At 40.2% G+C, this 134,663-nt stretch overlaps 1 long non-coding RNA gene and 2 pseudogenes across 2 annotated transcripts; 2 read left to right on the top strand and 1 right to left on the bottom strand.

Moving 5' to 3' along the window:
• Positions 1-12,892: 12,892 nt before the first annotated feature.
• Positions 12,893-14,059, bottom strand: LOC143682778 (large ribosomal subunit protein uL10 pseudogene; annotated as a pseudogene).
• Positions 14,060-20,602: 6,543 nt separating this feature from the next.
• LOC143688204 (uncharacterized) lies at positions 20,603-95,087 on the top strand. Of its 2 annotated transcripts, XR_013177878.1 has the most exons (7): positions 20,603-20,742; positions 27,233-27,338; positions 52,400-52,462; positions 53,694-53,830; positions 84,643-84,730; positions 89,715-89,771; positions 94,870-95,087. It is a non-coding gene; the product is annotated as an uncharacterized LOC143688204 (long non-coding RNA). The 2 variants fall into 2 exon arrangements; XR_013177879.1 differs by lacking the exon at positions 84,643-84,730.
• A 17,658-nt stretch (positions 95,088-112,745) lies between these two features.
• Positions 112,746-113,883, top strand: LOC143682766 (putative monooxygenase p33MONOX pseudogene; annotated as a pseudogene).
• The last annotated feature ends 20,780 nt before the right edge of the window (positions 113,884-134,663 follow it).

Genomic DNA, 134,663 nt, shown 5'->3' with positions numbered 1-134,663 from the left:
GTTTTGTCTTCCATATTTATGTCAATAAGCCACCAGGAAGTGACTTTTGTGTATGATATGGAATTGAGCTCCAATTTAACTTTTCTTCTATGTGGATAATCAATTCTCCCAGCCTCGTTTTTCCTTTTCCTACCAATCGGCCAGGTCACCCCTGTCATTTAACAAGTGTTTGCAGGTGTGTAACTCTGTTTCGACTTTCTCGTCATTTTTCATCTGCTTGGTTATGGAGGTGGTTTCCTAATTTTAGCTATTTTAAATGATTGCATGGCCAAGCATTTTGCACACACATTTTTTGCTTGTCTGCTTCCTTAAAATAAATTTAAAGATGCCATCTTACTGTATCAAAGGCTGCGCTCATTTCTTTTTATTGCAATGCTTTTTCCCATGTGCAGATACCTTCCTTGTCTGCTGTCTTCCACAGGAATGCTCTTCCCCTGCTCCAGCTCTTCTCCCCATACCTGACCGGCCTCCTTGTGTGTGGACAATCTCCTCATCCTGTGCAGGTTTGACAGCCCACCCTGGGCCACCCAGATCCTCACAGGCCCTCTCCCCAGCCCCACCCACTAGGGCTCTAACACTATCTGACAAAGAAAGGAAAAAGAGGAAGAGAGGAACATTGGAAAGTGTGTTTTTAAGGCTTTTTCATTGTGCGTTGAGTTATTGCTCTCCCAAAGCCTTTAGCAGTGAACATTCCAGCACCTACTTATGAAAGGGCATGCTGGCCAGAGGGACGCTCCAGGAAGACCAGAGCTCCTCCCGCTCATTGTCATGTCCTTAAAACAGCACCTGGCACATAGTAGATGCTCAATAAGGATTTGTGGAATCAAAGGCTGTGCTTCTCATTTCTTCACCAACTAGTTTATGTCATTAAAAAACCCGCTCCGCCGATGTAGCATGGCACCCCCTCTGTCCCAGGTCTGTGATCTCGAAGCCCATCCCTCTGTGGTGTGTCGGGTGGAGCCAGGGGCCATGCTGTCTAGCAATGGGGGGGCTTCTCCCGAAGTGTCTCTACAGCGATTCCCTTTTCTGTCCAGCACTCAGCCGGGTGAATACAATTTCCACGGCAATTTCCCTCACATCCGGCCAGAGTTGGTCTTCACAGGTCTCAGACCCCAGAATGAGGGGCAATACCAAGTTATGCCTGGAAACACCCACTTGTTCACAGGATTATACAACAGGAAGCAAACGGCCTCTATTCAATTGTGAGTTACAGAATTCAAGAGACCCAAGTTCAGTGCTGATTCGACTCGGTTGCTAAAGAGGCTTGGCAAGTCCTTTACCCCCCAAACCACAACGGCCACATCTGTGTAATGTGGACAGCGAGCCCCAGCCCACCGGCTCCTTGTGAGGGTGGAATAAAGGATAACACAGGTAAAGCACTTAGCACAATGCCTGGCACATTACAAAAATGGGGACAACCTATTCGGCACTAATTATTATTAGTCTGACCTCCACGTAGAGTTTCAGGGAGCTCAGGAAGCCTGCCTGCATCAAATTTCTGGACTCAGTGGAAGTAGAGACCCAATTCCAGGATGGGGGTGAGGGGAGAGAAAGAAAAAGCTTTATTTTTAATTTGATTGACCAGACTGCCTTTTAAAGTCGTCTTTGCTGTTCCTACAGGCTTTGTCTCTCTAAATTTCTCCTGTCTTGCTGAGGGAGGGTGCCAGGGCCCCAGTAAGGACTACATACATTTGAGTGCTGGGATCCGGGAATAGGAGCTAGCAGACTGGCCAGGATCCCGCGCCGCCCCCCCCCCCCCCCCCGCCCCCCCGCACCGGGAGGCACTGCCCCGGCACCCACCGTCCGTCTCTCCCTCCTCTGTGGTTTTACCTTCAAGCAAAGTTCATCGAAAGCCACCATCCTGGGCTTCCCGACACACAGCCAGGTTATAATAAGGTATGGAGAGCAGAAACTAGCTCAAAGCCATCACTTTTTAAAGCTGAGACATACACAAGAAAGAATAAACCTAATAAAGGGTCTCCTTGAACAGTAAAATAGTTGCTGTAAGAAGTTATATGAGATTTTGTGAGCTGTAATATTCTTAGGAGTAAAAAAAAAAAGTGCTTTTTTAGAAAAAGACAAAACAGCTTTCATCTCTTTCTGAAAGTAGAGATAAATATTCTCTTTCGTCATTACCTAACACGGATGCACTGACATCTTTGACTCTCAAAGTGAACACAGAGATATGAATATGGGGTGTTTTTCATGAGTTGAAAAGTTATGCGACTTCTAGGAATTCTTGGGTGCTCATTGCTTTGATGACTTGACTGGATAAACGGCTCATTTTGCTTTTAGTCAACAGCTATACGTAGGGTTATGATCAGTCCCCAGAAGTGTAAAAATTAATAGGATGCTATTTGGCATCACGTCTGTACTCCAAACTTCTCCAAAAGAACTTTAAAACTAGCAATGAGCTTTCACTATTTTTCTCAGGCTGCATGCGATGTAGAGGACTTTATAGAAGGTTTGGAAGGAAACATGGAAGAGAGAGTTGTACTCCAGCGAGAAGCAAGACAGATGCTTTAGACTGGAGGGGCAGCCACTGCAGTTCCTAAAATGCTCCCTGCTCCTCTCCTGGGTCCTTGCAGGCAGCCTGTCTTCTGGGTGCCTCTTCTCCCTGCCTTTGGCTACTTCTCCCACCCTCCCCCCCTGGATTGCTGGGGAACCCTGACATTCTTCTCCCTTTATAATTATAATAATAATTATTATTTTAGGTGCATGGTCCAGGAATCGAACCGGGGTCGCCCACATGGAAGGCAAGCATTCTACTAATGAACCACCCATGCACCCCTTCTCCCTTTATTATTATTCAGAACAACTCAGGAATCTTCAACTAGAAATCTCAGGTTTTCTATGAGTCAGGATCCAAGTGGAGATAGAATCCACACCAGCCATTTTAACAGAGAGAAGTTGGTACCAAGAACTAACTGCCTAGAAGACAAAGAGTTCATTAAGGCAAACCAGAGGCAGCCGCTGCAGGGAGAGCCACCACCCTGCGGCTGGGAGAGCAAAGGGAAGAGGTGGGCATTATTAGGCCTTAGAAGCTTGAAGGGGAGCTCTGGGGAGCTAGCTGGGGCTCTGAGCCTGAGGAAAGTGCACTTCTTACCTGGAGCTGGTGTTTCTGAGCTCAGAAGTGGGTTCCGGGGGCCTGGGATCCAGACTTGTACAGGTGCTGGCACCTCTGAGGCTGGTGCATGATGAAAATGACTCTGAGGTGCTGGAAAGACTTCAGCTGGGCTCAGCCATTGCTGTGGGCAGGAAGCCATCAATGGGGTGCAGAAGTGTTGCTGGGGGTGGGGGCAGGGGGTGTCCAGAGGATTAAGACACAGACAGAAGGAGTGAGTCCTGCAGTCTCCCCCTTGATTCCCCTCATGGTGGGATCCAACAGAGAGCAGGTGGTGGAGCAGAAACGTGGTTCGCAGCATCTCAACTCCACGACTGGGGAAGGGTCTAGAAGGAGGATCTGGAGCTGACAGACAACAACTGCACACACCCAAGGTCATTAGGGTGCTTGGCAAGGTCAAAGGGTTTCCACTGAACAGAAGCCACCCCTTCTAGACTGCAGCTGTGGTTATAAATAACAGCAACAACAAAATTCTGTTATGCCTTAATTTTAGAGAAACAAACCTTCACAGTTTCACGTTTGGTTGCAGATAATTTCCTTCTCTCTTGCCTTGCTTCCTATGCCATCTTGCTTCCTATGATTAGATGCAGCTTCTGTAAATACTGATTTCATCGTGGCACTTCCTTTTACTTATGATGCTCAAGCCTAAAGTTCATAGAATATTTTAGGATCCACCTTTACCTCACACTGCTACTTCTTGCCTCCACCCCAGCCCCATTCACCTAAAATCCACCTCACTCAAAATATACCTCACATCAGGGGTGCTCTGTTTCCTACAACTCTCACCCCTGCTCATGTCCCATGCCCCTCAGCCCCATGCATTCTCCCTATTTTCATAATTCAGGTGTTCTTTAATTAACTTGGACCAAGTACTTGTCTGGAATATGGTAAAAGAGAAGACTTCTTTCTAGAAAAATCTGTATAGTCACTATATTTGCCTGTGATTCTGTGGGCTCAAAGACATCCTTGGACCCTCCAGGGCTCGTGATTCTAGGTGAGAGCGCCGTATAGACCTTCAGCACCTGGAAGAAGGCTCCTCCTGCCGTGAAGCCTACTCCCAACCACCAGCCACTCAGACCTTCTGTCTCTTCATCTTTGTGGTGTTTCATGCAGTTTGCCACTTTATTACGCAAGGAAATAGCAGATGGATTTTACCGACAGTTGGTTGCATGTGTTCCTGTCCCAGCTCCCCCCACTGATATAAACCTTCTGTCCTGGGGAACATCTTCCTCTATCTCTCTCCCTCCCTCCCATCTCCCTTTCTCTCTTTTTCTGTATCGTAAGGTATTTGGTTTTACAATAAGACATATTAAATAACAACATATCTGGACAGATATCCAATCAAGAATGTGTCTGACACTTTGGTCACATAATATGCATGTCAGTACCTTTTTGCAAGTAATGAAATGATATTTATTTAAAATAGTCCACAATTCCCACTTTTTGCTGATCTGACAGGTTAACAGCGAGCTAATGAGGTTGTCCAGTCTTCCAAGAAAAGAACAGATGGATGATTCTTGTCGTTGTGGGTGCAGCCCCTAAATGATAAGGTAGAAGTGACCAGCACCCAACAGAGAGCAGCAGGGCCTTCTCGTGCTCAGCCTTGCTGGGTCTTCTGGTGTAAACCCCATCCTTGCTGACTCATCGCCCCTTCCTTGCCCCTGTCCAGAGACCGGTGCTGGTATCTGATCTGGAGGCAGCTCCTTTCCTCTGGTAGTGGGGCCCATTTTCCTAGATGCTTTACCTTCATTTCCCCAGAGATATCTGCTTGCAATGGGCTCCTTCTCCCTCCTTCTATCCCGCCAGGCCCAGAACCTTGAACTTCTGATGGACCAGGGGATACGCCTTTGCTAGGTTCGCCTCTGAGCAGTGGGAGGGAAGCTGGCCTTGGCAGGAAGCACCGTAGCAGGCCATGCGTGTCTGGAAGAATGGAGGGAGGGCTCGGCAGGATGGTCATGGGTTTTCAGATGCAACACAGTGAGGTGTGGCTCCTAACCTCTTGGGTCCCGTGCTCTTTCCTTGTTGTGGGAACCTGGCTGGGAGGGACTGTGGAGACACAGGAGTTGGAGGCCTGCCTCCCCTGCCCCGGCCCTGCCCGAGGCTCCTGCCGGTGCACCTGTGTTCCAAACACCTTGGCATTCTCTGGAAGCCACATTAGAGACCTGCTGCAGCAGCTGTCACTTCAGTGGGGGACCACATGAGGCTCAGATCTCTTGCTGTCCAGTCTAACGTATGTTGGAATTATTGTGGTGTCATAAAGAGTTTTCACATGCATAAAGGAAGAATCCTCCCACCCTGAGAAGCAGAGGTGTGTCCTCCAGGCGTGAGGAGAGATGGACATGAGACTGATTTTTGGCCATGACTTTAATGTGTGGGAGGAGAAGGGACTACCAGAACCAGTGGGGTGGGGTACCTAACAGGGCAGGTGCAGAGAATGAATCACAGTACGCAGACACAAGAGTTGGGGTAAGGGGACCATCCATTCAATGGCAAAGTTTTCCAGGACTCAGTGAGGGTAACTCTCTTGCCCAAGACCACACAACTAGTGAAATGGTAGAGACAGGCTTCAGGTGCTTGACAGTTTGACCCAAAAGTTAGTGCTCTGTTTCCTAAATCAAAGATGCAAATTACATGGAACATATCCTACAGCTTTCCCTTTTCCTAGTCTTTCACTAGTAAAGTAGCACAGCACTCCTATCTGAATTCAACCTCAGAAGCATTCTTAACATAGTGCTCCAGAAGTTCACTACTAATTTATTTAATAGTGAACTTAATTAATTAATTTAATTAGCACTCTCACATAAGCCCTCCTGGTTTAGATATAGAGGGATGACTCCATTGAGTTTGATAAGCCAGGAAGCAGGAGCTCCTGTCTTTCAGCAATCCTCTTCTCCTGTATTTTTAAGGCATGTGTTCTTTGGGTGGGATTTGAAATTTGTTCTGGATCAAAGCAGAAGAACATGTGGCGTGGGAGGTGGGAAGGATGGTGTTTTGGTTTGTTAAAGCTGCCAGATGCAATATACCAGAAATGGAATGGCTTTTGAAAAAGGAATTTATTAAACCACAAGTTTAAAGTTCTAAGGCCATTAGAATGTCTAAACTCAGGCATCAAGGGAAAGATACCTTGACTCAAAACAGGCCAATGGGTCTAGAATGCTCCTGTCAGCTGGGAAGGTACATGGTTGGCATTTGCTGCTCCGTTGGCTTCTCATTTCAGACAGTTTCCCTGGGGGTGTTTTCTTTCTGCATCTCCAAGTGTCTGGGGCTCATCTTGGCTCTGTTGGTTCTTACTCCAGTAAGGGACCACCTTGAATGGGTAGAAACAGATCTCCATGGAAACCACTTAATCAAAAGATCCCACAATTTGGTGGGTCAGAACTCCATGAAACAACAAATAATTTTCCCCATTTATTAACAGAAGAACAGACAAATAAAATGTGGCCTATATATATATAAGGGAATGTTATTCAGCCATGAAAAGAAATGAAATTCAGATACATACTATAACTGGATGAATTTGAAGACATCAAGTAGAGTGAAATAAGTCAGACACAAAAAGAGAAATATTATATGATCTCACTTACATGAAATGATTAGATGATGCTAATTCATAAAGTGAGAAACTAGAATACAGGTTATTAGGGGCTGGGGTAGAGTAGGGAATGGAGAGTCAATGCTTAGTTGGTACAGAATATCTCTCTGGGATTATAGAAAAGTTTTGATAATGAATGGTGGTGACAGTAGCACAACATTGTGAATATAATTAAAGGCACCAAATTATATATTTGAATGTGGTTAAAATTATTAATTAATATATCATATTTATTAATTACGATATGATATAACCAGAACCAATTATATATGGTATAACCAGAACCAATTATATATGATATAATCAGAATCAATTAAAAAAGCAACAACAAAGAACTGTATAATACAAAGCATGAACCCTAGTATAAACTATGGACTATAGTTAAAAGTATAATTATAATAATATTGTTTTGTCAACTGTAGCCAAAATACACACTAATACAAAGTGTTAATAATGGGGTAAATTGTGTGTGTGAGCATGTGTGTGTGTGTGTGTGCATGTGTAAATGGGCCCTCTGGATTTTCTGCATATTTTTCTGTAAGCCTACAACTGCTATAATAAAATATATTTTAAAACATTTAACAGAAAATGTAAAGGAAAAAACGAAAAATCAAACCAGTGAAAACATTGAGTTTGTGTTCTGAATGGAAATGAAAGATGAAGAAATGTATATATACCTGTGTAATGTAAGCTCATTTTCAGTGTTTTGGGGTACCGTCACTATAGCTGATTGTGGCTGTTGACAGAAGTCCAAAACCCTAACAACCAATGTTTCTAATTGTTCTTTCCTTTTAGAAAATTAGTCAGTTCTCAGAGTGTGAGTAAAATATTAGCTTTGTAAATCCTCCTGTCAGATTTCCAGAGCAAATTTATTTGCTCTCATTTTTTGGGAGAAATAGAACTTTGTGTTTATGAGCCTGGACTCTGGAACCAGATAAATGCGCATTCAAATTCTGCCTCTACCACTAATCACTGTGTGATCTGGCACAAGTCACTTCACCTGTCTAAGCCCAAGTTTAAGAAAGCTTAAACTTGGGAATAATAATGCTTACCTCATGGGTGGTTGTGACCAGATATGGTCTACTAGAAATTGTCATGCCTGGTTGTGATTCTTCTTTTTTTTTTTTTTATTTTTGGCAATAACAGAAACATATTCACTTACTCTAGAAAACTCCAAAATCAAGATTTCACATTCTACCCCTACACAAATAATATTTCCACCAATGATTTACATAACTCAGCCACCAAATATCAATAACTTGCTCAATCCCCTCAGACACTGTCCCTCACAGAAACACAATAACTCATGTCACAACCTCACAAATTTCTGAAAAAAAAAAAAGATTTCCTGTGATTTTACATTGAAAACACTTTCCAGTATGAAATTTTTGGATCTCCCCCAAGGGGTATCATCCACCTAATAAAGACTTCCCTCTTTATTTCATGTTTTTATGGTTATTCCTAATTTGAGTATTCTTTTTTCTTTTTTTTTAGGAAACCAAGGTTTGTATTTCACTGAATGGTATGCACAAGAATTACATTTCACTCCTATGGAATGCACTTATTTTCCTTAAAGGACAAACTGCAAATTCATTCTCTCCTACATTAAGTTCATGGAATTCCTCATGTGTAATTTCTCAAGCTTGCTTACGAGAGTGGGAGATGAGGACACTACACTTCCATTAGATTTTTATTGAGTTCTCTCATGTATCAGACCACCTACTAAGGGCTTTGCTGCATTAATGACATTCACACAAACTCTCTCTGGTGCGAGTTTCCTTCTATTAATAGAAATAGTATGGATGGCTAAAGGCACTACCATATTAATTACAATCAATACCATATTAATTACAAACAATGTTTCTTCAGTATGTGAGTTCTCTGCTGTGTTTGACGGTTAAAGCTATGGTTGAAGTCTTTTGCATATTCAAAATACATATAGTGTGAGTTCTCTCATTCCATCTAAAGTCAGAATATTGATTTAAAGTCTTCCCACATTGATGACACTGAGAATTTCTCTAAAGTTTGAATAATTTCATGTGGTCTAAGAACAGCAAAATTAACATTTTCCTTATGTATTTATGGCTTCTGTCTGCTGTGTATTCTCTCATGTCACCTAAGGGCATAACTTTCAGTGAATGCTCTCCCACATAGATGACGTCATGGGATTTCTCTCCAGTATGGGTTCTCTCATGTCATCCAAGATAAGCAGACTGACTGAAGGTTGTCCCACATAGATGGCATTTACGGGGTTTCTCTCCAGTGTAAATTCTCTCATGTCATGTGAGGGCAGAAAAAGAAATGAAGACTTTCTCACAGGTATAGCATTCATAACATTTCTCTCCAGTGTGAGTGCTCTTGTGTCTTCTAAGGTAAAAAAATTTAATGAAACTTTCCCCACATAGAAGGCATTCATATGGTTTATTCATATGTTTTATGAATATGGTTTGTTGAATTGTATGGCCATTGTCTGTGGCCAGAGCTTTTAATAAAGGCTTTGGCACTTTGATGGCATTCATATAATTCATTTCTAGTGTGAATCTGATTATGTTTATTAGGAGATGACTGGTCACTGAGGGCTTTTTCTTTTCTTTTTTTTTTTTGCATGGGCAGGCACCAGAAATTGAACCAGGGTCTCTGGCATGGCAGACGAGAACTCTGCCTGCTGAGCCACTGTGGCCCGCCCCGACTAAGGGCTTTTGTAGGTGGTCTGCTTAACTATGGTTTCTTTCTCACAGGTATTAATGCATATAGATTCACTGTGGATCTGAGAGTGGAATCTTCTTACAAATAATTACATTTAAAGGAATTCTTTTGAGTGTGAGATATCTGCAATGACATGATGTTAGAAGTGTCTTTTCTTCAAGTAAGTTGCATGAATATCAGTTCTTGCTTTTTACAAACATTTTTCCTATCTGAGCTCCAGTTTTGGAGAAATTCCATTCCTTCTTGCCACACTGCCTCTCCTTGTGCCAATTGGGAAAGCACATCTGTTTCAAAGACCTGATATCCCACTGAGACCAAATGATTGGTATTATCCAGCATTACTTCTTTGAACAACTTTCTCTGGGATGTGTTTAACAATGCCCACTTATCCTGGGTGAAGTCTATAGCTATGTCTTTGAAGGTTATTGACTCCTGTGGTTTCATTGTCAATAGCTCAGCTGACAACTGTCTTCCTTTGGATTTTCACTTAAAATCAGACAAGCAGTAGGTGAGCAAAGGGTTTTGAAGTCTGAAGACTTGCTTCCTCCTGGGGTTATTTTCTGGCTGGCTAGCAACTTTGGGATTCCTTGGAGTTTTTGTCACATGGCAAAACACATGGTGTCTTCTATATTTTCTTCTATGATATACTAATATCCGGCTTGTCAATGGTCCTGTGCAGTCTCTTCCTGTGCCAAAGGACTTCAGCTATATTGGATTAAGGCCATCCTCATTCAATTTGGTCAAAGCTTATTAATAACATCTTAAAGTTCAAATTTACAAATGGCTTCATACTGAAAGGACCAAGGTTGGGATCTAAACATGTCTTTTGAGGTGGGCATCATTAAATTTCCAATATGAACAAAGGCCCTCTTCCCCCTGTCTTTATTTCTTCATTGGAACTATGGTTGCCATCACTGTCTTGCATCCATCACTGCTGAACCCCTTGCTCCAGGCTGCTGCTCCTTTGGCACTCTCACATGATCTGGTTGGTTGTGCGTTTTTGCAACATGTGGGTTGCTCATGAACGGGTCAAACTGGTACACTGAGGATGGTGGACTAGAAACATGCAAAGAGTCTGGGCCCCTGGTTACGTTGTCAACTAATCTTAAACCCATTCAAGTTTCCGATTTCTTGATATATGACATATTGATCCTTTGTGGTGTAAGACATTTGAATCAGAGTTTTCTGTTACTTGCAGCTAAAAGCTTCCCAAAATAACAAAAAGAAAGAAAGAAAAGAAACTTAAGACCTTTCTACAACCTAAACAACAAACTATGCAGAAAATTTTGCTCAATATAGTAAAGTGTGGACAAAATTCAGGGAGAATGTGTGGGTAACATTTAGTAGATAACATTTGAAAGTGATCGTAAAGGATGCACTTACAAGGAGCTGGAAGCTAAAGGTAGCTGTCTTTACTTTTGTTTCAGGAAGCCCTTAAAAAGTTTGGATCAGGAGATGACATGTTGGGAGTTTCTGGGGGGAGGGGGTTGTTCCTGAATCACATATGAGTGTGGAGAATGGAGTGGAATGGGCACAGACTCCTTCAGGGATATTTCTCAAAAGACTGTTGGAATAGTCCAGTGAGGAAAGATAAGGGTCTGAACTAATGCTGAGCTGGTGGAACACAGGAGAAAAAAATTTGAAGCTTTGGTGCACTGAGTAGGAACATAAAAGTTTAAAATAAGCACCAGAAAATCATGTATCATTGAAGCCAAAGAACAGAGAAGAGGGAGTTGAGGAAAAACCATGGCTACCATCACCACAGTAAAACCACGATTCCCAAATGGAGGGCATGCCATGGGGCCAGGCCCTGTTGTGCTGCTTATATGTATAGCTCTACTTAATCCTTACAAGAAACCCATGACATTGCTCCATCTATTGTCCTCATTTTCTGCTGAGGGAACCTACATGTTTAACTACACAATTAAATGATCAAATTGATAATATCCAATGAAAATTTGTGAAATTTGTCCTTTAAGGAGAAGGTAGAAAGTTTAGTTTCTTATTTGATGAAACAAATTCTGTTTTAGCAAGCAAGCTTCTTGAAGCCAGAAACCTGGTCTCCAGGCTCTTTTATACCTATTATAATCATCATTGTTCATAAAATATTTCCAGTGCTCCTTGCTTCCTGAACATGGTAGGATTCCACTCTCTGGCCCTTGTGTGTGGGTGGCTCCTTGAAACTAGTCTGGCCAATGAGTTACAATAGAAAACATGCATCACATCTGTGCTAGAGGATTTAATAACCTGTTTGAAATCTTGCAGAGCTTTCTTTTCCCTTTGGTATGGCAGCCAGTAATATTCAAGATGATGACTCATTATTAGACTGGGTCCTTGACTATTTATGAAGAGCTGGCTCCTCCAACTTACCCTTAAACCCTTGCTAACCTTCAGTGGACAAGCGGCATGAATGAGAAAGACACTTTGGTAGCCTTAAGCCACCAAGAATTTTTAATTATTTGTTACAGCTCGATCCTGATGAATTCCATGTAAGATCTAACCTGTATTTCAGACATATATTTTATCACTGAATTATTTCATACACTCTTTAGGTCACTAGGTGATACACACTTTGGAGACACAGATGGTATATCCATTGATATCCTTGGCATCTAGGAGAGATACAAAATGCTTCTTTATGAATATTGCTGTATGAATGCTTGGATACCTGAAGAGATGGGGAAGCCTGAAGTAACTGAAATTAAATGTTTCTCCTAAACCTTATTCAAGCAAACAGTTTCAGCTTCTTCTCTTACCTTTGCCCTCAGAAAAACTGCTTTCAAGGCTAAAATTTCACCAAATACATTTTCTCTGTCTTTGCACAGTCTCTGGTAGAATCATAATAAAATAACTTTGGTCAAGGAAAGAGAGAGTGGGAAACTGGTAAATCCATGGACCAAAAAATCACCTTCAGCATGGTTGAGTATTAGTTAAGTTGAAAACAGAGGTGATATTTTTCCTTTGGATGATAGGAGAGCTTACAGGATCCATTGTAAAGACAGAAAAAAATCCATTATGGACAGTGGTTTCAAATATTTCATTTCAAATATATCCCACAAATAGCCACCCAATATCTTGCTAGGTAAGAATTCATTTTTTCTTATTTCTACCAGATTTTGCTTATCAAGAGCACTAATTTGTTTGAATAGAAGAATAAGATAATTAATGATACCAAGTCAAATGTCTATGATTTCAACCAAAAGCTAGGAATCATTTTACTTATACAGGTGGAAGCATAGAGTTTCCCAAAATGGTGAAAATAGCCTGAAGTTTCTACCATTACTTGCTGGAGAGTGTCATGGTTCATTCTTTGACTTCACTTTACTACCTAAAATACACTTACTCTCACCCTGGGCATACCCCCTTTATGCTTTTCATAGATTTTTTAAGAAGAGAAGTAAGTGTTTATTTTCTTGTTTCACAAATACAACTGGCTGAGTTGGCTGCTTTTTAGTGACTAGTCAAAGTGACTAAATCTCATATGCTATATCCTCATCTCCCTCTTCTGATTCTTCCTTTGCTTCAACCTTGGCTGGGCAGTGGCAGCAGCAGGAGCAGTGGTGACGATGGTAGCCACGTGGGCAGCAGCCACACATGCAGATGGAGCAACCAAGAAGGCTTGACTTGTACAGCAAGTGGGATGGTATAATCAGCCCTTACAGACAAAACCGAGACTTGCTTGTGGCCATTGATGATAAGATAGGGTACTCATGCCACAGTTGGGAAACCATTTTGCAGAAATATGGTGGCAATATTCAAGATACCCTGTAAGAAGTGAGAATGCAGAGTTTCCTCTGTGATGTCAGTTACTTCAGGGTTATAGATGCTGCTGTTGCCAAGTAGCAGTTGGACAATCAGCCCAAAGGAGAAGGGGAAGTTGCTCAGCATTTCCAGTGGTGTATTTCCCTGGCTCCCACTTTGTCTCCAATCTAATTCTGATTAGCTGCATATCACTCAGAATTTCAGTGGGGATCCTGGTGGTGATTCCTAAAGCCTGGAAGAAAGACGTCTTCTTGGACCCTGAACCAGTGTACGGGGTGGGCATAGTGATTTTGTATGAGGCAATGCCACTTGCCCAGGTGGCAGCTGGCACCATGTTGGGAACAGCATATTCCTGATCTCACTAAAGTCCTTCTTGGTGAGCACAAGGCCCATTTTCCCTGGATACAAGACAACAGTTTCTCCAAGGCCAGGTTGTTTTACAGATACTCTTGGATGTCCTTGCCCTTGATAGGGCTCTCACACATCAGCACCACAGCCTTCCCACAGAAGGGCAGGTGGATCTGCTGCATCTGCAGCGAAACATCTTGGATAATCACCCAAAAGTTGGATGATCTTAAGGAAGTAGCTTGGATGTCCAGATTGCCCTGTCTTCCCCAGTATCACAGTGGTATATCAGGGGTTGCCACAATAGGATTTAAAGGCGATGTCACTCTCACGAGGACACCTGGCAAGAGTTTTCTTATAGAATTTATGAATGACAATTATTATCTATTTTACTTGTTTACTTGGTTATTGTCTAGTTTTCCTCACTAGAATGTAGGCACTACGAGGGCAGGAACTTCATCTCTCTTGTTTGCTGCTTTACTTGTAAAACCCAGAACAAGCCCTGGCATCTACTCACCACACAAAGGCATGCTTGCTCAGTGAATGAGTGAGTGAATCCATCAATCAATAATTGCTTGTATCACAGAATTCACACACTGATAGAAGAGAAGGAAACCTGAAGTTCTCTGGTCCAAACTCTCCATTTTATACATCAGCCAACTGGGAGCCATGCCTAGGTCATCAGTGAGGATGGTGATGAAAGTGATGGGGATTTTGAAGGGAGTGGGACTTGGGGAAACGATGTGTGTAGGGTACCAAATTGAGAAGGGGATTAAAAAAGACGTTTTCCTTTTTCTTTCCTCTTTCCATCATAAACTTGGAGTGCCTTTCCCTTGCCCAGTCGCTCTTTGAAAAATTATGAGCCACTGAGTATGTTAAATGGGCTTTCTGTTATGTCATAAATATTCAGACTAGGGATGGCAGTTATTCCCTGTGATTAATTCTGCTTACTCAGGAAAGTTGTGAAAGGTTTTCACTGGAGGCTAAGTCTTTTATGTTTTAATGTTCCTCATGTATAATGCAATTTGTCCTGAGCTGCAGTTAAGACAGTGGAGTTAAGGTTAAGGACTTTTCTTTTTCTCTTCTTAAGGCAATGCTTGGAAGTACTTAAATTGGATGGTTTGTATTAACCCCTCCCTGGCTGAGATTAAGGTAATTGACGGGGCTCAGTGCCAGAAGTAGTTCCAACTGGCCATTTTAGTTATATGGGTCCAGGGTTAATGGAGAAAAGCGCCATGTTGAAGGTTACAGCATTTCCCTTCGCTTCCATTTTAATGATACTTGCCTGCCAGTGTTTTCTCTTTGAAGAGAAATGTAATAAACAATCACTGGCCTTTCATGTTGAGGGCAAGATTTGTAACGGCATTCATCTCCCCAGGCATTCTTCCTCCGTGTGTGATTGGATCAAGTCCTTTCAGACCCGAGCTCTGAGGTCCCCTCTGCCCAAGAAGAAAAGGGGCCGGGAGAGGCAAAGCGGTTTTCAGAATGATTCCAACTCTGCTTGAATTTCTCTGATTAAAAAAAAAAATTCCCCAAGGAAAAGCAAACCTGAGCTTTACGTTGACACAGAGGACCCTTAGAGGGAGGGCTGAGGCACTGTGGGGCACACAGCGTTCTGGAACATGAATTTTGGCCAGCTCTGTTCTTTGGGGTAAGAAGGAAGCTGAACAGCCAAAAGGCTTTCATTGTGGCAGATGACAATGGACACTGGTAGACTTGCCAAAGAAGATTATAATCAAGCGGGCCTTATTAAGCATTCACATGAGTAAGACACTGTTCTGGGCGCTGTACAAAGCAAGCCCAGGCAAGGAGTTGGGTTGTGTGCAGCAATTTATGATTAAAATCACATGTCAAGGTATATAGCCAATTAGGGTGGGCCGCAGCCTCCAGCCATGGCGTTCTGTGGGGCCAAGCCTGGGAAGCCCCCTGCAAAGTGGTGAGCTTGACTACTCCCTGGTTTCTCCTGTAATTAAACTCACTAACAGTGCTCTAAGGAAAGCATGCTGACTGGGGAGGGGAGAGTGCCTTCAGGGAGGCTCTGAGACAAGGTGTGGGGGAAGGAGAACCATCCATCCCTGTGCTTGAGTGGGGCAGTTCTATATGTGTCTAGAAAGAGCCACAATGCTTGTCTCAAAGGCCATGTCAATGCCGAGCTCTGGAGGGTCAGAGTTGGGCAACCTTTCAAAAATGGCAAACCAATTTATTTATTCTCTTGGCCTGCCAGGTTTGGAAAGAAAGTGGTCACCAGTCATCATCCTTTTGGGCTTTTCGGAGAGCAAAGGGGCATGAATTTTTTTTTTTTAATTGACAAACCCAAACAACATGTAAACAAAACATTCTTAACATACAAACATTTCATACATAGTCTACAATCAATGGCTGGCAATGTCATCACATAGTAGTATATTCATCACCATGATTATTTTTTAGAACATATGCATCACTCCAGAAAAAGAAATAAAAAGAAAAAAGAAATAACTCATACATACCATGTCTCTTACCCATCCCTCTCATTGACCACTAGTATTTCCATCTACTCAATATATTTTAACCTTTGTTCAGGGGGCATGACTTTTAACAGAAGTGGGAGTTGGCCATGAATAACTCTCATCCCCTCAGGGGAGGGGTGATGGGCACATGGTAGTGGAAACTCACCCTTACTGCTGGGGCAGCAGTTCCTGTAATTGTGACATGCATTCTGTAAGTTTCTGCATCCTGTCTATCTTTACAAAATCCCACCACAACACAAAAGATATTCTATACTTCAGCCAGAAATGAGCTTATTATAGATAATAGTCAATGCAAAAATTATAATCTGACAGTGATTGCAGGATAATTAGTGTTACCCCTTGAGGATGGTGGAAGTTAGTTTTGACTTGTAGATATGAAAGTAAATGTGGTCAGAGCATGTTGGGGGTGGAGCTGGAGCTGCTAAGGAGCTCCTAAAATAGCCTCATAGGGTCAGCCTTGAGGGCCTGTAGATGACCCAGGTTTGGTCCAGGCTGCCACCTAACTCAGAAACTGCGGCTTTCTCTGGCTTAGCTAGATACAATATTAGATGACTTGTAGAATACAGGGTTAGGATCAAAGGAGCCTAAACTTCCCCAGTTCTCAAACCTCCATCTGCCTACCCAGTTTTGCGTGGTTTTTTTTTGTTGTTGTTGTTCTTCTTTAATTTTAATTTTTTTCAGCAACAATTTTTAGTTTTCCATGTATTAATCATTTATATCCTTGGCTAAATTTGTTAATAACTATTTTATTTTTTTTAGTTGTTATTGTAAATAGAATTTTCCTGATTTCTTTTTAGGTTCTTCTTTGCTGTTGTATGGAAAGACCACTGATTTTGTGTGTTTAACTTGTACCCTGTCACTTTGATGAATTCCTTTATTAGATCTAGTAGTTTTCTTGTGATTCTTCAAGATTTTTCATATGTAGAATCATGTAATCAGTGAATAGGGATGGTTTTACTTTTTCTTTTCGGAGTTGGATGTCTGTTATTTCTTTTTCTTGCCTAATTGCTCTGGCTGGAACTTCTAGTACACTGTAGAATAGCAGTGGTAAAAATGGACATCCTTGCTTTCTCTTGATCTTAGAGGGAAATCTTTCAGTCTTTCACCATTGGTATGATGTTTGCTGTGGATTTTTATAATGTTGAAGGAAATTTCCTTCTGTTCCTAGTTTTCTGAGTGTTTTTATCAAGAAGAGATGTTTGGTATTGTCAAATGCCTTTTACGAATCAATTGAGATGCTTATGTGTGTTTTTCCCCTTTTCATTCCATTAATGTGGTATCATACATAGATTGATGACCTTGTGTTGAACTACTCTTGCATTTTTGGGATAAATCCCACTTGATTATAGTGTTTTAATCCTTTTAATGTGCTGTTGGATTTGGTTTTCTAGTACTTTGCTGAGGATTTTATGTCCATATTCATAAGAATATTCATCTGTAACTTCCTTTTAATATCTTTATCTGACTTTGGAATCAGGGTGATATGACTTCATAAAAAGGATTAGGAAATGTGTTCTCTCTTCAATTTTTTTAGAAGAGTTTGAGAAGGATTCATGTTAATTCTTGTTTGAATGTTTGGTAAATTTCACCAATGAGGCCATTTGGTCTTCGGCTGTTCTTTGTAGGAAAGTTTTTGATTACTGATTCAATCTCTTTATAGTTGATTTTCACATCTTGAACATGGGACCACCCAGTTTTATGTCTACAAATCCACATGGAGCTTGGCCTCCAATACTCTAATTATCTGCAAGAAGAATGGTCTTCCCTCTATTTTTCTGGGGAAGAATGCTAACTACTGTAGGATTCTTCTATTGCAATGCAGCAAATAAATTCACAACTCAGCTCATGTGATCAATGCAGGAGCTACTGAACCTGAAAGAAATTCTTAGTAGAGTAACTAGGGAGTGATTTTCATGGCAAACTTGATATCACCAGATTAGTATAGAGTAGTGGCTGAGAGACCATTCGAGAACCCAACTCTGCCATGTACAAGCTGTGTGAGCTTAAATAAAGTACTGGATCTCTTGTTGCCTCTGTTTCTGCATCTGTAAAATGGATATTATAGTAGAACTTACATAGGTGTTGTGAAACCTAAATGATTGTGAGTATTAAAGAGCATAATATGCAAAAAATGCACTATTTTTATTCCTTCTTAATCGAGAAGCTTACACAGGGATACTTCCTTCTTTCTCATCTCTTGTGGCTAAAATCAACTATAACATAGATAATTGTATATTGGCCCCTAACATTATGCCTGAAGATGACATTCTACCTGAATGAATATAAATTGCATTTACTGTGTTTACCAACAAAGATCAGTTCAGAGCCTCATGCCTTCATAAGAATGACAAGCAAACAATAAAGCAAGAAAAAATTTGTTCAGAACCCTGTGTGCCAGAAGAGCAAATTCCTATTTCAGGTCAGGTTAATAAAATTAAAGGAAAAAGGGTACAGCATTAGAGTTATCCAGTGCCTTTGAAAATGCATGAGCTTTTCAGATTGATTAAACAAATTAAGTGGCTCTTAAATAGAGCTGTGCATCTGAAACAGCAGTACAACAAAACAAAAATACCACTATTTGGACACTACCCAGAGTATGTATGTGATGTGGTCTAGGCATTTGCAAGTCTAGAAAGTTCTCCAGGTGATTCTGAGGCACAGTCAGACTGGGAACCACAGATATATTAATCCTAAACTCAGTAAGTGACTGGGCAGTCAAAGCTGATGTAGTTAAACAGAATCGAATTGTTTACGCCATTATAAGATTAATTGTTCGCCTCTATCTCTAGAGAGATATCTTTTGGTAATTTTAAGGAAATCAAGTATTAGGTTGTTATGGAAATGTAAGAGACTCAGCTAGGAGTTATAGATATTACCTTTTCTGTTATCAGCAAGGATTCACCTGCTAATTATATGTCAGTGTCCCAGCACAGTACAACATGTGTGATAAATAACCCTAATTGAAGAGGAGCAGTGGAAATCATTTTGGTAAATTTGCAATTACCACTGAGCTCTGAACTTCTAGAGATACTTTTACTTGGGATGCTAGGCCTTGGCGTTGGCTGCTCTAGGGACACATTGTGCCTTGAGAGCAGTGTGGGGATAGCCCCTGATGATGGGCGATGGGGTGACCTGCAGGAAGGGGTCACTTGCTCAAGGTCCTGGCTGAGAACATCCATGTTCAAACCCAGCTGGACTCAGAGGGCTACAGGGGATGCTCACATCCCTCATTGACCTTGCCACCCTACACCCTCTCCCTCTTTTGTCAACTTCAATGAGAAACTCCTCTGCATGACAAACTGGTCCCCCTTAGGAGTTCCACGTTCATCTAATCACATGGATTTTTAGAAAAGTATAGTATTTAGAAAATACAGTGTTTAGAAAAATGTAGCAAACAAACAGATCGAGTCTTGGCTCTGAAGGTGAACAGACTCAGTAGCTAAAACCCTCTATGATACTGACTTCGTTGGGAGGTGACATCTCTGTCCTGTGAAACTTCTGGCTCCTTGTAGGCTTCTTCTGATGCCTTCCAGGTGGTTCGCCCCATTAGTTGGAGGCCTCTGTTCTCATTAGGTCATGTTTACTGAAGGTGCTTGTTTTTGTCTCTCCATTCAGTCGGTTACAGGACACGGGCAGGACAAAGTGTGTTGTAACTGACCACCCAAGGGAGCCAGCTCTGGTCACAGATTATAGTTGCCTTGGCAACCAGCCTTGCTGAACTCACCACAGCAAACATAGAATGAATGGCTGGGTCAACACCCCAGATAAAAAAGGGTTATGCAATTGTTTGCTGAACCCTTGGCAGAATTGTTTCTGGACGTTTCCCAGAATATCCCCATATTCAGAAATTCCAAATGAAGAATTCTTATTTAAACCCATAACAAGTATTTCCATTGTTTGCAGGAAAGAGCTGTTGCTTTTGGAAATATAAATTAAGGTCTGTAAAAGATCGAACTGGGTTTTGCTGCATTTCAGCAATGGCTCAAAAGCCTATTTAATGGTAAGCTTTCCCTAAACAGGAAACCATAGAGGCCACTCATGTATTTCTAATTATCTACAGAAATAATTTCATCTACTTAGATTAAAAATTTCAGTCATTAAATTGTTTTACTCTCATCTCAGCTCAAGGGAGCCTTGAAAATGAATTTTATAATGCTGAAATAAGTTTTTGAAAAAAAAAATCAGAGACAGGATGGAGCCTCTCTTTGTGAAAAAGCAAATTGGCAAACAGAACAATTTATTCAAAAGCGTTGAGTACAAAAGAGCAAGGTTCTGTCTGGGATCCCCTAGTTCCCCAAACCATTTAAGTCTATGCAAACAATTAAACGGTAATAGAGTCCAGGTTTCTAGAGTGAGGTTGTGTTTATTTCTGTCTCTGACTGGTAGAAAAGCACCGCACAGAGTAAGACTGCCACCGCTGGGGCTTGTACCTGCTATCACACACCGGATGTGTGCCCTCTGTTCTCATATCTCTCCTCTTCTGTATTTTCCCAATTTGAGAATTTCTCTTTTATTTTCTGAGTTCTAACTCCTGGAGAAGTCTTTCCTCACAGCCTCTTTCTGCCCCCATTCTTTGTTTTGATCTGACTGATGCTCTGGCACTAATGACTGGTCGTCTTCTACTTAAACAGTGAGTTCCAGATGCCATAAAGAAGGTCCTGCTTCCTTCCTGCCTGCTTGCTCCTCAGGGTCCGGATAATGTGGTAAGGTCCCACCTCCACCGTAAATACTTCCCTGACGAGGCTCACAGTACTCTAACCTCAAATTGGATCACAGGCAATAGCAATTTGTTCCACCCTTAAAGTTCACCTAGGGGCATCATAGTAATGACTCCTAGGCATGAGCCTGGCCCAGGCACCTTGGTATCTACAAGAGGGATCAAAAGAGGGAAAAGAAATGCAACAAAATAGAGTACCATTGTCTGAGAGATTTCAAATAGGGTTGAGAGGCCACTCTGGAGGCTACTTTATGCAAGCTTCAGTTAGATAGTGCTAATTGCCTCGGTTTGCCAACCCCCAACCAAAACTATTCTTGTCAATCCTAAAAGGACACCTAGGACTTTATTTGAGATTCTGCAACTTTCACGCATATGATTACTTTCCAGAAATCTACCACCTCCAGATGTGTTCCTAGGCCAGATAAGTCCTGAAATCCACAGGGTGGGGGGCCAGCCTCTTCAAGACATCAACTAGTTCCGTTCCCTATCCCACATTATCAACACCCTTTTCCAAAATGAAAAAGTTAGAATGGGCATAGCTCAAATACTCTTAAAGATTGGGAGAAGGATCAAAGGAGAAGGAGGAGTTATAACAGAGAAGACGGGATTTAACAAATGACTATAACTGCTGAGTCATTATATTGATATTCCTCTCAGTCTCCAGTGCCTTAGAGCAGCTAGAAGGAAAAAGTTAAAATTGTGGAACTGTAACCCATATCAAACTCTGAAATCTGTTTTATAATTACTTGCTACAAGGTACTTTGAAATGTATTGCTTTTTTGTAGATTGTGTTATATTTCATAATAAATAATGTTAAAAAAATTTGTATAGGGGAAGGGTACTAAGGAAATATCTAGAAGACTTCTTTATTTTTACTTTATAAAATTGCTCATGACCCAGATGCATGCCTTTAGACTGAATGATTGGTAAGTGTAGCAAGGTCAATAATAACTAAATAATTTCAAGATGTCTTCCTTTTTAGTATGCTATTATTTCCCATGTTTAGTCTAGATGCTGCCTGTTCTTTCCAGGAAATTCCAGAGACAACTAATGAATGTAACTGAAAAAAATAACATTTTTTTTTCTGGAGCAAGTATTTTAAATAGCACTTATTTTTCGTTTTGATGAATTGCAATTTATCATTTTTGCCCTTTTGGTGTCAATTCTAAGAACTCTTTGCTTAGCCCTAGGTCCTGAAGATTTTCTCCTGTGTTTTTCCTAAAAGTTTTATATTTTTATGTTTCACATTTAAGTCCATGTTACATTTTGCATATATATATATATATTTTTTTTTTGTATAAGGTGTGAGGTTTAGGTTGTACTTAAATTTTTTGCTTGGATGTCTAGTTTCCAGGATCTTTTGCTGACAAGGCTAGGATTCCTCCATTGAGTTGCTTTTGTTTCTTTGTCAAAAATTAAATGGGTCTATTTATGTGGAGCTATTTCTAGGCTTCTATTCTGTTCCAGTTATCTACCTGGCTTTCCCTCTTACCAGTATCACATTGCCTTGATTACTGTAGCTATATAGTCAGCCTTAAAATTGGGAAGAGTGATTCCTCCCATGCTATTCTTCTTTTTCAGAATTCTTTGCCTATTCTAGGGCCTTTCCTTTTCCATATATATCTTAGAATGAACTTGTCCATGTCTACCAAAAACCTTTCCAAGATTTTGGTGGGAATCGCATTATACCTAAAGATCAACTAGGGGAGAAATGACAACTTTACTGTATTTGTGAACATGCTATGTCTTAAAATTAATTGTTTTCTGAAAATTTTGGAATTTTCAGTATGCAGATCCTTACATGTTTTATTAGACTTATACCTGAGAATTTAATTTTCTTTGGGGCAATTATAAATGGCATTGTACTTCTTACTTGCTGAAATTGTTCATTGTTAAGAAAAAGAAGAAAGTAATTGTTCATTGTTAGTATATACAAATGGAATTGATTTATGGGTGTTGATCTTGTATTCTGTGACTTTAATGAACTTATTTATTCTAGAGGCCCTTCTGTAGATTCCTTAACTTCTTCCATGCAGACAACCATGCCAACTGCAAATAGAGACTATTTTATTTTTTCCTTTCCAATCTGTATGCTTTTTATTCCTTTTTTTTGCCTTATTGCAATGGTTAAAACTTCAAATACCATGCTGAATAAAAGTGGCAAGAGCAGATGACCTTGCTTGTTCTTGATCTTGGAAAGTTTTGATCTTATACCATTAGGCATGATAGTAACTGTAAGAGTTTTGTAGATGCATTTCATAAAGTTGGGTAAGTTCCCCCATTCCTGGTTAGTTGAGTTTTATCATGAAAGGGTGTCAAATTTTGTGAAATGCTTTTTTCTGCATCAATTAATTTGATCATGTGATTTTTCTTTAGCCTTTCAGTATGGTGGATTACGTTAACTGATGTTTGAAGGTGGAACCAACCTTGCATATACAAGAAATCCAACTTTGTTGTGTTGTATTATTCTTTTTGTACATTGTATACATTCAATTCAATTCACAAATGCTTAGTGGAGGATTTTTGTGTATAAATTATGAGAAAGATACTGATTGTTGTTTACCTTTTGTGTGTTGTTTTTATCTGTTTTGGTCTCAAGGTCATACTGGCCCCTTAAAATGAGTTGGAAAACCTTCCCTCCTCTTCAGTTTTCTGGAATAGATTAAATTGATGTTAATTCATCTTTAAATATTTGGGAAAAGTTTCCAGTGAACTATCTCAGCTTGGAGATTTATTTTTCCGGAGCTTTTAAATTATGAATTAAGTTTCTTTGTTATATGATTATTCAAATTATTTCACCTGGGCTGAGTTTTGATGGATTGTAGTATTTAAGGAATTTGTCCTTTTTTTCTAAATTGTTGAATTTATGAACATAAATCTGTTTGCACTATTTCTTTATTATCTTTTTAATGGCTGAAGGAGCTAATGTGATGTCCCATTGTCATTCCTGATTTTTGTGACTTATGTCTTCTCTTTTTACTTTTTTCTGTCTTGCTAGGGCCTTGCTAATTTATTGAAGACACCCAGATTTTTGTTTCATCAATTCTATTTTCTTGTTCTCAATATAATTTATTTCTGATTTTGTTATTATTAATTTTCTGTCTTTATTTTCCCTTCTTTCTGGAAGGAGTTTATCTACAGATCAAGAATCTCCAGTTGACAGTTCTTTTCTTTCAGCACTTGAAAATATTATTCCATTTTCTTTTGGCCTCCATGCTTCCAGTGAGCAATCTGATTTCAATCAAATGGGTATTCTTTTATAGGTAATGTGTCAATTCTCTCTGGATGGTATAAAGCATTTTTCTTTGCCTTTAGTTTTCGGAAGTTTAGTTATGAGGTATTTTGGTATGGATTTCTTTGGATTTATGCTGTTTGGGTTTGTTCAGCTTCTCGGATTTGTCAGTTTAAGTCTTCTATCAAATTTGGTAATTTTTTATCCAGTATTTCTTCAAATGCTTTTCAACTCTATACTTTCTTTTCTTCTGGGACTCCAGTGATATACATTTTTTTTTGTCTTTTATTTTTAACCTATATTTCTAAGCCCATATATTCATTTTTAATTTTATCTTATTTTTAGTTAATTTTCATTCTATTGTTTGGATTGGGTAGATTCTACTGAGTTGTCCTCAAGTTCACTGAGTCTATTTTCTGTCATCTTCACTTTACATTGAGCCCATCCAGTGACTTTCAGTTTTGTTATTGTATTTTTCAGTTCTATAATTTTTCACTTGGCTCTTTTGTAAAACTTCTATTTCTTTGATAAGATTTTTGGCATTTTCACTTGTTTTGAAAGAATTTATAATTATTTGTTGAAGTATTTCATGACAGTACCTTAAAGTCTTTTTTCAGATAATTCCAAACATCTAACTTATCAGTCTTAGTGTCAGTTGATTGTCTTATCTCCATCAAGTTGTGTTTTTCCTGGTTCTTTATGTGATGAGTGATTTTCACTTGTATCCAGGATATTTTGGATATTATATTTGGAGATTATTTTTTATCCTCTTTCAACTTCTATTTCAGCAGTCACCCTATTTAGGTTGAACATTTAAGTACTGGTTGATTTTTGTGAGCTGTAGTTTCAATGACAATTTAGTTTTCAGAGCCCTTGCAATGTGATACTGGTTAATTTCATTCTTCTGGCTCTTCTGGGGCTCCTGCTCAATTTCTGCCATGCTGCCCAGTGTAATTGGTTGGGTGGCCTGGAAGCATTGGGCTTTGGTTATGGCTGTGGCTGATAGGGTATGCCAATATCTGGGGGTGAGTTAGAGGTGGATCTATCCACTAGGTCTCAGCTGTCCTGTTCCTTTTCTGGTCCATTGGTCAGAGAGAGTAAGCATTTTTGCTTTTGTCTTTGTCCATTGGAAGTTCTGGTTGCAGGTCCCCTCAACACCAAGCCTGTGATATATGGGCTGTAGAAAGAAAGCACAAGGAACTCACCACAGTGTCATTCCTTAAGTCTTGAGATCCTCAACAGTCTACCTTCTTTATACCTTTTAGAGTCACTTTATGATTATCTGCTGCATTTTTCCAAGATGTTTAGATAAATTTGTAGGGGAGGAACAGGGAAAGAGAGTTTATGGCATCTTGTTCCTGAACCAGATAGAACTTCAAAATGAAAAAAAAAAAAAACCCTTCCTTTTAATAAAAGCAATCTATTTTAGTTGTAGAAAAATCAGAAAATAAAGACAAGCAAAAGGAGCAAGTAAAAGAAAATATCAATATTCTCATCAGGAGGTAAACTTTGTCAATACCTGGATGTGTCCTTCATTATTTCCTTCTGTACATACACAGTTGTGGGAAGAGTTAGCAGGTTTTGTAACTTAATTTTACATTACTATATCTTGCACATATTTTTAAGTCAATATCTATGCTTTTGTTTATACTAGGCTCTTTTAGTTTGCAAAGAACACATGTGACCAGGTTACTTAAGTGCTGGAAGTTAATATTAGGATGTGGTGGAACCAAGAAAATGTGAGAAGGTGTCTTGGTAGTTGTAAAGACATTTGGGGTAACCAGACTCCAAGGACAATTGGAACAATGGCTTAATTTCAGGATGCAATGCCAGCTCACAGTATCTCTATCTCTACTGATTGGGTTGTATTATCCCCTTAAAGCAGAGATTCATTGCTCCCTGCTACTTTCTATTTTCTTTCAGTTCCTAAGAAAACAAATCTGATTTGATCAGTTTTCACAGGACTTAATATGGAGCATGTGTATTGGGTAGATTCCTGAGCTAAACCACATCATAAGATGTTATCATCCAAAATGAACATCTTATGGAAGCTCTCCCTTTGTGTCTCATGGCTCAAGTCCAAGTCTAATAAGTGGTAACCACAGTTACTGGGTTCATATAATATTATATATGACAATTTATATACAGAAATATCTTCATGTGGCCAATTTTTCCAGGAAGATGTGAGATGATAGATCATAGAGTTCCAGAGAGCCCAGTCTGTACATTCCAAATACATAGAACATTTGAGTTGATTTCACTTATTTTTTACTAATATGAAATATAGTGCAGCAAAAAGCCCTGTGGCTAATCTTTGCACTGGTCTTTCACATCCTTATTGACATGGATGATTTTCATAAGTAATGATGACAGTACAAATCATGATTGCTAATATGAGACATAGAATCTCCATAGCTGCCAATTAAAAACATGACTAATTTTGCGGTGTGTTTGCAGAATATTTATGTCTGAATGTCACATTATAAATAATCAAAAAATTATTTCAGTGGAAACTGAGATCTAGAGAGCCAAAGGTATGTATTCAAAGGCACAGGACAGGACTGATAAAAAAATCTAGGTGTAGATTCCAGGTCTAGCCATGTTTAGTCAAAGAGTGTTGTCACTATATCATGCTGCCTTTCTCATCTTACAAAAAAGTATTATCTGGAGAGCCGGGTTTTAACACTGCTTAAAAATCCTACTTATTTACAGGTTAGGAAGTCTTTGAACAACAAAGATAGAACAAAATATAGAGTTTTTCTAGTTGACACTCAATTAAACAGAAATGAAATTAATAAGAAAATTCCATTCCTAAGAATGTCAGTAAGTTGAAGATTTCCTATAAACAATGGTAGTTATTTGGTGCTTATTGTAGACAAGTTCCATTAATCACAGCTGCTTGAGTACCTAGGAGGCTATAGGATTCTCCATTTGCTACATCATCAACTTCCAGGAAACATATATTCTAGGAGCCCTTGCTAGTATAACTCCTTAATTTATTTACCCTAATTAATGCATCTATTGTCTGGGAATTTCTGGTACATTGCTTTAGGCATAGAAACTTAATAAATGGAACATGGTTATTAATATTTCAAAATTTTAAATCTGTATTTATTAGATGTCTTAAAATAAAGGGAAATAAAAATGTCACACCTGAGCATGTGTAATTAGAATCAAATAATTTAGACACAGTTTGCCTCTAAGAGCTTAACTATTATTGACTAAATTTTCACTTTTCATTCAGATGTTTGGTGTCCCACAGAGTTCATCTACTGGATGATAAAAGAAAGTTAGAAGCAGCAACTCCATTGGGCCCAATAATGAATTCTTTCTAAGAACATTTGACAAAGGTAAGCTGGGGAAGGATGGGGAGACATTCTTTTTTTTTTTTTGAGCACCTATTATGTGCTGAGTAGTTTATATTGTTATCTCACATAATCCTCCAAAAACAACCCTTTGGCTTAGCTATTTGCTCATCAATCAGTCCTTTTACAGAGGAGGAAACTGAGGTTTAGAGAGGTTTCATGATTCCTGAAAGTCCTTTGCTAATAAGTGACAGGGGGAAGAGGAAAATCAAGAGCTAGGTATCTCTGGAACTTGAATTCTTTCCACAATATAACACTGCTTCCTGAAGGTCTCACGATTAAAGTAGTTTAGATTCTAGAAACCAAGGACATTTCTCAAAATTTATAAAGGTGTTATTCTACCATATGGGTTATATTCAATTGAATTCTTATCGGTCCCTCTTTTAAAACATGTGCAGTTTGGAAATTTGAGTCTTTCCATGTCACGAGAGCCCAACAACCTGGCAAACTCGTTGGGTTTGTTGAGAGTCTCAAAGGCTAATGTGCCTCTAATTCCTTAAAAGGCACATTAGTGGGTAATTACAACAAATAAAGGCTAATGGGAGAGCCACATCTGTTTTGTTGTTGGTTTAGAGAAGAATTCTGGGTTAGGAGATTTACTCAAATTGCTTGACCCTCTTTAGCTACCCTTCGCTGCAATCCAACACATACCTGCAAGGGGCCACTGTCTAATGAAAAGCTCTCTTGACCTCATGTGTGTGTAGGAAAAGCCACATATTGATTCTCATCCTGTTTCTGACTTGGTGACCTGGCTGATGACTTTAGATAGGCCACTCATTTTTCAGATTCTGGAAAGGCCGTGGAATATGCCCAGGAGGAGGAATGCCAGGAATAGATTTTATCTTTGCTGTTTCCTAAGGGACTTAAAAGTGTTTTCCAAATGAACCGACCTAAAACTATTTGAAAGAGAACTCTCTTCGCTTTAATTGCTCTCAAAATATCCATAGTCTGGGTGCTAATGATGTGAAGCTTTCCAGGTGGCCATTTTTTGAGAAGTTGATGTAAGAAAACTTTCACTTGGGATGCAGAGAACCTACTTTTTTTTTTTAATGCTGAAGTAATTAAAAACCCGTTCTTATAGGTTTTCCATATTATATTACCTAATTCCTATCTCTTTGTGTCAACAACTATGCAACATGTTGACTAAATCCCATTTACTCTTCCTCTTTGTGAAGATACAGTGTGAGCCTAGTATCTTTTCCAGTTAGATTGAGACCTTGTGATAGTAATTGCCAATGGAAAGTGGGCATAAGAGTTGTAATCTATTTTCAGACCTGATCTTTAAAAATAATACATCTGAACTTACAACTCATTCTTCTCCAAACTCAGCCATGTGTTGGGTTCACACATCAAAGGATAGAGGCAGCCTGAATCCCTGAGTTACCAAAGGGAGGAGAGATGCCCTGCAGACTTTTCTCCATCAGAGCTTCTATGAGTAACAATCAAATAGTTTTTGTGTTAAGCCTCTGAGATTTCTGGATTAATTGATTGCCATGGGATAGGCATGCCTGTTCTGACTAAGCATTCTCCTTATATTTGCTTCTACTTTGTATCTTAACTCTATTCTCACAGAATCTGGGCTTTTATTGATAATTTAAAAGTCCTTGAAAATCCATCTAATGTTTGATTCTCCTCTACCAGATCCTAGTCAAGGGATTTTCATTTTCTCCTTTGACAGCCACTTAGAGTCACTCTAACTTTTATACATTGTCTTTACATTGAGGTGTATATTAGATGGTGCCTGTACTTGGGCCATTTAACTTGGCTTCTAACCAGCATTTCTCTCTCCCACAACTAACCACTTCTCAGTCAGTCCAAAGAAGAAAGTCATAACTGCTAAGGAACATTATATGGACAGGATTCATAATTTGATATCAACTTGTTCCATCTTGCATTTTTGTCCGCAGCCGTCTCGTTCAGCTTCTGATCCCCGGCCGGCGAAGGGAACAGGAGGGGAGAAAGAGACAGGCGCAGGCAAACCGACTCGAGTGATAAACACGGGTTCGAGGCACGCAACGGTTGTGAGCACAGACCTTTACTGGAGTTAAGCTTGCATTCTCTGTTACAGGTTCCACGCGGGCCTAAGCACCCCGCGGGGAGACAACCTCTGTGCGGCCGTCAGGTACGGCTCCCTGTGGGTCGTCTCCCCCCACCCTGTCCGGGTAACCTCTTATATACTGTGCCCAAACCCAATAGGTTAGTGCCACGTATACAGAGGTGATTGGAAGATAGGGTTGGTGGGCGCGTGCGTCATACGCGGAAACAGGATGCGGGCGCCATCTTGGCTCACTCGATGGGCGGGGGGAACTCTAGAGCAGGCTGCAGCGCGACCACTAGGCCTGACCCGGGAGGCGGCTCTCCACATCTCCCCCTTTTTTATTATTTTTGGTCCGTAGACCCTTTCTTAGACCCAGTGTCTCCATTGATGAGTGAGCTCCCGTGAGCTTGATTAGCCCACTACTTGTTTTGGTGCTTTGGGGAGTCTGGACTAGGCTTGCTAGGCACCAACCAGAATGCACTCCTCATATAGAGACCGGAGAGCCCGTGAACTGGAAACCACGTGACTCTCCCTGCAGTGCTTCGCCTCGCAACTGGGCTAAGCGGGGCTCAGGAGAGCGGCAACCAGAGTCGAGGGTGTCACTAGATGTCTCTGTGCAATGGCCGGAGTCTAGTCTGGCCAGGACCGTGACTCTGCCTTAGAGATCATCCTAAGACCAAAATTATGACTTCTGGTGCCGCCTTTTATACCCGGGACACAGCCATGGGCCTTGCCGCTGACCTTGCTTTCGAGCGTCCCGCCCTGAGTGGCCGGGATGGGTCATACGGTGAAATGGGGGACTGGGCAGCAGGGCGGTCGTTGCCAGGAGCATCAGGGGCGAGTGACATAGCCAACATGGTAGTGACACGTAATTGCTGCTGTGTCTGGAACAAGCGTTCTAACAAACATTTAACAATGAGCAGAGTTACTAAGAGTCCCACTGCTAAAAGAATCCAAGTGGTCAACCTGGGCCAAGAGAACCATGAGGTGACTTGGTCCCACAGTAGCTCGTAGTGGGAAAAGTGGGGTTAAAGCTAGTTTCTCTTCTACTCGGTCGGAGGGTCACTTGCACTGTTGTTGTCATCTTTTCGGTCGTCGCCATCATCAGTAGGGCTGGAGACCGGGCCTGATGGTTCAGGTCGAAAACTTGCTGACTTGTTGGGCAGCAGTTTCTCGGCGCCCCCGGGCGGTGTCACGGTTCTCACCAGTCTTTCCGGAACCCACACTGGTTGACGTCCTGGCTCCTGGGGAAAAACACAAACAGAGCCTCTGGCCCAGCTGAGCACTGGGTCAGGGCCTTGCCATTGTCCTGACAGGACATCCTTCCATCGGACTAGACCTCTATGTGGAGGGAATGATGTGTTGAAGGGCAGGTGTCATTCCCTGTGAATTTTCATTTAAAAAATTGTACGTAAACAAGGCTATAGACAGTTGAGCCTTTGGGGACAGGCCGTGACCTATTCCCCCTTTCTGTTTCTTTAGTAAGTCTTTGATGTCTAAGATGAAAATAGACCAATGCTCTGGCAGAGCTGAGAGAAGGGGCAACCCCATCTGAACAGGTCCTAAGGACTCCATGCAATTATTAACGGCTCTTAAATCATGTAACAATCTCCATCTGCCTGATTTTTTCTTTATGACAAAAATAGGGGTGTTCCAAGGTGATGTGGAGGGAATGATGTGGCTCTCTTTTAGCTGTATAGACACTAGAGTATGCAATGCTGACAGCTTTTCTTTTGGTAAGGGCCACTGAGGCACCCACACCGGGGTACTGGTCTTCTACTTTAGTTTTATAGGTGTGGGTGGGAGTCTCCCCTCAGTGGCCCCTAGGAAAAACCCAGGCCTAGTCTATTAAAATTGGAAGCAGTCTGTATGGGCATGGTGTGTCCCTGCAATGAGGCTCCTAAGCCTTTGCCAGGGACATATCCCATTCCTTTTAAGAGATGCTTAGAGGCCGGAGAGCAGTTACTGGTCAATGTAACATCCATCTGGGCTAGAATGTCTCTTCCCCATAAGGACACAGGCAAGGGTAGTACATAAGGTTGAAAACTGCCTTGATGTCCTTCTTCATTTGCCCAGTGGAGGGCAGTGGCACTCAGCATGGGTGCTGAGACCTGGCCTATTCCTCTAATGGTGTCCTCCGCCTTGCACGTCGGCCAGGTGGAGGGCCATTCCTGTTGTCTTATGATCGACCGATCGGCCCCGGTATCTAGCAGGCCCATGAAGGGTCTGCCTTGTACCTTAATAGTTAGCATGGGTCGAGACTCCAGGGACATATGGAGGCCTTCAAAAACTTCTCCAGTAGACCCAAATCCCTTATCTCCTCTTTGTCTGGCTTTACTCGGAAAGAGCGGATGTAAGCTGGGCAAGAGCAGGAGCTGTGCCAGCTTATCACCCTCTGCAATGACTAGGGTGCCTTGCTGAGACTGAACCATAACCTGGGCAAAGCCTGTGAAATCCGAATCTACAATGCCTGGTATAACTGTTAGTCCTTTCAGGGCTGTGGATGCTCTCCCTAATATGAGCCCAACAGTCTTCGTTGGTAAGGGCCCTTTAAAGGAGGTCCCCACCAATTGGACTCCCATGGAGGGGGTCAGTACAAGCCTGGAGGTGGCACAGAGGTCCAGTCCTGCTGATCCAGGGGATGCGCGAATTTGGACGGGTGTTGTGTCGCCGGATGGCATGCAGGGGGGTCCACCGAAAGGGCGGACCCCCTCTGCCCGTTTTTTGGGTCCTGTTCAGGACGGCCAGAAAGGCGCACACCCTGCGCATTGAAGGCTGACCTACAGTCTTCTGCGCAATGGGGTCCCTTGTGGCAACGGCCACATAGCCTGGTTGCCGCATATGGTCTACCAAACTGTTGAGTGGCAGGTGGTTGGCCTTTATTGGGACAGTTTCTCTTAATGTGTCCCAACTGGCCACAATGATAACATCCTCTTGGCTTTGTTCCTAGGTCTTTGGATTTCTTTGCAGCTACTTGTAAGGAGCTGGCTAGCATGGCAGCTAGACCTGCATTAGTTAACGGGCTACCAGCATCTCTGCAGAGCCGAACCCATTCTGTCAAGCTTTTCCCTCTGTTTTGTGCTAGGATAACTTTACATTCCTTGTTGCACTGCTCAAATATCATTTGTTTAACTACAGTCTCTGCCACTCCTGGATCTGAGAAAATTCTCTCAGCCGCAGTTTGCATTTTGGCTACAAAATCCACGAAGGGTTCTGTGGGGCCCTGATGTATGTTGCTGAGTGAGGCTTGAGCCTCTCCCTCACCTGTCAGCTTTTTCCAGGCTCCTACGAAACAACGGAAAATCTGGGCGTAGACTTCTTGAGGGAACCCTGTTTGATTCTGGGAGTGGGCACCTTTCCCCAATAGCATATCTGCATTCCACCCGCCACGTCTCCCCGCTGCGTTTTTTGCGGCTTGTTCCTCAGCTAGCTCCTCAAACCATGCTTTCCAATCTATATATCGGCCCTGTGGTAAACAAGCACGGGCCAGCTGAAAAATATCTGCGGGTGTATGATTCAGGGCGGAGAGGTTTTCAATCATGTTCAGGGTATAAGGGGCATTGGGGCCATACTGATGGACAGCCTGCCTCAATTTCTTTAAAATTTTGTAATCATATGGCTCATGCTGATTGTTACCTTGGGGATTGATAATAACTGGGTACATTTCTGAGGCTGGCTGTGGCTCAAGTGGTTGGTAACCACCCAGCATGCCAAAAGGTCTAAATGTTGAGAAAGGGGTCCACTTCCAGAAATGTCTCCCTCTGTTACCTGATGACGAAGAGTTCTGAGGGCCTGTGTACTCGGGCGGGGGGCACGGCAGTAACCGCCCCTCCCCCGACCAGCCTGTAAGGGGTTCCGGGTCTCGCAAAGGAGGGCCACTGTAATTACCTGATTCGGCCACCAGAGGGAGCCCGTGGTGAGGGTTTTTGGCGAGATCACCAAAACCATTCACCGGAAGCCGCCGCGTCCCTGCAGCAGGCGCTGGCGGGGCGGAAGGCTGCGTGGGTGAGACAGGGGGCCTCCCCCAATCGATCAGCGGAGGCGCGTCTGCACCCTCGGTCTCATCACCATCTGACTCTGAGTCAGAGCTGTCTGAACTATCGCTTGACTCTGGCGGCTTGCCTTTACGGGAGCCGTCCGCAGACGAAACTGACTGAGTTTCTTGGAGCGCGTGCCGTGCCTGCAGCAGGGCGGAAGACGGACTGAGGCCTGAAGTAGACTCTGCCTCAGGGCAAGCACGGACGGTTTCCCAGATAGGGACCAGGATCGGGTCCATACAAAGGCCCGTCCGGCGCGCCCGTTCTATGTCATTACCAAGTTTTAACCAAGAAGGCAGACTAAGGCTCCCGGAGTGGGCGAACCAAGGTGCAAAAGCAGCAACATCGTCTAAGAACCGCAGGAGGGAACTCTTCCTAACCGAGATACCCCACTGCTTCAAAAGGGTCTTTAAGGGAGCTAACAAAGGTGAACTTCCTGACTGCCCCATGCTTGCAGTCGGCACTGTACTTTAATCAATCGGGGAGCTCTCCCGATTCACTGGGGCTACCTGAACGCCCACAGCCCTTAACTCTCACGTAATAAGAAGTACTCACCTTCTCGCGGTGATCAGGCGCGGGAAGTCCGCTGCGAACTCAAGAAGCACGTCCTCACCAGCTCGGGGAAAGGCAGCAGAAGGGTCCCCGTACGGGCCACCACTTGTCCGCAGCTGTCTCGTTCAGCTTCTGATCCCCGGCCGGCGAAGGGAACAGGAGGGGAGAAAGAGACAGGCGCAGGCAAACCGACTCGAGTGATAAACACGGGTTCGAGGCACGCAACGGTTGTGAGCACAGACCTTTACTGGAGTTAAGCTTGCATTCTCTGTTACAGGTTCCACGTGGGCCTAAGCACCCTGCGGGGAGACAACCTCTGTGCGGCCGTCAGGTACGGCTCCCTGTGGGTCGTCTCCCCCCACCCTGTCCGGGTAACCTCTTATATACTGTGCCCAAACCCAATAGGTTAGTGCCACGTATACAGAGGTGATTGGAAGATAGGGTTGGTGGGCGCGTGCGTCATACGCGGAAACAGGATGCGGGCGCCATCTTGGCTCACTCGATGGGCGGGGGGAACTCTAGAGCAGGCTGCAGCGCGACCACTAGGCCTGACCCGGGAGGCGGCTCTCCACACATTTTCATGAATGCTTTCGAATTTTGCAAACATCTAAGTATCTGCTTTTAGCTTTTCCTCATTATAACTCCCCACTTGCCAGTTTGGGATGTCGACTTTCTGACAATGGGTTTTGGTTTTGCTCTTTCCTCTGTCGGCAGTTTCTTCCATTGTCTCAGGAGAGGCGTCTCCTACCTCACCTCAAAGCTTGAGAGAATCTCAGCCCATGGCTTCTCTAGCCTCTGAAGTGCCCTGGTCAGACCAGTCGAGCTCTGGCCTTCTCAGCTTTCCTCCACTAGAAAGAAGAACAGTTTAGGATTAGAAGTGGGTACGGTATCGGGCAGGCAGCTCACCTTACTCAACGTCCTGCAGTCTAACCTAGTAAGATACAAGACAGAAATGCAAGCACTTAGGTTAAAACATCGGGGCTAACAAAGGCCATCCTTTCCTGAGAAAATTTTTCTTGGTTTCGGGAAATTTTAGTTCTCTCGTCATCATAGAGACCTTCTCTGGCCATCTTATCTGCTCCGTTCCTCATCATACTCCATTTTCTCTCCCTTCATTAGTTGTCTTCCTAGCACTTCTTACCACTTGACATATATTCATTTACTGTTTGTCTCCTGATAACAGAAAGTAAGCTTCTTGGGGGCATTGACTTTATTTGCTCACTGCTATATCCCCATGCCTAAGATAGTACCTAGTACACACCAGATACTCAATAATTATCTGATGATTATTGAATAAATAGTAGAATGAAGGCATTTTAAAGAGTAGATTTGAAGCTGAGGAATTCCCCAAAAGTGTGGTACAAAAATAACAAAGAGATGGAAACAATGAAAGAAAAATTAAGAGATATGGAGGATAATTTCAGAAGTTCCACATACACCAAATTAAAGTATCAGAATGATGAAAGAAGAGAGATTGGAGGAGAGTTAATACTCAAACAATTGTGGAAGAAAATTTCCTATAACTTGAAGAAAGATATTTTTCTTCAATATCTTTATAATGAGATTGAAAGTGCTCACTGAGGGCCAAGTAAAATAAAAGAAAAAGACACATCATAGTGAAGTTCCCAAGCAGTCAGGTGAAAGCAAGACTCCTGTAAGCGCTCAGGGAAGTCCAGAGAGCTACAGAGCAGGTGGATGGTATTAGCGGGAGCACAGCCAACGCTGATGCAAGAAGATACTATGATGACTTGCTCACATTTTAAAATGTAGAATTCTATAACCAATGATATCACCAGTCATTGAGTTTACATAAAGATGCAAGAAAATGCAGAAATAATTCACCCATAGAGAAATGAAAAAAGAACCAGTGGATCATGTTTGTAAAATGGAAGGCACTAATCAATAACAAAGAACAAAAGCAACATATGATAGCTGGGATAAATCTTAAAAACTAGCATTGATTGCTAATGTGAGCTCAAGATAATACTAATCTGTGATACCAGTTATGACTATTTAAAAAATACATGGATCATAAAGTTTATTTGTTTTGTTATTTGTGGGTATATATGTGTATGTTTTAGCTCATTATTTGTTTTTAGTAACATGGTGAACACCTGGGAATGCACTGCCCCACACCCAAGCCTAGAGTGTCACCTCTAATTTGAGTGCTTTTCCTTTCTCCCTTCCTACCAAGAGTAGCCAACATCCTGCATCTCTTGCTTATCATTCTCTTACTATTTTTTGTTGGTTTTCAACATACATATGCCTATAATTTGATTAATCATAGCAAAAAAAATACAATTTTAAAACTATACTTTTTTTACTACTTGCCCATTATCGTCTGCCCCAAAAGTCTAAGCAACAATATACAAGATTCAGTAAAAGCTTGTAAATAATTGCATTTTGCAAGAGAGAGACCAGTCATTTGAGAGAGAGTGACAAATGGCCAGCTTCTCACAGAGAAGTTAGGAATAGCTAACTTAACTTCCTCTTGTTCTGAAGAGCCCACTAGCTTCCTTTTTCTTCTATCTTTAATTTCTTTCTGTTGTACCAAGGTGCTCTAGTTTGCTAGCTGCCAGAATGCAAAACACCAGAACCAGAATGGCTTTTAAAAAGGGGAATTTATTAAGTTGCAACTTTACAGTTCTAAGACTGCAAAATTAAAGCAAGGATATAGAAATGTTCAGTCTAAGGTATTGAAGGAACGCTACCTTGGTTCAAGAAGGCCGATGACGTTCAGGGTTTCTCTCTCAATTGGAAAGGCACATGGTGAAATGGCGGTATCTGCTAGCTTCCTCTCCTGCCTTCTTGTTTCATGAAGCTCCCCCAGGGGCGGTTTCCCTCTTCATCTCCAAAGGTCTCTGGCTGCATGGGCTTTTGTGGTTCTCGTGGCTCTGAAGCTTTTGCAAAACATTTTCTCTTTTAAAGGATTCCAGTAAACTAATCAAGAACCACCTGGAATGGGTAGAGTCACATGTCCCTCTAATCAAAGGTTAATACCTACAATTGGATGTGTCACATCTCCATGGAGATAATCTAATCAAATTTCCAACCTACAGGGCTGAATAGGGGTTAAAAGAAAAGGCTGTTTCCACAAGGTGGATCAGGATTAAAGCATGGTTTTTTGGGGCACATAATCCTTTCAAACTGGCACACAAAGTTTTTTGACCTACTTGGTGGATTGCACTATGAAATGGATCAAGAGTGTGGTTGAGGTTGGACTGGGTGATCTGGTTGATTAGAGCCTTGGAAGAAAAGGGAATGTGGTCCTGGAATCTCTGTCTGAGTAGCTGAGTTAGTGGGAATTGATTTGCCCAGAAAATCAGTACATCTGCAGGAGACTGATTTTCTATTTACAATGTGAAAACTACAAAGAAAACTAGTGCTATTTTGATGTCTCAAGTCTGGCTGTACCTGCAAACCCAACAGGCTCTCCCGGCTTAGGTCAAAACCAATGATATAGAGAAATGCTTACAGGGATTGACTCAGTAAGGGCTGATGATAGAGAAAAATCAGTCTGAATACCTTTGTATGGAAAATGTCAACTCACCTCTTCAGGACAATCGTCCAAAAGAATATCTCACTTACCCATGACCCATGCATGCACTTAGTTGATTTCTTTGCTGGACATTTGTCTGGGCATAAGGCGTGGGTTGCAAGATAAAATATTTTCTCTTTTCATGAGAAACCTACAATCTCAATCCAAAAATCTCAATTACGTACCAATGACAGTAATTCAGATTGAATGGGATCAATATCACATTGGGCAATGACGGTTTCAAGAAGAAAGGAACAAACACTTGTTGAGCACCTCTTATGGGTCAGGCAGCGAACTGACAGGTATTGTTTCAGATCTCATCTCTTGTTCAACAATGACCACGTTCTTCAGGAATCTTACCATGCTACAAAGGAAAGGGATCATGATGAGCACTTTGTTTACTTAGTCTTGTCTCATGACTAGGGCCATGTGTCATTTTTCAGGGGACGGAATCTGAACTGTATTTTAAGAAAGCCCCCATAAATCTTTGTATTTATGGCATTATGTTTTATCACTGATGACTTCTACATGTGTTTTTAATTAGGGAACTAATCTTAAAAAACCAAAAGTTAGAAATAAGGGAATAAATGTAAGTGGACAAAAACCTTTTGGACAATTTTTTTTTTTTTTTTTTTTTTTTACCATTTTAAAGTTGCTCTGTTGCTATGGATTTAGATAAGTCCAAGCTATGACACTGATTTGTTGTAATTGACACTCAGAATTTTCCAGTGCAATCTAAAAAGATCAGTGCTGTAACTCTAATAAAATCTTGAAACCCAATTGAACAAGCACCAAGTAATCATCATGTTTATGAGAGCAGAGGTTCTAAAAGTAGTTCTCAACATTGGCTACTTTAAAAAATCCAGATGCCCCAGGCCACACTTCAAGCCAACTAAATCAGAATCTCTAGTGGAGGGATCCAGTATCTGTATTTTTTTTTAAGTGCCTAGGTGATTCTAATGTGCAACCAAGCTTGAGGAATATCTCTACATGATGGATTCTTAAATTCTAATCTGCCTTCGAATGCCACCTCTTGAATGCAGCTTTCAAGAGTAGCAGGCAGGGGTGGGGGATGGGGGACAGGGATCTGAGATTTTGTGTTTCCAACAAACTCCAGGGATATGCCAGCACTGCTGGTTCACAGACCACGCTTTGAGAAGACAGGGTCTAAATGAAATGCTTCCCAAAGTGAGGTACTAATCCCCGAGTCAGAATTACATGGGAAGGGGTAGAGGTGAAGGGGATGGGGAGGTCCTGGCTAAAATGCAGGTTCCTGGATCCCATCCTAGAGCCACTCAATCAGAATCTATGGGGGTGGTTTAAGAGCAATCAGCTGATCTAATGTCCCTCCCCCAGATCTAATTTAAGAGGTTTAGGCCGGAGCCCAGGCAGGTTTAGTTTGTTGAGGTGTCTAGGTGATTCTAGTGTGCAGTCAAGGATTGAAAGCCAGAGTTAGAGCAATGGTTTCCAAACTTGTCTGAACACTGGAATCACCTGGGAGTTTCAAAAACTGCTGGTATCTGTGAGCCGCCCCCAGAGACCAGTGTAATTGGGCTGGGGTGTGGCCTGAGCTTTGGAATGTTTAAAAGTTTCCCCAGGTAATTCCAATGTGCAGACAAGTTTGGAAACCAGTGGGTTCATATTTAACATATTGTCCAGATAATTCTTATACATGTTAAAGCTTGAGAATCTCTGCTCTGGGAGGAAACTCATAGTCAACTCTTTCTTTGGTATAAAAGGAAACCACTTGCAAAGACTTTAGTTGTAATTCTATGAGCAGTCTTAGAACTATGACTGAATCTACCATGTGCCTTTGATTCAGTTGATGTAAAAGGATGTAGTAAGCAACAGAAAGGCAAGGTGAAAAGAAATACATGTAATACGACCCCCAAAGGATTTATCCAAATACAGCTGTATTGCAGAGCTATTAGGTAACTTGGAGTTATTGATATGATAGAAGATTCATTACAAAAGTATTTGGTTACAGCTAGGTGTTTTTATTTCTTTCCTCTGACTTTTCTAAGCATCAGATTTGAATGTTGAATTTTTGATGGTTCCAAGTATTTGTATTAGCAAAGAGTTCTGTTTTTATATACCATAAAAACTGTGGTTTTTGATGATTTCCGACTACCAAGAAGAGCTTGTGCTCTTCTGAACAAATGCTTCCTTCATTGTACCAATCATTTTGGTTAAAAATTATGCTTGAGTTGGGTGCCTGAACTTGTTCTTCAAGCACTCAACCTCAGTCAGGCCACTTAGAGTCCCTCTTTAGGAATTTTCACACCAGAGTGGGAGAAGTTCCTCTTTTCTCTAGCCATAAAGTGCTGGGGCTGTGGGCCTCTGCAATGTCTTCTGTGGTGTGGAGGGGGCCTACCCAATGGGAGAGAATGAGGCCAACTCAAAATGAGAAATGGAGTGAGAGATGGGAAGAATGATATAGTTATGAGTTGACTTTGGCCCTTCAAAAACATGTGTTGAAATCCTAACCCCCATACGTCAGATTGTGACTTAAATGGAAACAGGACTATTCTAGTTTGCTAACTGCCAGAATTGTGATATACCAGAAAAAGAACAGCTTTTAAAAAGGGGAAATTAAATAAATTTAATTTAATAAATTGCAAGTTTACAGTTCTAAGGCTGTGAAAATGTCCAATTTAAAGCAAGTCTATAGTAATGCCTAATCTAAGGCATCAAGGAAGGATACCTTGATTCAAGAAGGCTGATGAAGTTCACAGTTTCTGTCTCAATTGGAAAGGCACATGGCGAACATAGTGATGTCTGCCAGCTTTCTATCCAGGCTTCTTGTTTCATGTAGCTTTCCCAGGGGCATTTTCCTTCTTCATCTCCAAAAGGTCTCTGTTTGCATGGGCTCTCATGGTTCTTGTGGCTCTGTGGCTCTGAAGCTCTCTCCAAAATGATTTCTCTTTTTAGGATTCCAGTAAACTAGTCAAGACCCACCTGGAATGGGTGGAGTCACATCTCCATCTAATCAAAAAGTTAATACCCATAATCGGGAGTGTCACATCTCCATGGAGATAATCTAATCAAAAGAATCCAACCTACATTATGGAATAGGGATTAAAAGAAATAGTTGCTCCCTCAAGATTGGATCGGGATTAAAACATAGCTTTTCTTGGATATATAATCCTTGCAAACTAGCACAAAGACCATTACAAATGGAAGTTGAGATTAAGTCATACTGGAGTAGCTCTTAATCCAATCTGACTGTGTCCATATAAAGATGAGGAAAAGAGACAGAGAGACACAGTGAATATGACCTTGTGAAGATGGAGGCAGAGATAGGAGTAATGCAACTATAATACCTAGGATTTCTGGCCACAACCAGAAGCTAGAAGAGTCAAGGAAGGACTCTTCCCTAGAGCCATCCAAGAGAGCATGCATGACCTTACTGACATGTTGATGTCATAGTTGGAGCCTCTAGAACTGTGGGAGAATAAATTGCTGTTGTTTTAAGTCACTCAGTCTGTGGTAGTTTTTTACAATAGCCCTAAGAGACTAATGTGGACTCCCTAGTCTCCGTTCCTGAGGGCCTGGGAACTGCCTTGTTTACTGTCCCTGCAGATACTTGGTTATTCTATTTTACCATCAATTCTGAGCCATCCTGGTATCGTACCAATAAATCTCCTTTTCCCAGCTTAAGCAGATTTGGATAGGTTTTTGTCACATGTGAACCAAAGAGGCATCATTCCCTTTGTATATTGCTCTAGATATGCAGGAAGAGAGACATAACCTCTAGAGAGTTAGTCTTGAACAACTGGTAAATCTTAATAATTGAAAATAAGGAGTCAGGTCATTTCAGGGTGTAGGAAAAAATCTAGTGGTTCAGAGATGCAAATGGGGCAAGCAGTTGGCAGCAGAGGAGAGATTCCCAAAACATGAGCAGAAAGAAACCTTGTGTGGATACTAACAGGCAGAAATAAGTCTACTGGTTTCCCATAATACCTACCAAAGTCATTGGGTTGCGTAATTTGGGACCAGAATTATTTAACAAGTGTTAGCTGTTCAGCTTGCGACACACTGGGATTTGTTGGGCTTTTAAGGTGATGAACACCAATATTTATACCGCACTTTATAATTTATAAAGTGTTTTCAGATCCACTATATCACTCTCTAGACAAGGAAAATTGCTCAGAGAGAGACTGAGGCGCCCCAAAGATCCCAACGACAAATTGGAACCAAGACTCAGACTCAGATTTTTGCTACATTCAATCCTGTGGTCTTTTCAATGCACCAATGTGTCTGCCTCTAAGGGATAGATAATATCACTGGGGAAACATCATCAATTCAATCAATTAGGCTTTTCCAGGAAAATATTTCTTTAATTGTGTAATGCAAGTCAACAAGAGCATAGGAATTCCTACCCTTATTAAGCGACAGATGTGTGTGGGTGATAGACAACAGAAGTGTGCAGTAACTGTGACAGGAATTTCTGAATGGGTATTTATCTCAGCACATCCATTCAAATTATGTGAATTATGTGATGTCGATGGGTAGACGTTACAACAAGAAACACCACGAGACCAGGAATCAGGATTCTGGATCCCGGTCAAGCACCATTATTAACTGCTTGTATAACCAGAGTCAAGCTTCTGACCTTTCTGAGCCTCAGTTTCCTCATCTGTAAAATGAAAGGGTAGGATCTCTGAGGGCTCTTGCAGCCCTATAATTCTATGTTATTTACTAGAATGCTCACAGCAAATATGCTATGCCATGGTTTACAGTTCACTATAATTACAGGGTTCAGACTCAGAGAGAAGAGTGAATCCTAAATCAGTTCAACATCTAATTCCTGTTCAGTCACGTCGGGCCAGATTGTCTTTATAGGCATCAAATTTATGACGCTGCCCCCTTGTAAGGAGGAGGTGGGGAAACTTCAGGTAACCAGCCTAGGTGAAGGAGGCCAGAAAAGCATAAACATAATGAGAGTAACAATCCACTAGGACACCATATGCTTTTCAAGACACATCCACAACCATGAGCTCATTTGGTCTTCACAGAAATTACATAAGATAGGTGGGGCAAGTGTTGCGTCCTGTTGTTGATGATGTTTTGTTTTGTTTTAAATTCCCTTTAGTCAGAGGAGGAAACTGAATCTCAGACGAGTGTAGATGATTTGGTCAAGGTGCCCTTATACAAAGAGAACCAGGACTAAAACTCACATTTTCTGACTCTGATGCTACAGTTCTTTCCAATTCACTTGAAGTGTGAGTTTCCTTTTGGGAGTCACACACCATTATACTCTCGTTAGCATAACGTTACTTTCTGATGACTAGGAAAAGGAGTTGGCAGGTATCACTCTTGTTGACAGCTGGTGGGAAGGTTATCCCATTAAGGTGTGAAGACCACTTTTGGGTGCTTTTTCTCACTTTTTGAATATTTACAGTGGCAAAAGATATATGCTCCTGAGAGTCTTCATCATAAGTCAAAATGATTAGAGAACTTGGCTGGATTTAGATAGGACTATCATTATTTCAAATTGCATCTGGCCAAAAAAAGAAATGGGATTTTTAGAATGTCGTCATCTGGTCTATCCCTTCATTACAAGGCTTGGTTGTAACTCTTGCTGACTCTTTCATCTGAGTACATTTGTAATTTGGCTTTACATGACTCATCTTAAACTTTATTATCATGTTCATTGTAATAACGCTGGTTGACAACACTTTAAATAGTTGGCTTTTCATGACACAAGGCAATTAATTTTTATATTGCGTCTTTAATATGAAGTAGTGAGACAAAGACTTTTAAGATCAAATCAAAGAGGTAATCTTTTGCGGGGTTACAGGAATTGGGTCCAAAGAATATTAGAAAGGTTGCAATCAGAAAGAGGTAATGAAAAAGACAGATTAGGATGAAAGTTGTTAAGCATTGGAATGGGGTATTAAGTGAGGTTGCCCAGGCTTTCTTTCTAGAAGCCTTGAGATGTTGAATGGTCTGTGGTTGCTTATGACCAAGGAGCACTGTATCTGAGGCATAAAGAGCACTTTTTCCCTTCGATTGCTCCAGGAAAAGGATTTTAAAAATGATAAAATCAAGCTTATAGGGATGTTTCTAAAAGTGGTCCATAAAGGATAAAGAATAGAACTTCTAAATCACCCTGGGTAGAGTGAAAATAAATGAGACTTTTCAAGTCTAATCCAGAGAGAACTGGTTTCCCAAGGCCTCGGGCAGGCAGTCTTGGTGTGGGAGCAGAGCTGACTGAGCCCACAGTGTGCTGTAGCCGAGAGAGACAGGCAAGGGCTGATAACACTCAACACACTGAAAGGCATGTTTCCTAACCTAAGGGCCTCCGAAGAGAAAAGAAGGAGTTAAGAAAATTTGGGGCAGAAGCTTTCACTCTGGATTTTAGGACTCTGAATTAGAAGAGATTTGTAATTCCCGACATGGTGTTGGTGCTATTGTACTAGCTCAAGATAAAAGTGTGATAGAAGCATAGTTTGTTTTCTCAACTATAGCCCTACTCCACTGACCTTTCAGAAGCTCCTGCCCTTCTCCTTTCAAACACCTAGTTCCCTTGAACTTTCACAGATCAAAACAGATCCCATCCATATTACAGCTTCATTACAAAATTTGGTTTTAATTCCCTCTAACTATCCCATCTCCTTCCAGGAAAGCATTTGTTATCAGACATTTTGTGTCATGTAAGATAAATGTAAGATGATGTTAAGGGATATTTGCACTTTTATTCCATGGTTAAAGATAGAGGATGGGCCAACCATCGTGGCTCAGCAGGCAGAGCTCTTGCCTGCCATGCTGGAGACCTGGATTCGATTCCCAGTGCCTGCCCATGAGAAAAAAAAATAGAGGAAAAAACTTTGTTTCTGGTCCAGTGACCTTCTCTGAGTCCCTTAAATGACTCCAACCTGGTGCAAGGAAAAACTCTGTTTCTTAGCTCAGTTCCTTAAAGCAGCTATACCTGCCTGCTCAGACACTGCCAGCTACTCTGGCACATCCTTTCCATTTGAGGACAAAGTCACAAGCCACCCACCCAACCCATGCCTCTCACTTTTGCTGTGTCCTCATCCTGACTCTCTCCAGCACTGACTTGGCTCTGTGTGTTTGACCCTGTCCTTGCCCTGCCTGTTAGACCTTTCCCCGTGGGCTTCTGGGCCAGCCTCCTCTTCCCCACCCCAGCAGGGGCTCTAGACCACCTGTGACTGCATCCTCTCCCAGGCCAATTGGGCCTCAGGTGGCCTCCCCACCTTGGGCTCCACTGTGTGGACAGGACTCCAGGGCAGCACCCTGCTGCCAGAGGAACAGCGTCTGTCCTGACCCGATTCACTGTAGCAGTGAAATGAACCTCAAACAATGTCTGGATTAGAGCAGTGGTTTCCAGAAATTTATTTGAACCCTAAGACCCTCTTTTCAAACTACATCTAACGTGGAAGTCTAATCTGTACAATAGAAAATGCTGATCTGCTGTACTTAAAATGGGGGACATGGATGGCCTGCTGACCCTCTTACTGCCTGTCCCAGGCGGCTTGCCACACGCTGGGTTTTAGTGGCCCTGAGAAACATCTTTCCAAACCTTTTGATCAGAGGCATCTCAGCCCTTTTATCACATCACACGCTGTCCTTACCCAATCCCACCCACACTTGAGAATCTGCTGGTTTCTAAATCAACAACTCTTGATCTTTATCTTGAGACTTCCAGTTGCTCATGGCCAGTCCCTTAATGAAATTTCTCTGTAGAGGGCCATATGCCTGAAATTTCATCTAATTATCCTCCCTGTTACCCCTGCCCCCTTAAATTTATCCCTTCTCTTTCCTATTTCCTATGTCAATTGATGGGGGTGTCAGGAAGTTTGGAATTGTCTTAGACTGCTTCTGTTCTCTCACTTCCTGCACTGAAATCTCTCCATCTCTAATCTACTCTCCATCCTGACACCACTGCCTGGGCCAGGCTTTTGTCCTCTCAGGGTGGATCACAGCATGAGTTCCTGACCCATTATGGTCCCAGTCATTCGGATTGTAATAAAGAAAGAATTTCACAGAGCGGAGATTTGGGTCCATCTTTGAGGAATGGGTAGGATATTTATAAGACTTCTTTGGCCACTAAGTCTGTGATCCTTCTTTTATTTTCAGAGTGTGAGCTCATTTGAGTGTGTGGCTCTCTCATGCAAAAAGCCATTGAGGGAAATGCAAAATGCTGATTTCTCTTCTGTTAGAATCATTTTTCCCTTATGCACAGTGGAGCATTGTGCAACAGCTGTTCTAGTGAGCAATTAATCCTTTTGGGTGATTCACTGCCTTTTCTATCATTGTCCAATCTTGCTGTTTCTTATTGTGTTCTTGATTCACGTATTCCAGGAGAAAACTAACACCAGAAATGATTGTTTGGGGTTCCGTGGGGAGGGGCCTTATTATAACAGAAAAGTTAATTTCTTTGCTGTGATTTCTTAAGGGTTCTCTAATTGGGTAAACCCCTGGGTGACCCCCGGCTATGGTATTTTCCATATTGACATCTTTGTTCCCCGACTTGTACACTGAAGCCAGAGAAGAGTAATTCAAACCAAAGGAGAGTCTGAGATAATGGGGCTCTCTGAACCACCAGAATTTAAAAGGCAATGACCCCTTAAGTTCACTCGAGTTCTCTTCCATTAAGAACTTTTCTTACCTGCAATAAGAGATGGGGTTCATGCTATAGCTTGTGTCTCCTCTGGACGTGGCCAAATTGATCTGTCAGACCTCAGGGACTTGAACCTAAAAAGTCCCTATGTGATTGCTCTGGAATTCATTCACATTCTACCCACTTTTGGATTATAACCCAAAATAAGCACAAAAAGTTTATGTTTTTTTATTTTGAGAAAAATTTTAAATATGGAAAAATTGAAGGATAACGTATCAAAAAACCATATTCCCACAACCTAGAGATAATATCTGTTTACATTTTGTTTCATTTGCTCACAATATGCTTTAAGGAAATAAAACATGAGCGATAAAGCCAAACTCTTCTCCAACCCTAGCCATCCTCATCTGCTGACCTCCCAGAGGCCACCTCCAGCCTACAGTCCAGTTTACTTTTCTCTACTCTTTTGGAATTTACTCATTGCATTTCTATTCTTTTAGTGGAAGCAAAATGTTAAAATACATTTTATTCTCATTATTCTCAGTAGTTACATTCTATAAAGTTACAGCAAATGATGAATTAGAGAATTCTGAACTCCACGGGGAAATACAGAGTTAGGTTCCTCCGAGTGTCAGGTCATATCTTCATTAACAGGTCAACACGTAATCATGTTTTAAGTGTGTTTCTGTTTAAAGGAGCCTTATTTAATATATATTGTTGATTCACTGACATTAAAGTCATGGCCAACAGCACTGTAAGTCGTGCCTGAAGGAAGCCCCTTTAACACACATATTTTCTTCATCAGGCAAATCACTGCTTTCTGGCACTTAGAAATGCTAGACTGTGAAATTCCCAGTGAAAAGTACAAAGTTTTGAAAAACATGGCACTAAATTTACTGTGAAAAAGACGGTTGTTTACAGTGTGGTGGCTGAAACAAGAAGTCAGAGTGATGCCTTGTTTGATCTCATCTGGGAACATGTGCATTGGGTGTCACACATTTTTTTTACCACTCTGCACATGTCTAAGGATGACCCCCAAAGCCCCACAAATATAGATATTGGGGTTACAAATAAATTTAGCATATTGGTCCATTCACAAATATGGAGTCCTCGAATAATGAGGATTGACTATGCATACTTCATTTGCTTATTTCAAAACCTAAAACTTAAAAATTTATATTCTCCTTCCTATCAAGGCAACATATCTAACACACTCTTTGCCACCGTTGAACTTTGTCCTCTCAACACCATGTTATTATCACCTAACATCTTACTGCGTGCTTATTTTAATCATACCATCTTTCCTTTCTTTTCTTCCTTCCATCCTTTTGTCTTCTTCTTTCTCTTATCTATCTTTCATTTATTTATTAAAAGGTATTTAATTAGATTTTCTACCATGTTTTAAATATTTCTTTTCTCATCATTATTTCTTGCAATGAATTTCTTTCTTTTTTTTTTTTTTAAAGGGTTTAGTTTTCTCCTTGCACAAGTATTTTCTTTAGCAGTTCTTTCAACAAATATCTGAGAGAGTATATTTTCTACATCCTTAGGTTTTGAAAATGCTTTTATTTTGTTCTCATTTTTAAAGAATAGATAGTCTGGGCAAGAATTCCAAGTTCATAGTTATTTTGCCTCAATACTTTGAGGCTATTACTCAATTTTCTTCTGGCATTTCTTATTGTTCATAAAAAGTCTGCTATGGATGGTTCTTTTGTGGGTATTCTAATATTCTTTCCTCTAGCTTTTAGCATTCTCTTTATTCTCAAATTTATGCAGTTTAAATACAGTATATGTAGATATTTTACATTTATTAATCTCTAGTGGGTATTTTTATTCTGAATCAAATCTTTCTTCTTTCATAGAAATTTCCCAAATATCCCCCCACCCCTTTATTCTTTCAATATTCTCCTTCTGGAAATATGTTAATCAGTTTCTCATTGTATGCTCCATTTGTTTTAAATAATTTCATAATTTCCATGTCTTTAACTGTCTGTGCTGTGTTCTGGGACATTTTCTCAGTTTTGGTTCTAATTCACTAGTTTTAACTTTAGCTGTATTTAATTCATGATTTAATGCATCTTCTATTTTTTCCTACATATCTATGACTATTTATTGCTTTTCTTGTTTTTGAACACAAATAATTTTTTTTATTTTGGGGATAATTTAATATTTTTCCAAAGCATCTAAACATTTGGTATAGGAGGTATTTCTATATATTAGGGCCGGAAGGACAGGGTTCCAGTAATCCACTATCTTGGCTACTTTTCTCTGATTATAGTAAATCTTATCCTTTCCTGGATTATTGCATATAGTACTGTTGGAGGGACCATATTTTTGTAATTAAACACCTAGTTTCATAATTTGACAAAAAGTTTTCTTAAATAAGTTGACAATTGATTTAAACAGAGTCTTATGAAAATATACAAATAAATCACATTTAACAGCTTGTTGAAAATAATAAAATTACATGAACCATAATTATCTCACCAAAACCCAGGATGGAATAATCGTTATGAGTTAGTAAACATTTCAGAATCTGTTTTATGACTCAAGCACTTACAAGTACTTGAAGACTTTTTTTTTATTCTGTGGGTCTCCAGATGTAGGGACTGGAGATGAGATGAATACTCTCTAAGCGCACAAATTTCGTAGGATTTAAAAAAAAATATTTTTATTGAGAAATCTTCACACACATACAATCCATACATGGTGTACAATCAATGGCTCACGATAACATCACATAGTTTTGTATTCATCACCATGATCATTTCTAGAACATTTGTGTCACTCCAGAAAAAGATATAAAAAGAAAAAAAAAACTCATACATCCCATACCCCTTACCCCTCCCTCTCATTGACCACTACTATTTCAATCTACCGAACTTTTTACCCTTTATTCCACCCTATTATTTATTTTTTATCCATACTCTTTTACTCTTCCTTCCATACCGTGGAAAAGAGGAGCATCAGATACAGGTTTTTACAATCACACTGTCACATTGTAAAAATTGTATAGTTATGCAATCATCTTCAAGAATCAAGGCTACTGGAATACAGCTCAACATTTTCAGTACTTCCCTCCAGCCAATATACTATATATACTCCAATATACTATAAACTAAAATGGGATATCTATATAATGCATAAGAATAACCTCCAGGATAATCTCTTTGCCAATGAAACTGTTTTTTGTCTCATTTCTTTCTTCCTCCTTTTGGTCAAGAAGGCTTTTTCAATCTCATGATACCAGATCCTAGTGGGTCCCATGAGTTCTGTCTTACATTGTCAGGGGGATGACCCTAGGGGTCATGTCCCACGTAGGAGTGAGAGCAGTGAGTTTACCTGCTGAGTTGGTTTTGAGAGAGAAGCCACATTTGAGCAATAAAAGAGGTTCTCTGGGAGTGACTCTTAGGCATAATTATAAGTAGGTTTAGCTTCTCCTTTACAGGAATAAATTTCATAGGGGTGAACCCCAAGATCAAGGGCTTAGCCTATTGAGTTGGTAGTCCCTACTGCTTGTGAGAATACTAGGAATTCCCCAGATGGGGAAGTTTAATATTTCCTCCTTTCTCTCCAATCTCCCAAGGGGACTTTGCAAATACTCTTCTATTCTCTGCCCAAATTACTCTGGGATATATTGGGGCGTCACACTAACCTAGACAAACCAATAAGATCTAAAGCCCTATTCAAGATTCCATAGTATTCAAATAAACTGACCACACAAATTAAATTAGATAATGCACTACCCCAAAATATAAATTTTGCACCAGATAAATATCTCTTCCTTTGGTCCCACACAGAAGTTGAAGTTTTAAAATATGAACCATATCATCCTTTACCCTGTATACTGAATTACCTGAGTCCTATCCAGATGAACTTCATTCATATCTCTAGTCGAAGCCTGATCCCCTTTTCAACTTTTGCACCAATTGCTGTATGGGGTAATACTGACTTTCATAGCTTCAGAGCTCTAACTCTGAGTCTCAGGTATCACATAAGTACGTGAAGTTTCTGGGAATGACTAGGTTATATACAAACAGCTCAATATCTCAGAATTTAGAAATAACAGTTACAACTCCTGAATATATGTGACTGCTGTAAGAGCTTACAATTTAGGACTCTTTACAATAGGCCCCCAACCTGATAACCCATGCTCTTGACTTCAATTCTCCAAGTTTGTACCCTGCAAAAAAAAATCTCAGTTGTGAAATGTGAAAAGTTTGCTTCTTTCTGATCAAAGTAAGGTATGGCAAAACTTCGAGTAATTGAAATTCTTGTATGATTGATAACAATTTTAATGGTGGTTTTGTTTGTATTTGAGATCTTCCCACATTTATAAACATACAGAAGGTATTCATTGTAAAATTCATGTTCCTCATTAAAATAAACATTTATAAAGCATTTCCTTACCATGACATCAAAATCATCTTTATACCGTTGCCAAATTAGAAGTCAGTAGCATGAGTAAAAAGGAAAGGTAATCTTTTTGTAGATGGGGAACACAATCAGATTTTCTTCATAAGTTTTAATACTCAAGTTTGAAAAGTTTTGATTATGACGTCAAGGAATTGTATTACATGTAACAACACACAGCATATGTAAATTTTCCTGTCTTCTTGGTTATTAATTAATTAATGATGCCAGGAAGTTTCTTAGCTGGGACTTGTGGCTAAAAGTAGCTATTCTGGAAAAAATTAAAAAAAAATTTAAGAACAGTTGGTTGGATTCCTTTTGTAGATCTAACGACTTGAACACTTACCATACAATATGGTAATGAATTTTCCTTACTTTTGGAAAACCAACAAAATTAATAAATAATGACTCATGCCAATTGTACAGAAGGAAATTGCCATAAGATTGATGTATACCTTTCTAAAAGATAAATTTCAAAAGTTGCAAACAGCAAACAGTACGTGCAATGCTTGCAAAGCTCCTGGGAGAACAAGCTCTTTCAAGATTAAAATTATTTATTGCTTGGTGTTGTCACAAATGAGCCATTTATGAAACCTGCTTCAAATGATATTTCTCGCCTGCCAATCATGTGTGTACCAGGAGACTTTATGAAAGGGTTCCTAACATCTCCTGACATCTCACCTCCCTGAGGTAGAGCTACTTGCTTGCAGGTGAAACTCTCTAGCTGACTCCTCACAAAAAGGTGTCTGGGGTAGAGATCTGCTTAGGCCTATGAAAAAAGGAGAAAGAACCCACAAACAGAGGGCTGGCATCAATGCAGATGATATCTAAATTGCGTTTACTATAGTTCTAGATAGAGAATAAATGGGCAGTAGAGTGGTCCTTTGAAAAGAATTCAAATTAAGCCTAGATTAGAGAGGAGGTGTCACTGCTGAGATTGACAATCGCCTAAACCGTTCTTAGGGAAATCACCAAGATTTAACAGATTTGGTACTACTCGATGTTTTCTCTTCAACCTTTAACACTAGGAGTTTTCTTGGTTTTGTACATCTATGAAGATCTCTAGCTGCTGTTTTCTCTCCAGATTCTTTTTTTTTTTTTTTGCATGGGCAGGCACCAGAAATCGAACCTGGGTCTCTGGCATGGCAGGCAAGAACTCTGCCTGCTGAGCCATTGTGGCCCACCCTCTTTCCAGATTCTTGATTGGTAATATTTATCATAAACATCCTGAGAAATACCATTCTTATCAAATTTTGGTATTTTCCTTCTTTAATCCTAATTGAAGATGAAAAAGTTAGTAAAATGAAAGGAAGCTAACCATTTATTAACCTGGAGAGAAAAAAAAGTGCCTTGAATTATATTAAGTAACAATCTTTCCAGACTGTTTAGGTGTTTTCTATACAAAGTTCTAAAATCTCTGCAAAACTTTTTGACCTTGGGAGTAAGAAATTTAAATTCCTTTGTACTCCTATAAGGTAAAAATTGAAATATTCAGAAAAGAAGTGTTCTAAGAGGGATACTGGGACTCAGAGGAAGAGTCTGAATATATTCTGAAATATATTCAATATATATCTGAATATATATTGAAATCCAGTTTCAGATAGTCCACTGCCAGAGGAAGAATTGGGAGATCAGCTCCTATGCAAAAAAAATCACAGTGACAATGCCATTTGTCATTTACTTGAAAGCTGATTAATTTTAAAGGTATTTACTGTGAAAAGTAGCACACAGAAAATTAGATGTACTTATAGGAGAAGAGAGGTAAAATACATAACTAAGATCATCTTATGCAGCCTTAATAATATTCTGCAGGAATCTTAAGCTATTTTTCATCTAAATGAAATCTCTCCCTTCTTTTTCTTTTTTTTCACATTGTAAAAGCTATATGGTTATTCAGTCTTCCTCAAGAATCAAGGCCAAAGGAACACAGCTCAACAGTTTCAGGTACTTCCTTCCAGCCACTCCAATGCAGCACAAACTAAAAAGGATTATTTATATAATGCATAAGAATAACTTCCAGAATAACCTCCCGATTCTCCAATCTCTCTGCCACTGAAACTTCATTTTGTCTCATTTCTCTCTTTCCCTTTTGGTCAAGAAGGTTTTCTCATTCTAATGATGCTAGGTCCCAGCTCATCCACAAGAGTCAGGTCCCATATTGCCAGGGAGACTTACACCCCTGGGAGTCAAGACCCATGTAGGGGGGAGGGCAATGAATTCAACTGCTAAGTTGGCTTAGAGAAAAAGGCCACATCTGAGCAACAAAAGAGGTTCTCTGGGGGTGACACTTAGGCATAATCATCAGTAGGCTTAGCTTCTCCTTTGCAGAAATAAGCTTCATAGGAATCTCCTCCATCTTACATGTAATACCAGAATTGAATTTCCTAGATGCATATTTTTACTATTTTCAAAAACACTGAGTTGGTGCAAACTAATGGCTTTGTCTGCCAAGCCCTGATGCAGCTGAATAACTAAGGATATTACTTCTACTTCCCCTTGCATAACCTGTTGCCCAGGCATCCCAAGAGGAAGCAAGCACTAAAGAACAGCAGCCTTCGAGTTTTACCTTACACCTTCCCACGGCAGTAACTTTATGCCCCTACCTCCTAAAACATGATACACTCATTTATTAAGTTTGTGCCTGGGAAGTTTCCCCAGGAGTCACATTCACTGCATTTTATAGGGGTGGGTTATAGAGATGGAGAGAGGATATGCAAGTAGCCCCCTTTGACGAAGACATCCCCAGCCTCACATCTTCTTTTTAAAGGCATACTTTGGGAAGAAAGGTGATGCATTGGGAAATTAGTGGGATTAACTGAACTCACTGCACTTTTATTCCTTATTTTTGTAACACTTAAGGGCTTTCTTGTCTCATTAAAAACCTGGCCGAGCACTGTATTACAGTGGTCCCATGTTCCTGAGAGAAGAAACAATTTCTATTTCAGTTTTTGCCCCATTTGTTTTAAGTGTTTCTTCAGCAACACAAGAGTGAGCATCAAATCGCCTCCAGCCAGGAATTAGGGACCTGGTTTCAGGAGAAATTGGACTAAGACTAATTTTATTTTATGGTATAGATGTCCTTAGATCCCCCTATATTCTAATCACCACAACAGATTGAATAGGCTCTGCCAAATTTTTATCAATATTACCTTCTCTGTCTTCTTCTACTCATTAGCCTGTAGCAATGAACCAACCAATGCATCAATGAAGACGTTTATCACTAAACCTGGAGACCCTTCTCGGCCAACATCCAAGCCAGGCCAAGTGGAAATGGTGAAGTGAAGAAGAAAGGGGACCTCAAAAAAGTTAAAGGTGACACTTTTATGCAGTCTGGTGCCTGGTTTCCATTCACTGAGCTTGGGTTTCCTTTAGCCTGAAGAAGGGAGCTTGGGTTTATTTTTTGACTAGCTTAACTGTTTCTAAATATAGTGAAAAAACTTAAGAACTCTGCCATTTCAAAGAACCTAGACAATATGGAGAAAAAAGTAAGGAAGAAAAGTGTGAACCACAACCCTAAGACATGCTGTCTCCTTTGGGAAAGCCGCACTGTGCCTTGCAGCCACTGAGGATGGAGGAACTCAGTTGTCCCCTGGGATATAGGGTGGAGCTACCCGAAAGTCTTCCAATGCAAGCTCATACCTCTGATATCGCTCGCTGCCTTTGTAGTCCAAGACTGTAGCAATGCAGTGCAAACTCCATGGCTTAAGGCAACAAAAATGTATTCTTTCACAGTTCTGTAGGTCAGATGTCCAAAATCTCTTTCACTGGGCCAAAATCAAGGTATCAACAGGGGCACGCTCTCTCTGGGGGCTCTAGGGAAGAATCTGCTCCTTGCCTTTTCCAGCTTCTGTTAGCTACTGGCATCTTGCCTTTGCCTTAGTGGCTGCATCACTCCAATTTCGGCCTCTGGGGTCACTTCATCTTCACCTCTTCTGTCTGAAATCCTCTCTGCCTTCTCTGTAAGGACAGACACTTGTGGTGGCATTTAGGGCCCATCTGCCTAATCCAGGATAGTCTCCCTATCTCAAGACCCCCAACTTTATTCCATCTGCGAAGACGCTTTTTCCAAATAAGGACCCATTCCCAGGTTCCTGGATTCAGTTGTGGACACTTGGCAGTCAGCCTAGCACATACCAATTGTTTCCTGGCACTCAGATTTCAGGGGAGCAGACGTATTCATCAGCTCTTTGAAGATAGTTCATTCCAAGTAATGAAGAAACCAGTTTAGTAATTGCAGTTCTCAGGCCTGACCATATGCTCGTATTATATAATGATCCATACTAGGGTTTCTAAGTCTAGGGTTTGGTCTGGAGAATTTGTGTTAATTATACTTAAAGCCTCCATTCAATCTTCTAGGTATGAAGCAGTAGTCTGTGTTCTTAGAAGGATTCAGAATTATAGTAAGTTTCCCATTGTCTGGAACTTATTCTGACCATTGTGTTAAGGCATATGCATGGGAAGAATACTCAGTTTGGAATGGGGGACAGGAGATGTTAAATGAGATGTGGAAAATAGGAGCTGGCAATAGAAAGAGATGGGATTTAGGCTGCACTTGGCTCCTGCACATCTTTTAGGAAACACATGGCCATCATTCCCATCCAAGACTGTTAAATCTTACACGTCAACTTGGCCAGGCTATGGTGTCTAGTTGTTTGGTTAAATACCACATGTAAAAGTGAAGACCCTTTTAGATGTGGTTGACATCTGCAATCAGCTGACCTTAAGTAAAGGAAACTCCCCTTTTATTATGTGGATGAGCCTCATCCAACCAGTAAGGGCTTTAAGAGCAAAAACCTGAAATTTCCTAGAGAAGAGATTTTGCCTTGAGATGTCACCAAGTCTGCCCTATGGATTCCAGACTTGCAGCCCCCACAATTGCATGAGCCAATTCCTTAAAATAAATAGGTTCTGTTTCTCTGGAGAACCTTGACTGATACACTCTTGTATGATGCGGGATCTCCTTTTGTTTTTGTCTTTTGTAAGCTCTCACGCATTATTTCTAATAGTCCTTTACCTGGCTGACCCCCTACCTAGGCTGATGACAAAGACTTGTCCTATTTGTTCTTTCAGTGATCTCTGACATCTTGCATGGTACCTGGCATATATAGTAGAAGCTCAATAAATACATGTTGGATTGAATGAATGAGTGGAGAGGGGAAAGAAGGAAATTCTGGGCACCGGGCTTGCATGAGAAAATATTTGGAGGCAGGACCAGATTGCCCAGGTAAATATAATGTTTGTCACAATGAGGAAAGTGGGACAGTGTGCCAAACTTGGTGCATGGAGGTGGTTCAGGAAAAAGGAACTTCAGAAATGGCTCCCCTGTTCTTTCCAGCAACAGTGCTACTGCTCTTGATGTATGAGCTAGGTGGTGGGTCATTCCTGGCACAGAGCCACATGCTGATGTGGGAGACCATGTGGTCAGCTGGGAAGAGGAGCTTTGCTATCTGTGTGAGCTTGGGTGAACCTCAGTTTCTCGTCTGTAAAATCCAGACTTATCAGATACTCTGATCTGTGGATAAATACACAATCCATGTAAACAGTGACTGCTCTATGAATCAGAGGTATCTCCTTTCTTGGGCTCCTTATCTGGGGGAAATTATGGGCCCTGCAGTGTGGCTGGTTGTACCTTGGTCAGTGGTACTGAGTGGTGTAATTTCTGGAGGCTTCTGTTCCTCACACTGTGAGTTTCCAGAGAACCCTGGAACCGGAGAAACCTTGAAGAAGGATGCTAGGGGGCAAAGCCTAACGTCTCTAAGGCTCTCTGTACAAGAATCAGCACCAAAGGCCTTTTCTAAGGACTAAATTTTAGTCCTGGACCCATAGTCTACTTTCGGCTTGCCATGCCCTTGTCTTGGAGCCTTGTGAGGCTGACTGAAGGCGTGCTGGTAGTTCTGAAGTATCCCTACTTGAAAATAGGGGTCAAATGAGGTAAGCTAGGGTGCCAGATCTGATTTTAGAACAAAACTATGTCTTTGGTCTTACATGTCAAAGAGATTAGAGCAAGGATCAGAGCCAAAGGGATCTTTTCCAGTGTTAATTGGAATTAATTATCAACAACAGTGCACAAGCCCTTCTCCATTCTTTCTCCAGGTGTCTCTATTGCATGCTGAAGTACAAAACTTAAAAATTTGGGAAAAATACTAGCTGGTTTCAAGGGTCTTTAGCCTCAAGGTAAGGGCTATAGAGCAAGTTTTCTCATCATCACAAGGGTTAAAGGTCAGAAGGAGCACTGCTCTTCAAATTACTTGATGGACTGGCTAAACCTATTTACCAGTTGGATTTTTTTTAATAGATGAGGGCTTCACTAGAGTTCTAATTAAAAATCAATGTGGTATATAATTAAATTCTAGTGCTGTCATATGCAGCCTTCAGTCTCTTTAGCTTTTAGCCAAAGACAAAGAGGAAGGTGCTATTGATCAACTTGGGAGTCCGGTGTGGTTGTCAGTAGATGTCTCATATGGGGACCGGGTGGCCGCTGGGGTCTGTACTGCTCCCAGCACCATGCCTGAAGTACACTCACTGATCCCAGCCAAGGACTGTGATGGCCCCTAATCATTTAAGTGCTCTGCCCAGCAGGCGAAGACCGGCCCACCATCTTCACCCTGCCATCCATCTCTCCCTTAAATGAATTCTGAGAGGAGGCTTCAGAAAGAGTGGGAAGGGGGAGGAAGCCATCAGTGTTTTCTAATCTCTGCCTACCATCTTAGCTTCTCTTTTCCCCATTCTGCAGAGGTTGGAGCCCCCTCTTTAATTATTTTCAGTAAGGTCTGTCAGGTACAAAATTAAGCCTGCTGAGAAAAAAATGACTTTGGGTCACATTGATCCATATTGCAGTGGCCTCAGTGGGGTGCCAGAGTCAACTTGTACCGACTCCCAAGAGCTAATTGTTAAATTTTCAGGAATTTTGCAAGTCAACTGTTAAGCACAGCCACTACCGAAACTAAATCATATAAATTTTATAATTAAATTATATTAAAAACCAAGGAAATAAATACTCAAAAATCATCACTTCCTAATGTTACTCCATTCTACCATTATTTGCACTGTTGAGGTTATTTGAATCTATTGAATCTGTATGGTAGAAGCATTATATAATGCTGAGCTGCTAGGCTTCTCTTGCTAATTCTGCTTTCAGTCTTATTGGTAGCTTGAAATCAGCTATGATGGAAATTAGCAAATGCTACGCATCAGTAGTAGTCAACACTTCATGAGCACTTACTGTAGATATTCCACTCTGAACAAAAGTCCCCATCTGAAGCAAGAACTCATCAAACCAGAGCCCACACCACAATTCCCAATATATACTCTTCTCTAATCTGGTAAGTTTATCCTAGTTAAATCTAGTCTTAGAAACCCAGCAAAAATCTCATCTTTGTAATAAAATTGTCCTTTTATTTTATTTACCTGGTCTTTTCTTTTATAGAACTGTGTTCATTCTATAGACTGTATGTACCCTGTCTTAACATTAACCTATTCCTATGAGTCTCTGACTACAATGTAAGCCCTTGGGACAGTGTCAGTACAAATTAGTGTTAAATCAGGCTAAGTCAATTGATTCAGGGCTAGAGATCTGGCCCAGGAGATGACAATGTTACCAATAGTATTGAAATATGAGACTAAATAATAACATCGTTAGCATAAATGTGATGATCATTATCTGATGACACTAACATTTTAGTTGGTGGTTTATTCCACGTATTTGCATAAGTACCTGGGAGGTAAGCAATAGCATGTTCACTTTACAGAAGAGAACATTAAAAAACTTGCCTAGGATCTGACAGCTAGTAGGAGGCAAAGCTGGGACTTCAATTTGTACTCTTTGTAGGAGGAGGGATTTCAGGAGACTTTACTGGAGCAAAATGACTGAGTTCTCCATGATCTGTTGAATGGTTCTTGGAGACTGTGAATGAATGGGGGTGAGGGCGCTGCTCAGTGTGGTACCATGGAGGCCATGAGATTGCGTACCCTGGTTTCCAGATTAAGAGACTATGAGAGGGAAATTGACTTCCTTGGAGCCACAAGTTCTGTAAAAGTTTTTCTGGGTTCCAAACATTTGAAACCAGAGCTAGTGGGTTGAGCTGATTTATGGGAAGTTCATCTACCTCTGCTTCTTTGTGGGGTTCTCAAGGCAGAGATAAATGAAAACAAGGCCATCTCAGCCCTTGCCATGGATGGCTATTACAGAAGATGGCATGTGTAATCACCACTGCAGCTTAAACAGGTGTCTACATTCTTGGGGACTCCAGAGATGTTGACTACCTGAAACATGAGCAGAGGCGGCTCTCTTTTTCTTTGCATGCCTTTTTTTTTTAATGAGAGAAGTTGTTGATTTACAGAAAAATCATACATAAGTTACAGAGTTCTCATTTACCACCCTATTATTAACACCTTGCATTAGTGTGTGGTACAATTGTTGCAATTGATTAAACAGTATTTTTATAATTGTACTATTAACTTTAGTCCATGGTTTACTCTAGGGTTTACAGTTTGTATTGTATAATCCTAAGGATTAAAAAAAAATTTATTCTCGTAAGATACATATAACTAAAATTTCCCCTTGTAAATTATATTCAAATATGTATTTTAGTGTTAATTACGTTCACAGTGTTGTGTTAACCATTATCACCATCCATTACCAAAACTTTCCTAATATCCGAAATAGACGCTGCACAATTTTCCCCTTAACTCCTGATTTCCTTGTCCCACCCAAGCCTCTGGCAATTTATATTCTAGTCTCTGACTCTATGAGTTTGCTAATTTGAATTATTTCTTATCAGTGAGATCGTACAATGTTTGGCCTTTTGTGTCTGGCTTATTCACATAACATAATGTCTTAGTTCATCCATGTTGTCACATGATTCAGAACTTCATTCCTATTTATGGCTGAATAATAATATTCCATGGTGTGTTTATATATCACATTTTGTTTATCCATTCATTGGTTGATGGACAATTGTGAATAATGCCACTATAAACAATGATGTGCAAATATCTGTTCATGTCCTTGCTTTCAGTTCTTTTGGGAATATACCTAGGAGTGGGGTTGTCAGGTCATATATTACTTCTATATTTAACTCTATGAGGAACCGCCACACTGTTTTCCATGGCAGTTATACCATTATATTGTTCCCCAACCATGAAGAAGTGTTCCTATTTTCCACATCTTCTCCAACACTTGTAAATCTCCATTTTTCTTTAGCCATTCCAATGGGTATGAAATGGCATCTCGTTGTGGTTTTTGCATTTCCCTAATGGTTAATGATGTTGAGCATCTTTTCAAGTGCTTTTAGCTATTAGTTTATTTTCTTTGGAAAAACACCTCTTCAAATCTTTTGCTCATTTTCTAATTGGGTTGTTTGTCTTCTTGTTGCTGAGTTGTAGGATTTCTTTATGTATTCCAGAATTAAACTCTTATTGGATATGTGGTTTCTGAATATTTTCTTCTATTATGCAGATTGTCATTTTACTTTCATGATAAAGTCCTTTGAGGCAAAAAAGTTTTTAATTTTGATGAGCTCCCATCTATTTTTTCTTTTGTTGTTTGCACTTTGGGCATAAAACCTAAGAAACCATTGTCTAACATGAGGTCCTGAAAATGCTTCTGTGCTTTCCTCTGGGAGTTTTATAGTTCTGATTATTACATTTAGAGTCTTGGGTTCATTTTGAGTTGATTCTTGAATATGATGTGAGGTAAGGGTCCACCTTCATTCTTTTGCAAATGGACACCCAATTTTCCCAGCATTGTTTGATAGAGAGACTATTCTTTCCCAGTAGAGTAGACCTGGCACCCTTGTCAAAAATTAATTGGCCATAGATGTGAGGGTCTATTTCTGAATTCTCAATTTGATTCCATTGGTCAACATCCCTGCCATTGTGCCAGGGCCATGAGGCTTTGTTTACTGTAGCTTTGTAGTTAATTTTTAAATTAGGAAGTGTGAGTCCTCCAATTTCATAATTCTTTTTCAAGATGGTTTTGGCTATTTAAGGCCCTATATCCTTCCATTTAAATTTTATTTATTTATTTTAAAAATATTTTCATTAACAAATCTTTACACACATACCTTCCACACAATTAATGGCTCACAATATCATCACATAGTTGTGTATTCATTACATTATCATTTTTTAGAACATTTGATTACTGTAGAAAAATAAATAAAAAGAAAAAACTCATACATACCATACCCCTTACCCCCCCATTGACCACTAGTATTTCCATCTACCCAATTTATTTTACTCTTTACACCCCCTATTATTTATTTATTTTTTATCCTTCTTTTTTACTCATCTGTCCAAAACCCGGATAAAAGGAGCATCAGATGCAAGGTTTTCCCAATCACACAGCCACATTGTAAAAGTTATTTCTTTATATTTCCCTCCAGCCACTCCAATACACCATAAACTAAAAAAGGATATCTATATAATGCATAAGAATAACCTCCAGGTTAACCTCTTAACTCTGAAATCTCTCAGCCACTGAAACTTTGTCTCATTTCTCTTTTTGCTCTTTTGGTCAAGAAGGCTTTCTCAGTATCTTGATGCCAGGTTTCAGCTGATCCCTGGAGTTCTGTCCCAAGTTGCCAGGAAGATTTACACCCCCAGGAGTTGTGTCCCACGTAGCGGGGAGGCAGTGAGTTTACCTGCTGAGTTGGCTTAGAAGGAGAGGCCACATCTGAGCAACAAAGGAGGTTCTCTGGGGATGCCTCTTAGGCATAATTATCAGTAGGCTTAGCCTATCCTTTAAAGAAATAGGTTTCATAGGGGTAGCCAAATGCCAAGATTGAGGGCTCAGTCTATTGATTTGTTTGTCCCCCTGCTTGTGAATTCTCCAATTGGGGAAGTTTGAACATTTCCTCCTTTTTCCCCAGTCCCCCAAGGAGACTTTGCAAATACTTTTTTATTCACTGCTCAAATTACTGTGGGATACATCAGGGCATCACACTAACCTAGACAAACCAATAACAATTTGCACCCTATCCTAGATTCCATATGTTTATGGTGTTCAACTAAACTGACCATAGAGATTAAGTTAGGTAGTGCACCTCCCAAAATAGAAATTTTGTACAAATAAACATCTCTCCCTTTGGTCTCACACAGAAATTGAAGTTTTAAAATATGGACTACATCATCCTTTATCCTGTATTCTGATATACCTTAGTCCTGTCCAGATCAGCTTCCTTCAAATCTCTACTTGAAATCTGATCCTTTTTCCAACCTTTTAAACAGTTCCTGTATGGGGTAGGTTCAGAGCTCTAATTCTGAGTCTCCAGTGTCACATAAATACCCGAAGTTTCTAGGAACAACCAGGTTACATACAAACAGGTCAGTATCTCAGAATTTAGAAATAACAGTTATAACTCCTGATACATGTGACTGCTGTAAGAGCTTACAGTCTAGGACCCTTTGCAATAGGCCCCCAACCTGATAACCCAAGCTCCGGACTTCAATTCACTGAGTTTTTACATTTCGTAGTTAGTTCATATGATTGAGGCAGGATATTTGTCTTTTTGTTCCTGACATTTCATTCAACATATAGTCCTTAAGGTTCATTCATCTAGTTGTATGCCTCACAACTTTATTCCCTCTTGTGGCTGCTCTGTAGCCCATTGTGTGTATACACCATAGTTTCTCCTTCCATTCCTCACTCGTTGTACCCTTAGGCTACTTCCATCCATTGCGCATTAAGAACACTGCTGCCATAAACACCAGTGTGCATATGTCCATTCATGTCCTCACATTCAGTTCCTTCAGGCATATACTGTGCAACGGGGTTTCAGGATCACATAGCAAACCCACCCCTAGCCTCCTGTGGAGCCACCACACTGCCTTCTGCAGGGGCTGCATCTCTCAGTTTCCCTACTGACAGTGAGTAGACACATCTCTTTCTCTGCTTTTTCTCTGGCACTGGTTTCTCTCTGTTCATTTTTAAACAGTTTTATTCACACATCATGCAATCTAACCTAAATATATAGACATGTCTTCACCACCATAATCTGTATGAAGACATTTCCTTTTCTTCCACAAAAAATCCATACCCCTCCCCCATGCCCTCCACCTGTTGGCATTTAGTTTTGGCATAATGCTTTTGTGGAAGCATTTTGTAATATTACTGTTGACTACAGACCCTAGCTTGCATTGATTGTACTTTTCCCCATATGCTATTCATTTTCAACACCTCACAATCTTGACATTCATTTTTTCTCCCCCATGCAAAAATGTTTCTTTTTTATTTGTTATTGATTTCCAACTTCATTCCATAATGATGAGGAAGTGTTTTGTATGATTTCAATCTTTTAAAATTTATTTAGACTTCCTTTGTGACCCAGCATATGGTCTATCCTTGAGAATGATCCACGAGCACTTGAGAAAAACGTGTCTCTTGCTGTTGTAGAGTGTAAATGTTCTGTAAATGTCTGTTAAGTCTTGTTCATTTATCGTATTATTCTCTGTTTCTTTATTGATCCTCTGTCTAGATGTTTCCTCCATTGATGAGATTGGGGATTTAAAGTCTCCAACTGTTATGACAGAGGGGTCTGTTTCTCCCTTCAGTGTTGTCAGTGTTTGCCTAGTGTACTTTGGAGCACTTAGGCTCAGTGCATAACTATTTATGATTGGTATGTCTTCTTGCTGAATGTTCCTTTTTTTAATACATAGTGTCTTTCTTTGTTTCTTTTAATTGTTTTACATTTGAAGTCTAATTTGTCAGATTTAGTATAGCTACTCCTGCTCTTTTTCATTTGTTGTTTATATATAATATCTTTTCCTAACCTTTCAATTTCAATCCATATTTATCCTTGGGTCTAAAATGAGTCTCCTGTAGACAGCATAGAGATGAGTCCCATTTTTAAAATTCACTCTGTCAGTCTATATCTTTTGATTGGGGAGTTTAATCCATTACCATTTAATGTTATTACTGTAAAAGCAGTACTTTCTTCTACCATTTTGTCTTTTGGATTTTATATGTCATACCTATTTTTTTTTTCTTTTTGTACCTTTACTGATAGTCTTCATTTCTATACTCTTCTCCAGATTTCTCTCTCCTGCCTTTTGGTATCTGTGTGTAGTGCTCCCTTTAGTATTTCTTGCAGAGCTGGTCTCTTAGTCACAAATTCTCTCAGTGATTGTTTGTCTGAAAATATTTAATCTTCCCCTCAATTTCTTTTTGGTTCTCCCCCATTTAAAAAATATTTTTATTGATAAAACTTAAAATAGAATCATACAAATATTCTTAACATGCAAACACTCCATACATGGTATACAATTAATGGCTCACAATATCATTACATAGTTGTGTATTTATCACCATGATCATTTTTTTTAAACATTAGCATCACCCCAGAAAAAGAAATAAAAAAGGAAAAATTTATCCATACCATACACCTTACCCCCCATCATTGACCACTAGTATTTCCACCTACCCAATTTATTTTAATCTTTTGTCACCTCTATTATTTGTTTATTTTTATCTATATTTTTAATGCAACTGTCTGTATCCTAAATAAAAGGAGCATCAGACACAAGGTTTTCACAATCACACAGTCACATTGTAAAAGCTGTATCATTATGTAATCATCTACAAGAAACAAGGCTACTGAGTCCCCTAATTTTCTTTCCTTTTTTTTTTTTTTTTTTTTTGCATGGGCAGGCACTGGGAATCAAACCCAGGTCTCCACAACTCTGCTTGCTGAGCCACCATGGCCTGCCCTCCCTTAATTTTTGAAGGACAATTTTGCTGGATATAGAAATCTTGGTTGGCAGTTTTTCTCTTTTAGAATCTTAAATATATCATACCACTGCTTTCTCGCCTCCATGGTTTCTGCTGAAAACTCCATACATAGTCTTATTGCGCTTCCCTTGTATGTGATAGATTGCTTTTCTCTTGCTGCGTTCAAAATTTTCTCTTAGTCTTTGATGTTTGACAATCTGATTTAGCAAGTGTCTTGGAGTATGTCTATTTGGGTCTATTCTGTTTGGGGAATGCTGCACTTCTTAGATCTGTAATTGTATGCCTTTCAAAAGAGACAGGAAATTTTCAGTGATTACTTCTTCCATTAGTCTTTCTCCCCCTTTCCTCTTCTCTTCTCCTTCTTGGACACCCACAACACCTATATTTGTGCACTTCATGTTGTCATTCAATTTCTTGAGACACCTGCTCATATTTTCCCATTCTTTTCCCTGTACTATCTTTTGTGTGTTAGATTTCAGATGTTCAGTCCTCTAGTTCAGGAATCCTTTCTTCTGCCTCTTTGAATCTATTGTTGTAGGTTTCCATTGTTTTATTTTTTTAGTCTCTTATGCTGTACCCTTCATTCCCATAAGTTCTGTGATTTGTTTTTTCAAACTTTTGGTTTCACCCAATGTCTTTTTTATATCCTCCTTCAACTCATTGATTTGAGTTTTGATGAGATTTTCCATATCCATTCAAACATCCTGATTAGTTGTTTCAATTCCTTTATCTCATTTGAAGTGTTGGTTTGTTCCTTTATTTGGGCCATATCTTCGATTTTCCTAGGATGACTCATTATACACTGGCATTTAGGCATTTGATTTCCTTAATTAGTTTATTCTAGAGGTTGTTCTCACTTTTTTACCAGGGAGTTTCTTACTGGATGGCTTTGTTCTCTATCTGTTCTTTGACATTCAGTTCAACTTATTCTAGGCTTCCAGCACAGGTTCTGGGATACTGATAAGAATGTTTTAGTTCTTGTTTTTCTGTTTCTTCCCCTGCCTTTATCAAACCTTTTTTTTTTTTTTGAGGTGGGTCTCCTCAGATATTACAGACCCCAGTCAAACTCTCCTAGACCAGACAGGTCTACATTTCAGGAGAAAAGAGTAGCCAGCATCAGTTTTCCCTGAGGGTGAGACCCAGTAGGTTGTCAGACTTTCCTATGAAGCCTCTAGACTGTATTTTTCCTATCCTGCCAAGCATGTGGTCCTTGTCTGCCTGCAGCTTCCCACCAACTTAAAATGATGTGGTACCCTTAATTTCAGCAGATTTTCTAGTTCTATGTGAGATCTCAGCTATCCCACTTGGTTCAGGCTGGTGTTCGCTGTGTGTCTACTACTGATGTTCTCCCAGCAGTTGTTCTGTACCATTTCTGGCTGTTTGCTAGCTGCTCTGGCAGACAAACTAAATTCCACAGCTCACTATGCCACCATCTTTCCCTGCCTCCTCCACATAAATTTGATGATTGGCATTTCCCACTTCAGCAAAGAAACCTATCAGAATTTTGATTGGGATTGCATTGAATCTGTAAATCACTTGTGATAGAATTAATGTCTTAGCAATTTCCTTTTCCAGTCCATGAACACAGAATGTCCTTCCATTTACGTAAGTCTTCTTTGATTTCTTGCAGCAATGTTTTGTAGTTTAATTTGTACAAGTCCTTTGCAATCTTGGTTAGATTTATTCCTAGGCATTTGATTCTTTTGGAAATGGAATTTTTCTTGATTTTTTTCTTCAGATTGTTCATTACTAGTATATAGAAATACTACTGATTTTTACATGTTGATCTTGTACTCTGCCACTTTGCTATATTTGTTGTTAGTTCTAGTAGCTTTGTTGTGTTTGCTCTTTATATTGGATCATGCCATCTGTAAATAGAGAAGGTTTTACTTTTTCCATTCCAATTTGGATGCCTTTCATTTCTTTTTCTTGCCTAGCTGCTTTGGCAAGAACTTACAGTACAATGTTGAAAGCCAGTGATGACAGTTTGCATCCTTGTACTTGTTCCTGATCTTAGAGAGAAAGCTTTCAGTTTTTCACTATTAAGTATGACATTAGCTGTGAATTTTTCATATATATGCTATATTAGGTTAAGGAAATTTCCTTCTTTTCCTATTTTTCTAAGTATTTTTATCACAAACAATGCTGGATTTTGTCAAATGCCTTTCTATATCAGTTTAGGTGATCACGTTTTGCCTTTTGTTCTGTTAATGTAGTGTTTACATTAATTAATTTTCCCATATTGAATCACTCTTGCATACCTAAGGAAGGTCAGACTGATCTTGGTGTACAATTCTTTTAATATGCTGTTGGATTTAGTTTGCTAGGATTTATTTTTTTTTGAGGATTTTTGCATCTATATTCATAAGAGATTATTGGTCTATAATTTTTTTTTCTTGTAGTATCTCTGCCTAACTTTGGTTGAGGTGATATTAGTATCATAGAAAGAGTTACAGAGCATTCCCTCCTATTCAATATTTTTGAAGAGTTTGAGCCAGATTGGTGTTAATTCTTCTTGCACTGTTTGGTAAAGTTCTCCTGTGAAGCCATCTGGCCCTGGGATTTTCCTTTTTGGGAAGTTTTTCATTACTGATTCAATCTCTTTACTAGTTATTGATTGTTGAGATATTTTATTTCTTCTTGAGTCAGTGTAGGCAGTTTGTGTGTTTCTAGGAATTTGTCTATTTTGTCTAGGTCATCTAGTTGCTGTACAGTTGTTCATAGCATCATCTTATAGTCCTTTTCCTTTCTGTGGTGTCACTAATAATCTTCCCATCTTCATTTCTGGTTTTAATTATTTATGTGCTCTTCTTCTTCTTCTCCTTTTTTTTTTTTTTAACCTTTGTCTGTATAGCTAAAGGTTTGTCAATTTTATTGATCTTCCCAATGAACCAAATTTTTTATTTGATGATTCTCTCAAAAAATTTTCTTAGTTCTCTCTTTCATTTATCTCCACTCTAATCTTTATTTCCTTCCTTCTGCTGACTTTGGGTTTAGTTTACTCTTCTTTTTCTAGATCCTCCACTTTGAGGTTAGGTTTCAGATTTGAGATATTTCTTCCTTTTTAATGGGAGCATTTAGAGCTATTAATTTCCCTGACAACACTGCTTTTGCTACATCCCATAAGTTTGGGCATGTTGTGGTTTCATTTTCCTTAGCCTCAAGATTCCCTAATTTCCCTTGTGATTTCTTCTTTGGCCCATTGGTTACTTAAGAGTATATTGTCCAATGTCTACATATTTGTGATTTTTGCCATTCTTTCTCTGTTATTGATTTCTGTTTTCACTTCATTGTGGTTGGAGAAGAAATATTGTATGATTTCAATATTTTTTAATTTTGGTCCATCCTGTAGAATGATCCGTGTGCAGTAGAGGAGAAGGTGTATTCTGCTGCTGTTAAGTAAAGTTTTCTATTTATGTCTGTTAGGCCTAGCTGTTCAAGGCATGCTTTTCTTCATTGTCTGTCTAGAAGTTCTACCTATTATTGAAAATGGTGTACTAAAGTCTTCTACTATTAATATAGAAGTATCTCTCCCTTCAAATCTGTCAACATTTGCTTCATATATCTTGAGACTGTATTGTTAGATACATATATATTTATAATTGTTATGTCTACTTGTTGAATTGATCCCGTTATCACTATATAATGACTTTCTTTGTCCTGAGTAACTGCTTTTGGCTTAAAGTCTATTTTATTTAATATTGGTATAGCTTCCCCAGCTCTCTTTTGGTTACTATTTGTATGATACATATTTTTCCTATGCTTTTACATTCAGCCTCCTTATGTCTTTGAATTTATGGTAAGTCTCTTGTAAACAACATATAGTTGTGTCTTGCTTTTTTCTGTCCATTCTGCCAATCTCTACCTTTTAACTAGAAGTTTAATCCACTTAAATGCAGTAACTAGTGGTAATGTAGGACTTTCTTCTCCTATTTTGCTATTTCATTTTTTTAAGTCTAATACTTTTTTTGTCCCTCAATTCTTCCGTTTATGCCTTTCATATTTATTTGAATTTTTTGTGTGTTGTGCTACATTGAGTCCCTTCTCATTTCTTTCTGGATATGTTTTCCATATATTTTCCTTGTGATTACCATGGGATTAAAAGCCAGCATCTTAAATATATAACAATTGTTTTTTCTTTAATATCAAGTTAACTTCAATAGCATAAAGATACACTGTTCCTATATCCCTCTGTCTCCCCATCATTTTTTTTTGACTTGCTATAAATTATAACCTTGAATACTGTAAGTCCAAGACTATATGGTAACTTTTAGCACCCATAAGAAATAAGGAGTTATGTACCAAATAATACAATACAATGCTATTGGTATTTATAATTACCCATCTGGTTACTTTTACAGGAGGTCTTTCTTTATGTCATTTTAATTATTTTGTAGTGTCCTTTCCTTCAGTCTGAAGATCTACCTTTAGCATTGCTTGTAGGACAGGTCCAGTGGTAATGAACTCACTCAGATTTTGTTTATATGGGAATGACTTAGGTACAATTTTTGAAATAAATTCTAGACAGATTTAAAATTCTCAGTTGACATTTGTTTTCTTTCAACTTTTTAAATACTGCATCCCACTTTCTTCTTGCCTCCAAGGTTTTTGATGAGAAATCAACACTTAGTCTTATTGGGTTCTCCCTTGTACCTCACATGCTGCTTTTTTCTTGCAGTTTTCAAAACTTTCTCCTTGTCTTGGCATTCGACAGTTTGATTACTATGTTTCTGGGAATGGTTCTCTTTGAGTTTACCCTGTTTGGGGTTCACCAGACTTCTTTTTTTTATTAATCAAAAAAAAGAAAAGAAATTAACACAACATTTAGAAATCATTCCATTCTACACATGCACTCAGTAATTCTTAGTATCATCACATAGGTGCATGATCATCATTTCTTAGTACATTTGAATCGATTTAGGAAAAAAACTAGCAAAACAGCAGAAAAAGATATAGAATGTTAATGTAGAGAAAAGAATTGAAATAATAATACTAATAAAAATATACATATATATAAAAAGGAAAAAGAAAAAACAAAAACAAAAGATACAAACAAACAAAAAACTATATTTCAGGTACAGCTTCATTCAGTGTTCCAACATAGTTACATTACACTTAGGTATTATTGTGTTGTCCATTTTTGAGTTTTTGTATCCAGTCCTGTTGCACAGTCTGTATCCCTTCAGCTCCAATTACCCATTATCTTACCCTGTTTCTAACTCCTGCTGGTCTCTGTTACCAATGATATATTCCAAGCTGATTCTCGAATGTCGGTTCACATCAGTGGGACCATACAGTATTTGTCCTTTAGTTTTTGGCTAGACTCACTCAGCTTAATGTTCTCTAGGTCCATCCATGTTATTACATGCTTCATAAGTTTAGTCTGTCTTAAAGCTGCATAATATTCCATCGTAGGTATACGCCACAGTTTGTTTAGCCACTCGTCTGTTGATGGACATTTTGGCTGTTTCCATCTCTTTGCAGTTGTAGATAATGCTGCTATAAACACTGGTGTGCAAATGTCCGACTGTGTCTTTGCCCTTAAGTCCTTTGAGTAGATCCCTAGCAGTGGTATTGCTGGGTTGTAATCCATTCTGCCAGTCTATGTCTTCTGATTGGGAAATTCAGTCCATTAACTTTTAGTGTTATTACTGTTTGGATAATATTTTCCTCTACCATTTTGCCTTTTGTATTATATATATCATATCTGATTTTCCTTCTTTCTACACTTTACTCCATACCTCTCTCTTCTGTCTTTTTGTATCTGACTCTAGTGCTCCCTTTAGTATTTCTTGCAGAGCTGGTCTCTTGGTCACAAATTCTCTCAGTGACTTTTTGTCTATAAATGTTTTAATTTCTCCTTCATTTTTGAAGGACAATTTTGCTGGATATAGAAGTCTTGGTTGGCAGTTTTTCTCTTTTAGTAATTTAAATATATCATCCCACTGTCTTCTAGCTTCCATGGTTTCTGCTGAGAAATCTACACATAGTCTTATTGGGTTTCCCTTGTATGTGACAGATTGTTTTTCTCTTGCTGCTTTCAAGATCCTCTCTTTCTCTTTGACCTCTGACATTCTAACTAGTAAGTGTCTTGGAGAACGCCTATTTGGGTCTATTCTCTTTGGGGTGCGCTGCACTTCTTGGATCTGTAAATTTAGGTCTTTCATAAGAGTTGGGAAATTTTCAGTGATAATTACTTCCATTAGTTTTTCTCCTCCTTTTCCCTTCTCTTCTCCTTCTGGGACACCCACAACACGTATATTTGTGCGCTTCATATTGTCATTCAGTTCCCTGATCCCCTGCTCAAGTTTTTCCATTCTTTTCCCTATAGTTTCTGTTTCTTTTTGGAATTCAGATGTTCCATCCTCCAGTTCACTAATTGTAGCTTCTGTCTCTTCAGATCTACCATTGTAGGTATCCATTGTTTTTCCATTTTTTCTTCTTTGTCCTTCACTCCCATAAGTTCTGTGATTTGTTTTTTCAGTTTTTCTATTTCTTCTTTTTGTTCAGCCCATGTCTTCTTCATATCCTCCCTCAATTTATTGATTTGGTTTTTGAAGAGTTTTTCCATTTCTGTTCGTATATTCAGCATTAGTTGTCTCAGTTCCTGTATCTCATTTGAACTATTGGTTTGTTCCTTTGACTGGGCCATATCTTCAATTTTCCGAGCGTCATCCATTATTTTCTGCTGGTGTCTGGGCATTTGATCAGATTTCTCTGGGTGTGGGACCAGGCTGGTTGAAAGCTTTTTCTGTGAAATCTCTGGGCTCTGTTTTTCTTTTCCTGTCCAGTAGGTGGCGCTCGTGGTGCTCGTCTGTCTGCGGGTCCCACCAGTAAAAGGTGCTGTGGCTCCTTTAACTTGCCAATCCGAATCTCGCAGTGGCCCGGGAAACCGTGTGTGGAGGGGAGGTCGCCGGCTGCCGCGGCTTGGGGGAGTGCCAGTCCAAATTGCCCAGCTGGCCCGAGACACCAAGCGTGGTGGGAGGGCCCCACTATCCAACGTTCCCAGTCAGACCGGGGAGCCACGTGCGTGGAGGGGACCCCAGTCGCCAGCCGCCCCGGCCGGGAAAACGTGCGCCCCTCGGGTATCTCACCGCAGTGGTTCTCCCTGCCCGTTCAGCCGTTCCAGAATGGGGTACGCTGTCTTTTTGGTCTCTGTCGTGGCTCCGGGAGCTGTTTCATATTGTTTCTGTTTCTTTAGTTGCTTTTCTGGAGGAGGAACTAAGACCCGCGGGTCTTACTAAGCCGCCATCTCACCAGACTTCTTGAATGTGCATTTCCAAGTCTTTTATTAAATTTTGGTAGTTTTATGCCATTATTTCTTTGCATTTTTCTTTCTTCAGTTTTCTCCTCCTGGGATTCCCATGATGCACGTATTGGTATACTTGTTGGTATCCCACAGGTCTTTTAGGCTATTATTACTTTTTGTAATTCTTTTTTCTATCTTGTCCTCAGCCTGGCTCATTTCAATTTTCTCGTCTCCACATTCACTGGTTCTTTCTTCTGCAAGCTCCATCCTGCTATTGAAACCCTCTTGGGAATTTTTCATTTCAGCCATTGTGGTCTTCAACTTCAATACTTCTGTTTGGTTCCTTTTTGAAATTTCTATCTCTTTTTCAGGTTCTCATATTGTTCATTCATTGTTTTCCTGATATCCTTTAGTTCTTTATCTCTGTGTTCCTTCACTCCTTAAGCATATTGGAGATCATTTCATTAAAATCTTTTTCTGGCATGTCCACAGTCTGATCTTTGTTGATGTTTTCTGGATTTTTATTCTTTTCCTTTGGATAGTCATAATTTCATGTTTCTTTGTTTGCTTTTTAATCTTTTGTTGCACACTGTGTATTGTAATTTTTAAAATGTTAACTCTGATATTTAGTTCCTGAAATGTGTATTCTTGAGTTTGTATCCAGCTCATTATATGACTGAGATTTTCTTGAGTGTCAGGAGCTAACAAAACCAAACAAACTAATGCAGAAAACACTTTTCACAGTCTTTGCAAATTGGCTTTGCATGGACTGATGTTCTCCCTCAGCATTCAGCCCCTCTATCGAGAGGGTCACCCCAAGGTGAATGCAAAGTGCAGGGTCCTCCCTGTCTTTTCTGGGCCTGTGTTTTGTCCTTGACTTATATTTGCTAGTGGCCTTTGGATTCCCCTTGTTTGACTGCCCCTTCAACTCTCCAGGAAGACAAACTCACCCTTTACTCCAGGACTTAAAGCAAGTAAGCCTTAGCCCCAGTTGCCTGACTCAATAGTTTCTTACACTTCTTCACTTTCTCGAGCTGCTTTTGCCTGGAAGGCAAATTCAGGAGATGGGCATGAGCTGGAGAGTTTTCCATGTCATTTTCTTCCCAGCTGGAAGGAGACTGGGAATCCACAAATGGCATGTTGGTTGGCTCTATACTGTTCTGGTGAGGGGGAAGGGAGGAGCCAGTAAGATGCCAGAAACTTCTTCTGTGGCTCTTCAAAGCTGTGTTTTCTTGATTTGGCACTTGTTCAATAAATGCAGCACTTAAACTCTTTTCGGTAATTTTGAGGAAGGGTCTCTGTTGCTTTTTCCAAGATGGATTGGAATGATAGCTGCTCTCAGAGCCAGGTACCCCAGTGATCTGTATAGCTAATCAAAAACTGTGATTAGCTATCAGACAGCACACTCCTGGAAACTGGGAACTACATCTTTAGAGCCCTTCCTGGCATCTGCAAGCTGCACCAGGGGCTTTGGTTGAGTATCTCACTGCTGCCTGCCACATGGCTGAGGGATAAGTAATGGTAGCCCCTAACCAAAGAGTGTAATTCACTGGCATCTACCATGATTAACTGGCCTCTTCCTGTCACTCTTCCTTGGATGCTGCCCAGTGTTCTACTAGAGCCCAGAGTTTTAAAAGAGCTGATTCACATAGTTCTGCCTGTTTAATAGTTGTATTGAGGGAGTAATTCCATGAGCTACCCACTCCACCATCATCCCACAATCCTGACCTGCTTTTAAAGTATGCCAAGGCCATCATGGTGATCTCAAAAATCAAGGAAGAGATGCCCACCCAGAATCTTCTCAGGCTCATTTAATCTTAAATTTTTCATTTCTTCTGATAAATTTAGTTTGTATGCTAGAGCAGCAGATATAAGGTAAGTGGCTTTTGAGAGACAGATTTGGTTTCAACCTTGGTTTTGACACTTGCTGGTTGTTTCCCTGAGGCATTTTGCCCCTCCTAGCCTCAGTTTCTTCATTTTACAATAGGGGGAATGTTAGGGTTAAAAGAGATGAAGCATGTCAACTACCTAAGGTACCAGCAAAGGGATCCTGTTTATCACATCTAGATTTTTTTCCAGAAATATGGGTCAGGGCCCCTCAGCAGGATTTGGCTGGCCCCACCTGGTGTCATCCTTCCCACCAGTTTCAAACTGGGCTGCTTGCCTATGGCCAGGGAGTGTATTCCAGAGCCTTGCTGCTTGCCAGCTCTGGCCTCAGGCTACTCTGGAGCTGCAGTTCCTTTCATGGAGTTCATGTGTATGACAGGGTGCGCCCAGCTCTTACAGCGCTTTGAAGAAGATCCCTTTGTGCTAAAATCTCCATAAATATAAGGAGCGGACCTGGGTGTGGTGTTTCCAGAATACTCCAAATGTTAGCCGTCATACACTGCTCAGGCCACAGAAAAGTTGGAAATGGAGGTGCTTTGCCAATTGACGGTTCTCCAAAGCAGAGATGGCTTTTTGTTTTCAACGTCCATTTCTTGATTCATTTTGCTTGACTGTAAAAGACCATCTTGCCTTTCTTGTGTCTCTCGAGTTACAAAAACTTGATTTTGAGTATCTTTTAAAATAACTACCAATTGCGTGCTGTTCCTCTAACTACCTCTATCCCACCCAAACTACCAACCGTCCAGCACCACCCAACAGTGCCCCCTAGTGTCCAGAATGGGGATTTGCTGACCCCCATACCTTTACCATCTCCTTCCTTGTCCTTCCTCATTCATTCATTCATTCAACAACTTTTTATTGATTAACTACTATGCACCTAGCATTGTGCTAGATGCAGGAGCTACCAATATGGACAGATATGGGTCCTACATTTAAGAAGTAAATGCATGGTGAGGAAAGAGACACAGTGAGTGAACAGATACACAAAATAAATGATTATAACTATAAAATGTTTGACCATAAGAGAAGTGTACGTAGAGTTCAGTGAAAGCATCAGAGAAGGAACTGCAAGTATATATGCCACGAAGTGAAGTTTCTGCTTCATGACCTGCTCGTCTGCATGGACCTCTTCTAAGGCTCTGGTAATGTGTTCTCATGGCCAAATATTATTACAAAATTTACAAAAATAAGGTATTTCAAATAATCAGTTAAAACCACTGTCTTCTACTTTAACTGTTTCCCTGACATATTTCTGTTTGTATAAGGCAGCATGGAAGTGATAAAGAGCTTAGTTCAGAACTGGTTAAGGGAAGGTTGAGTTGGGGATGCACTTTGTTTGGGTTTAGTGAGATGTATTTATGTGGTTCTTATCCAGTTGTGATTAGTACCCCATGGTCTTGTGGGAGACTCAGCTTGACAAGTAACCACATATTCAACCTTTCATAAGTGCTGGATGGGGAAACCTACAGAGACTAGTGACAGGTAACAGTAGGGTGAGGGTCTATTTGGACAGGAGCTGCCACTTGTGTTTTCCAGGCTCTGTCATTCTACCTCCTCTGGAAGGTTAATAATTCCCTGTGCTTCTTCAATCATTCTATTCCTACTACCTCCTTCCCTTCCTGGAGCATAAGCACATTAAAACATCCCAATTTGTAACAAACGTTCAAATATCTTAAAAGAAAGTCATCACAGATTTGGGATATAAAGTCCTTCTATTGTACTAAGCAGTCGTAGAAAATCTTGATTTTCCAAAGGGTCTGAAACATATAATGGGAACCAAGGAAAAGGAAATCTCAACAAATAGAGATATGGAAAAGAAGTTCTCATTAGTCTCCTGTTAGAGCTAATACTAACATGATTGCCAGGTTCTGCTTCTTGTATTGCTTGGTGTTAATCTTATTCATGGATTTAGGAAAACGATAGTTTGACACAAATTGAGGCCAGCTATTCTACCTTAGACATGTTGATTTATTCCTTCATTTAGTGAGCTTGCTAGTATAAGACAGATTGCTTTCACATGCTGCTTCATAAGACAGAAAAACCCAAAGGTAGGGCAAAATAGGAAGCGATAGAATCACTACACAGCAGAAGCTTGCTGCTGAGTGGAGGGAAGGATTTGATTTGCAAACAGACAATATATTTGAACAAATATCCAAAGGCATTCTGTACTCAGAATTTGAAAATATTTTTCAACAAGTCACGGTCGCTTTCTAAGTTTTAATTCCAGCTTTAAAAGCCTAAGATTTCTATATATTGCTGGCTTTAATGTGATCAGCTATAAAAGTGGCCCCTTCCTACCAACATGGCTTACTTCTAAGTATAAGAGATTTGTTGAAACATAAATTGGCTGAAAATTTTCCATTCCTTAAAAATACACTTACTTCCCTTCCTTTTGGACCTGTCAGTTGCACAGGCTTCACGTGGAGTATTTGGTAAAGGATGGCTCACAAGAGGGTCCTCTGCAGCAGACACTGGGGACGCTGCTTTAGAAGCTTGAGGGAATTCTTCAGTTGAAGCTCCATAGGATACTGGTCTACAATCCTACATAGAAAGAGTAAAATGTCTTGACATGTTTAGCAAGCTCTTAAAAGACAGTCTTCTAGGTGTTTGGCTTTGTTCCATTTCATGCTACTGCTACATTCTTGGTATTCTCATCTCATTTATCCTCAAAGATACTTGCTTCTTTTGAATGACTTTCATCTGTTATAAATGTTATAATTTCTTTTACTTTTCTTTATTTCCACGGCACATCTACATCCGGGATGTTTTTAAGAAGCATGCCTGAGGCCGGGCATGCCTGTTTTATTCGTGTAAGAGGTGAATATGCATCCTCTTTGGTTTGCTCATTCTGCTTGCATCCCTTGCTAAACCAGCTTCATTTCAGAAGAGACTCCCCCTTGACCTTCTGTGGTTTGTGCCCATTTGTCCAGGGCATCAGATTGAGGTCATCTTCGTGTGGTTTATGATTCTTTCTTCCCAAATGTGATTCCTCTGTCTGTATCTACTTCAAGACACTGTACTTCACTGCCTTTTCTTGCAGTGATTCCATACCTGTTTGCTATCTGACTCTAAACAGGATTTGCTCAAATACTGTCTCTGGGGTAAATGGCCTGAAGGTCTGAGTCACCCAAACATTTCCTACCTGGGTACATTTTCAGGTTATTGACAACAGCTGTCCTGTGACAGTACTGCTTTTGCTGGGTCACTAGTTCCTGGATCTTCTGGGGCCATCTTGTCTACAGATTAAGCCACTGAGAATTTTACAGCATATATGTGCTCTGACACTTCATAATGTGAGAACATGGATTGAGCCACTGAAGTGTGCCGATGTTAGCATTGTAGGGGCTGAACTTCTCCACAGAGGGAAGGAAAAAAATCCGTATCTTCTCATTTAACCCTCAGTAAGATTTATTTTCAAAGTAAGGAGAGCCAAACAGTTTATAGTCCATGAGAATATATTCTTAGGGGTTGGGCATCTTGGCAACCCTGTCGCCCCCTCAGTCTTTGTTCACCCAAGAAGAATTTGAAAGTACGCATTTAATTCGTAAGTCTTTGCAAATCCTCGCCTTCCCCCAAATAACGTGCATTGGGCAAATGCTCCCTTCAAGAATTTGTTCACTCAACAAATATTTATTGAAGTCCACTCTGGAAAGCACCGTGTTGGACTCTAGTTATACAGACATATATGGTCAAAGCCTGTGTCCTTAAAGAGCTTGCAAAGTTGCCCAAGGGAAAAAGAAAAGGAGACCATAACTGAGTGGGTATTTGCATACAAACACTGAACTGCCGAAGTTGGCAAATTTAATAATGGTGTCCCTGAGTTAATAGCAAACAACTTTCCAGCCCCGAAGGCTTCGTGCCCCTGCTGAGGCTGGATAAATGATTTTACCACAAAACATGGCATTAGAAATTTATTTATGGCTTACATGGGTTATAGCAAAAATGTGAGTGCTGGTCAAATGTCGTTGACTAGTCTATATTCAGAAAAACCTCTGAGACCTTCCCTTACAGTAAAGTGTGACTTCTCCATTAGCCCCTATTGGTCTTTGACGACAGATCCCGAAGAAGCCAGTTGCTACCTTGCTTTCAATTCCCTTTGTTTGTTTTTCTTCCAGTCTTGAGCCTTTTAAGGAAGCTGAGCAATAAGCTCCAGAAATAAAGAGGTCGTGGCTAAGGGTTACTTGACCCTTATGTTGCTTTGTTTTGTTTTGTTTTGGAGACTAGTCAGAAATAAAGAAACAATCTCATTGACCTTCAGATAAAAAATCACCAAGAGGAAGCTGACAAAGAAAGAAGCAGCAAAATCCTTTTGTCTGTCATCAGACGGTGGCTGTGTCCTTTCTTCAGAAAGGCAGCTTTCTCCAGGCAGCTTTTGCAGCTGTTTCTCTGCCATGCCCATGAGAAGTTTAAGTCAAATGTGGAGAGGTAATCTGTATGTCTTCATTTTATTTTTAGAAATAAATCCGAGGCAGTAAATGTGAAGCAGTGGCATATATAATTACCTTTGTTAGTTCGTTAGCCACCTTAACATTTATGAGCCATAAGTTTTCTACTGTTTGAAAGGAAAAACCTGAAAACGGTATTTCTACTAATTATTTTTTTATGGGCCTTCGTCTCTTAAGGAAGGGCTATTGAGAACAGCTCCACAATGTGTTTGGTTTGTTGCTGAAGCATCCAAGTTACTGCAGCCAAGGCTCCTGTCTCATTGCCTGTACTCCCCAGTTTCCTCTCCTCTCTGAGCACTTAATCGAAAACAGTGTATAAACTTTGTGAGGATTTTCAACAGACTCTCTTCTAATCGTTTTGTTACTTCTTAAAGGTTTGCCTTGCCTTTGCCTTGCTTTCCTAAAGCAACACCGACGTTAAAATTAATAGTATAAATGGAAATTAGCTTCACTACCTTTTGGTTTTCCGTGAGGGCAGGACTGGAATCACTGGGTGTGATTCGGAAAAGCTGAAGTTAATTCAACTGAAGGAAGTCCTTTTTAGCCCTAAGTACTGGGCCCCCTTGGAATCTAGAGTCCTCGCCATGGAGTAAGAAGTTGCATCACATCTTCGGATATACCAGAAAGACGCTCCAACCACGGGAGGAAATGGTGACACTCATCTCCTGGGTGCATCTGGGCCCTTGGACTTTGATATTTCTGTGCACCTCAGAAGTGCCGATTTTACTTCTGATTACTGGCTGCTTCCATAAGTAGAGGAAGCACAGCACATGCTACAAGGAATTGAAGTTTTCCCTGTGTTAGCTGCAAGTCATTTTTTCAGCTTTGTTTTAAGTGTTGGACTTGTGAGTCTATGACTTCATACAGGACTTTGAGGAGCAATGCGTGCATATCTGCCTGCCATGCAAACAGTTCAGTTCAGCCTTTTGGGTTAACCGAGCCACCTGCTTGGTTACATAGGTGGTGAATTAGGTAACATGTCTGACCACACTTTCATGGGGAGACTCTGTTTATAAACTCTATGGAGAAATGTCTTAAATGTTAAGAGCCCAGTTGAATTTAAGGGCATGGTGGGGAAGGGACTTTTAGTGGAGAGTAAAGCAAGGCAGTTCCCACGTTACTGGGTGATGGAAAAGAGTTCCCAAAATGGGATTCTGCATCGCTAAGTGTGAGGCACTGTGGAGCTCAGACAGAATCGGTATCTGAGCGGCTGGAGTTAGATGTGTTGGTGCAGGTTGTTCTGGGTGAAGCTGGACGTGCTGGGGTCTGAAGGTCTCGGAAGGGCCCTGAGAATGCTTTCAGGTTGGTTGAGATTCTCATCTGCCCAGTAGAGATGGGGACCACTCTGTTCATCTCCACCATGCCCCTTCCACCAGCACCACCAGCCCTCCTGTCCACATTTCCCTACCCTCTTCTTAGGACCCCTTATTCAGCATCCTACAGCATGTTTTCCACAACTAAATCCAAGACTCAAACATTTGTTACTACCTCCAGTCTCCAACAGATTCTTTTGATTGCTGCCCCGAAGCCAGGCTGCAAACTTGCCTATCTGGAAGGTCACATATTTTGATCTTCTAGTAGTTGATATGTTTTATTTGCCTATTGACACAGTCAGAAATCTTTGCTCATTGTGTGAAGAGTTGTTCCTAATTCATACGACAACACTGAAATAGGGGACTCTATTACCTTGTTTCTCACATAAACCTCGCTAGGCATCCACAAATTTAATAAGCTATTTTCATCCTAACCCTCAGAACATTTACATTTGCCATTTTTTCTTGTCACAAAAACAATGATGTTTATATAATATTTCTATATGTTTTTTATTTTTTCTAATTCCACAATGTTTGTCACAGTTCATGAGTTATTTTCCATGTCATTAAATATCTATGACATTATTTTTAATGGTTTCATTATACTCCGTTCTATATATGAAACTATAATCCATTCAATCAATTTCTTCTTGTCGCACAGTTTGCCATTTGTAAGCAATACCATAATGATTACTCTTCTCCAAGGGATGTAGGCTAGCACCTGTTTTATTTATTTACTTAAAATAAATAAATAAATGAATAAATTTATTCATTCCTCTAAATAATCTACAAAGGGTAGAGTCATTAAATTTTTTTAAACAGTTCCATTGGTAAAGACAACATTGTTCCTCAAATCTGCATCTTTTTGGTAACTTGTAGGGCCAAACCTACTTTCACATGTCTGTTCATCATTTGCTTCTCTTTTGTGAATCACTCCTTTTATTCTTTGTCTCTTTGGAAGAGAGGAGAGTATTTATTTTCAATTCCCTAGAAGATTACCTTAAAGAGTTTATGGATATGTTTAAATAACATTTTGTCATTCGTCCTTAAACAGTACTTAAAATGTTGTGTTTTTTAATGTGTTGGCATTTTTTATTTTAATGTCAGAGCTGCTCGAGTATCCTAGAGGGAGAACAAAAATGTGCACAGCGCTGCCTTGCTTTAAGAAACTTGCAATCCAATTGGAGAAATATGGTACAAGCAGGTGTAAAACAGACAATACAACACTGAAAGCAGCAGCTTTTCAAGAAGAGGAGTGGCCCTGGAGCTGAAGCTGTTGGTTGCAGAGAGTTTGACAAAAGCCCCTTATGTATTGCTGATAATCCTCTCCCTCTGCCCTGATTGATAACAACAGATTTAAATACCAGGCTGGAACAGAAGAAAGAGCATCTGCAGGCGCGTGTGATCTGTGCACGTGGGCTGACCTTCCCTGCGTAGGGCTGAGTTGTTCTCTCTTCTGGGAAACCACGCTCATATTTGTGCCAGCACCTTTGGTGATATCAGTGACATAAATTGTGGTTATCTTTAGTTTATGAAAACTTAGAGAAGTATGTGGAAAAAATTCAGGGAGAATGAGAATAAACATTAACTTTAAATGTTTTATTTTTGTAATGTTAAAAGCATGCTGTGTCGTGCTTAAGAACTGTGGTCATGCTTGTTTTTGTGTCTCTCAAAGCACCTGCCAGTCCAGCACTTTTGTGAGATCTGGAATATTCTTTAAAGACTCAAAGCCAGTGAGACCTCACTGTGCATGTGTGTGCATGCGTGTGTGCAAGTGTGTAGGGCAGGGTATGGGAGAGGAGTCTAGGTTTAAATAACCTGGTTGCAAAAATGAGACTCAAAAACTCCAGCTATCTCGGGCTGGTTTGTGTGGACAGGAGGGCTGGTGGTGCTGGTGGAAGGGGCATGGTGGAGATGAACAGAGTGGTCCCCATCTCTACTGGGCAAATGAGAATCTAAACCAACCTGAAAGCACTCTCAGGGCCCTTCCGAGACCTTCAGACCCCAGCACGTCCAGCTTCACCGAGAACAACCTGCACCAACACATCCCAACTCCAGCCGCTCAGATACCGATTCTGTCTGAGCTCCACAGTGCCTCACACTTAGCAATGCAGAATCCCATTTTGGGAACTTTTTTCCATTGCCCAGTTAACGTGGGAACTGCCTTGCTTTACTCTCCACCAAAAGCCCCTTCCCCACCATGCGCTTAAATTCAAGTTTCCTGTGACTGCTGTAGTGACGCACAAACTGGGTGGCTTTCAACAACAGGGTTTTATCCTCCCAAGTTCTGGAGGCTAGAAATCTGAAATTCAGATGTCAGCCAGGCCATGCTCCCCGACAGAGTCTCTGTGCCTGGCCTCTTCCCACTCCTGGGAAGCTAGCTTTCCTTGGCTTGTGGCAGCACCACTGCAATCTCTGCTTCTGTGGCCATGTGGCCTCTTTCCCTTCTCTCTCACTCTGAGAAGGATTATTGTCATTGCATTTTGGGCCCTGCTGATAGTCCAAGATACATATGGTGATTTGATGCCATATATACCCCAGAAAAGTATGTTCTTAAACTTAATCCATTCCTGTGGATGGGAACCCATTGTAAATAGAACTTTTATGAGGTTATTTCAATTAAGGTGTGACTCACCTCAATCAGGACAGGTCTTAATCCTATTATGGAGTCCTCTATGAGTAGAATGAAATTCAAACAGAGAGAGAGAGAAAGCCAGAGGGAGCAGCCAGAAGCTGAATATCCCGAAAGAGAAGGGAGAGACCAAGAGATGCCTCTATGAGTCTTGGCATGTGACAAGGACTAAAGATTGACAGCAGTCAGCTCCAGAGTACTAGTCTTTGGGAAGAAAACTTCACCTGGATGGTGTCTTGATTTGGACTTTGTTTTATTCTCAAAACTGTAAGGAAATAAATTCCCATTGTTTAACCCAATTCATGTCATGTATTGAGCAGCCGAGGACACTAAAACAATATACCTTTCCTCTCAAAGTCCTTAACTTGATCACATCTTTTGCCACATAAGGTAGTATTCAGGGCTTTTGGGCATTAGGACAGGGACTTATCTTTTGGGGGGCCACACTCAGTTACAGACACGGTGTGAAACATCTCACCAGATGGCAAAGCAAAGCAGTGGGAGAGCTTTGGAGAGCAGCAGCTTTTCCAATTTAGGTGGACTTCAGCCAGTGGGATGCTAGTAAATGTTGAACAATGGGTTCTGTGGAAACAAAGTCCTGATTTGGAGCAGTTTTCAGCAAGAAAATACTCCCATGGTGAGTGGTGGTGAGACACCACCATGAAGTTATTGGATGTGGAGCTAGAAAGAGATGCACACCAAAGGCTCCTGTGAATCCTGTGAGCTAGCCCTGAGCACCACCACTGGTATTTGTGCCCAGGCAACTGCTCCATCCTTTCATGGTAGGACCACAACCTATTGTTGAGGCAGGAGCCAGAGGGGGCCAAATCCAGCACCCAAGGAAGGCCACTGGCATGAAACAGATGGTATATCAGGACCTCAGGCCCTCAGCTGGGACTCAGGGACTGGCGTGGTGGCAGCAGGACCTAGTGCTCCCCTGAGAGGGCTGAAGTCCCAGCACCACAGTGGAGCAGGAGGAAGGCTGAGCTCGGAGCACTGCAGGCGTGCATAGCACTCAGCTCCGCCCAATTTCTAAAGTGCCATCAAGCCCTACAGATTGGTGTCTTGAAGCTCTGATGTGGTTCCTCCTGTGACCAGGCCTGGCTTGGGCAGCCCTGGGGGCTCCAAAACCAGGGGCCAGACAGGTCACGGTCTCCAGAAACACCCAGCCAGTGTAGTCTATGCCTGAATTTATCCACAGGTAGGAGGGGGCAGGTGGGTAGGAATCTTCCCACTATTACAACATTTGGACCTTATGGGGAGTTAAACTATGTAATGTATTGATTCGGTCCCCAAATGCTATTTGGGGAACAAGAGGGACGAGCTCTTGCAGTCGTGGAGTCTGCATTCCTGTGGCGGAGACACATTATAAACAATTTATAAATGGACAAAATAGTTTTCTTTTTTAATTTTAACATTTGTTCCCTCTATTATTTATTTTTATTCCATATGTTCTACTCGTCTGTTGACAAGGTAGATAAAAGGAGCATCAGACACAAGGTTTTCACAGTCACACAGTCACATTGTGAAAGCTATATCATTATACAATCATCATCAAGAAACATGGCTACTGGAACACAGCTCTACATTTTCAGGCAGTTCCCTCCAGCCTCTCCATTACATCTTGAATAACAAGGTGCTATCTATTTAATATATAAGAATAACCTCCAGGATAACCTCTCGACTCTGTTTGGAATCTCTCAGCCATTGACACTTTGTCTCATTTCACTCTTCCCTCTTTTGGTTGAGAAGGTTTTCTCAGTCCCTTGATGCTGTCTCAGCTCATTCTAGGGTTTTTCTCAATCCCTTGATGCTGAGTCTAGCTCATTCTAGGATTTCTGTCCCACGTTGCCAGGAAGGTCCACACCCCTGGGAGTCATGTCCCATGTAGACAGGGGGAGGGTGGTGAGTTTGCTTGTTGTGTTGGCTGGAGAGAGAGGCCACATCTGAGCAAGAAAAGAGGCTCTCTTGGGGGTGACTCTTAGGCCTAAATTTAAGTAGGCTTGACCTATCCTTTGTGGGGTAAGTTTCATATGAACAACCCCCAAGACTGGGGGCTCAGCCTATAGCTTTCGTTCTCCACACTGCCTGTGAGAATATCAAGAATTCAACTTGGGGAGGTTGAACTTTTCCCTGTTCTCACCATTCCCCAAACGGAACTTTGCAAATACTTTTCCACTCACTGATCAAATCACTCTGGGATTCATCGGGGCATCACTCTGGACAAACCAACAAAATCTCATATCCTACCCAAGATTCCATGTACTTATGGTGTTCAACCAAGCTATCTACATAAGTTATATTGGAAATGCACTAGTCAAAATATAAATTTTGTACCAAATAAACATTTTTTGCTTTAGTCTCACACATAAGTTGAAATTTTAATATATTAATTCCCATCTATTTTCAGCACCCTGCAGTAATGACAGTCCTTTGTTCTTCCTCATGCAAAAACATTTTTAAAAACAAAATAGTTTTCTGATTGAGACAAAGGCCATGGAAGGCTGGGATGGCATGGGTGGGGCAGGAGACATGCCCCTTTGGGCAAGGTTATGGCATACTTTCTGAGAAGCAACGTTTGAACTGAGGTCTCAAAGATGATGAGGAGCCAGCTGTTCAAGTTGCCGGGAGAGAGGCAGAAGGAACAAGTGCCAAGTCCTATAGCAGGAAGAAGGAAGAAGCTCAGCTTGTTAGAGAAAGAGCGAGGAGGCCAGAGTGCTGGAGCCCCAGGGGGAAGAAAGGAAGGAGGTACCAACTGAAGTCAGAGGTGTTGGTGGGCCCTGGTCTTGTAGGACCTTGCTGGCCACAATGAGGATTCGGGTTTTGTTCTAGGTGAAATGGGATGTCATCTATATCCTTGTTACTCCAGGTGGGGTCCATGGACCAGGACGATTGCATCGCCTAAGAACTCCACCCCAGACTCACTGAGCTGGATTCTCATTGAATAAGATCTCCAGGTGATTCACGTTACACTAACGTTGAGCAGAGTGCTCTAATATTAGTGGTAATTTTCAAAGTTTAGCATGCATTGGGGTCAGCTGGAGGGCTTGATGAACCCTCAATTCTTGGGACGCTGAAGATCCTTACTCAATTGGTCTGAATCTGATCCGGAAAATCTGCCCAGGAATTTGCATTTCTAGCAAGTTCCTAGATGGTGCTGACACCTCTGGTTCATGTTTTGAGCAGCAGCTGAATTATACACCAATTTTCAAAAACCTAACACACAGTAAGATGATCTAAACCTAATCTTTCTTAAAAAAATAATTCAGCAGCTTGAAAGACTTTTACATTTCAATTGCTCAGAGAATTTTAAAATGTCATCTATTTTTAAATTATATATATATATATATATATTTAAATTTTTTTCGCTTGTTTGGTTTTTTATTCTGGCTAAAGGAAGCTACTTTCCTTTGAAAACCTGAAAGTGCTTTCCAAGCATTTTGTTAACCCACAAATCTTTGCCAGGGAGAATAGTAAATTACAAATTAAATGTGGGAGTAGCAAGCTTGAGGTACAGAGAAATGAATACATTGTACAAATCAGTGGCAGAGCAGGAAGCTGGAAGAGAGGTTAGTTGGATGGAAGTCTGTCAATGCAAGGGGACGTGAGGGGAGAGTGAGTGTGTCTTCGTGCAGCTTTTGAGTTAGACAGTGAACGCTGTATATTAAGTAATGCATATTCATGACATTGCCCTTTTTATAGCAAGAGTATGAAAACTGAAAGTGTCTTGGGTCAGAGGTTATTGCTGCTGTGATAATCTAACCATATAAGAATGCTTACATGTGAGCAGTTGTCCTCCTGCTAATTTACAGCAGCCAAACTAGTATAGTTCTTCAAATCCTGAAAGTTGTGAAATTTAGCAACAATGCAATAACGAATTATAAATGCTGTATTGTTTCCATTATACCACTGTTTTACCTAATTATTTCTGGATTTAAACCGTGGTGGAAACAATGCATATTTTGTTGTGAAACTCCAACCAGAAACATTTGGCCCTCTGACAAGAAGGAAACTTTGGCAAAGATTCTGGTATAAAACCGTGGTATGTAAATTCCCACATACATAAAATGAAGAATTAATATAAAATATTATGCCAAGAGCACACTACTTAATATTTATGGGCTTTCTCTTAAGGCTTACCTGTTTTTTAATATAAATTTTCATTGGAGAAGTTGTAGATTTATAGAAAAATCATATAGAAAATAGAGCTCCCATATACCCTCTCCCCCACTACTGACATTCTGCATTAGCAAATCTAATGGAAATTAGATTATATTATAATTGTACTACTAACTATGGTTGATAGGTTACCTTAGGGTTAACTGTGTTGAACAGTCCCATGTTTTTAAAACAAATTTTTCTAACATATATACAAGCTGAAATTTCTCCTTTTAACCACATTCAAATATATAATTCAGTGCTGTTAACTACAATCACAATGTTGTGCTACCATCACCACGATCCATTACCAAAACTTTTCCATCACCTCAGATAGAAATTCTGTACCAATTAAGCATTAATTTCCCATTCCCTACCTCCAATTCAGCCCTTGTTAACTCCATGAATTTGCTTATTCTAATCATTTCTTATCAGTGAGATGATGTAGTATTTGTCCAGTGGTGCCTGTCTTATGTCACTCAACAAGATGTCTTGAAGGCTAATCCATGCTGCCAGATGTATCAGAACTTCATTCCTTTTTAAGGGTGAATAATATTCCATTGCGTGTATATACAACATTTTGTTCATCCATTCATCAGTTGATGGATACTTGGGTTACTTCCATCTTTTGACAATTGTGAATAATGCTGCTATGAACATCAGTATGCATATACCTATTTGAATCCCTGCCTTCAATTTTTTTGGCTAAATACTTAGCGGTGGGATTACAGGATCATACAGTAATTCTATAGTTGCTGAGGAATCACTAAACTCTTTTCCACAGTGGCTGCACCATTTTACCTTACCGCCAAAAATGAATGAACGTTCCTGTTTCTCTACATCTATTCTAACACTTTAGATATTTTCCTTTTTTTCTTTTTGCATGGTACCTGCCCATGCAGTTCGATTCAGGGAATCGAACCTGAGTCTCTGGCATGGCAGACGAGAACTCTGCCTGCTGAGCCACTGTGGCCCACCCTTTCCATTTTTTAGATAGTAGCTGTTGTAGTAGGTTTGAAATGGTATCTCATTATGGTTTTGATTTGCATTTCCCTAATGGCTAATGATGTTGAGTATCTTTTCATTTCATGTACTTTTGACCATTTGTATATCTTCTTTGGAGAAATGTCTATTCAAATCTTTTGCCCACTTTCTAATGTGTTATTTATCTTTTTGTTGTTGAATTGTAAGATTTCTTTATATATTCTGGATATTAAACCCTCATCACATACATGTTTTCCAAACATTTTCTCCTATTGTGTAGGTTGTCTTTTTCACTATCACAATGATGTCCTTGAGTGCACAAAAGTTTTTACTTATGATCAAGTCTCATTTATCTGTATTTTCTTTTGTTGCTTGTTCTTTGAGTGTAGATTCTAAGAAATCATTGTCGAACACAAGGTCCTGAAGATGTTTCTCTATGTTTTCTTCTAAGAGCTTCATAGACTTGTTTTTATATTTAAGTCTTTGATACATTTTAGGTTAATTTTTATATACCATGTGAGGTAGGGGTCCACCTTTTTTTTTTTTTGGCTTATGGTTAGCCAATTTCCCTGACACCATTTGTTGAAGAGACTATTTTGGCACCCTTGTCAAAAAACAGTTGGCCATAGATTTGAGGTTCTATTTCTGAACACTTAATTTAACTCCACTGGGGTATATATCTGTCCTTGTGCCAAGGCCATGCTGTTTATATTAATGTAGCTTTGTAATGAATTTTAAACTTAAGAAGTGTGAGTCTTCCAGCTTCATTATTCTTTTTCAAGATAGTTTTGGCTATTAGGGTTGCTTACCATTCCATATAAATTTAATGTTTGCCTTTTTCATTTCTGCAAAGAAGGCTGTTGAAATTTTTATCAGGATTGCATTGAATCTGTGCATCACTTTGGGTAGAACTGATATCTTAACGCTATGCTGTCTTCCAATCCATAAACACAGGATGTTCTTTCATTTATTTAGGTCTTTGTAGTTTTCTGTGTACAGGTCCTTTACAACCTTGGTTAAATTTATTCCTACCTATTTGATTCTTTTAGATGCTGTAGTAAATGGAATTTTTTTCTTAATTCTCTCTTTGGATTGTTCATTACTAGTTGTGGAGGTTTTAAACTGTATTTACTGCACAGAAACATATTCTTACATTTAATCCATTCCTGTGGGTGTGAACTCATTTTAAGTAGGACCTTTTGATGAGATTATCTCAGTTAAGGTATGTCCCACTTCAATCAGGATGAATCTTCATCCTATTACTACAGTCCTTTAAAGTAGAATGAAATTCAGGCAGAAAAAGCCTCAAGAAGCGTCCACAATCAGAAATTCAATCGAACACAGAAGAGAACAGAGAGACCTGGAGATGCTGCCATGTGCCTTGGCAGGTGACAAACTAAGAACAAAGGATCCCTAGCAGCCTGCCCCAGAACATCAGTCTTGGGAAGAAAACATCACCATGATGATACCTTGATTTGGACTTTCCTTTAGCCTCAAAACCATGAGCAAATAAATTCCCATTGTTTCACCTGACACTTTTTATGATATTGGCTTGAGCCAATTTTCCTGGTACAGATTTTGTACCAGGAAAGTGGCGTGTTGCTATTGCAAATACCAAAAATGTGGAAACAGCTTTGGAACTGGGTAATGGATAGAGGCTGGAAGAATCATGAGGCACTTGATAGGAAAGACCTATGTTGCTCTGAAGAGACCACTGATAGAAATATGAATGTTAAATGTTCTTCTTTTGAAGTCTTAGATGGATATTATGAATGTGTTATTGGTAACTGGAGGAAAGACGATCCTTGTTTTAAAGTGGCAGAGAACTTGGCAAAATTGATTTCTGCTGTCAGATGGAAGGCAGAACTTGAGTGTGATGAAGTTGTATATTTAGCTGAGGAGGTTTTCAAGTGAGGAGTGGAAAGAGCAGCCTGATTTCTATTTGCATAAAATGTGAGAGGAAAGGAATAGCTGAGTCCTGAACTCCTGGGCATGGGGTAACCAAAAATTGATGGTTTCAAAAATTCAGAGCTTCTGGAAAGTGAGTCCCTGTAGAATAGTGCTCCATGTGAGAGTTGAACTGAACATGAAACCAGTAAGTAATTTCCATGGAAGTCAGGATTGGAAGTGCAGTTATCCAGGAAGGATCTGTCGAAAGTTCTTTTGTTGGATGATTTGGAGCCCTGTGAAGTATATGCAAAGCCGACAAGTGTTTTATATAATTTCTATATAAGGAACTACTGCCAGCCTGGACTAACAAGGTCAGAGAAGGAATAAATTGATGAAAAATCATTTTGAGGGCAGAACCATGGAAATTGAGGTCTGGACTACCACATCTTCCTCTGGCCAAGACAGTGAGCCCACCATGTGTGTGGAAAGTCTGAGTCTGTCTAGTGCTTAGAGAGGGTGTTCCTTCTGCTCCATTGTTCAGAAAGAGTGCTGCCACCTCAGTATTCACTGGGGGTGAAGCCTGTGTCCCAATGTTTGCAGAGAGCCTGGTTATCATCCTGATGGGGAAGGTGGAAACGTCACTCCATTGTTTGGGGAGAGCATGCCTGCTGCACAAACACTTAGAAGGAGTGGAGCTGTCCCTTCATCTGACCTGGGGAACAAAACATCATTCCATAGATGACTCTCAGATCTTGAATGATGGAGTGTGCTGTGCTGGTTCTCATAATTGTTTGGGATCTGTGACCATGTTTACTTTCCATCTTTTCCTTAAGGGAATGAGAATGTTTGTCCTATCCTGCCCCTCCATTATATACTGAAACTAAATAAATTGGTCTTTATGTTTCACAGGTCTGTGGATGGAGGGGAATTGTACTGCAGGACAGACTACACCCAAAACAAATTTTGGTGAGTCTTTGCACTAAGCATCATTTCTGAAATGACTTTAAGGCATTTTTTGATATTTTGATGGAATGAATGTATTTTGCATACAGAAAGAACATGTCTTTTTTTGGGGTCCAGAGGATGGCATATGTTGGTTTGAAGCTTTACGTATGATAAGAAAACATATTCTTAAACTTATTCCATTCCTGCAGGTACAGACCCATTATAAGTAGGACATTTTTATAAGGTTATTTTAGTTAAGGTGTGGCCTATCTTAGGATGAATCTCAAACCTAATACTGGAGTCCTTTATAAGTGTAATGAAATTCAGACAGAGAGAGAAAGGCACAGGAAGCAGACAGAAGCTGAAATTCAGTGATAACCAGAAGAGAAAGAAGAGACCCAGAAACACTGCCATGTTTCTGGCCCTGTGACTAAGAACTATGGATTGCTGATAGCTAGCCTCAGGACTCCTGTCTTCAAGAAGAAAGCATTGGCTTGGTGACACCTTGATTGGAATTTTCTTTTAGCCTCAAAACCATGAGCAAATAAATTTCCATTGTTTAACCTGACCCATTTCATAGAATTTGCTTGAGTAGCCTAGTAGACTATTTACAGCTGATTTTTGTATGCTGATCTTGTACTCTGCCACTTTGCTGAATTTGTTTACTAGTTCTAGTAACTTTGTTGCAGATTTTTAAGATTTTCTGTATATAGGATCAAATAGAGAATTACTTCTTCCTTTCCAATTTGAATGCTTTTTATTTATTTTTCTTGCTTAATTGCTCTGGTTAGAATTTCTGGCATGATGTTAAGTAATAGAGGTGACAATGGGCATCCTTATCTTATTCCTGATCTTAGAGGAAGATTTCAGTCTTTCATCAGTGAGTATGATATTAGAGGTGAGTTTTTCATATATACCCTTTATCAGATTGAGGAAGTTTCTTTCTATTCCTGGTTTTCTAAGTGTTTTTATCAAGAAGCAGTGCTGAATTTTCTCAAATGCCTTTTCTGCATCATTGAGGTGATCATTTGTTCTTTCTCCCTTTGTTCTATTAGTGCAGTATGTTACATTAATTGATTTTCTCATGTTGAACCATCCTTGCCTACCTGGGATAAATCCCACTTGATTACAGTCTATATATTTTTTTAATGTGTTGTTGGATGTGTTTTGCTAGATTTTATTGAGGCTTTTTACAACTTTTTTTCATGAGACGTATTGGACTGTAATTTTCTTTTCTTGTATCATTATTTGGCTTGGTGTTAGGAGGATGTTAGCCACATAGAGTGAGTTAGGAAGCATTCTCTCCTCTTCAATGTTTTTTTTTCTGTCTTAGACCCTCCAGACCTGAAGGTCTCTACTACCTGCCAACTAGTTCCTGACCACTGATGGGCTTCAATCCCAGGCCCTGAGAATTATCAACAACAAAATGAAAGGAAAATTTGGGAAATATATGGTTTACTCCTACAGACTTCAAGTAGGGTAGAATTTTGTTTATTTATTTATTTTTTTAAAATTATTTGTTTTAGTTAGTCAGTGGAAGATCTACACTGGTCAAATCTCTTTGGTAACTTTCAGACCTTTTCCCTGTTCTGGGCTGTGTTAACATAACCTTCTATATGCCCGTGGCGTCTGGTTGTGTTTTCCTTTTCTATTGTCTAGTTGAGAGGTGATGTTCCCGATGGTGTTACCTCCCAGGATCACAATTTGGGAAGAGCAATTCATAGTTGCACAATAGTCGGGAAAGACAAAGTCCTCTTTATCAGTGTAATGCCACTCATTTACTCTGAACATTTTTTTGTGAGGTTCCTTTGAAAAGTTCAAAGGACTTCACAATTTTTATTCTGCCAGTAGTGGATTTCATAAGAAGTAACATATACTTGGGTTGGTGGTCATTCTCATGTATATGCATCAATGGGTTATTGACAGGATGTTTGACATACCTTTGAATACAGTCTTATGCACTTTAGCCCACAAACTCTGAATTTCCCCAGCTATGAGAGGAGCACTTACATTTTGTTGCTTTGGTTACTAATATTTCTCCAGCTTATAAAACTGGATTAAAGAGCTGGATGCTGAACACTGATGCAAAAGCTTGAAAGTCTGTGCCATGAGAGCTCATCTTTTACTAAATTCACCTCAGTCAAGTGGTGTCTCTTTAGGTGGGTAACTTCAGATATTATTTTGCATGAACAGTACACTAGAAGATTAGGTTTTGGGTGATTAAAAAGAAAATTCCTCTAATTGTTTCCAATTATAAAATGCTGCCTTAGGAAGGAGGACTAAGACTAAAAATAGTTCAGCTTTAAGAGGGAGCATTCTTATAGCTCAAGGCAATGTAATAGCAGCACAGTATTATTTGGTAACTGTGGCCAAGTTGAACTAAGAGAGGGACATTGATTCACTTATCAAATGGACTAGTACCATTTTTCTATGGGGTGATGGTTAAGTTCATATATAACTTGACCAGGTTTTGGTGTCTAGTTATTTGGTCAAACAAGCACTGACTTGACTGTTACTTTAAAGACATTTCATTGACTTTAATTATCAATAAGTTGATTGCATCTATGGCTGGTTACATCTATAATCAACTGAGATGTTTGTCTTCAACAATGAGAGAAGTCTCATTTGATCAGTTAAAGGCTTTAAAAGGAGAAGTGTTGATTTTAACAGTCATAAGGGAGAATTTCCATCTCTACTTCAGCCAGCTGGCTTCTTTTGGGTAATTGATTGAAAACCTTCATCAGAGTTTCCAGCTAACAGCCTTCCCTACAGAATTTGTACTTGTGTATCCCCACAGTCATGTGAGACAATTCTTATAAAAATATCATCATATTTTCAGATATCTACTGTCTGTTTTGTTTTTCTAGAAACCCTGGCTAATATATATGGATTGTATCTAGTGCTTTAAGAAAGTATGATGTTGGTTCTTGACTGAATTCATACTTCTGGGATGGTGAAGGAAAGGCTGACTCTCCCAGAGAAATGGTCATCCCTGAGGCCTGTCAATTTATCTATATTTCTGTTGCCAACAGAGAAAAACATGTATTTATAGAGGGCACACACACAGAGTTCATATGAGCATATCACTGTCTTTCTACAGTGTTTTTCCACTTCTGGGAAAGCAACAGCAAGTGGGAATGAAGATTTGAAATATGGAGCAATTTGGTGTTACCACAACTGAAATTTGTTTCCAAGTATAATGATATCCTAATGATATTCACAAATGATATTTGTGAAGGTTAAATTCAAGACAGACAGACTTCTAGGAGAGACAGAGAATAGAGAAGGTGAGTGAAAAGAAAAGAAATAGTGGTTATAACCATCAATTCCCATGACCATTAGAAATAACCAATACAGTTTCCATTCCCCTTCTAGGGATTTACTGAATCCTCTTAGACTGTACTCATTCTTCAGTTAAAATGACCTCTCCTCCAGAGGTCCACCGTCGTAGGTTTAACCCAGAGAAGGTAGATTCTGGACCATTAATCTCACTCTATTCATAGACTGCTTTTGATACATTGCAATAAATATTTACACTTTTGTGTTTGCATCTTATTACTTCTCTATGCTTTGCGCTTCCTAAGAGTAGGGCCAATGTGTTACCATTCTTCTTAAGGTGGTAAATTGCATGAAAAAGTGCCACTGAAGGTTTTCAATTGATGATGATAGGAGTGAAAATAAATGGAAGCAAAACCAAAAAGTTAAGGAAAAGGAGAAAGTGCTTCATTCCATCATTTATAAATTCAACTTTAAAGAAATGCAACATGTTGGAATTTTAATTATGCTTGCACTCTACCCCATTGTGGTCTGCACTCTTGAATGCACCTGTAAAGCTGTTTAAGAATATCACCACTACTTTGTTTGATTAGGGTGAACCTTGTGTATTTGCAAGCTGATATCCATGCCAAATTGTAGATTTGATTTAAAGGTAGTGATCATCTCTTGAGTAGTCAAACAATAATTGGGGAAGGGAAGATTGTTTTATAGCAGTTACAGGAAATCTTACCTGAATTTTTTCAGGTTATCATTTTATTATGCAATGTTTCATTAGCTAATTGTTACTGAGACAATGAAGGAGTCAGCTCCAAAGCAGTCAATTACTTAGTTCAACTTGGGTAATAAAAACATTCTATGAATTGAAATATGGTTTACTGTGAAGGGAAATCTCATGCTTCCCTGGAGGCTATTAAATGGTTTTGGGAAAATGGTTCTACCACTTGCTCTTTTGTTGCAACATTATACGTTGGAAAAATATGCTTAATTACATTTGGTCGGCTCTAAGGACTTTCTGGGGCAAACTACCACAATATTAACAAAGAAAAACTTGCCTGAGGGGGTTGTACAGAGGAAGAAAATGGGTCCCAGAGAGGGGATCAGACACACCCAAGGTACTTCCAATATGTGACAGAGCAGAGCTGAGAGCCTCGAACTTGACTTTGGTTCCAGCTCTCATTTCATTATTTTATGCAGCAAAACTACAAATAACTGGAGAATCCCCAGTAGAGTTTAGGTAACGTATCTGATGTTCAAAGATAAAAGTGCTGAGGTCTTTGGGAATTTATAAATTGTAAAGCTGCTATTTTTTATGAATTTGACTCCTGTTTTAGTTTTTGTTTTTTGGCAATGAAAACGCATCTTCTCAACATTTACTAGGTGACCATAACATGTGTGCTCCACTTGAAAAAGCTTTCCTTCTGTAAATGAATCATCATCATAAAACAAAGTGTTTAGGAGGTCTTATTGTTCTTGAACGATCCCCTTTGCCACTATTGTGCTTTGCAATGTATTTAGGACAACTTGCCTCCCCTAAGGCTATCGTTGTTCATCAAGTTTAGGAGAAGGGTTTTTGGGGACATAGAGGTGGTGAATGTGGTGACTTTTAAAAATAGTTTAAATATTTCCATCTTCTTCATTCAATTTGCTGTCTCCTCTAACCCCTTCCCCAGATGTTTGCGTGTACGCGCGCGCGCGCACACACACACACACACACACACACACACACACACACACACACCCCTGAATTCCATTTTCAAATTGGACCTGAGCCTCATCTGTGTTCTTTAGGACCTGGCTAGTTGCATGGGAAGACTCTGGAGCGACTTCTGTCCTTTACCTGCAGGTCCCATCTGAAGGTCTCTAGGGCCATGTTTGCTCATGAAGAGCTGTCCACAACTGACACACTTGAGGATTCAGAAAAGCTTGTGGAAACACCAAGGATGTCATCCTTCCTCTGCTCTCTGTCTGCATATTTGGAGCCAACAGCAGTGCCCACCACCCATGGCTTTCTCTTTCTGATCAGTAACAGATCCCTGAGAAACATTCCGTCCTCATGCAATAAATGGCAAACTGCCAAACTCACCTCTGTGAGAGATCGTAATTGATTATGTCTTTAGAGCCTGTCTCTTAAAAAACAGACTATTTAAAATAAGCTATGTTTTTCCAAGCCTGACAATATTGGAAGTAATGTAATTGTAAAGGAATTGAGACTTTTATTTCTTCATCTGTATCACACCCTTTCAAGATCATCCTTAGGCTCCTTCACCCTGCAGAGCATATCGTAGATATTAATTTCATATTTATGGGATAGAATTATTTTTAAAAAGTAGAAATATTGTGTTCTATATACAGAAAGTATGGTGCCTACCACTGTCCAAAACTGTATCATATAAGGTTATATATCATAAAATATTATACTCTATTTGTGGTAGATGATGGAAGTAATGGCACCAGTTCAGTCTGTATCCATGCCCTTTGCAATGTGCTTTTGCAGTTCTTCTCGTGAAGACATAAAATATGTTTCTCTGGCCCTGGGTTCTGAGTTCAAACATGTTACTTCCTTTGACCAGAGGAATATTAGCAGACTCGAGGGAAGTGGGGGCAGGAAAAGGTGCTTGCTCATTTCTGCTTCTTCTTTTGGTTCCCCACCTTCAACATGAGAGCATGCCTACGTTACCATCTTGGAGAATGAGACAAATCATTCCAACTGTTCCAACTGGAGTCACAAACCAGCTGGCAGCTCATCTCCCTGGTGTGTGGGAGAGCCCAGCCAAGGTCAGCAGAGCTGCCTCGCCAACCTGGGCTGACTGCCAGTGCCTGCGTAAGGGCAGCCAAGACTGGAAAAACAGCCTAGCTGACCCATAGGCTCATGAGCTAAGTAAATCATTATTACTTTGCACCAGTGAGATTTAGGCTTTTATCATTAAGCATTACCGTGGCAATAGATTACAGATAAAACATTAAATGCAATATAATCTTTCTTTGATTCGTGTCACTTCAGAATTTCATGTCACAATTATTGTTATGAAAAATAAATATCTTTGTCCAGTCATGAAATTAGGGAAAGTTTAGGGATTTGAGCTTAATTTGCACAGACCCTCTTAGCATATGGCCATATACACAAGGATTTGGAGCATGCGGCAGAAGAGGTACATACAGAGTCAGTAAGACAAAAATATTTGACTTTGGGTCAGACTGAACAATATATGGTTGTTCTCTATGTTAAAGTTGCATAAAAATAAACAAATAAAAAAGGCAAAAAAAAAAAAACAAAAAAAAAACCCAAAAGAAAACCCTCTCCTTGTTTTCTTCCATTTTTCTTTTCTCAAAAAAAAAAAAAAAAAAAGTCAGACTTGGATTATTTATTTTGCCCTTTAATGGATAAATATAAGCTATGGTATGCATTTATATAGCCAATGCATAGAATATCAGTGATCTTTGTTTGCAAGCAACAGAAACCAGCTCTGGCTTAGTTAATCAGAAAAGGAATTTATTAGAAACATATTGGGAAGCTCACAGCAAAGGGAAGCCTGGGTGAGCAGTTTGGAAATGCAAAAACAAATTGTTTTAAAATTTGAAGTCCACTCCTCCATTGGTTTCTTAAGGCTGTCTTAACAAATTGCCACAAACTGGATGGCTTAAAACCATAGTAATTTGTGTCTCACAGATCTGGAGGCCATGGCAGGGCTAAGCTGCCTAGGAAGTTCTGAGGGGAGGATCCTTCCTTACCTCTGCTTGGCTTCTGGTGGTTGCTGGCCATCCTTGGCATTTCTTCACCTGGCAGACATATCACTCCAGTCTCTGCATCCATCATCACATGGTCTTCTCACCCTGTGTCCCTGTGTCTTCACATGACCTTCTTTTTTTTTTTTTTTTTTACGTGGGCAGGCACCGGGAATCGAACCTGGGTCCTCGGGCATGGCAGGCAAGCATTCTTACCTGCTGAGCCACCGTGGCCCGCCCACACATGACCTTCTTATAAGGACACCAGTCCTTGGATTTAGAAACCATCTTAATGCAGTATAATCTCATCGTCACTTGACTACATCTGCAAAGACTCTATTTCCAACTAAGATCACTTTCATAGTACCAGGGATAAGATTTCAACATACCTTTTGGGGTACACAATTCAACCCACAACAACCATATATGGCTTCTGTTTTAGTTTTTGACCAATAAGCCCTTTTCTCATTCCCTTTTACTTGCAGGAAGCAAGTTTGGTGAAGGAAAACCTGTTTGAGTAGTTGTCTAAAGATAGCTGGGTAGGAAAATCTGTCCTAATGGTCCCTATGACTAGAGGAGATGGTGATGGTGACACTCACAGCTGCCCAAGTCCTGACTATTGGTCACCAGTGGGGATAAGTACAAATGTGGCCTCAGGATGGACCCAACACCATGAGTTGTAGGACACAGGCAAGCTTCTCGATGCCTTGAGTTCCTTATCTGTAAAATGAGAACAAAAAAGGGTACCTACCTCATGGGGTTGTTTCAGAAAACCTTTGGCACAGAACCACCTGGGGACCCAGTGGGAGGACGAGCTGTTTACTCCTCAGGACGTGTGGAGGTGGAGAAGGATAGAGGGCTCCAGGCCAGGCAAGCTTCCCTCCAACCTTGATTCTGCACAAACGAAATGTGGGACTGGGAGCAATGTACTTACCCTCTCCAAGCCCATTTGCCTCATCTGTGAAACTGAGACAACACCTGCCTTGGAGACTTGTTGGAGGAGTTAGTCTCTGTAGTGTGCTTAGTCCTGCCAGGAATTTAGTGTGTGTACAAGAGTGAGAATTCCTCCCCTCTCCTCAAATGACTGTCAGTGTTTTACCTTCATATAGGTTTAATGGAGAAGAGAAAAGAATTCCAGGTATTTATTTGATCATCCCTTACACCCAGGAGGGCACATCAGTGGGCAACAAGAACAGTCTAGCGCCATCTGCTGGGGAAGCTGTTGTGCCCTGGCAGAGTCTTGCTCCCACCACAACTGCCTCCTCCTCCAAGGTATTCACTTAAAAAAGGCGAAGGAAGGCGAGTCACTAACCAGGTCCATGCCCATCAGAAGCCCGGGTGGGGGCGCCTCCTCCTCCTCCTTCTCTGCTTTCTTCTGATACTGCCTCAAATTTAATTGGAGCTGCCACAGGAAGAAACATAAACTCACACGGGCGTTTCACATTTCCACTTCCATTTCACAGATAGATTTCTCGGTCCAATAGGTGCTTGTAAAACACAGAGGGAACCACTCACGCCGACATCCTGGCCTTTGTACAGACACAGCAGAGAACTTGCCTTAGGCTGGAAACGTTTCTGACATTTTGCAACAATAGTCTTAGTGAAAGTGTTTCAATTTCTGGCTACATCCTAAGTCTCTCCTTCCCCGGTTGAGAGGACTTGGGGAGGGGGCAGTGGTGAGCAGAGGGACTGTCTGCTTTCCTTAAGAAAAGAAAGAAGGGGAGAGAGGGAGAGGGAGAGTGGAAGGGGGAAGGAAAAGGAGAAGGAGAGAGAAAAGAGAGAAAGGAAAGGAGAAGTATATACATACATATCAGGGTTCAAGTTTCCCAGATCAAAATGCAAATTCTGAATATAAAATGTCCAGTTAAACTCCACTCTATACACATGCAAAAGAGTCCCTGAACCTTCACAGAAGCCACATTTTGTAGGAAATCTCCACCCCCACCCCATGCTTTCTCAGTCTCTCACAAGCTTTCTCTTTCTTGGACTGGAATGGAGAGGCTATATCCTCTAGAGTGGGATTTCTTAAAGAGAAGAGTTTAAATCTTGGCAGACATTCATGTAAAAGCAAAGAGTTCTATTCGGGGCGAAACTATTGAGTGCAAAGATAATGGAACTTGGAAATCTGGTTCTGCTTAGCACTTGTGACTTGTTCACAGCCAGAACACATTTTTTTTTTTCGCCTTTAAGTAAAAACAAAACAGTAACTTGCTAAAATGATGGTGTTTTCTCCCTGTGTGCTTCAGATGACAAAGCATCCCTCAGGGCTCACTTTGGTCTGTTGTGACATTTTTATTTCTCTTTACCCTCTGAGTGCTTCACTTCTAAAATTTTCCCTCTCCTGCTTTGTCAGGAAGGAGCAAAGTCTGCGGACAAAGGACCCTGAAGTTTAGTCAATTCCCTATGACTTTGGTGACAAACCAATATTTTAACTCATTTAGAAGATAAGAGTTATTGGGAATGATCTTTGCCTTCTACTCCCAAACTCCCATAATTCGTAATAATAGCTGACCTTTATTAAGTGCACTGAATTTTTACTTTGTGCTGACACTGCTCTCCAGGTGAACAGTTTTAATACTTTTGAGCACCCGGGGATATTAGTCTTTGTTTCCAGATGAATCCAGGAGCCTGGTGCACTGCCCAACAGAGAACTGGTGCTCCGTATGAGTTTGTTGATGAATAAAAATCCCTCATCTTTCGTCAGAGCCCCGTGAGAAGGAAATTTATAGATGAGGAAACTGGGAGTCCAGGATCACGCGGCTACAAAGTAAAGGAGCTAGTGGGGGGCAGACAGGAGAGACTAGGATCTCTGCCACTGCGTGGCGCCATTTTGTTTTCCCTCCACCTGCTCCAGGAACCTAACGCTCCAAAAATGCTGGTCTCTGTGTAACCATGCCACAACACTGGGGTGTTTCTTCTTTGAACTTCACTTATGCCCTCCCACCCCCAATCCATCACTACAACTCCCCCATTGCATTCTCTACTCTCTTCTGCTGGCATCCGTAAAATCCCTTTTATCTTGTAAGGCCCAAGTCTGCCTTGTCTTAGCAGCAGGGTACTCTCCTTACTTCCTTATGCCCATGTGTGCATAACTTTCCTTCAACGCTGACCACATCGGCCTTGATCACCTTTTCTATTGATGAGGATTTTGTCCCTCCAGTTAGGTCACAGGCCCTCAGGGGTATGACAATCTGGGACACCCAACATTGTGCCTTGGTCAAGCATGGTTGTCCAGCAGGGCAGAGGGAGGGACAGCTACTCACTATCCTTGCTCCCACCTTCCCCCTACTATGTACCATTTTAGTCCTTATGTAATGTAAGATCACATCTAAAGGGGCTGGGATTAAATAAAGGCTAAATACAATTGTAGATAATGTGTAGTACAGGAGTGGTAACTCAGTACAGTGATTAAGAGTGTGGACTGCCCTCAGTTTGCTCAGGCTTGAATTTCAGCTGCATTGTACTTATTATCTCTGCCACAGATCATCTCCAAGTTTAGTGCTGTGAGATAGAGCAACATATTTATTTTTTCCTACAGTTTCTGTGGGTCAGGAATTTTGGGAATGGTTTAGCCAGGTGGTTCTGGCTTGTGGTCCTTCTTGTACCAGCCACAGCTGCAGTCTCATCTGAAGGCTTGCCTCGGGCTGGAGAAGCCACTTCCGAGGTGGCTCGCTCATACAGCTGGTAGGCTGGGCTGGCTGCTGCTAAGTGGCCTCAGGCCCTTGCAGTATAGACCTTGCCAAATGCCTTCCACCACATTCTACTACCTGTGCAGACCAAACCTGATTAGACGGTGTGAGGGGGTCTCCAGAAGCACAGAGACCAGGATACAAGGATCACTGGGCAACCACACTCACCACTTATAGCTGCATTACCTTGGACAGAAACTTAACATCTTTAGGCCCAGTTTCCTCATGTATAAAATAGGGATAGTTATTGGTGTCACACCACAATGTAAAGCTGCGGCAAGGATTAAATGAGTCACCACAGGTAGGTGCTTAGTTACCATTCAGTATTAATGCTTATGATTGGAAAATTCAGATTGATCTCAGCATAGCAGAGTAGTGTGTCCTGATGAACCTGAATTCACCTGGAGTTCTTTCTTCCTTACTTCTTCTCCAGCTCTAAGCACCTGCATGTGAGGTAGCGATGGGTGAACATGTCCTCAGCTTAAAGGGATTTTTCCAAAGAGCGTCTTTCAGCATAAGAAGACGCTTTCATAAAGCTGAGGATTTTATTTCCTAATTTTTCTGTTTTCTGGCCAGCTGGTATATTGATCAGAGAGGATTTATTTTTTTTTCCTGAGGCAAGATATCTCGGGCCTCTGTCAATACCTAGACAAGATGAAGGGGCTCTGTGATGAGCTTCCCAGAAAACTGAGTGAATATCACTTGCTCCAATTGGGGCCGTTGGCTGAGGATCCATCTGAGGGAGAAAAATGATCAAATGGAAAGGTAATCCTATGTTTATTCAGGAGAAGAAATATTATTCATTCATTGATGAACTATTTTGTAAGCATCATCCATAGACCAGGCTTTCTGTTAAATCTAGGGAAATAATGGGGATCTTAAAAGAAGACAAACGAAGAGCTCCTGACCCCACAGAGCTCACGGCATATTCTGACGAAGCAGAATTAGAGTGTACAAGTCCTGTTACTCCAAGGAGAAGTCCTACAATGGGGGGGAGGGGAGGAGGGTGACCATATGACCTGGTTTGCCAAGGACAGTTCCAATTTATGCCGGTATCACAACATAATTATTAATAGCGTCCCAGTTCACCCCCCAAAGAATCCTGGTTTTGAAGATAGACCAGTAGTTCACCCCAATAATAGGAAACTCAACTTACTCAGGAGAGTTGGGAAGGCGTCTCTGAAGATGTGATCAATGTGTTGAGATTTGCAGGAAGGAAATAATTCACAGACAAGGGGGTAGGATGAGGGGACACTAAAGCAGATAATGCAGCATGTGTAAAGGCCTTTTAATGGGAAGAATCACAGAATGTTCAAGAAGCCAAAAGCCTAGCGTGGCTGGAGCCCAGGGAGCAAGGACGTGCAGTTCTTAAAATGAGGTTGCAGGGGCCGGCCATACCATGCAGAGACTTGCAAGCCAGGTTAAGGGCTTGGGGTTATTGTGTATCAAATTGAGTATTATAAATTAAAGAGTGTTTTAATCAAAGAAATGACATAATCATACTGAGTTTTAAAGAATCATTCTAGTTCTAATGTGGAAAATAGAAAAGAAGGGGGCATGACTGAGAGCAGATTAAGGTAAAGATAGAGAAGTGAGGAAATTCAAGAGACATTCAGGATGTAAAAACTGATCCATTATGTAATGGTTTGGAAATAGGAGATAGGGAAGAGGGGGTTTCAAGAATAACTCTGAGACTTCTGGTTTACACAATGGATTCGTTTAGAGAGAGAGGAAACACTTAAAGAGTACTAGGTAAAGGAGAAGAAATGTTTGATTCTCCACATAGTGAGTTCCAGGTCTCTTTGAGATATCCAAGAGGCAGTTAGATACGTGAGTCTGAGTTCAGAGTAGACTCCTGACTGCGATGGAGCATGCAGGTCTTCTGTGAATTTAGGATGGTAAGGCGTGAGACAGTCTGGGGAGAGAAGTGGCCCTAGGATGGAGCTTTGAGGAACAACAACATTAAAAATGTGGTAGAGGAAGAAGAGACAGCAAAGGAAGCACAGGCATACCTTGGAGATATTGTGGGTTCAGTTCCAGACCACCTCAATAAAGTGAAAATCACAATAAAATGAGTCATGTGAATTTTTTTTTTGTTTCTTAGTGTAAATTTAAAACTTACATTTACACTATACCATAGTCTATTAAGTGCACAATAGCATGATGGCCAAAGAAACATTATGCATACCTTAATTAAAATATTTTATTGCTAAAAATTACTAACCATCATCTGGACCTTTAGTGAATCATAATCGTTCTGCTGGTAGAGGGTCTTGCCTCAATGTACCAACATTGGCTGATGAGGGTGGTTGTTGCTGAAAGCTGGGATGGCAATTTCTTCAAATAAGGCAGCAATCAAGCTTGCTGCAAAGATTGACTCTTCCTTTTATGAAAGATTGTTCCATACATGGGATGTTCTTTGGTAGCATTTTACCCACAGGAGGACTTTCAAGATTGGAGTCAATCTTCTCAAACCCTGTCACTGCTGTATCAACTAAGTTTGTGGAATATTTTAATCCTTTGTTGTCATTTCAACAATGTTCACAGCATCTTTGACAGGAGTAGTCTCCATCCCAAGAGACCACTTTCTATGCTCATCCAGATGTGACAGCAGTTCAGTCACATGTGGGGCCCCACTTCCGGTTCTAGTTCTCCTGCTAATATTTCCATCACAGCTGCAGTCACTTCCTCCACTGAAACCTTGGGCCCCTCAAAGTCAGCCATGAGGGTTGGAATCAACCATTGGTTCCAAACTCCTTCTAATGTTCATATTGCGGCCTCCTCTCATGACTCATGAATGTTCTTAATGACATCTAGAATGGTGAATACTTTCCAGTATTTCAATTGAAATTGAGATTTACTTTGCCCACATTCATGAGAAGAATCATTGTCTATGGCAACTAAATCCTTACAAAGACTCATTCCTTTGCTTGAACATTTAGAGGCCACTGTAGGGTTATCAATAGGCCCAATTTCAATATTGCCATGTCTTGGGGAATAGGGTGGCCTGAGGAGAGGGAGAAAGATGGGGAAATAAATGGCCAGTTCCTGGAGCAGTCAGAATACACACACATTTATCGATTAAGTTCTCCACTTTTATAAGAATGATTCTTTGTGCCCCCCAACAATTGTAACATCAAAGATCAATAATCACAGATCAGCCTAACAGATAAGATAAGGATAAAAATGTTTCAAATATTGTGAGAATTACCAAAATGTGACCTAGAGATACGAAGTGAGCACATGCTGTTGGAAAAATAACTCCAATCGATTCAGGGTTGCCACAAACCTTCAATTTATAAAAATTATACACTGCATTACAAAAAATATGGTATCTGGGGTGGTACAATTGTGGCTCAGTGGCAAAATTCTTGCCTGCCATGCTGGAGACCCAGGTTCAGTTCCCTGAGCCTGTCTATGCCAAAAAAAAGAGAGTGATATCTGCATAGCACAATTAAACAAAGTATGCCAGTATAAGGAATGACAGAGTGGTATGAAGAAACCAGTAGAACAAGGCATCATGAAGCCAATGGGAGAAAGTAAAGAAGGAGAGCTTCCAACAGCGGTGAAAGTGATCAAGAGATGCTTTTAGTGTGATGTGCTTAGAAAAACATAGTGAGCCACAGCCTTAGCCAAGTTCCACCCAGAAAAGGAATGCAGTATACCCACAGTTAGCCATGATACTGTGAAAACAGACTGGATAAAGGAACTGAGAGGCTAAGGAGAGAGCTAGCTTGAAAAGTAATTCATTAGCGCTTTGTCTAGCATCTAGATTTTTCTTAACTATAAGGATTTTAAGCACAACCATATCAAAGCAAAACCTAAGCTCTCCCCTTCGTCTGTTCAGTCTGACCTGTCCATATGGAGGGAGAGGAGTGTTTAATTATAGTATGAAATAGAATCTTCACTACTCTGATCAGGAAAGATGTGTGATTCTGATTTAAAACTGGGTTTCCTTGCAACCTGATTACTTGGCAAATAATTTCAAAAAATATTTTCAAAATAGTGTCATCACTACACCTCGTGAAAACTGAACACTCTGTAACTAAAATACATTCTCTCTACTACTTAGTTCATGGTGGTCACTGCAGATTTCTTGTCTTTGGGAGAGCAGCACAGACTATAGATCATTCCTTGGTGATTCATTGTCCACCCAGGAAACCACTGATTAACCACATCGAAATCTGACGGATCCTTTACAGAAACCAAACATAAAGAAACACACACGTCCATGTGCATGCTCAACAATAAAAGTTTATCTTGCTCTTGCAAGATACTTCCCTAAAATGTTATGTGTTCATCAAATTTTGTAAACTGAGTAATATTTTTTCCCCTTGACTTCACATTCTCCATTCAGAGATAGTTTATCTTGATTTATTTCCAAATGGCAATGGATCCTAAAATTTTGGAGAAAAATTAATGCCTTTGTTTCTTCTCTTCCCCCATCCCAATTTTTTTGTAAAGAATTTAATGTTCTAAAACACTTAAAGCCATTAGAAAGTTACTATGGGAGAAGAATCCCTTCACAACCTTGTTAATTCATGGGTCTTCTGAGGCCCTAAGGCCCTGTACAGGCTCAGAGGACAATGTGCTGGAGATAGAAGTATAAACCAGGAGACCTTTGACTTAAGGTTCTTGCTAAATTTATGATGAGGATAGAAATGAGACTTCCCATCTGCTTTGATTAGCTTACGCAAAATTTTTCCTTCTAGCCCTGGCTTTATGTTGGAATTAATAAAAAGCATTTCTCAAAGACACATACCCACTATAGTGTAATCACAAACATTGGAAGAGTGCCAAAGTGAAAGAGAGGAGTTAGAAAGTAGCAAAGTGAAATTGAAACTTGAGCCTTAATTCACCTTTTCATGGTGAGACACTGGATAAAATAATCAGGGGCTCTTACAAAGTTGGGTGGGAAAGCTACAAATGATGGGTTAGTTCCTTTTCTTTTGTACATGAAATGGAAAACTGGCCCCAGCTTAAAGGCAGTTGGTGCCATAGGTGAACTAAAGACAATTTCAGCTCAGACTCAGCATGCATACATTTAGAAATTGAAATTTTTTGATGAATTTTGTGAGTGTGTGGATTATAACTAGGGAAGTAATAGTTAATATCTATGTAAGTTCTTTTTTCCAAAGAAAAAGAGGATTAGGATATCAGTCACGGGGTCACTTATCATAGGTTGCATTTTTTAAAATTCAATCTGGTCCAACTTCCCCTGGAAAATGAAAGAAGTTTTTAAGTAATCATGTTGTAAGTAAAGGTCGAATGAAAAACTATTACCTTGGGACGTTAGTGTTCTAAGGCCCTTTCAATATTGTATGCCAGTTCCTGAAGAATTTCTCAAACTCTCATTCTGGAGGTTTTCCATCTAATCCCCCTGGCACAGGATAAAGGAGGCTGTGAATTCCTCAACACTTCTAGTGAAAAGTGGATGCTGTGCTCCTTCCCCTTGAGTCTGGAAGATTATGTGACTATGAGAGACAGAGCATGGTGGAAGTGACATGGTGCCCATTTTCAAGCCCAGGACTTAAAAGGCTGGCAGCTTCCACCTTCTCTTGCAGCTGGGGGCTGCCATGTACACAGTCTAACTGTATTGCTGGAGAACCTGCACGGAGGTGCTTCAATCCCATGTGAAGGGAAAGGAGACCCAGCTGGCCCAGCCTTCCTGACTGCTCTGCCAAGGCGCTATCTTGGCACCCCCAGCCCAGCCACCCTGCACGGGGCACCACTGGGCACACCCCATCAGTACCACACGAAACAGAAGAGTCACCCAGGCAAGCTCTGAAGGATTTCTGACCCACAGATTGTGAGGATAAATAAAATGATTCTGGTCAATAAGGGCATTTGAACCATCAGAAGAGAGAGAGAGAGAGGGAGAGAGAGAGAGAGAGTGTTTTCCTGTATCAGGAACTCCTTTCCAAGACCCATGACTCATTTATGAGCCACCTGCAGATTACAATCTACAGCACAAATTCCAGGCAGTATTGGGGCATCTAAATTTGATTAGGCAGACAAAAATTTCCTATTTAAATTCTTATCTGGTTTTGAAAACTTTCTCATAGACGACTTGAGAACAGATGCCATTCATTCTTACTGAACTTTGCTCCACTGATCACAATCACAGATCCTGCCAGCAAGCCCAGTGGATTAGAACAAGTCATCATTTTTAATAGGCTATTTCAGGAGTAATATATTAGATTTGTAGAAACCTCATTTCAGAACATCGAGGGCAATTTTATTGAGGAAATGTGAGAACTCAGCTCGTCTACTTCTGTAAGAACGTGAAGGTATCTGATGGCTGAAATTACAAATTGATTCGATATACATCATACCTGGAGATATAGCTCTTCTGTCTAAGCTAAATCAATAGTTACACTCAGTCTTTGCTCTGTGCATAGCATACTCTCTATGAACAAACTCCAGTTTATCTAAAATTGTCTGGTACTGGGATGTTCTGGTTATTCAAACATTTTCCCTAATTGAGAATTCCTAACCATACTATACAATAACTTAGCAATTTTCAAAGAATTACAAGTAAATGAAATTCCTATAACATCTACTAAAACCCATTGTTTTCTTATCTAATTCTAAAAGCCCTTGTATTTCCATTGATGAAGAAAGCATGCAGACCTGGGAACTGGGGAGTCTGCATTCCTTCTCTCCCATTCCAGCTTTCAGGGTCTCTGGGAAGAATTTATCTCCCTGCCCATGCCTTAGCAAGTGGTTGATTTATCATTTCTCATCTGTCTTTACAAAAGTAGAACTCAGAAAAATCCATCTTCTTGTTTGGACTTTACTGGTATTCAAAATTGGTGTAAATAAGCATTTCCTGCCCATAAATCTATACCTATTCCTTGGAAAGAACGTTTTCTGTTAAGATTCTAGAAATGGTGAGATGTATTCTCATGGGGGTCTTGAATGAATAGTTCAAAGACATCTTGGCAGGAGCAAAGGAGCTTATAGGGAAGTAAACAGAAAAACCACTCACATGGCAGTATTAAGAATGAAGCTACAGGGCTGGCCACAGTGGCTCAGCAGGTAAGAGTGCTTGCCTCCCATGCCTGAGGACCTGGGTTCGATTCCCGGTTCCTGCCCATATTAAAAAAAAAAAAAAAGAATGAAGCTACAGTGAGAGCAGAGCTAGTAAAATTGAATGCCTAACGCTTTGTTGCCATGCAAAGGGACTGTGGTCTCCTCCCCTTCCCAGAGTGCAGTGCTTTCCCCAAGTTGGTTGGTATTTAATCTGTAATTTCTAAGCCCTGTCTCCACTATCAGGAAACTTATGCTGACTGAATTGGGGAGTTCGGCAGGAGGCACATAACTTCCTCCAGCTCTTATTTTTTCATTTTAATTCCAGTGACAGAGTCATAACATGGCTTGTTCCAGTGTGCAGCCTCCTAACAGGGAAAGCCCAGTGAAACCAAGCCCCAGAGGCAACATTGATTTGAAGGTTTGCTTTCCACCCAATTAAAAATCAACCCATGACTGCTGTAGGGATGGGCTGCTCGGTCCAGCTGGCAGGGAAGCTCTCCCTGTCCTCCCGCCAAGTGAAGGCTACCTTTGAGGGTGGAGGGGAGCTCTGTGGCGCCCTACAAGCACCCACAGCCAGCTCCAGGCAGCACATGGGGTTCCTCACTGAAGTGTTGAAGTCTTACTCTCCATGGTTGGCATAAGGAACTCCGACTTCCTAACCCACCTGGGCCTTCTGCTTGCAAATAGCTTTCAAAAAACCAAACAATTCCTTTTCATGAGTAGACCCTTTATACAGAGAAACAATTCTATCGTTATCGAGCCAAATCCTCCATTAGAGCAACTGCAATCATGAAACACGATGAATGGCTGTTCGGTTTGCTGAACCCTCATTGCCAGTTCCTTGTTGTGAACACAATTAGTGGAATAAGGTTCCTAGGGAGCAAACCCCTTCCCCAACCGAGTGAAGCTTTCTTCTCAAGTATGAATGAATAAATAGGTAAGCATCATCTAATTGTTTATGTTCACCAGAAGACTGAGTTCATCAGCTAACTAAAGACCTGGCATTTACAGCTTGAACTTTCGGGTTACTGGATACACACTGTCATTCATTACTTCATTTGACAAATGTTGGGTGTGTGCTAAACACTGCTCAGTGCTAAGGGCTGAAGACATAGCATGGAAGTAGACAGGGGTGGATCCTGCCCGCAGGGAGCTCACCCCAGAAGGGGAAGCCACGTTAGAGGTGTTATTACACAAATTGTAGCTTACCATGTGAGAAGTGTGGGGTTATGGAGACAGAGTCCAGTGAGAGTACAAAACAGGGGGATGAACCAGGGAAGGAGGCAGGATGGGGTGGGGGTGTACAGTAGGCTTCCCAGGGAAGAGGCATCTAAGTGATGGGAAGGGCACTCTGGGCCAAAGGCAGCACCTGGGAAAGCCCAAGGGTGGGGTGGAGCTCCAACAATGGGGCAGGCAGACAGGGCTTTCCTCCCCCCCATCCCCGAGGACTTTCCAGACAATTAAAAAAGTTTGGGGTTTTATGCTAATGACATTGGGAGCCACTAACGCTTTTAAGCAGTGATGCGATGTGATCAGGTGGGAACAGATTTCTGGGCTGCTCTGTGGAGAATACACCAGATGAACCAAGAGATTCATGCAGAGAGAGCAGTTAAGAGGCTCCTACAGAATCCTGGGGCGAGACGCTGGAGGCCAGGGACAGACAGGAGCTGGGATAGCTCCACGCCCTCACCAGACAGGAGCTGGGATAGCTCCACGCCCTCACCAGGCCCACGGGTCAGCTCGTCACCTCCCTTTGAAGTGGAAACCAGTCCTGAGAAGGGATGGTGGGAAACCTGTCCCAAGTCCGGCCATTCATTCACCTAGTGTTTATGCACCCCATCGGGCAGCTGTGAGTAGGAGGGAAAGTGGAGCACCCTCTTCACAGGTGCTCGTTTGAGGGTCAGTTGTGTTAAATGTGTTAGTCCCCTGGGGTCCTCAGCCTCAGTCCTTTCCCTGCCCCTCATTACATGCAGGAAGAAGCTTGAATACAATCCTCATGGTTTTCCCTACATTTCCTAAATTCAGCATTTTCTTGTTTCTCTCCTCCTCTTTTACGGATTTGATATCAATTTTATTCCACATTTCCCCCAAAAAATATCATTTGAGAAACAAAATGCTAAAAGTTGAAAAAGTATATTAAAAAAATTCCCTTTTCCCAGAGAGCGACCCCTCAGTGGTCCAAATGTGAGGTATTTGCTAATTTAGCATTTGCTCTGTGCCAGAAATTGTGCTGTGTGCTTTGTGTAGATGAAGTCTCTCATGTTATCTTCTTAGCATTAGGAAATACTGTGGTTATCCCCATTTTATTGTTGAGAAAACTGAGGCCCCAGAACACTTATGTAATTTGTAGAGGGCTACAGAGCAAGGCAAGCTGGGACTCCTCAACCTCAGTTCTCTGGTTCCAGTGCCATGTGCTAACTATGTGCTCGTGGCTTCTCCAGACCAGCTGATGTGGGTCTCCTCTTATTCCAGCCTTTATAGGGCCACTGCCTCCAAACCTAAGCTTAAAACCTCACAACCAGGCACCCAGATCCATCGGAATAAAATCCATGTGGATTCTGCCAACCCCTCTGCTGCTTTCCCTGCGCATTGAGGGCCAGTGGCTGTTGCTGTTCTAGGAAGGGGCTCTGCCCTGGCTTCCTCTGCTGGTCTGGTAGCCAAGCCTTCCACGCTGCACCCTCTGTGGGCCACAAGGGAACACTGCTGTGTCCTTCTAGAATTCCCACAGAAGTTTCTCCCTGCAACAGGGAAGAAATGGAATCCTCTTGGACATCAGAAGACTTGGCCTTTTATTTTCATTTTCTCACCTGGGAGAGAACTTGGGACACTATATTAGACTCAGTTCTTGCGACGTTAGGGACTGAGAAAATAACAAGAAGTCCATTTCTCTGAGCATAATTGCCACTGCTGTCGGGAATCCAATTTATAACCCCAGGGAAATCTGGTTTCAATCCCTAGCACCTTCCTGGGAGACTGGGTGGCTTGGTTAATAAAGCTGATCTCTCACTTCTGGAATTGGATTGCACTCTCAAACTGAAACACGTCTGCATTTAATTTCGATGGGCTCGTGCATTCTGGCTGTGCTCTCTGATGAGAAATGGGCTTAACACACTTTATGAAACACTGACTGAGGAGCAGAAAGGGGCATTATGGCTAGTTTTGAGGATTTGAACTGTCACATCTGACTGGGCACATGCCAAAGGGAGAGTGGGGCAGTTGTGGTTAATATGGTGTTTTACAAACAGCCATAAAAATAGAGGTACATTTAGCCAGATAGTTTTCTCTTTTCTTACATATCTAGGACATAAGCCAGGAAATCAGCAGAGAGTCAGGGTGATTATTGATATTAAGCAGCTCAGAATACCTCCTTCTCCCTCTTTCTTTCTCTTTCTGCCAGATGAAGACAGAGGTGGGTCAGAGGAGGTTGCTTCTGGATGACTCAAAAATCTTGGTGTGAATTAGTGTAATTTTTCATATGAACAGAATGAATTAAGAAGTTATGACCATCTCCAATAATGTTAAAAAATACATCTGACAAAATTCATCAACCATCCACATTAACAAATTATGAAATAGGGATTGAGAAAATTTTCCTAACATAAATATTCCTCGCCCCAAAGCCTGCATCTTACTTAGTGGGGAAACACTGGGGGATTCCCCACTAAGTCAATTATAGAATGAGAATGGTCTCTCTCTCCATTACTGCTTAACCCTGTATTGAAGGTATCAGCAAATGCAATCTGACAAGAGAAAGCAATTGAAGGATTAAGAATTGGAAAGAAAGGGATAAGACTATCCCTCTTTGCAGATGGCATGATTACATATCTGGAAAAACCAAAAGAATCAATGGAAAAACTAAAAATTTTGGTAAAGAGTCACCACTATACTAAATATAATTCTTACCTACAGAAATCAGAGTCATCCATATATAAAAATATGAACAAAAACTAGTTCAAAAAATAAAATAAAAGAAACCCCATTTAAAATAGCAAAATTACAAAATACAAAGGTATAAACTGAACAACAAATGGGCAAAAGTTATATGAGGAAATGTATAAAACACTTCTGAAAATTGCAAAAGTAAACTTGAATAAATGGTAAGATAGAAAGACCCAGCAGATGTCATTTCTTCTTCTGTTAATTTGTATATTTCATGTGATCCAAAGGAAAATTTCATCTTTTTTTTTTCTTGGAGCTAGACAAGTTGATTTTAAAGCCCATTTCAGAGGATAAATAAAGAAGGAAAAAAGAGGGAGGCCTAGTGTGATAGTTTGGTTCAGGTGTCAACTTGACCAGATGATGGTGCCCAGTTGTTCTGTTGCTGTGGACTTACATCATCAGCACATGAGTTCCATCTATGGCTGATTATATCTGCGGTCAGCTAAGGGATTACCTTCTGCAATGGGTGATGGTTAATTTGGTCAACCGAAGGCTTAAAAGGAGGAGTCAGAAGAGAGAGAAGCAGCTTAGCACAGCTCAGCTCAGTGCTCAGAGTTGATATAGACCCAGATATTTTCAGATGCAGAGAGAAAATGCCCTGGGGGAAGCTGTTTGTACCCAGAAGCTGGGAGAGAAGCCCAGCAGATGTTGCCATGTGCCTTCCCATGTGACAGAAGGATCCCAATGAAACCTGGCTGCCTTTCCTCTGAAACACTGTAAATTTGTAACTAAATACATTCCATTTATAAAAGCCAATCCATTCCTGGTGTATTGCATTTTCACAGCTTTAGCAAACTAAAACACCTAGACTGACATGGTGTGAAAATTTATTTTAAAGTCACTATAGCAGTTGGTTTTGATGTTTGAAAAGATAGGCAGACAGAAGGAACCAGGCAGAAAATACAGAAATAGATACAAGTGCATATGGAAAGGCAGAATCTCAAATCAGTGAAGGGAAAAGGATTTTTTAATATATGACTAACTGGATAACAACATGGAAAAATATAAAATTTAAATCTTTCCTATACCATAAACCAGGATAAATTCCCAATGGATTAGAGATCTAAATGTAAAAAATAAAATCACTTGAGTACTTAAAGAAAACATGGGGTGATTCTTTTTTTCATAAGCAGTTTTATTGACATATATTCACATATCAAACAATCCATCTAAAATATACAATCAATGGCTCACAGTATAATCACAGAGTAGTATATTCATCACCACGATCAATTTTAGAACATTTTCATTACTCCAAAAAGAAAAACTCTATATTCCTTTTACCCCCTTATTATTGACACTAAGCATTGGTGTGGTACATTTGTCAAAACCCATGAAAGAGGGCATTGTCCTGTGTCTCATGGAGAGGCAGGTGGGGCAATCCTCTAATGGACGCTTCCTGGGAAGCTTTGCTAATTTACAGCAGCTGGACAATGTTCCTCATTAATATCCGTCAGGATAATTGTCACATCATTTCACTGTGGTGGCAGGGATTCAGCTCTGGAATTCTATCTAGAAAAAGCATCTGGATCCTAGTCTTTCAATGGCTTCGAGATTGAAGTCCTTGCTCTTGAGCCGAGCGGGCTGTCCCTGCCCATCAGAATGTACCATCGGGCATTTAACTATGATGATCCCCTCAAGGCACCCGCACCCATGACTCCTCCTCCCATCAGACATGGGCAGCATCCCCTGGAAGCCAGCGATTTTAGAGTGCAAGTATCAGCACCTTGCCAAGGTAGAGGAAGGAGAGGCCAGTGCATCCTCCTCTGCTGTGTCCCCATCACCAGCCGCTGACAATGTGGACAAGGTCCCAGTGGTGAAGGCTGAAGCTACCCATGTCATCATGAGTTCTTTGATCACAAAACAGACCCAGGAGAACATTCAGAGTTTTGAGAAATAGGCAGGGCTGAGAAGTGCCCTCAGCCCTGAGTGCCAACACACCTCATGAGGGCCTTATCACCGAGGCACCAAATACCTTTGAATGGCAGAAGCACTCCACAAACTAAAGCTACAGAGTGGAGAGATAATAAAAGAAGAAAAGCAGCCTGCATCAGCCCAGTCTACTCCAAGCAGTATCTCCCAGAGGCTGGTTCACTTTTGGTTCTTCCACAGCTTTAACCTGACCCACGTTCTAGTATCATGGATTCCGGAAGTGAAAATAAGGCTAGAAACTCATCAGAAAAATGGAGCCTTTTAGGACCAAGATCCTGCCAGAAGTCTGATTCAGGAAGCTTTGCCACTCAGGCTCATAGAGGAGCTAAGACGCTGTTTCCAATGGAACTGATCCATTGTTTAGTTTAAGCCACCCAGACGGCTGAGGACCAGCAGTCTTCCAGCCACCCAAGATGGACATGCCAGCGATGGAAGGGAAGAAACCGTCAGCGTGGACCCATAATCTCAAACTCCGTGACTTGAATGTTCTCACACCCACTGGGTTCGAGAGTGCTTTCTATTCCATGGGCTTTGCATAGAGGGTATCTTGCTCCCCACTCCCCCCTTTACACCGTGGCTCTGACATAGGAAAGGTCTACTTTTAAAAAACTTTTTAAACTGAAGCTAGAGCTGGAGACATAACTGGCTTTGGAAAAACATTAGTATGAGGCTTGTCTGTACTGTGTGGAAGAAGACATTTTGTATTGCTTTAGCTTGAAGTTAGATTGAGTAATGTCAGCGTTGATGTATTGGGGCCCTCATTACCTATTCTTGTATCATTTACCCTGAATAAGAACTTGAATTATTGCTTACAAGAAAAATAAGAAATACAGGCTTCTTGATTCCTTTGCCATTAGCAATGTGAACACTGACAAATCATGGACTAGTAGTGCTCATTGACTAATTTAAATAACCTTGGCCCTCCTGATGCTGTAGTGGTCCTGTGCTCTGGCCTTGTGCTGAGAGGGACCTAAGATCTCTTTGAGATCTCAGTGTAGGTAAAAGCCAGACCTGGCAGGGTCCCCTCTTCCTACTGTTGAAATTGGACTCTCCTTCCTTTTTGGGAGACCTGATGAGTCATTGCATCCTGCAACCAGTGCTTCTTCCTGTAGTACCTCTTGGGTGCTGCTGGAGAGTTGTTTCCCTTTGATGTGTCATACAGCAAACACTAGGTCTTACATATCCTTTTTTGCACTTTAAAGTCAGATTAATATAACTCCAATTTGGTTGAAAGCGTACTAAATGAAAAAAATTCAGTGTACTGAATGGATGTCTAAGCTTTTTTAAAGTCAAGACGATGGTAACCACAGTTAGAGTCATCTTGAGGATTATATGAAACTACTGCCATCCTATTTTGATTTCCTCATTCAGCCCAGGACCTGAAGACATTTTTTTCTGGGGCATGGAGGAAATTAAGATTTTCTACACAAAAGCATTTTTTCCCAAAATAAGTCTCATACTTTTATGTATATACCTTATTGACGAGAGGAAAGAGGGAACCTGCCTTGTTATTTCTCCCCACTGTTACATATTCAGTCATTGTCTTGAACCCTGTATCAAATACCTGCTGTTTTGTGTTGGATATTATCTTGTCCACATAAGGAGCTGACTTTTCCATAGAGAGATCCTGGAATCTAGGATGATCAGAACAATTAATTTATTTGCATCTTCTGTTATGCTTGTTTTGACAATAAAAATTCTTACTGCTTTCTCAAAAAAAATGATGAAAGAATATTAAAATATTACTTCTATACAGCATTAAGTGTCAGCTCCCCATTCTCTACCCTCTTTCTCTCTCTTGGTAACCTGCATTCTAGATTTTAACTCTGTGAGTATGCTTATTATAATTAGGTCACATGGATGAGATCACGCAATATTTGTCCTTTTGTTTCTGTCTTATGTCACTCAACATAATGTCTTCAAGATTCACCCATGTAATAGCATGCATCAGGACTTCATTCCTTCTTACAGATGAATCATGTAATGTGGTACATGTTATATGTGGTACATGCACACATATACCACTTTTGTTTATCCATTCTTTGGTTGATGGACAACTGGGTTGCTTCCATCCTTTGGCAATTGCAAATAATGCCTTATGAACATCAGTGTTCAAATGTTAGTTCACGTCCCTGCTTTCAGTTCTTCCGGTTATATATCTAGTAGCGGCATTGTTGGATCATATGGCAATTCTAGACTTAGTTTCCTGAGGAGCTGCCAGATTGTCTTCTGCAGTGGCTGAACCATTTTTAATTCCCACTGGTGGTGAATGAATGTTTCTATTTCTCCATGTCCTCTCCAACACTCGTAGTTTTCTGCTTTTTTAAACAGTGGGCACTCTAGTAGGTGTGAAATGATATCTCATTTTAGTTTTGATTTGCATCTCCCTAATAGCTAGTGACCTTGAGCATCTTTTTGTGTGCTTTTTAGCCCTTTGTATTTCCTCTTTGGAAAAAATATCTATTGCCCATTTTAAAATAGAGTTGTCTTTTTATCGTTGAGTTGTAGGATTTCTTTATATATTCTGGATATTAAACCCTAATTGGATATGTGGTTTCCAAATATTTCCTCCCATTGAGTAGGCTCCTTTTCACTTTCTTGACAACATCCTTTGAAGCACAAAAGTATTTAATTTTAAGAAGGTTCCATTTATCTCTTTTTTCTTTCACTGCTTGTACTTGAGGTGTAAATTCTAAGAAACCATTGCCTAGCACAAGATCTTGAAGATGCTTTGCTACATTTTCTAGGAGCTTTATGGTCCTAACTCTCATATTTAGGTCTTTGATCCATTTTGAATTAATTTTTGTATAAGATGTGAGATGGCAGTCCTCTTTCATTCCTTAGGATATGTATACCCAGTTGTTGAAGAGACTGTTCTGTCCTAGTTGAGTAGATTTTTCAGCTTTGTTAAAACTCAGTTACCATAGATGTGAAGGTCTATTTTTGAGCTCTCGATTCAATTCCATTGGCCAATATATCTATCTTTATTATACTAGTACTATGCTGTTTTGACCACTGTAGCTTTGTAATATGCTTTCAAGTCAGGAAATGTGAGTCCTCTCATTTCTTTCTTCTTTTTCAAGATGTTTTTGACTGCTTTGGGGCCCTTACCCTCCAAATAAGTTTGATAACTGGATTTTCCATTTCTGCCAAATAGGCTGTTGGAATTTTGATTGGGATTGTATTGAAGTTGTAAATCTATTTGGGTAGAATTGACATTTTAACGACATTTAGTCTCTCAATCCATGAATATGGACTATCCTTCCATTTGTTTAGGTATTCTTTGATTTCTTTTATTGATGCTTTGTAGTTTTCTGTGTGTGGATCTTTTGCATCCTTGGTTAAGTTTGTTCCTAGATATTTGATTTTTTAAGTTGTTATTGTGAATGGGCTTTTTTTCTTGATTTCCTCCTCAGATTGTTCACTACCAGTGTATAGAAACACTATTGATTTTGCATATTGATCTTGTAGCCCACCACTTTGCTGAACTCATTTATTGGCTCTAGGAGCTCTGTTGTAGTTTTTTGGACTTCATGTATAAAGGATTTTATCATCCGCAAACAGTGAAAGTTTTACTTCATCCTTTCCAATTTGTGTGTTTTTAGTTATTTTTTTATTGCCTAGATGCCCAGACAAGAACTTGCAGGACAGTATTGGAGAACATGATGACAGTGGGCTACTTGTCTTGTTTCTGATCTTAAAGGGAATGCTTTCAGTCTTTCAGCTGGTTTTTTCACACATGTCCTATATCAGATTGAGAAGGGATGCTGGATTTTGTGAAATGCATTTTCTGTATCAACTGAGGTGACGATGTATTTTTTCCCTTCATTCTGTTAATATGGTGCATTACATTAATTGATTTTCATATGTTGAACCACCTTTGAACACCTGGGATAAATCCCACTTATCTTGGTGTACAATTCTTTTCATGTGCTGTTAAGTATGGTTTGCTAGCATTTTGTTGAGGAATTTTGCATCTGTATTCATTAGGGAAATTGATCTGTAATTTTCTTGTAGTATCGTCATCTGGCTTTGCTATTAGATTGATGATGGCCTCGTAGAATAAGTTAGAAGAGTGTTCCCCCTGCATTCAATTTTTTGGAGAAGTTTGAGTGGGAGAATTCTTTTATAATCCCTGAGAAGGAAAAAGCCTTCTAACTCTGCTCAATATCAAACAGCAAGAAAAAAGATGAATGCATTTGACCACAGTAAAATAAAAATAGGATTTTTGCATAGCAAAAAACAACAACAACAACAAGTGAAATACCAGTAATAGTAAAACCACATAGTGAAGTAAAAAGACAAAAGTGAACCAGGAAAAAAGTGTTTGTAACTTATTGCAGAAAAGTGCTAAAATTCCTAATATATAAATACTTTCTAAAACTTGATATGAAGACCAACAACCCAACAGAAAAATGACAAGAGATTCACATAAAAATAAATGCAAGTTTCTCCGAAAAATTAAAAAATTCCGGATCTAGTGCAGAAAAATGTGCGTGAACCTGGTGCTTCTAATGTTGGTCATCAAAATCTACTGGAATCATATCAAAATGAAAAAGAGGAAAAAAAGAAGCAGAAAGGAGTCAACTTGAAGGGCCCATCAATGATCAAAGATCATGCAATTTGAGCATCCAAAAAGAGCAATAACTGCAAAAGATTGAAACACATGAACCATATAACAATCTGTCATAGTACTCTAAGAGAAAACTCATCGATCACCTTAGCTGTTAGGACATCAACTCATTCTGAAAATTCATACAGGAAAAGAAGGAGGTATTTATCTTGCCATTCCTGTGAGAACTATGTTTCAATATAATGAAAGAGTCGATGGAAGAAATTTCTTCTTTGGAGTAGAATTATTGCTAATGAATGCAGAAGGAATGATAGAATTAGAAAAATCACTATTTTTCAACCCTAATGAAATAACAGATCTAACCAACAATCACAATGGCTGCTATATCATCATTAGGTGAAATAACAATGGGCAATTTTGTAATAGATGGATGGGTTGATACCTGAATCCCTGATCTAAACACTACTAAAATGGGACATTCAGGTATAGTGCACATTCTGATGTAATGCATTAAGAAACACCCTGCACCAACTGTGGGGTACTCGGTCTTTCTTCTTCTTCTTCTTTTTTTTTTTTCAGTTAACCATCTTAAGATAAATCTAAACACTCAGTCTTTTTCTTGAAGTATATTTTACTAAACATCATTAACTACATTAAATGCTCTTGTATTTCACTTTTTATCACACAGATCAACTTTTTAAACACTAATTTATTGTGCCTTCTTTCCTAAATTGTTAAGTTCCATGTAAACAAGGACAGCATGTATCCTGTATACTACTGAATCCTTGGTGCCTACATAATATTAGCACACAGCAATGCTTAATAAATATTTGTTGAGTGAATGAAATTGGTCTCTCAATATATTCTTTCAAAAAGAGCTTTGATTTAGTGAGTTTAGGGAAAGTTGCTTATTATGCTATCCTCTTGGATTCATTGTTGTACATCCGCAGATGAAATCTCCAAGAATCCTGCATTAAAGAAATCTTTTGAAAGTTGGTTGTACAGTATTTCTCAAATTAAATTGGCCAGAGAACCACTCCCCTTCCTTCCCTTTGGGAAACATCTGTTAGTATTCTGTGGAATCACTGTTGAGCAAACACTCTTGGGAAAGCCATTTTTTGAGAATCTGGATGCAGCATTTGTCATACAATGCTGCTGCAACTGCAAATCTGTGGGATATTCTTTCTTTTTTTTTTTTGACATATTCCAAGTTTATTCTCGAATGTCGGTTCACATCAGTGGGACCATACAGTATTTGTCCTTTAGTTTTTGGCTAGACTCACTCAGTATAATGTTCTCTAGGTCCATCCATGTTATTACATGCTTCATAAGTTTATTCTGTCTTAAAGCTGCATAATATTCCATCGTATGTATATACCACAGTTTGTTTAGCCACTCGTCTGTTGATGGACATTTTGGCTGTTTCCATCTCTTTGCAATTGTAAATAACGCTGCTATAAACATTGGTGTGCAAATGTCCGTTTGTGTCTTTGCCCTTAAGTCCTTTGAGTAGATTCCCAGCAATGGTATTGCTGGGTTGTATGGCAATTCTATATTCAGTTTTTTGAGGAATCACCAAACTGCCTTCCACAGTGGTTGCACCATTTGACATTCCCACCAACAGTGGATAAGTGTGCCTCTTTCTCCACATCCTCTCCAGCACTTGTCATTTTCTGTTTTGTTGATAATGGCCATTCTGGTGGGTGTGAGATGATATCTCATTGTGGTTTTGATTTGCATTTCTCTAATGGCCAGGGACATTGAGCATCTCTTCATGTGCCTTTTGGCCATTTGTATTTCCTCTTCTGAGAGGTGTCTGTTCAAGTCTTTTTCCCATTTTGTAATTGGGTTGGCTGTCTTTTTGTTGTTGAGTTGAACAATCTCTTTATAAATTCTGGATACTAGGCCTTTATCTGATATGTCATTTCCAAATATTGTCTCCCATTGTGTAGGCTGTCTTTCTACTTTCTTGATGAAGTTCTTTGATGCACAAAAGTGTTTAATTTTGAGGAGCTCCCATTTATTTCTTTCTTTCTTCAGTGCTCTTGCTTTAGGTTTAAGGTCCATAAAACCGCCTCCAATTGTAAGTTTCATAAGATATCTCCCTACATTTTCCTCTAACTGTTTTATGGTCTTAGACCTAATGTTTGGATCTTTAATCCATTTTGAGTTAACTTTCATATAGTGTGTGAGATACGGGTCTTCTTTCATTCTTTTGCATATGGATATCCAGTTCTCTAGGCACCATTTATTGAAGAGACTGTTCTGTCCCAGGTGAGTTGGCTTGACTGCCTTATCAAAGATCAAATGTCCATAGATGAGAGGGTTTATATCTGAGCACTCTATTCAATTCCATTGGTTGATATATCTATCTTTATGCCAATACCATGCTGTTTTGACCACTGTGGCTTCATAATATGCCTTAAAGTCAGGCAGTGCGAGACCTCCAGCTTCGTTGTTTTTCCTCAAGATGTTTTTTAGCAATTTGGGGCACCTTGCCCTTCCAGATAAATTTGCTTATTGGTTTTTCTATTTCTGAAAAATAAGTTGTTGGGATTTTGATTGGTATTGCATTGAATCTGTAAATCAATTTAGGTAGGATTGACATCTTAACTATATTTAGTCTTCCAATCCATGAACACGGTATGCCCTTCCATCTATTTAGGTCTTCTGTGATTTCTTTTAACAGTTTTTTTGTAGTTTTCTTTATATAGGTTTTTTGTCTCTTTAGTTAAATTTATTCCTAGGTATTTCATTCTTTTAGTTGCAATTGTAAATGGGATTCGTTTCTTGATTTCCCGCTCAGCGTGTTCATTACTAGTGTATAGAAATGCTACAGATTTTTGAATGTTGATCTTGTAACCTGCTACTTTTCTGTACTCATTTATTAGCTCTAGTAGTTTTGTTGTGGATTTTTCCGGGTTTTCGACGTATAATATCGTATCTTCTGCAAACAGTGATAGTTTTACTTCTTCCTTTCCAATTTTGATGCCTTGTATTTCTTTTTCTTGTCTAATTGCTCTGGCTAGAACCTCCAACACAGTGTTGAATAATAGTGGTGATAGTGGACATCCTTGTCTTGTTCTTGATCTTAGGGGGAAAGTTTTCAATTTTTCCCCATTGAGGATGATATTAGCTGTGGGTTTTTCATATATTCCCTCTATCATTTTAAGGAAGTTCCCTTGTATTCCTATCTTTTGAAGTGTTTTCAACAGGAAAGGATGTTGAATCTTGTCAAATGCCTTCTCTGCATCAATTGAGATGATCATGTGATTTTTCTGCTTTGATTTGTTGATATGGTGTATTACATTAATTGATTTTCTTATGTTGAACCATCCTTGCATACCTGGGATGAATCCCACTTGGTCATGATGTATAATTCTTTTAATGTGTTGTTGGATACAATTTGCTAGAATTTTATTGAGGATTTTTGCATCTATATTCATTAGAGAGATTGGTCTATAGTTTTCTTTTTTTGTAATATCTTTGCCTGGTTTTTGTATGAGGGTGATGTTGGCTTCATAGAATGAATTAGGTAGTATTCCCTCCACTTCAATTTTTTTGAAGAGTTTGGGGAGAGTTGGTACTAATTCTTTCTGGAATGTTTGGTAGAATTCACATGTGAAGCCGTCTGGTCCTGGACTTTTCTTTTTAGGCAGCTTTTGGATGACTAATTCAATTTCTTTACTTGTGATTGGTTTGTTGAGGTCATCTATTTCTTCTTGAGTCAAAGTTGGTTGTTCATGTCTTTCCAGGAACCCGTCCATTTCATCTAACTTGTTGTATTTATTAGCGTAAAGTTGTTCATAGTATCCTGTTATTACCTCCTTTATTCCTGTGAGGTCAGTAGTTATGTCTCCTCTTCCATTTCTGATCTTATTTATTTGCATCCTCTCTCTTCTTCTTTTTGTCAATCTTGCTAAGGGCCCATCAATCTTGTTGATTTTCTCATAGAACCAACTTCTGGTCTTATTGATTTTCTCTATTGTTTTCATGTTTTCAATTTCATTTATTTCTGTTTTGATCTTTGTTATTTCTTTCCTTTTGCTTGCTTTGGGATTAGTTTGCTGTTCTTTCTCCAGTTCTTCCAAGTGGACAGTTAATTCCTGCATTTTTGCCTTTTCTTCTTTTCTGATATAGGCATTTAGGGCAATAAATTTCCCTCTTAGCACTGCCTTTGCTGCGTCCCATAACTTTTGATATGTTGTGTTTTCATTTTCATTCGCCTCTAGGTATTTACTAATTTCTCTTGCAATTTCTTCTTTGACCCACTCGTTGTTTAAGAGTGTGTTGTTGAGCCTCCACGTATTTGTGGATTTTCTTGCACTCTGCCTATTATTGATTTCCAACTTCATTCCTTTATGATCCGAGAAAGTGTTGTGTATGATTTCAATCTTTTTAAATTTGTTAAGACTTTCTTTGTGACCCAGCATATGGTCTATGTTTGAGAATGATCCATGAGCACTTGAGAAAAAGGTGCATCTTGCTGTTGTGGAATGTAATGTCTTATAAATGTCTGTTAAGTCTAGCTCATTTATAGTAATATTCAGATTCTCTATTTCTTTATTGATCCTCTGTCTAGATGTTCTGTCCATTGATGAGAGTGGGGCATTGAAGTCTCCAACTATTATGGTATATGTGTCTATTTCCCTTTTCAGTGTTTGCAGTGTATTCCTTACGTATTTTGGGGCATTCTGGTTTGGTGCGTAAATATTTATGATTGTTATGTCTTCTTGTTGAATTGTTCCTTTTATTAGTAGATAGTGTCCTTCTTTGTCTCTTTTAACTGTTTTACATTTGAAGTCTAATTTGTTGGATATTAGTATAGCCACTCCTGCTCTTTTCTGGTTGTTATTTGCATGAAATATCTTTTCCCAACCTTTCACTTTCAACCTATGTTTATCTTTGGGTCTAAGATGTGTTTCGTTTGGGTCTAAGATGTGTTTCTTTGGGTCTAAGATGTGTTTCTGTGGGATATTCTTGAATGAATAATTCAAGCCTCTAAATATCATTATCAGTTTGCAAAGATATGGAGGGTAGAAGAATACGAAATACGATACCATGAGCATGAGGGAACTCCTACCGGACAAATGATCCAATTTCTTCCTGAAGTAAATGGCATGGGAAAAAAAAGGTGGAGTGGAGGGGCAAGGGTCGTTCAGTGGTAGAATTCTTTCCTGCCATGTGAGAGACCCAGGTTCTATTCCTGGTCCATGTACTTCCTAGAAAAACAAGCAAGCAAAACAAACAAACAAACAAAGATTCAACAACTGGTGTTGCAATAACGGGATACTCACATGGAAAAATGATGAAATGTGACCCCACCACACAGCATACAAAAAAAAAAAGAGGTGGAAAGACTGTGTTGGATTTAGAAAGACTTAAGAGACATAATCAAATGCAATGTACTTACTTATTTTCATGCTGATTTGAACAAATCAATGTAAGAAGACATTTTTTTAGGAACCAGGAAAATTTGAACATGACTATATTAAAAATAATATTAAAGAACTATTAATTTTGTACAGTATAAAAATGGTATTATTATTATTATATTTTAAAAGCCCTTATCTGTTAAAGATACATACTGAAATATTTATGGGAATGACCTAATACCTTGGATTTAATTTTAAAAATTTCAACAAAAAAGTTGGGGCAGGCTAGAGATGAAGCAAGTAAGACAGAATATAGATATTTGCTGAAACTAGGCAATAAGTATATAAGGATTCATTACACCATTTCCTCTACTTTTTTTTTCCCTCTCTCTCCTTTTGTGGTCTTTGAAAATTTTTGTATAGAATGTTTTTTAAAAATCTTGGTGTGAGAAAGGGCCATTATGAAAATACTTTTCAATATTTTAAGTGAAGCCTAAAATGTAAGACTAAAAAGTTTATATTCTCCAAATTTAAGAAAGAAAATACTGCTGTTTAATCATAGCCCCAAGGCATGAATAAGTGACTCCAAAACCTGTTTTAAACACTTCCCAATCAAACAGGAATAACTTCCTCCAGTACGCGTACTTCTGAAAGTCAGCTAACCAGAAGAGCCTCAGTCCATCAACCAAGCTTCCATGGTTAAAGAGCAACCAACCCCCAAACATTTTAACTTCTGAAAGTCTCCTAGTCCGTGAACTCCAAATTTTCCCAAACTCTTGTTTTGTTCAGTGAGACTAAGTACAGCTTTCCTTCGAAGCAAATAATAAGTTCAGGTTTTTATGAGTAAATTCAGTTGTCAAGTGGTGGACTCTTCTTTTGACAGTTTTTGAAACTCTGTTAAAATCAACAGACCACGTTTGGGTGCCTTGAACTCGTGTTTATAATCAGCTGAAGTTGCACTGGCCTTTAGAAGGCAAATTCTAGATGAAGTCCCACCATTGAATATGAATTCCCATCCACTCTTCTCTGAACTGAGGTGGGGAGGATCAACCCAATCAAAAAAATTAGGTACTACTAAAAAGGGTTGGGAAAAATAGGGATGGGGTAAAGTGATGTTTTATAAGATATTCTGCTAAGTATGATCTCCTTAAATTTCCATTCTGGAAAAAATTGATAATAAAAGTTTTCAAAGGAGCATTTGCTTTTGACGTACTTTCAAATAGATTTCAATATGTCTATCATAGAAGGAAAAAATTTCAGTCCACTCTCTTGAAATGTGCATCTCACCTGTTGTATTTACACTGGGTGGCTAAAATAACCATGGTGTTTGACATGTCATCATTCTTGAGTGAGACCTGTAGTTTATCGAACTGCATGGAAAATGTTGAAATAATTCCAAAGGAATTTTTTCTGATCTATGATCTAAGTAATACTTTTCAATTGAGACTTCAAAAGGAGAAGATAACTTGTACAAAAACATGTGATGTGGATGATGCTTGAATTAATTTATTCAAGATATGTTATAAAGCTGGTTTTCTTTTTACTTATTTTATCAAAGTCAATGTTAGTATATTTGGTCAGGAGTCAATATCACCTGCATCTTATTAAACTGTGAAGAGTTGCAGTATGGAAAATTAGAAAGTTATTCAGGAATGTCCTATAGCACAGGATTTTACTGCAATTCTTTACAGACTAAAAAATGACTTCATGGATTTTTCTAGTGATTCCAATTAAGTTGTTTTTAGTCTGTCAAACTGATATCAAACTTTAGCACCATCTTGAAATGATCTAAAATTACATACTTAACTACATGTAATTCAAGCACACCAATGGAAACTTGATTCTTTGTGAATGAATTCACTGTAAGACTAATAATGTTTGGGAGGTTGCACATGAATATTTTTGAAAATTGAGGTGTTCTAATGGATGAGGTACTTGATCCTTTCCTTAGTGATCTAATTTGTGGAAGTTTTCCATGTAGACAACATTTCAAGAATTTCTCTACCTTTCCCAATGTGCCCTAGTACTATTCTTTTTTTAAGGATATAAGTATTTGATGATTGAGTAGAGGATTATAATATCAATGAGAAGAATAGTAAACATAGTTGCATCACAATTACTGAGACAACTAAGCCAAACAAAATGCTCTCCAAGGCCGTCTTAGAAGTGTCATGGTGGTAAGGAAGCGCCATTCTAAAAGCCAGTTCTTTGTCCTTTGTTGCTCAGATGTGGCCTTTCTCTCTAAACCAACTTGGCAGGTGAACTCACTACTCTTCCCGCTATGTGGGACATGACTCTCAAGGGTATAAATCTCCCTGGCAACATCTGGACAGAATGCCCGGGATAAACCAGGATCTGGCATCAAGGGATTAAGAAAGGCTTCTTGACCAAAAGGGGAGAGAGAGAAATGAGACAAAATAAAGTTTCAGTGGCTGAGAGATTTCAAACAGTCAAGAGGTTATCCTTTATAATGCATATTCTTATGCATTATATAGATAACCCTTTTTAGTTTATGGTGTATTGGAGTGCCTGGAGGGAAGTACTTGAAACTGCTGAGCTGTGTTCCAGTAGCCTTGATTCATTAAGATGATAATATAAAGATACAACGTTTACAAGGTGACAGTGTGATTGTGAAAAAAAAATGTGCAAATTGTCCTTGGAGGACTGGAGAGCAAATATTAAGCTTCCCCATCTGGGGAGTTCCTGATATTCTCTCAAGCAGTGGGGACAATCAATTCAATAGGCTGAGCCCTTGATCTTGGGCCTTGACCCTATGAAACTTATTTCTGAAAAGGATAAACTAAGCCTACTTACAATTGTGTCTAAGAGTCACCCCCAGAGAGCCTCTTTTGTTGCTCATATGTGCCACTATCTCTAAGCTAACTCTGCAGGTGAACTCACTGCCCTCCCCCTTACGTGGCACATGACTTCCAGGGGGTGAAAATCTGTCTGGAAATGAGGGACAGCATTCTCAGGATGAGCCAGCACCTGGCATCAGATATTAAGAAAGCCTTCTTGACCAAGAGAGGAAAGAGAGAAAAGAGACAAAATAAAGTTTCAGTGGCTGAGAGATTTCAAAATCAAGAGATTACCTTGTAGGTTATTCTTATGCATTATATAGATATCCCTTTTTAGTTTATGATATTTTGGAGTGGCTAGAGAGAAGTATCTGAAACTGTTGAACTGGGTCTCAAGTAGCCTTGATTCTTGAAGATGACCATGTAACAATGTAATTTTTACAATGTGACTGTGTGATTGTGAAAACCTTGTGTCTGATGCTCTTTTTATCCAGGGTATGGACAGATGAGTGAAAAAAAAATTGGATAAAAAATAAATAAATAATAGGGGGGATAAGAGGTAAAAATATCAGTTTCTTACTCTGGTTTTAGGAGACCTCCAAAATGTGTATTTGCATATGTAGAGAGAGTCTTTAGTCTATCAGAGTTTCAAAGAAGTCCTCGATTGTTAAGTCCCACCAAGGCTAGTGTGCAGTGACAAACTTTGGGTGGATCTACACATTTCAGCCAAATATCTGAGATATTTTGTTGGCACAAACCAAACCAACCAGTACTTGATAACTGAATGAACTTTTTACTTTTATGTAGCTATGCCAAGAACTTTATTATTATCCTCATTTCCAGATTTGGAAACTGAGGCATAGAGTAGTTAAGAGACACGTGGCAGGTCTCGCAGGGATAGACCTGGGATCTAGGCTCAGGCAGTCTGATTCCAGAGCCCACTCTTTCCTAACCACCATGTGATTCAGGATGCCCCAACAGTAGCTGGATTTCAGGTCGACATTATGAACTTTCTTTCATGTAGGGAAAATAAACAGTAATCTTAGCGGAAATGAATTTCTTGCTTGATGACTCTATCCTCCTTATGTGTGTTCTCAATGCATCCATTCATGCAACTTAGGTAAATGCTGTTTGCTTGTCTATTTCCCTTTAGTTCAGGAGTTGTGTCTTATGCTGCACTATAGCCCTGACACTTAGCACAAATTCCTGCATGTGGTAAGCTCTAAATTAATATTTGCTGAATGAATTAATGCATTTTTATTTTCCTATCTAACCGTGCAGGAAGGAGAATAACCTTAGAAGCTGCTGTGTTATCTAGATCGAGGGTTGGTTTGAGATTGTACTTGAATATCGGCCAGTTAGGATATGGTTAGGTCAAGGAAAACAGCATGTGCCAGAAAGTCAGATGCCTTCCATATAATACCTTGACTCATTTTCCTATCAGAGCAATCTGAAAATAGTAAGTAATAGGTTATGTACTATGATCTTCAAAACAAAATTCTTTAGCCATCATCTTGTACTTATAGAGGAGAGGAAAGGAACAAAACAAAATAAGACCAATAAAAAAAAATCCATAACTTTGTTCCCTTTCCAGGTACTCAGAGCAAGGGTTTATTTGCAAGCTGAGTTCATGAACCCCCTGCCACTGGACGCTATATTTGGCGTACATGTGCAAGTGTTCACATCTCCAAGAAGAGGGCTCTGGTTTTACTCGATGGCTTCAAAGGAGACTCTGCCCTTACAGAGTGAAGAAGCACTGCTTTGTGGGAGTGGTGCACCCCAGTGCTGATATCAACATCTTCCTCCCTACAGCTCTATCAAAGCATCTGTGCTCACACCGGCCAAGTCCGTGAGTATTAGCATTCACACCAGTTTTACTTCTCTCCTTTATTGCTCTACAAGGTCTTTGAGAACAGAGAACATGTTTCCTTAATTTCTTTTCCCCTAGCATCTAGCATGAAGCCTGGTAAGTTGAAGGAACGAGTGAATGGCCTAGAAATCATAGGAGCTGCATTCTGCTCTTCTGGAATAGGTGCATCCTTTATGCTCATGTAGCCCAGTTTCTTAGTACCTAAAATGGGACTAATATATACCCTAGGGGGAAAAAAAGAGAGAAATGGCTACCTCCTTCAGAGATTAATTGTAGGAAAATGATAAATAATGTTTTTCTTCCTGGCTTAATTAACTCACATTTTAATTATGAAAAGTAAAAGACTAAGAATTAATCTGCCTAATTAGTTTGGCCAATGACAAGGAAAACTTTGAATCTTCAGGACACCGTTGGTAGCTAAAGCTTTTTGAGGTCCTTTGAGAATTTCCCCCCGAAAATTCCTAAAACTTTGTATTTTACTAGGTGCTCTCAGTCACACTTGCAGATGAAACCAATTACTAGAGACTTACAGGACTGGGCAGAATTTGTGCTATGTGGATAGGGCAGCCAGCTCTGGACAGGAAAATGAACTTGGGTCTCAGTCGTCATTCAGTTATTAACTTGAAGGTGCTCTCAAGCATGTCACTTAATCTCTGAAGACCTCCGTTTCATCAGTCTGTAAAATGAGAGGACTGTTTAGAGTACCTCTTTCAATTCTCACAATCTATAAATCTTTAACCTAGTTCATTTCCTCCTTTGAACAGAGACAGAGCAATTGAGCCTGACAGCTGAAATAGAAGCGATCCTTTTGGATTAAAGTGTGTATACTGGATTTCTCTGTCTGCAGGTCAGATCCACTGGCCACTTATCTGTACCCCATTCTTTGCCCAGAGAGGCTGACCTTGAGGAATTGCATCACCAGGATTTATTGCCTTCTGGCTTCTGGGTAGGTTTGCCCCTGAGAGGCACCAATAGGGACCAGAGTAGGGAAGACGAGATCAGGGTCTCTATTAAATAGCCTAGCCCCGCTGAGGCCTCTGGGTGGCAGGGGCTGCACAATTCTGCTCCTCTATTGAAAGCCATGATTCCTGTTCATGGGCCCCCTCTAAGCTACAATGCTGGGAACTGCTCCTGCCTTTGCTTTTCACATCTAGGGGTGATACTGGTTCCCTGCTGTTGCTCCCCTCTGGGGTTCTTGACCAGTTCTTCTTGGCTTCTCTTATGCCTGCCCTCATCTTTTTAAATAGGTCACTGAGTAAACTCTCTTTCACCCTTTGCTTTTTGGAGATGAGGTAGACTGTGTCTACACACTTGGTGGAAGAGTGGTTCTGAGGCTCTTTCCAGGTGGAATTTTTTATTCCACTCATTTAGACATTCAACACAAACAGGAACTTATTAGCCACTTACTACATCACAGCAGTGAATCTGCACAGGGACCTGATAGCAGCACCTACACTTTTGAAATTATGACAATTGTGTCATAGGGTAAATGATAATTTTGGCAAATATTTCATTTTTCTTAGATGTTGCAATGGAAATGGTTCCTAGATTCATTGGCAGGTCATGGGGAAACTACAGTGGAAGACACCTCTGTTTGTTATGTTTGTAAAAGCATACTTCAGTTAGTTTACAATGAGTCTAATTTCCTTAAGTACATTACACTTTCTTGGAAGAAATAGCTTATATTTTTTAATTAAAAATAATACCCACAGTATGCATTAGAGGACTTAGTGTTCTGCAAATGTGGTAGACCAGCTGAGCAAGAGCTTAAGTCAAAAATAGACTCCAGGCATGTTATGTTCTCCTAAAGAAGTCTGGTGGATCTCGCCTTAGTACTACTCTTTGACCCATGGAAGAATTTTGAGGACAAGTGACCCTGATGGAGGACCCCTGGAACCTGAGCACATTGAGATCTCTTCTGGAGATAGAGCATAAGAATTAGCAACTAATTTCCCCAAAAGATCAAGAGAAATAGATTTGTTGCCTGGCACAAAAATTTGCATGAGCTTTGAAATTTGAAAGTGGAATGAGATTGGGGGTGGAAGAAAGGGCTTTCAAAGCAAAGACAGAATCACTGAAGTGTGAAATAAATTAGTCCATCCAGATTCAGCAAGGGGTGGCTCCATCAATGAGCTTAAGGTGGGAAGGTAGCTGGGGGGTAGACCAGAAAGACCTGTTGATGCTATGCTAAGAACTTTGTACTTGATCTTATAAGCCAAGAGTTAATTATGTAAGTACCTGCATGGACCAGGCATGTTACATAAGTGGATGAAGGGAACCAAACGTAAAATAATAGGGAATGGAGGCAATTATGACAAATGAGAGAGCCTGTGCCAATCCCCAGGTACTCACATTCAAATATGGCAAAAACACTGCCTGCAATGAACAGAAAGAATCAGTGGATGAGATTTGACACATAAGCTTCCTGAAATGTGACCCCTACTATGTAATGGGAAGAATTCAGAGGATTTTAAACTGAGAAGTGAAATCAGTTTGGCATTATAGAAAAATTGTTTTGGTGGCAATGAGGAGGATGGATTAGAGGAATGTAAGACAATTCAGGAGAATTCTGCATTAATAAGGTGGGAGATGATATGTGCAGATATAGCCGAAGACAATACATTGAATAAATAGAGGAGTTGCTGTAGCATTAGCAGTGCTTGGTTTTGAAAGTAAAGGAGTGGGAGAGAGGGATTGGGGGATCACCTGGGAGACTGAATGTGTGGTAATGTGAATCAATTAGCTATTACCCTGATTGTACTGTATCACAAGCCACCTTATAGCTCGGTGTCTGAAAAAAAAACCAATTATTTGTTCTTATGGATCTAAAGTTTGGCTGGGCTTGGCTAGATGGCTCTGCTATGTCAGTGACAGCTGAAATGGGCCTGCTCCTCACTGAAACCCTGTGGCTTGGCTGAAATAACCATTTATGTATCTCTCATCTTGCTCAGACCAGCAACTAGACAGGGCATGTTCTTCTCATGGCAGGGGCGGATATGCAAGAGGACAAGCAGAAACAGGCAGCCACTTACAACTAAGTTCAGAATGGTCACGTTATCAGCCCCATCCACTTCCAGTGGCCAGAGTCCAAAGCCAAAGGGCAGGGAAGTGTACTACACCCCCAATGAGGCTATGGCAATCATGTGGATGCAAGGAGAGGTGAAGAATTGGGGCCAGTAATTCAATCTTCAATTGTCCTTCATTGGATCATAATTATTCGGTTCCCCCCATATGCAAAATACACTCCATACCATCCCAATATCTCCCAAATCTCACGAAAGCCTGGCTTCAGGCTCAGTGTCCAAGATTTCATTATTTATATCAGGTACAGATGTGGCTTTTCTTAATTCAGAGACCTATAAATGAAAAAATGAATTAGACAAGCTCTCTGGCCCGACATGCCCAACATAATGCCAACAGGGAAAAGATAATACAAACTTTCATTAGAAAAGAGGAAAAAAGAGAAAAGAGGAAGAAAGAGACACCTAGCACTGGCCTACAGTAATTTTGAGATCTTATGGAAGAAGATGTTGCCAGATCCCCCAACCCACTGTAGGAAATGTTCCTTGATTAGACTCAGTTTCCCCATGAGATTGTCTTCTCTGTACATTGTTCTTCATTGCTCTTGGTCCTCCATTCTGGAATGTCCTCTTATCCCATCATCTTTCTTGGAGGACATAGAGAATATGCTCTTTGCGGTACTGAGCAGCTTTCCAAGACTGCTATCTTTCCTGTAGAAAGTTAGGGGCCCAGAGGTCTTTAAAAATATTGATAAATCTTTTCATTTTAATCCAGGTGGGCAAATCTTTTTGCAGACCCTTTTCAGCTAAAAGTAGCCATCTCGTGTTTTTAATGCTCTATCTGAAAAATTTTGCCCAATTCTATAAGTTCTGAGGTAACTTGTCTATATTTCATTACCATGGGGAGCAGTTTTACTGTATGCTTGACCACCACATATAATGCGCCACCATTTATTCGACCTCCTTGACTGTTTCTTCATTTCCTGCCACCCATTCTATATAGTGGCTCATATTACCCATTGTAAGCTTTTCTTATAGGAGCATCCACTCCAGAAACAGTTTCTTCATTGGTGAGCTATGGCTTCAAAAAGCATCACTCCAAAACTCAGTGGCTTGAAACAGCTATCATGTATCCCTGTGGATCACAGACTTGACTGGTGTGTGCTGATGGGGCTGTACTGGCCTGGATATGATGAGGCCAGAGCTAAGGTGTAGTTGTAGAACACGTACCACTCACCACAGCTGGCAAAAAGGAGGAAGAGTAGATATGTGAGGAAGACAAAGCACTCGGTTTTAGACACAGTGGTCTTGTGATACCTGTGGAACTCTCAGGTGGAAAAGGCATAGGCCTGGAGTCTAGGTGGTTGGTCCCAGGAGAACGGCTGGAGAGAGAGTCAAGGGATATCAGAGTGTAGATTGTGATGAAAGCCAAGGGAATGGCTGATTGCCCAGGTGATCATGCAAAGTGACAAGAGATCTCATATGCATCCTTAGGGGACTCCAACAGTTAAGTAGTGTGCAGAGGAAAAGATGCTCATGAAAAAAGCTTAGATGGAACAGAAACCTAGGAGAGAACGATGTCCTGGAAGCTGAGGAGAAAGGGGGCATGGTTATCGTGGGATGATAATAGTTGTCAAATGCTGTAGAGAGGTCAAGTTATATAAAAACAGAAAAGATCCTTTTAGCTTGGACAGTTAGGAGATCATTGCTAGAGAGACAGAATAATTTATCTTTAAATTTGGACACATTTGAGAGTGAAAGGAGGTGCTATTAATAATTATAGCAGAACAACATGTGTTCTTGGCAAACAGGGCCATCTGGTCACATTAATCTTTGGGGATCTTTGCCAGAACTGTCTCTCTAGGGTGATGGGAGTGTAAGCCTAATTTGCAGGGAGGCAAGGAGTGATATAGGACACGGAAAAGTTAAGTCAGCTAGGGATTATTTCTTTCTAGTAGACTGCTTGGAAAAGGAAAGCCAAGGACAAAGCCACTGGTTTTGCACAGATATTTGAAGATTTCTTATAATGGTGAAGTCCTAAAATAGCTTCTAGAATTGTGCATCCAAATACAACCGACTTTGAGATTTTTCTAGGAGGATTGAGAAAGTTGGAGCAGCTGGTGAGACCACCTCCATTTTTTATTTTAGCAACAAAGGGTGATGATCTGTTGCAATCAGCAAGTTAGAAGGTACTAGGCCATGGAAAAGAACAATCACCTGGACTCAGGTGGGGATATCTTTTTCAACTAGAACAGAGTCGTATTTATATGCATAGTTCTGCAGTACTCTATTGTCAAAGGACCTCAGTGTTACCGCAATAAGTGCTATGGAAAACCCAAGATAAATAAATAAATACAGCTAAGTCTTAAGCAATGCAGACTATGATGTATATAGCTGCAGAGAGCATAATCTTCATTCATTCTCTGTTCCTGCCCCTTCCCAGGACACCTTGCCCCAATGGGCTGTTAAAAATTATTCTAAAACCAGACTGGATGGCACAGGTCCCAGCTTAACAAACCCTCTTTGTTAGCCGCATCAGTTGGCCCCAGAGTGCATGTGAGCAAGCATCAGGAATAATTTCATGATAATCTAGGTTGAGTTTACTCTTTGGCACCAGTGCCAGAGAGCCAGTGCGCCAGTTTCATTGACTTCAGGAGCCAGCCCGGGCATCAGACCAGGCTTTATCTGTGCAGTCGTATTTCTTTTATTGGACTGCCCATGGAGGAAAACAAAGCCCCCCCCCCCCCCCCACCTCAGGCATCCCCGGGAGTGATTCTCACAGCCTATGGGTGTACGCCTGCGCAATTCAATTCTTTTTTTAGAAATCTGTCAGTTCCCTAATGACTAGGAGAATAACATTACATTTTGGCTACGTGGAATGTGAGATGCTAAAGTTACGTTTGAAAAAGAAGTCTTTTCTTCAAAGACATAAAAAACAACTGGCAAAACAATAAACTAACCAGAAACAGTGAAACCACTTTGCCACTGGCTGTCCCCATTATGGAACCAACTAATTGTAAATGTTTCTCAATGTCATTAAAATTTTCGGACTGTTTAAAAAGTTTTTAGAAGACAAGCTTCAATGGTGAGAATATACATGTAAATTGCTCGCTCCTACAGATGGTGAGACTATAAATGTAAATTGCACCTACATGGAAGAAGTGATGGGTCTTTGTTCTGACTCTTCTTTCTGAGTTGAGGAGTGGAAAATCATCATCAGATCCGGTTTCTCTACATTAAGTTGGACTCACTAAATAATGGTAAAGTAGCTCAGTCAGAACTGACTTCCAGTCCTGGCTCTGCTTTTCACCAGCAGTGTTACTTTAGAGAAGTTAGTGAACGTCTCTGCATTTTGTTTTCCCTCTCCAATAATTAGGGGGTAAGCACAGTTACCACCTCACATAGGTCTGTTGTAAATATTAAATGAGGTTGCTCTGATAAAGCCACTGGTGCAGCACCCGTTATACCCTAAAGATAAAAGTTCAGTGACTGTCACCTCTATTTCTGCCTGAGGGGTCCCACAACCCAAGAAGATCCTAGAAAACCCTAGTCTTTGGTGATCTATCCAAAATTCAGAACTGGATGATGTCCAGGCCGTCCCTGGAGTGTCCAGGCTTCGGGTTCTGTGTACTCCTCAGGGGGGCGCTCCACCCACAGCCTTTCTGCTCTCTTGATTCTTAGCT

This window comes from Tamandua tetradactyla, chromosome 1, assembly GCF_023851605.1.
Source record: "Tamandua tetradactyla isolate mTamTet1 chromosome 1, mTamTet1.pri, whole genome shotgun sequence".
Taxonomy (NCBI): domain Eukaryota; kingdom Metazoa; phylum Chordata; class Mammalia; order Pilosa; family Myrmecophagidae; genus Tamandua; species Tamandua tetradactyla.
The sequence above is the reverse complement of the archived record's forward strand: the minus strand, read 5'-3'. Positions and strand labels throughout refer to the sequence as shown.